Source organism: Silene latifolia, chromosome 3, assembly GCF_048544455.1.
Source record: "Silene latifolia isolate original U9 population chromosome 3, ASM4854445v1, whole genome shotgun sequence".
Taxonomy (NCBI): domain Eukaryota; kingdom Viridiplantae; phylum Streptophyta; class Magnoliopsida; order Caryophyllales; family Caryophyllaceae; genus Silene; species Silene latifolia.
Genome location: NC_133528.1, coordinates 144,243,096 through 144,387,274, shown reverse-complemented (window position 1 = coordinate 144,387,274; position 144,179 = coordinate 144,243,096). Strand labels below are relative to the sequence as shown.

General features: G+C 37.5%; 8 protein-coding genes and 2 long non-coding RNA genes across 17 annotated transcripts; 5 read left to right on the top strand and 5 right to left on the bottom strand.

Moving 5' to 3' along the window:
* Positions 1-24,937: 24,937 nt before the first annotated feature.
* LOC141646392 (uncharacterized) lies at positions 24,938-26,069 on the top strand. Its single transcript, XR_012545536.1, has 2 exons — positions 24,938-25,175; positions 25,338-26,069. It is a non-coding gene; the product is annotated as an uncharacterized LOC141646392 (long non-coding RNA).
* Positions 26,070-27,878: 1,809 nt separating this feature from the next.
* LOC141649869 (uncharacterized) lies at positions 27,879-29,240 on the bottom strand. The gene has a single exon (XM_074458541.1). The coding sequence runs from the start codon at positions 29,238-29,240 to the stop codon at positions 27,879-27,881; it is 1,362 nt and encodes a 453-aa protein (XP_074314642.1).
* Positions 29,241-52,216: 22,976 nt separating this feature from the next.
* Positions 52,217-60,248, top strand: LOC141648273 (uncharacterized). 4 transcript variants are annotated; one of them, XM_074456822.1, is made up of 15 exons: positions 52,217-52,522; positions 54,049-54,186; positions 54,330-54,411; positions 55,387-55,463; positions 55,701-55,801; positions 56,953-57,076; positions 57,725-57,841; positions 57,916-57,998; positions 58,743-58,809; positions 58,899-58,977; positions 59,102-59,193; positions 59,323-59,466; positions 59,578-59,649; positions 59,730-59,868; positions 59,975-60,248. In XM_074456822.1, the coding sequence occupies exons 1-13, from the start codon at positions 52,385-52,387 to the stop codon at positions 59,611-59,613; spliced, it is 1,278 nt and encodes a 425-aa protein (XP_074312923.1). In that variant the 5' UTR covers positions 52,217-52,384; the 3' UTR covers positions 59,614-59,649; positions 59,730-59,868; positions 59,975-60,248. The 4 variants fall into 4 exon arrangements, with proteins under 4 accessions (XP_074312923.1, XP_074312922.1, XP_074312921.1 ...); XM_074456821.1 differs by having other exon boundaries at positions 59,725-59,868; XM_074456820.1 differs by having other exon boundaries at positions 59,102-59,197; positions 59,327-59,466.
* A 1,305-nt stretch (positions 60,249-61,553) lies between these two features.
* Positions 61,554-66,029, top strand: LOC141648272 (transcription factor ABORTED MICROSPORES-like). Of its 2 annotated transcripts, none has more exons than XM_074456817.1 (9): positions 61,554-61,900; positions 62,283-62,386; positions 62,576-62,746; positions 62,922-63,000; positions 63,298-63,366; positions 63,466-64,053; positions 64,523-64,834; positions 64,942-65,118; positions 65,591-66,029. In XM_074456817.1, the coding sequence occupies exons 2-9, from the start codon at positions 62,298-62,300 to the stop codon at positions 65,795-65,797; spliced, it is 1,692 nt and encodes a 563-aa protein (XP_074312918.1). In that variant the 5' UTR covers positions 61,554-61,900; positions 62,283-62,297; the 3' UTR covers positions 65,798-66,029. The 2 variants fall into 2 exon arrangements, with proteins under 2 accessions (XP_074312918.1, XP_074312919.1); XM_074456818.1 differs by having other exon boundaries at positions 61,723-61,805.
* Positions 66,030-67,731: 1,702 nt separating this feature from the next.
* Positions 67,732-74,886, top strand: LOC141648271 (transcription factor ABORTED MICROSPORES). Of its 2 annotated transcripts, XM_074456815.1 has the most exons (9): positions 67,732-68,152; positions 68,656-68,749; positions 68,972-69,142; positions 69,329-69,407; positions 69,644-69,712; positions 70,791-71,369; positions 72,323-72,628; positions 73,112-73,288; positions 74,477-74,886. In XM_074456815.1, exons 2-9 carry the CDS (start codon positions 68,661-68,663, stop codon positions 74,657-74,659), a joined length of 1,653 nt encoding a protein of 550 aa, XP_074312916.1. In that variant the 5' UTR covers positions 67,732-68,152; positions 68,656-68,660; the 3' UTR covers positions 74,660-74,886. The 2 variants fall into 2 exon arrangements, with proteins under 2 accessions (XP_074312916.1, XP_074312917.1); XM_074456816.1 differs by lacking the exon at positions 69,644-69,712 and having other exon boundaries at positions 67,874-68,152.
* Positions 74,887-75,933: 1,047 nt separating this feature from the next.
* LOC141648269 (uncharacterized) lies at positions 75,934-76,730 on the top strand. Its single transcript, XM_074456813.1, has one exon. It carries the CDS (start codon positions 76,087-76,089, stop codon positions 76,483-76,485), a length of 399 nt encoding a protein of 132 aa, XP_074312914.1. The 5' UTR covers positions 75,934-76,086; the 3' UTR covers positions 76,486-76,730.
* Positions 76,731-80,294: 3,564 nt separating this feature from the next.
* Positions 80,295-88,102, bottom strand: LOC141648268 (putative ubiquitin-conjugating enzyme E2 23). 3 transcript variants are annotated; one of them, XM_074456812.1, is made up of 9 exons: positions 87,346-88,102; positions 84,058-86,103; positions 83,774-83,908; positions 82,603-83,040; positions 81,970-82,039; positions 81,748-81,887; positions 81,345-81,656; positions 80,760-81,057; positions 80,295-80,682 (listed from the first exon to the last, which is right to left on the bottom strand). In XM_074456812.1, exons 2-8 carry the CDS (start codon positions 86,092-86,094, stop codon positions 80,806-80,808), a joined length of 3,384 nt encoding a protein of 1,127 aa, XP_074312913.1. In that variant the 5' UTR covers positions 86,095-86,103; positions 87,346-88,102; the 3' UTR covers positions 80,295-80,682; positions 80,760-80,805. The 3 variants fall into 3 exon arrangements, with proteins under 3 accessions (XP_074312913.1, XP_074312912.1, XP_074312911.1); XM_074456811.1 differs by having other exon boundaries at positions 82,603-83,046; positions 87,346-87,988; XM_074456810.1 differs by having other exon boundaries at positions 80,295-81,057; positions 82,603-83,046; positions 87,346-88,019.
* Positions 88,103-89,569: 1,467 nt separating this feature from the next.
* Positions 89,570-97,461, bottom strand: LOC141648267 (splicing factor U2af large subunit A-like). Its single transcript, XM_074456809.1, has 14 exons — positions 97,222-97,461; positions 96,315-96,423; positions 95,746-96,023; positions 95,011-95,118; positions 94,640-94,701; positions 93,852-93,934; positions 93,719-93,763; positions 93,544-93,603; positions 93,032-93,092; positions 92,830-92,942; positions 91,595-92,041; positions 90,347-90,482; positions 90,178-90,245; positions 89,570-90,016 (listed from the first exon to the last, which is right to left on the bottom strand). Exons 2-14 carry the CDS (start codon positions 96,414-96,416, stop codon positions 89,879-89,881), a joined length of 1,701 nt encoding a protein of 566 aa, XP_074312910.1. The 5' UTR covers positions 96,417-96,423; positions 97,222-97,461; the 3' UTR covers positions 89,570-89,878.
* A 2,679-nt stretch (positions 97,462-100,140) lies between these two features.
* LOC141648270 (uncharacterized) lies at positions 100,141-108,991 on the bottom strand. Its single transcript, XM_074456814.1, has 8 exons — positions 108,552-108,991; positions 108,124-108,214; positions 106,202-106,269; positions 105,014-105,112; positions 103,392-103,445; positions 102,725-102,793; positions 101,785-101,847; positions 100,141-101,695 (listed from the first exon to the last, which is right to left on the bottom strand). Exons 1-8 carry the CDS (start codon positions 108,765-108,767, stop codon positions 100,610-100,612), a joined length of 1,746 nt encoding a protein of 581 aa, XP_074312915.1. The 5' UTR covers positions 108,768-108,991; the 3' UTR covers positions 100,141-100,609.
* A 26,308-nt stretch (positions 108,992-135,299) lies between these two features.
* On the bottom strand, positions 135,300-138,038 carry LOC141646391 (uncharacterized). The gene is made up of 3 exons (XR_012545535.1): positions 138,002-138,038; positions 136,914-136,955; positions 135,300-136,773 (listed from the first exon to the last, which is right to left on the bottom strand). It is a non-coding gene; the product is annotated as an uncharacterized LOC141646391 (long non-coding RNA).
* Positions 138,039-144,179: the final 6,141 nt, after the last annotated feature.

Sequence of the window (144,179 nt, the reverse complement as noted above, 5' to 3'; positions counted from 1 at the left end):
CAAACAGGGAATCGAATTAGGTTGGAATCGATGAGCAATCTTCAATCAAATGAAAGGATCGTGTGTGTGTGTGTATTGGTGTGCGTCGAAAAGAGGGAGGCGGGTGAGATGAGGGTTGTGTAGTGTTAGGGTAAAAATTAGGTTAAGAATTAGGTTAAAACATGATGTTGGGTGTTGGGTTAGACATGTTATTGGGTAAACTTCAATGGGTCGAGGGTAAATGGGTTAGCTCACATCTCGAATTCCATGTAAACCCGTCTCAATTAACTTACGAAACAACTCGAGTCAAGTAAAATAACTTAACGTAATTATCGACTAAACAATTACCCGACTTAAATAGTAATATAAAATACGGAGTATTACAAATACCTCCCTACGTAGCCAAAGAAATATTACAGGAAGGGGAAGGGGGACCAGTAATAGAAGATACCGAACCCATCAACGTAGGAACCGAACTAAAACCCAAAGAACTTAGGATAGGGACTACCTTGAGCTCTACCGAAAGGGCCGATTTCATAGACCTCCTAAATGAATTCAAAGACGTTTTCGCTTGGTCCTACAAAGACATGCCAAGGATCGACAGGGATATTGCCGAACATAGGATTCCGATTAAGCCAGGTTTCAAACCTGTAAAACAGAAACTTCGACGAATGAGAACAGAATGGGCTCTAAAGATTAAGGAAGAAGTTGATAAACAATTCAAAGCCGGGTTCATCAAAGTTTCCGAGTATTCTGACTGGGTAGCTAACATAGTACCCGTACCCAAAAAGGATGGGAGAATCCGTGTTTGTGTTGACTTTAAGGACTTAAACAAAGCGAGTCCAAAAGATGACTTTCCTCTACCTCACATTGACATATTGGTAGACAACACTGCAGACCACGCATTACTATCCTTCATGGATGGATATGCGGGTTATAACCAAATCAAGATGGCCATGGAAGATATGCACAAGACCGCATTCGTCACCCAATGGGGAACATATTGCTATACAGTAATGCCATTCGGATTGATCAACGCCGGAGCTACATACCAACGCACCGCAACTACACTCCTACATGACATGATGCATAAAGAAGTTGAGGTATATGTAGATGACATGATCGTCAAATCCAAGGAAAGAGAGGGACATATCGCGAACCTTCGCAAATTCTTCGCAAGGCTACGGAAGTACAACATGAGACTCAACCACCAGAAGTGCACATTTGGGGTAACATCTGGCAAACTCCTGGGATACGTGGTTAGTCAAAGAGGAATAGAAATAGATCCTTCTAAAATCAAAGCTCTGATCGAAATGCCACAACCCCAAACAAAAAGAAGTCGAGGATTCCCCGGAAAGGTACAATACATAAGTCGATTCATATCGAAACTTACAATGATTTGCGAGCCCATCTTCAAGAAACTCAAGAAAACAAACCACACCATGTGGGATGATGATTGTCAAAAGGCGTTTGACCGAATCAAGGAGATATTGGCTAAACCACCAGTACTCATGCCGCCACAACGAGATCAACCTCTTGGTTTATATCTCACAGTAACCGAAACTGCCATGGGTGCTATGCTGGCTCAAACTGTAGGAAGTGAAGAAAGAGCTATTTACTATCTAAGTAAGAAGTTCTTGGAATATGAGTGCAAATACTCGCAACTCGAAAAGACATGCCTCGCTCTTGTGTGGGCAACGAAGAAGCTACGTCACTACATGCTTAGCTACTCCGTCAAAATATATTCCAAAATGGATCCAGTCAAATACCTCTTCGAGAAACCCGTCCTCAACGGACGTCTTGCAAGGTGGACTCTGATGCTCTCAGAATTCGACCTCAAATATGTGCCACTAAAAGTTATAAAAGGTCGCGCCGTCGCCGAATTCTTCGCAGAAAATCCTATCAACGACGCACAAACCATAGATACTTGGTCATTTCCCGACGAGGATATACTTCAAACAGATGTAGACTCCTGGGACCTATACTTTGATGGAGCATCAAATTTAAGAGGATTCGGAATAGGAGTGTTGCTCATTTCTCCTGAAGGTGAGCATACACCAATTGCTGTCAAACTCGACTTCGAGGTGACAAACAACGCTGCAGAGTATGAAACTTGTCTCATCGGACTACAAGCGGCAGTAAGCTTAGGCATCAAAAACCTCCGAGTACATGGGGATTCATCGCTGATCATCAACCAAGTCACAGGATCTTGGAAAATCCGAAGTGAAAGCCTTGCACCATATCAAGCTAGGATAGATCAAGTGGCTCAATTCTTCGATCACGTAACCTACTTACACCTACCTCGAGAGGAAAATCAATTTGCAGACGCTCTTGCGAAACTTGCATCTTTGATAAACATGCCAGATCACATGATGGAAATGCCTTTGTGCATCGAACGACGGTCAAAACCGGCTTACGTCCACCAAATCACCGATGAAGAGGAAATCGCACAGGAACCCTGGTTCCAAGCAATCCTGAATTTCAAGCTTAATGGTACCTATCCACCAGATATGGACAAAAGGGGACAACGTGCTATACGCCTATTAGCTTCCCAATACATCCTGATGCAAGGAGAGTTATACAAAAGAACACCTCTTGGTGTAGTCCTACGCTGCCTCGATCATTCACAGGCACGAAAGGTGATGGAAGAAGTCCACGACGGAGAATGCGGTCCCCACATGAGTGGGCCTATGATGGCAAAGAAAATCACACGTTTAGGGTATTATTGGACCACAATGGAATCCGATTGCATCAAATACGTGAGACATTGCCACAATTGCCAAATCTTCGGGAATGTACAACATGTCCCTCCTTCATTGCTCTATACGATGACATCTCCTTGGCCATTTTCCGCATGGGGAATTGACATAATCGGAAAAATAACCCCAGCCGGAACAGGAGGTCACTGTTTCATTCTAGTGGCGATTGACTATTTCACCAAATGGGTAGAAGCGGCTTCCTACACCAGTCGTACGGCCAAGAATGTGGCAAAGTTCATACAAAACAACATCATCTGTCAATATGGTTGCCCGCATGAGATCATTAGTGATAATGGATCACACTTCCAAGCTGAAACTGAGCAATTGCTAGCCAAATATAAGATTAAGCATCACCACTCTTCGCCCTATAGACCACAGACTAACGGCGCGGTAGAGGCGGCAAACAAAAATGTTGTCACAATTCTCAAGAAAATGACTGACAACTACAGAGATTGGCCAAGCAAGATACCCTTTGCTTTATGGGGGTATCGTACATCAGTTAGGACGCCCACTGGGGCCACTCCTTTCTGTTTGACCTACGGCATGGAAGCCGTACAACCAGTCGAACTAGAAATACCATCCTTGCGTATTCTACTCGAGAGCCAAATCCCGGAAGCCGATTGGAAGAGGGATAGATATGAAGAACTCATCCTCCTGGATGAACGTCGGCTACGCGCCTTGCATAATGTCCAAACATACCAAGCACGTATCAAACGAGCTTTCAACAAAAGGGTTAGGCCAAGAAACATTAAAGAAGGAGACTTAGTACTCAAATCGGTTAGAGCTCTTTTACCTGTCGACCCAAGGGGAAAATTCAAACCTAATTGGGCCGGACCATATCTAGTCAAGTCCATACTCCCAGGGGGTGCGGTTAGAATCACAGACCTAGATGGAAATGAGTTTTCAAACCCCACCAACCTTGACCAACTGAAACGATACTATGCCTAGAATAGGACAAAACACGCGCCTCGCGTAAACCCACGTGTCGCTCTTGTGGCACTAAATAAACGGCCCCTGGCCAAGCTGAAATAAGCTAAGTGTCACTGTGCCCTTGCATTTTGACAAATTTGTAGTCCTCATATCATCAAATAAACTAAATTCGCACCTTGAGAACAAGCAAAAGCTCATGCTTATTTTCTATGTTCATTATAAGCTCTTGCTTCGAACAATTATTCTTTTACATTTATTCGAACTACGCGCAAGGGTTTGATTTCGCTTTTTTTTAAGTGAATACGTAGGCAATCCTTCACAGGATTCAACCCATTATATCTAAAATGTAAATAGAAGGACATTTGCATTGCATTTGAAATTCGACAAGAATAATAAAAGAAAATCACAACGGTTTCATAACCATTCAACCTTTTTTATTTCATTCATTTTCTAATAATAATAGTACGTTACATAATAAAAGTAGAATAGGCTAGGATTCTAAAAACCCCTCCTTTTTATTACAACAATAATAATAATAATCAAATAATAAATAAAGACTCGGGCTATTCTTCCATCTTCCCTTTGCCCTTGTCATTCTTCTCGTACTTCTTGTCACGACCTCGAGCTGGGCGCTCATGCACCACTTCAGACCTAATCACCAACGGTCTTTCTCGAGGCCTGACTCTTCCATTCTTGCCAACCACCATCTCTGCAACAGGAGTAGTCTTTGATTTCTTTGAAGGACGAATGACCTGAAAACCGGCTTCTTCTTCTCCCTCTGTCAGATGCTTCTCCTTCTCTTTCTCTCCCTCGCGCACCTTGTAGTCAACAGGTTCGCGTTTCCTTAATCTCTCGCGCTCTTCCGAAGTTGCAGCCTTTCTCCACCTCAGATAGGAATCTGACACCCATAAAGCATTGGCGGAGAAACTCAAGAACCACATGTTCCTTTGGGCCCATTTAATAGCCCACTCTTTTCGGCTCTCTGTAGTAAGCGCCATAGCAGTCTGCGAAACGGTGTCAAGCCTCGGGATCGTCTGTTTCAGCCCAACTTGCCTCATCAGTCTTTCCGGAAAGATGTATACCATGAACTCCAATCCCGGAATGCGCACAGACCTAGTGGGATCCAGAGAAGACACTCCAGTGACAGACTTAAGGTGCCACCACGGTACGATCCACCTAATCAACGGGCCATCATCATTCTTCAGCTTGTTCTTCCAATAATCGCAGACCCGAGTGAAGTCCACCATGTACAACCGCGTCCTCATGGCAATCATACGGGAATGATAAGAAAGTGCATGAACTGGGGGCTCGATCAGTCGGAGTCGTTCCATAAGCCAAACCTACCAAAAGCAGGTATTAGACACCAAACAAAAAAAAAAAAAAAAAAAAAAAAAAAAAAAAAAAAAAAAAAACGAAAAAAAAGAAAAAAAAAACAAAAGGTGTCTTTACCTGTAGGATGACGGGACTCCCCAAATATGGTAGATCGCGGTTAGATTTCCTATTATCCAAGCCCAAGATAATCTCTCCTAAGCATAAGCAAGCTGGGCTCCTGCGCAGCTCCATTTGCTCGATAAGACCCAAAAGACGGGGATCACCTCGCAAATCTTCATCAACGTGTCCATGGAAGACATACACATGCAACAAACAAAAGCCAAATGCTCTTCTCCTAGCGACATGAGAGAAGGGTCAGCCCTGTTGATGAAGCGGTCAATCAAGTCCAACATTCTCACGCCTTTCGGGGTAACTAGACGATCCACCTCAAGTCTGGTCAGTCCAAGCAAGTCTCTGAATTTGCTCTTATACCCTTGTGAAGTGGAAGGAATGGCAGGTAAATGCTCGGGGTCCCACCCACCGATAGCAGCAATTTCTTCCAGAAAAGGACAAATATCACCACCTGGGAACGCGAAAACATGATAATTCGGGTCCCAATAGTCAAGGCAAGCATCCAAAAATGGTTTTACAATCTTAATGAGTTTCAAACTCAACAAAGACCCGAGGTTATAAGCACACATGTCATGCTTCTCTACATTCGAAAATTCATTGGTCCATTCCTTCAAGCGGATCTCCAAAGTATTCATGATGATAATTTTTCTTTTGGAAATTTATTTTGGCAATTTTATGTGAATAGACGAAGAAAAGACGGAAGATTATGTGAATTAAAGCTCCATCGACGCTTCTATTTATACTAATTGCTGTTTCCAAAAATCCGCCAGAACGGACAAGCTTGGGAACAGGCGTAGCACCTGCTGCGCCTCTTCAAAGGGACGCAGCTCATGCTGCGCCTCTTCCCCAGCCTCAATTCTGTGATTTCCGCGTTTGGATCTTTCCTAATTCTATAACGAATAATTTCCTATTCCTACGGGATTTTATTTTGGCAAATACGGGGAGATTACCATGTTTCAAGTTTCCTATTTTCGCGGGCATGCATTTCGAGGCGACGTCGAAACCTTCGCCATTTCGTCACACTTAATTTGCTTAAATTTTCTTTTTTTAGGAAATAATTTCCTTTTAATTTTCTTTTACTTTTCAACATTTCATTTCTACATTTTTCTAACTTATAGATTTCTCTTTTTTCTTTTTTTAGGGGGTAACCCTCCCTACCGTCCGGTCATTTCCGGCAAAAAAATTTTTTGCATTTTTGCATTTTTATGTTCTTTTGAGTCTTTTTTCGCGCTAATTAAGGCCACATGTAAAAAAAAATGTATGTTTTGCGTGATTCCCATGTAAATTTCGGCAGCATGACGGCATAAACCGTTATCTACCAAACCTGTTCAAGCTAACCTGCAGATATAAGTAACACAACCCAGCAGCAAAGGCACTCAGGCCGTCGTATATACACCAAATGAAGCAAATGTACAAGCAAACTGGGGGCTTGCGCCCCAAACAAAGTCCAAAAATGTTCAAAATCGATGTCCAAATGTACAAATCTACGAAACCACACGTAACTATCTGGGGCACCCTCCAACTCAAGAACCCTCGCCGTAAGAACAAAGAATCTCGGCATCCCGAAACTCGAGCTCCCTCAACAAGCGAGCTGTCTCCTCCCCGAGACCCCGGGTCAACTCTCGCTCCACTCACGACCACCTATAAACAAGAATAAATTGGCTCATGTCAATCAATTCAAACAAAATTGGAAAATCAAAAATCAAAGGAAATCAAATGAGGTTCATACCCGACGACCTCGACCACCGACGAGTGCCTCGATGGCGTGGCCCGTAGCCGGTTGGCCACCCTCCATAGTGCCACGAACCGAGACGGCGCGACCCGCATTTCAAAAGAAATTCTCAAAGAAATTGAATAAATCAAATGTGTTCTTACACGAAAGGTAAATAAGCCGGAGGCTCACCCTCCGAATCAGATGCTGCCAGTCGTCTAGGCCAGCATCCGTCACAGCTACGTCAAAGTCACGCAACTCGGAGATCGTCGTCCTCCCAGTCGCGTCAGTGTACGCAAGAGTCTCGGGGTACTCTGGGGGCTCGATGCCCGCCGCCTCGACCTCCTGTAAAGACAAATAGCTCTCGTTAATCGATGATCTTTCGTCGCAATTCCCGAAACCAAATCAAGGAAAAATAAAAAAGATACTCACCACTACTGGCCAGTACGCCAACCTCCCGTAAAGGAACGCCGAGTAGTCCTCGCCAGGGAGAAGAAGGTCGTCGCCACTGGCGCCAGCCAGGTCCGCCTCCCTCTCAGCCTCGGTAGGCTCCCTGAACATCGTCCTCGGAGGATCAACGGGAACCGTCAACGCGTCCCGAGAGCACTGACGAGCCAAACGCTCGCCCAGGTACCACACAGGACCCATCGACGTCCGCAGCAGCAGCCGACTCGGGCTCCTAGGTCGAAGGACCTCAGCGACAAAAGGAGGCGCTCCAGCGTACTCCGCCCAATGTCTGGGCACCCACTGCGACAAGATAAGGCAAAAATCATTCCTATGATCAAATAAAGGCAAAGGATAAGAAATATAGATGAATACGAGTGGGATACTCACGCTGCTCAGCTGAAGGGCGTTCACGTCCCGCCGGTAAATATTGTGCGAAGAACGCTTGCTCTTTACCCGGCACAGCACCCAATCCCTCACCACGGGATAGGCCTTCTCCAGTGGCTCCGTCCTCTTCGGCGCGAGACTCGGGAAGTAGGAGTACACCCACGCCTGTAAAACGGAATAATCAATGACGATCTTTCGTGATTCAATAAAGAAAGGAATTTACTTTGGTCTAAAGGAAGGTTCATACCTCCAACAAGTAGTCCAGTCCGACAAATACCGGAGAAGTCCCCTTCTCCATCAACTCCGGACGAACCATGGCCCTCATGAAGCGGATGAGGACCGCAAAACCAGCAATGACCCGGTCCCAACGTCCTAGGGAACTCGGGTCGAAAGAAAGGGAAGAAGCTTCGTCGACGACCTCTCGCCCTTGTCTCCGAGATAAATCGAAGACAAAACCACCAAAGCCACAAAGCGAGCCCTCCGCTCACCGCGGGGGGAGGAGCCATCTCCCTCCCATCGATCGTCACCAGCGCCGGGGTCTTCCCCGCAAAGTAGTCTCAAACGTAGGTACTGGGTACCAAGCCCGGCACTGCAACAGCCTTCGGCGACAGGTTCCAGCCGATCAACCTCCTCGCCTCAGCCGAGTCCGCCCTCATGGCAGTCTCCGGCCACACCATCTCCTCGGTCCCACACGGCAGACCCGAAATCATGCCGTAATCCTCCAGAGTGACTCCCACCTCACCGAAAGGCAGGTGAAATGTGGAAGTCGTATCCCAGAATCGGTCCAAGAAAGCGCGGACCAGGCTAAGGTTAGCCCGCAACTTCCTCTTCACGATATCTCTCCAGACCTGAACCAGAGGACCGAACGCTCCACGCTCGATCATGGCCCTCTCCTCCGCCGACAGCCGCTCGTAGTGCTCCATCGCGGTCGTGTAACCCGAGAACGACCTGATGTTCCCGGCCTCCTATTATGATTTGAAACAAAGCTATCTTTAGTTTTGAATGAAATGTGAAAGAAAGAGTGAAAGAGGATGGATAATGAGTAGTGGATTCCTATTTACCAGACTCTTCACCGTCCTGTAGGACAGGTGACCCTCGGCAGCCCACACCAGGTGCCTACTCTCCCGAGTCTCGGCCACGCAGAGCTCCCCTCGGTGACGACTTCCTCGCCCAACGTTGGCTCGTCTCGGGATCTCCTCCTCCTCGGCAGCCTCCTCCTCGTGAAACTCAGCAGCCATCACCGCAGCGGTGAAGGCCTGCTCTAAAGCCTCCTCAACAGTACTGGCATCTATCTCCATGGGAGTCCTCCCAGAAGTAGAAGCCTCATCACCTACAACGTTAAAGTAAATTCAGGCCGCGTCACATGACGACAAGCCTTTGTTAAGGAGTTTTCGGGCCTTCAAAGCCCTGAAAACACCCCTTTCTGGCCATCTTCGGCCATATTCCCGCCAACCCGATCACTCATGTGATAAATTGGGTCAAGTCAAGTCAAAGTCAAAGCCTAGTTCCGGGTTTGAGTCGAAAATTCGGCAGCGTTCCGCTATAACGGCGATTGTGCCCTAGAAAGGTGTCCTGAAAAAGTTGTTACGAACCAAAATTCCGAGATGGTAGGAAGTTTACCCACCATTCAAGGATCCCAAATATCAAATTTCATCGCCAATGGGCACTCCTAAGGCTATTTTCGAAGCAATTTACGGTTCAGCTGTAAAACCGTCTCAAATTTCACTCAAGAGCTCAAAACTCGACAAAAATTCAAAGCAAATACATGGTTATGTTCTTAACATTGCCTACTATCCATTTCTAACATCAAATTGGCATGACAAATCCATTTGGGGGAAAAGCCCCAAATTTTCGATCAAAAGGGTCGAAAACCCTAATTATTTCGGCTCAAAATTCAACAAATGCAGATGATTAATGCAAGATTGGAACACATACCTTGGTTAGTCATGTTTAATGCAAGCTTTTGGATCAAACCTCGATGGAAATGGTGAAGATTTGAGAGAGAAATTGCGAGAAATGTGTTTCGAAATAATGAAATACAATCCTTCTGATTTCGCGTTTTTACGCAGAAAAGCCAAATTGGGGAAAAGACGCAGCAGTGTCTGCGCCTCTTCCAAGAGACGCAGCTCTTGCTGCGCCTCTTCCTTGTGTTCCCTCCATACGGATTTTCAAAAATTCGTTATGAGTTCGTTATTTGTGGGCCCATCTTTGGTGCGCCTCTTCTTTGACGCTATTATATTCTTTTGGTCCGTTTCGATGATTTTCTTTCGTTCCGCCCGCATTCTATCCAAATAAGTAGAAAGATTTTCGATATTGCTCAAGTTCCTCATATCCAGTAGCAGAATATTTCGCAAATTTGCTCATTCCTTTTATCCAAATATGGTAGTATTTTGCGATCGCTCACTCGAGGTTTCTCCCACGACGATCAAGATGTTCCTAGTCGTCAATATCTCCCCCAGTAAGAGTTCGCTTGAGACCGACGCAAGCAGATTCAACCTCAAAGTTTTGTCAGAGTTCGCTTGAGACTGACGCAAGCGGATTCCCCAGCAGTTTCGACCAACGTCCTGCTGCTTTCAATATTTCTTGTTTCCCCGCGAAGTTCGATTAAGTCTCAGGTATGGTTTCTCCTTATGGCTGGCGAGCTTCCTTACGTAGTCTAATGGACTTTAAACGACCCTCCCCGGAAGTCGACAGACTCTAAAATGTTCCCGACGACAGTCCTTGGTTCGGACCCTTTGAGCGCCTCGCGTCGCCATAGTCGTCAAGTTGTAATATTCGATTGAACTGATGGCTATACTTTGACTTTCGCCTTGTCCAAGCCTCGGTCAAAGTGGGGGCTCAGAGATACCTCATTTTCGCACCTCCCGCAAACCACCCGGTGATGATTGGGCCGCATGTTTGATTCGCGAACGGTTTGTGACGATTCGTAAGATTATCGTCAAGTGATTGCTCAAATATTAATGTCGACCTCTTAGTTGTCATCTACGCATCGATACGGTCGTTTTGGCGAAGTATTAGAGTACATTCGAGTCCGGTCAAAAACCGTCTCCATTTTCTCGATAACTCGTTAAATCCCGAGTCGAATGTTCTCGAATGTTCCTGGATATTTCTATTCCATATTTCACAAATTTTATCTTTTGGCAAATAATATCCCGTAATATTCATATAAGATATTAAAGATAATCGAATTATTTCCGTCCTACCATAACTCAAACGCGGAAATCTTTCTTCAGCAGGAGGAAACCTCCTGGGAATAGACGCAGCAGGTGCTGCGCCTCTTCCAAGGGACGCAGTGGCTGCTGCGCCTCTTCCCAGGCCCTTCTTTGCGTGTTTTACGTATCTTTTTTTCATATCTTTCCGAGATTCACTTCCAAAGAGTCTCCGAAACCCTAATTCCTTCACGTGATTAGTATAAATAGGAGCCTTCGTTCCTCATATTTCTCACGCGAGTGTACGCCCTTCTCTTCTCCCTTTGCATTCTAGACTTTGTTCTTACTAATTGGCGCCTACGTGCTTGGACTTCCGACCACGTAAGCTCGGATCTTTCCGGGTACCAGCCTCTCCGTTTGCATGACCGACCAATTTGACCAACTACACCAATAATCAACTTAATCAATCAATTTAATCGTTTTCCTCTTACGAGGGCACTTTCATTGCATTCGCGTCGAGCATTCACTAGTTGATATCTTAGTTCATCTCGTTTCGTCAACATGTAAGTCTGAGGGTGTATAATCCTTATTTATTTATTGTACTTTTTATTTATCGTATCACTCATGTAAGGTTTATGTCGAAAATACCATTAAAACCGATTTCTAAAACCGTCTTTAAAACCTCTTTTTACGGATTTTCAGAAGACTGACAGTAGAGAAAAGACGCAGCAACTGCTGCGCCTCTTCGAAGGAGCGCAATTCCTGCTGCGCCTCTTCGTGAGGCTGCCGCAATTCCTGCTTCTTTTCTTCTTCTTCGTCCTCTGTAATTTCGTCTTGCTTTTATTTTGTTTGTTTGATTAATTATTCGTTCACATGATAGTTTAATAATTCACATAATTCATCATTCATTCATATGTTTAATTCATCATCCGACTTAAATCCTAAATAATCCAATATTTGCGGGTTTTCGTCATTAAATTCAATTCCGGGTTTTAGAAATTCAATTCGTTCATATTGAGTTTCTGGGATTCATCGTTGATATATTTTCATCTGTTTATTCATTAATTCGTCACATTCATCATGTTTAATCTAAATAATTTGTTTAGTTAGTTTGTTGATATCATTAATTCATGTAATTAATCCGTTTGCATCCGTCTAATTCATGTTTTTACTATTTTTATGACCTATTCACATGTTAAATAACCTGATAATCACTTCCATCCGAGTCAAATAATCTAATTGATCCTTAAAATTACCAATTAACATTAACGATTTGCGCTTCGGCCACTACGCCTGAACTCACCCTTGAAACAGACGCAAAGAATCGCTGCGCCTCTTCCAGAGGGCGCAGTCCTGCTGCGCCTGTTCCAGGATGATTTCTGTCCCTGAACTCCGTTTCTGCCTTGACCTAGTTTATTTAGTCTACATATTAACTAACTATTATCCGTATTATCGCTAGTTCCTGTTCGTTAATTCTTTCTTTTATTCTTTTCTCAAATTATCCGTTTTAAAGGTATTTTCGACATAAATCGCCTATCCCAATGTAATTAATGTAATTTTCATTATTGTAATTTATAATTATTGTATTTCTTTCATTGCTTGAATGCTTTCACATATAATTGAGCATTAACTCCTACTTCGACCCGATTGTATGCTAATTAATTGTCAACCGACTTAGTTAATCTTCACATGCTAGGATTAATTTATTGGATGTTGCATTGCATGCATATAACCGACGATATATCAAGTACGAATAAACTCCCTAATCATTAGTAGAGGCCGCTATCGAGGCGGGCGGGATTAGGTGTTCGATCAAAAGAGCTTCCTAATACGTACCCTCACCCTTTACTCTAGATCTCCGTGAGCACCCGTGTTCATTGGCATCCACGAGAGTCATTCTAGACATAGAATGCTAAGGGTAACGATTGCTTAGTGTTCATGTGATTACTTTGTGTCTTGACATGACACGAGGTATTCGAACGGTTCCAATTTCCCATAAAAATTGGTGGCGACTCCATACAAAATGCAAACGCTTGTTTTTCGACCTTCACCAAGCGCCCCCGTGGGCGGCCCGCTGTCCACAATCCGGCAGGCTCATCAAATGAGCAGTAGAGCTATCCGGCTTCGGCATTCAATACAAGCCGAGGCCCTCGATAAAGGGACAGGCACTTGCAGATTTCCTGGCCGAGTGCACATATCAAGAAGAGCAAAACCCCGGAGTATGGGAAGTATACACCGACGGGTCCTCCACGGCGAACACTCAGAGCCGATACTTATCATCAGTCCAAACGGGGATGAGTTTGAGTACGCCTTGAAATTTACCTTCTCGGCCTCAAACAACGAATCCGAATACGAGGCGGTGATAACTGGAGTCGAGCTAGCTAGAGCTGCCGGGGCGGAACACATCATTTTGAAAACAGATTCACTTTTAGTGGCTAATCAAATCAGAGGAGAGTACGAGACTCGAGACGACGTGATGGTAAGATACCCGGAAAGGGTAAAAGTGACACTTCAAAATTGAAATCTTTTCGTATACAATGCATTCCTGTGTCGAGAATAACCGAGCCGACGCTCTCTCAAAGCTTGCCGGTTCAACCATCAAGAATGTCACGAACCGTCTTTGTGGACATCGGAATGCCAAAAGCATTACCGAGACCGTCGGCATGGTGGGCGACATAGAGGCCGAGACGACGTGGATGACTCCGATAATGAAATACAAACCGATGAATGAATTACCGGAGGACCGCAGTCTCTCACGAAAGATAAAGAGGATCGCAGCAAGGTACTTGGTGTTTGAAGGAGAATTATACAAGAGGTCCGTGATAAGGCCACTCTTGAAATGTGTCGGCCCCCGACGCGAGCTAATACTTGACGAGAAATTCACGAAGGCATCTGTGGTCATCACATGGGGGCAAGAACACTAGCCCACAAAGCTCTCCGAGCCGGCTACTTCTCGCCCACCATGCTTGAGGATTCCAGAGCCAAAACCAAAAAGTGCAACAACTCACAAAATGCATGCTCCGGTGATACATGCACCTTCCCGAGACTGCAGCTCGGTTTCTTAGTCCCCTTCCTTTTGCACAGTGGGGGATGGATCTACTAGGGCCATTTCCAACGGCATCCGGAGGACGAAAGTACTTGATTGTCGCCGTTGACTATTTCACCAAATGGGTTGAAGCTGTCGCAGTGCCAGCCAAGACGACGGCGACCGTAAGAAAGGTAATCTGGGAAAATGTCATAACTCGTTTTGGGTTACCCCAAGTCATGGTATTTGACCACGGCCGAGAATTTTGGAGTGACACAATAATGAACTGGTTGGAGGAACTTGGTATCAAATTTGCATACTCCTCCGTCTCGCCACCCACAGAGCAACGGACAAAGTGAGGGAGGCGCCAATAAAACAATCCTCAACGGTTTGAAGAAGACAAATTGAAGACCTAAAGGGAAGATGGGCCGATGAACTACCCGGGCGTCTGTGGTCCCTTCGAACCACGGAGAAAGAAGCAACGGGTACACCCATTCCACTTAGTCTACGGTCCGAAGCGTCCCTACCAATTGAAGCAACGGTGCCGACATTCATAACGGCCACCTTTAACCCGGTTGAAAATGAGGAAGGTCCAAAGCCTCCCTAGACCTGTCGAAGAAAGCCGAGATACAAGACGCCTCAACTTGGCAAAGATACCAAAACCGAATGAGAAGAGCCTACAACCGAAGAGTCCACAAAAGGGACTTAAAAGTAGGAGATCTAGTCCTAAGAAAGTCAGCCGCCACCAACAAAGGGAACATTCATGGTAAATTGACGGCTAACTGGGAAGGTCCCTACAAAGTGGTTGAAGAAATGAGGCCGGGTACATACCGGCTGACAGACATGGAGGGTGTGCCTTTGATGAGCCATTGGAACACTGACAATCTCAGGAAATACTTTGTATAGCGGCGGAGGTGTCCAAGACAATTGTTGGCACCCCGACGCGTGTTTATATCTAATAAAGAATCATCCAAGTTTTCCATCAAAGTGTTTATCCCCTCCGTAGTCATATCGAGGTAGACGCCACGCCCAAGCCGGCAAATCACCCAAGAAGTAGACGCCACGGCGATCCACAACAACCAACGATTGATACTCGCGAAAGCGACGAACATGCCTTAGGAACGTATAAGTACAGTTGAGACGCAATTCTAGCCGCCTCGGCCAACCGAAGGCCTGGCAGAGGAAGCGATCAATATGTCTACAGATACGAACGCTGTCGCGCCGTAACCTCTAGCCGCCTCGGCCAACCGAAGGCCTGGCAGGGGACACACCGGTCGATACGCTAACATGTTCACAACGGCGGTTGGAAGCGCAAATCGGACGCCTCGGCCAGACCGAGAGTGAAAGAGGAAGCGACCAACATGCTAACATGTTTAAGAAAAAAGACGTTAAACACAGTTGAGATACGCATTCTAACTGCCTCGGCCAGGCCGAAGGTAAAAACGAAAAAGCGCTCAATTAATAACGCAAGAAGACAAGTGAAGGATTGTGATCAAAACCCCGGCCAAGCCGAGGGCCAATAAACGAGCTTTATTAAAAAATGATTACAAGTAAGGAGAATACAGACGACGGCCGTCCCCATAGGGATAAGCCAAAACACAACCTACCAAAGTTTTACAAAATACAAGGAAAAGAAAAGCAAAAGGTTACAGACATATCATTTGAAGCGCCAAAAGATGGCAGGGAGAAAAGGCTTAATAATTGGCCCCCGAACAAAATGAAGCTATCCGAGATGCCGGTGAACCTCGGTGACGACCGCCCGTCTCCCTATGCCTGTTGCTTGCTTGCCATCGCAACGTTAGCGATCGTCTTTGGTAGGCGACCCGAGAGTCGTCTTGGCGCCTCACTGCCTTGGCGGCCTCGGCCTCAAGCACCTTCATTCTCTCAGCTTCCTCCTTGGCCGCCTTAGCCTTCTCAGCAAGGGCCGCCTTCTCCGCGGCCTCCTCTTCCTCCTTCTTCACCCTCGCCTCCTCAGCGGCCTTCGCCTCCGCGGCCTTCTCCTTAGCTTCGAGCTTGTCATCAAGCAGCTCGTCAAATTTTTGCCACGGAAAGGAGCCATCAAGAGGAAAGAGCTCCCAATCACTTCCCTGGCGGCTTCTTCGGCCAGTCCCGTGTTGGGCGCACATGTTAGGAAGAATCTCGCGTTGGAGCGTCTCAATGTCCTCCTCCCTGGGCGATGATAGCATCCTTATTCCGACCACCTTCCCCGGGCCCGAAACATGCCCTTCCATTCGTCCCTCTTCTTAGCATTGAAGTCGGCGACTTTCTAAAGGTGGTCACGCCCCTCCAAAGCCTTAGCGGCTTCACCGCGCGGCCTCGGCCTTGGCTCTCTCGGCGAGGATCGCTTTTCAGCGTCCTCCCTAAGTTTTCTCTCAAAGACGGACGCCTCTTGACCTCGGCCTTGGCCCTCTCAGCTTCCTTGTTCGCAGCGTCGAGTTCAAGCCTGAGCCGCTCGAGCCGTGGGGCGGCTTCAAGAATGGCCTTCTCTTGCTCCACAATAAGAGCACCGCCGTATCGCCCACTTCGACAAAGATCCTGGCCAAACTTAGGCCCTCCGACCTAATCTAGATGGGGGTAGGGTGAGGGAAGGAGGTGACGACGGTGGCATCTTGACCACTTGCCTGCGCAGTTTTCTTCTCAGCACGTCGTTCAACAGTGTGCCCGGTAGACGACGGCGGTTGATCTACAAAAAATTCAATCAAAGCATCCGTGTCAACATACATGGACATACCAGAGAGCCTGTCATCAGGAACGCCTAATGAACCGGCTAAGTCTGAGCCACAGGATAGATCTGTACCATGCTTGGCCTTCTTGGTCGGAGGACGCATTTCTTTGCCGGCCTCGGCGAATAGAGTGACAGAGAAGCGAAGCGAAAGCATCGCATCGGCGGGTGGTAGGCTCTTTCCTCTTGCGGAAGAGAGGAGATTCCACTGCCAAGGTGACCACCTCCTCGGCGGTAATATCAACGACCTCCACCGTCTCTTTCAGGACTGAAGGGATGGGAGGTGGAACTGATGTGGACGCCATCGCCACCGAAGACTTTGTTTTCCGCGTTCGGCGCGGCATGTTACCAGCAACCTTCGCCTGGGCCGCCTTCACATCTAGGGCCTTCAGCTGCTGATCCATGAGATCATTCGGCGGCGGTCTGCGATCACGGGTCTGAGCCTTAGGATGCAAATTAACAACTGTCTTGTCCTTGGCAAGTCCCATTCTCCTAAGGATATCTTCAGACATGTCCGGGCCGAAATGGTCTGCAAAGGAAACGAAGCAAGGGTTAAGTAGAAGAAATAAATCAAAGTTCAAATAACAGAAACATTAAAAGCAGAGATGGGCCTCACACCGACCCCACTCATCCCGTTCGAGGGCCGGTATGAGGCCGACGTGGCAGAGCAGCTCATCCTGAAGAATGATCTGCGTCGGGGGAATCCATCCCTTCGGCATCCCATTCTTCTCCGCCTCAAACAGCCTCATCGCCCGCTTCTCATCCGCATTAAGAGAGACCTTGCTAGCGTCCATCTTAAGCTTACTCCGGGCGACCCATTTGTCATGCTCCGCCTTACTCTCGCACCGCAAATTGACTTGGTCTTTGAAGGACCGGGCAAAGGATAATCCTCCGAACCTCAACGTACACCCACCGATCTTTCCAGTCCTTGCAGAAGAAAGCTTATCAACAGAGACGTAACCCGCTCCGTCTCGCACGCTGTACCACCCAACGCGACCAGGGGCCGACGGCCGAAGGTGATGGAGCCGGCGGAATAAGTTCACCGTCGGGACCTCCCCTTGAAAAGGCAGAGCCACACAAAGCCGACTATAGTCCTAATGGCCAACGGGTGCAGTTGGGCCACGGCGACGTTCATGGCTTTAATTATGGCCATAACGTATTCATTCGAGAGGAAACCGAGCCCATACTCCAGGTGTCTGATGTATACGCCGATGCAGCCCGGAGGAGGGCAACAGACCGCCCGACCTTCCTCGAAATTACAATACTATACTCCCCGCCGAAGGAGAAGTGACGTTCGAAAACGCCGGACCGGAACAACGCAAACTTGTGGGTCCAAGCACGGTCGGGCGGACCTTACAGCGTCGCCGTGATCCATGATGTACGGCCTCTCCTTATTAGGATGAGCCCTTTCCTCATCATCACTGTCATCATCAACATCATCATCATCCTCCCAATCCTCCAGAGCTTTTGGATCAACTTCAGGAGAAGGAGACCTAGGGCCCCCAGACCTTATCGGAACGGCGGCTAGTGCCTCCTCTTCATCAAGACGCGACGGGGAACCCCCGGCGCAAGGTTACTAGGTCCGGCATCGATCGAGAAGACATGTTCACAAAAAAAACTTAACAATTAAAAGTTGATGAATTTGTTTGTTTACCTGGAAGAAAAAGTGCTACGCCAAAGTAACGATTCTCAAGACTAGAGAGAAGTTTCACAAAGAGGGCTAGAAAGAAGAAATTTTTTGAGAAAATGAATTTGGAAGGCCAAATTCAGGGGCTAACTCTCCTATTTATAGGGCAAAGCCCACTCAATCCGACCAATCAGGGCAAAGCCCATGAAGCGTCAACCAATCAACAATGAGACACATGTCAAGCATGCAGCCATGGGATGTCAATCGACAAACAGTAACAAAACTTCTCCAACACGCTCCTTGACAGAATGCCAATGGACATATCTTCTTCAACATCGCCCCTTGGTATCTACTTACCAAACGGACCGCTGATTCAACCAAGCTTGGCAGCACCGGCTGGGGGCAATCAAAAGCACACGGCACTCACAACCTCGGTCTCGGCCAGCGCCACTCTCTTTTTCCACATCTGATGTCCATTACACATCCATGTGGAGGGGGGATATGACACGGTACGGCCTAAGCAGAACCAAGCCGAGGTATACAAAGCCGGAGCAGAAAATTTCAACTTGCGCAGAATACGCTCAACACTCATCGAAGGTCCATACCGCGGCATAGACTACGCTGGGGGCAAATTGATGGGGCATATTCTGCACCCGCTGACCGAGTCAACATATCGAGCAAGGTCAAAGATATCCACAGCAAGTCAACGACTTAGACAGCCTAACCGACACAGCCTGTCGGCCTGTCACTTGGGTCTCGGTCCCGGCACCTAGCTAGCCGAGAAGCACATCCGCGTACTCATATCCAAGAACCCTCGGCATGGAGTCAACAGGGCCCGCCGGCCTGCCATGGGTCCCTCGGCCGAGGGTACATCAGTCTTTCCACCTGCTAGCCACTTGGCCACTTGGCCACTACGTGACAAAAGGTGAAAGTCTATAAATACTCCTCAACTCTCATTGAGGAAAGGATCCACACTTTAACCTAAACATCTCATAATCTGGTAATATCTTCCTTATCTCTCTACAACATATATTTCGCCAAGTAACACACAACTTATCTCTTTAAGTTCACTGACTTGAGCGTCGGAGTGAGTACGCTCGGCCAAAGCCGAGCCCTCAGTTTGTTCATCGTTTCAGGAGAGGCCGAAGGAAGGATTCAACCAAAGACGTCATTCTACAAGCCACGAGTGGTAACAAATAACTGCTTTGGAATTACACCCGGAACAGTTTCCATATATAGTTATGGGCACGTGTTTAACGTGATAATTGAAATTCAATATAGTGCGACGTTAATTGAAATTCAATAATAATAATAATAATAATAATGTTATTAATAATATTAATCAAAATGAATATGTTAATAAATAATAAATATAATATAACAATAATAACAATAATAAAAGTAATAAAAGTAGTAGTAGTAGTAGTAGTAGTAGTAGTAGTAGTAGTAGTAGTAGTAGTAGTAGTAGTAGTAGTAGTAGTAATAATAATAATAATAATAAATATTAATACTTTATACTACTAATATTGCCATTAATCATAATAATATAATAATAAATAAATATATTAAATAAAAATAAAATAACAAAAATAAAAATAATAATAATAAAAATAATAAAAATGGGGATTTGTGCGCGGTAGCGGGTTATGGTTTCCTACCTTTCTCTTTCTCTTCACTTGGGGAGTTGAGTTCGGATACTGTTGCCTTGCTCAAGCGGATCCAGAAATTCTCGGTATCTCAGGATGCGGGGGCTCGGGTAGCCGCTTACATTTTTACTCGTATTAGCTTTACTATTGCTAAGGGTGTGGGAGCCCAGATTGTTTCTCGGCTCCCCACCAATTTCATGTAAACTTTTATTCTTTTTTTTAATGAAAGCTGCGCGCATCCCATAATAAAAAAAAAAAAAAATAATAATAATAATAATAATAAAAACAATAGTAATATAATAAATAATAAAAATATATATTAATATAATAATAAAAATATTAAATTAGATTAATATAATAATAATGATAACAGTAAGAATATAAAATAAGAATAGTATTATTAATGTTGAAATGAATCAATCAATCATTTTTGAACTAATCAATCGAATCGAATCAATGAAGTCTGAATCGAATCAATCAACTTAATAGAGTCAACTCAATCAAATCAACTTAACTTATAAGAACCGAAATTAAGTCCAAAAGAACAGGGCCTATATATATAATCCAGAAACCAAGGGACTTCAATATAATTAAATAAATCTATACAAATTAATTATATTATAGAGTTTTAATCGACAGCGTTGTGTATTAGACATGACCAAGGAACTTCAATGTGAATATTATATAGTTCTGTTTTCAGTATTAATTTAGAGAATACCAGAATATGGTAATATACAGTAAACATTATATAGTTTTGGTTTCAGTATTAATTATACATGCTACTTTAGTCATCTCCGTTCTCCTATCTCTGACCGCCAAATAACAAAATACGACCACCATCCTCTTCGTCTCATTTCTCTTATCATATAAACACCTATGTTTGAGTCAATAGCTCCATGATTTACGCAAAAAAAGTACCTTCTCTTCTTCGCGTTCTTTAATTAATGTTGTTGTCGTTCCACATGTGCATTGAGGGACACGGCTGTAATTTGCTAACTCGTCCCCTATCACCTTGAGTTGAGTGTAGCACTTACCTATGAATTGATTTGTACCTTGCTTCCATTCATTGAGTTCGTTTTTCAACTGATGATGTCTATAAAAATCTAGTGCAAAACAATGGCGGAAACATTGTCGATGCACTAGATTTTTATAGAGGATTACAGTTGGCATCGCAGCAACCCTGCGACCGTGGGGTAAGCTTGTGGTCAGGAGTACCTAGGTCACCCACCTAGCGGGGAAGGATTATGGGCTTGGTTAATTGGTTGCGGTCAGATGGTGCCAGGCACAACAAGGACGTTGCGTTCTTCAAGTGGGGGTGTGTAATACTCCACTGAATCGAAGATGTAATTCAGGTGGGGTAACCCCTTGAAGAGTTCCATTGACAGACTTATAATCTGACTAGTGCTTAAAGGGATTGAAAGTACTACTCATATCAACAAAGTGCAATTTCTTTTCTGGTTATCCATGCGAAAGAACTCCACAGTTAAGCGTGCTTGGCAGGGAGTAGTCTTAGGATGGGTGACCTCATAGGAAGGTTCCCGAGATGTGCATGAGTGAGGACAAAATGCGCTGGAAAGGACCCGTGTTGATCTGTGGGCCATGTACACAGCCTGGCGAGCTACCGTGAGTGACCGCTCCCGACCCTAGATTTAGGCCGGGGTGTTACAGATGAACTCGTGGGGCATTGCCAGTTGAGAAACATTCTTTCAATTCTTTTTAAATTTCCGTCACCGTACCTGTAAACGTAATGCTCAGGTGAAGTCTAGGCTCAATGAAGTTTCGCAGCCATGCTTTAACCATGACATTACATTGTCACCATGCCACACTTTGAAGACTCTCTTCTTCTCTATTACCACCTGCCGGTTTCTTAACGACACCTTCGACGAAAGCCAAAATTTATTTTTAGCGTCGAGACCGTTCCGGATTGCATCTGCTCAAAATTCATAATTTTCACCATTAAAAATCGTTTGAGTGAACATCAAACTCGGATTATCTGACGGATGAAGGTATAAGGGCGAAGACGGAGTAATTGTTTCAATCTACTGACCCTCGCTGCTCTTGCCAGAATCTTTCGTCATTGGAACGATGTTTTTGTGAAAAAAGGAAGAACGAATTTATTCTGGTGTTTGAGGATCGAAATGCTCTAATACCATGAAGAATTGAGAACTAGGTATATGGAGAATTTGTATAAATATAATTGAATTGAATTAGAAAACAATACAAGGGGATGCATATATACAAGACAAACCCTAAAAGATTTACCTAAAGACGACCTTACAATTTAGGTAACAATATTATACAATCTATCATCTAGGATATTTGGCAACCGACTTATACACAAAATATCGTCCTATATATTTCATGGTGTACTATGCACCTCACTTTTTGAGCTAAAAATTTCTGACCGTCTATAATTCTTAGGCCATGAACTCAGAAACGACATTTTTTTTCAAACTAAATGTCTCGTAAAGACTATCAATTTGAAAAAAAAAAAATTACTTTATGAACTCGTAGTCATGAGATATAGCCGGTCAAATTTTATTTGGCATCCCTTAGAAAATCAAAAAACATAGAAATGCCATGTAGTAGAATTAAGCAAAATCTCACAAATTATTATCAATACTTATATAAGACGGTCCTATATCCAATCCAAGTATTGTATAAAACACATACAATTGAGCAAAATCTCACTAATTATTTTTTTCAAATTCCAAATGTATTACTAACATCCTTATGAGTTTGGTGGTGTTTGACCTAACTTTTAAAGTGTTTTTGCAATTGAAAAAAAAAACTCGTAAGGGGCTCTTAAGTAATTTACTATCGAAATGTTGAATCAAGTTAAGTAATTACTCATTTAACTAGAATAGGCCCCGTGCAATGCATGCACGATGTTTATAGAATTTTACATTTTAGTATACTATATTAATAGCGTGTAAATTGACAATTCGTTATTTTTAACGTTTTTATCATTGTATTTTGATTGAGAGGAAAAAAAATAATTTAAGTAATACTCATTACATAAAATGTGTATTTTAATTAAAAAAATGTTTTTTTACATGTATTTAATGATATTGTTTTACAACTTTTTTTAACGTAGTTGCTCATTCATGTACGAGTTTTACTTATTCATGGACTTTTTTTCATTATGTTTCCATTGTATGCCCTTTGTCTAGAAATAGAAAAAAAAACTCTCTCTAATTCCTCCCTTACAAAATTAATCAAATCGACAAAATTATTCAAATCCGTCAAATTACACATAATTATGGATGTTAGTTCTCGTATCGATCAAGTAATAATACCAATTCTTAATTGTATTAACTATATTATATCTAATTAACGAATTGATTTACGCTAATTAAATTAGGGTTTGTTCCATCGCCAGCGTTGGGGGGAGGGACATCGACCTTGTAACACCGGCGCCGACGTTGGGGTAAGGGATGTTGCAATGATGCACGGTGTCTGGTGCCGTGTTGCTACCTGCTGCTAGTGGCATGGAAGAGGTGTCAAGGATTGTTGTCAACTCAGTACATGAACAACAGAACGTTACTACGTTCTTCTCTGCTTGTTTAATTTTTTCATTTTCTTTTTTTCATTTTTTTTTCTTTTTTGCTAATTGTAATTTTAATTATTTTATCTTTTTTGCTGAAAGTTTGCAACTTTTATGTACAAGGTGTTTTTCTGTGAGGCGGATTTGTAAGATCGTCTGATGGCCGGTCTAAGGAGATCATTAAGACCGGCCGGTGGCGCAGGGGAGACGGTGGTGGATGGTGGCTAATGGGCGGTAGTGATTGGATGGTGGAAGTTAGAGTGAGAATATTGAGAGAAAAAAAAAAGAATCGGAAAGGGATGAATGAAAGGAGGGGTATAATGGTCATTTATGTCCATGAAAGAGTAAAATCCGTCCATGAATGAGCACCACCCTTTTTTAATAGCATATCTTTTAGCTACAAACTATCTTACCGAAAATGAAATTTTTATCATTAAAAAATCTAGAAGCAAATCTTAAATTGGGAACTATATTGAAATATGAAAGAAAAATAAGAGATTATATCAAAATAAGAGAATATCAAAATAAGGGAAATATTTTAGGCGGGAAAACTTTGAGTTTTTCCTATTCATCGATTCAACTAACCCATTGATAAAGTTGTTATATAGTTTACTGGAAAAATGGTGTTGATCCGCGATCGAAACACTTTTTGTAGTTTATTGACATTAACATGAAAGAGTTCTACAAATTATTTATGTTCTGAATACACACTTACATAAATGAAATGTTAATTGTCCATCAATCTGCAATTTGATTATCCTCCAATCCTCTTTGAAAAACCACGAGGTGCATTCCCAGATTTGTTTATGCCAGCAAATTGATGGATAAAGTTATACTGTTAATTAGTAACCTTTAATATCTTGTACATATTGATATTCGATTGATGAAGACATGAAAGCTGTGAATTGATTGATACCCTTATATCCACCTGAATTGATGAATTGATGAAGTAATAATTTCAATTCCATTAATGCCCTTACGTGCCTTTAACAAGTTGAAATTTGAATTTTTAGAAAAGGGAATAAAATTGCTATTTATTTACGAAAACGCCATCGGTGGTACTGAATTTGAGGTGGCGCTATCTCATTTTCCAACATAAATTAGGTAAGATTAAAAATATTTTTAAAAAGACAAAAAGTTGATAACTAACCCCTAAAAGTAGAAATAGGAAATTATTACTTCTACTTGTATTTCTACTTTTCACTCTAGTGCTTAAAAAATCCAAAAAAAAAAAAATAGTTAAGTTAAACATAAATATTTATTAAAAAAACGTTTTTTACAAAAGTTTGGCCAAACAACTTGTGAGTAAACTCGTTTTAAAAAGAAAAAGTTACTTTACCAAGATCAAACAGCAGCTTTATATGCAACATATTTTCTATGCAAAAAAGTGTAATCTCGGTAAAATGCGATTGCATGGTAATCGAGGAGTCGTTAATCATAATAGCTGATATTTTTCCAGATTTCTAGAACTGTTTTATCTTCTTTTCCCACTCATATAACGGTAAAACATAAACGGTAAAAAATACCCAACAAATTTCACATATAAATACTCGTATATAATACGGAGTAGTCAGTACGTATTTGTATCAAAATAAATCAACCTACCTTTTCCCTTAAAAAATGATGAGTTCTTTTTTGTTTTACAACAACGAACTGTTCATATGTGAAATTGGTGGATCTTATATTTTCATAATAATTTCATTGTTGTGGGACAAATTCCAAACATTCTTTCTTATTATGGCTGGTCTAATTTTACTGTTTATTTGCTGCCAATCTGCTTACAGTTTCTTACGTGATTATTATTCGGCAAGTTATATTATTCATTTCGTATGTTTCATTAAGTTTTTACATACTCCGTCTCAATCATTTATTTATAGTACTCCGTATTTGTTTAAAATTAATGATTGAGATGAAGGAAGTGATCGTTGATGTTTGAATTCTATATTAACATTTGAAATGTGATTTTAGTTCGACCAAGAGTTCGAGAAAGAGAAAAGAAAGAACGAGAAAAGCAAAGTTTTGGATCGATTCAAGGAAGAGACTTTAGCTTTTGTGGAGCGGTTAAGTGTCCTAGACGAGGAGAAACAAGAGAGGGTCTCGGAATTGGAAGAGCATTGTGCAACATTGGAGGATGAACTCGAGGAGGAAAAGGAAAATTATGCGATATTGAAGGAAGAGAAGGGTAAATTAGCCAAAGAACTCGAGGAGGAAAGAAAATCGAAGAAATTGTTCAAAGCTGTGGATGGACGATTAAGAAATGGGGTGAAGAAAAAGAGGATGAAAAAACTCGAAAAAAAGTTAGAGGAGGAGAGGACGGTTTGGGAAACGGAGAGGGAGAATTTGTTGATCGTAATAAATAGTCAAGAGTCGGTAATTGAGGCGTATAAAGATATGTTGAACAAAGAAGAATGTTTGATGAAATTGTTCGGAGAAAATATTACAAATAATGCGAGTCATGGAGCTACTACTCAAATTGGCCATGTTGGGTAGCGACTAAATAATTAGTCGTTCCCCTCCTAATTAAGGAAGGTTTAGAAACATTACAAGCTTTACAATTATTACAATTATGTTGCGTTATAATTAAGTCTTGAGAAAATAAGCACAGAAAAAATACATATGCTCAAAAACATGTAAAATCTGAGGTAATACATCTGATGTAGGTTCCTTTTTCTCGTTATCGTTACTTGAATGCTTGATAAATCTAATCTGTTCAACTATAAAATCGTAGTATAAACCAAAAAGATGCCTATCATCAACAGTAGAAGATTATGATTTTACTTTGATAATGGAAATAAACTCTCGACATATGGAAAAAACATGTACATCTCGGAACAGGGGCGGAACCAGAGGTCCGCTATATGGGCTATAGCCCGAGAACTTTTAACAAATAAAAAGTACTACATGGAAAATGCAGTGAGAGGAAGATAGTTCAGTGGTTAAGTTCATGACTATTGACCAAGAGGTACTAGGATCGATTCTTCATGGGGGATTGTTTTATCACTTTTTTTTTTTGGGTTTTTGACTTCATTGCGTTATTACCTTTACTGAAGAGTTCGTGGGCCAATTAAATATAACTAAAATACTCTTAGTTGGGCTTGTACCCAAGTCATTGGGATTTTGTATGAACTTCATCATGCCAAAATTTGTTAGAAGTTATATTGACTAATCCAGTGAAGTGTATACCAAAATTAGAGAAAAAAATGGTTTTTTTTGCTAATTTTTGTACAAATAAAAGAGTCTTAATTATATTTAATTAAACAACTATGATGGAGTAATGAAATATAAGTGAATTTTCGCGAAGTATATACATATTGATATTTTGACGGTCTTATAAGGGCGATCCCTCGAATTATCGCTAAAACTATCTTTAAATCTAGCCCCAGGTACTTTTGATTCCTGGTTCCGCCCCTGTCTCGGAACCTATATTTTTGAATGTGCCAGTTGACGGATTATACACGCTAGTCTCTTGAGGTTTATAAGGAGTCGATTCTTCATTGTTGATATATGCTAACGATCAGATCACCATCCATTATATCGAACCAAATGCCATTAGACGCGGGAAATGGTCCGTATCTGAACAAATGTTGCCATGACATCGGAAATCCTGAATCACTACCATCAACTTTAGTCACAACCCATACGTCAAAGTGGCACTCTTTCTTTCTCAATTCAGTACGATGAACAATAAATGCAAGCCGTTCCTTGTATACCGCCACCTTCCAATCGTACTTGTATCCAATCTCGGTAACAATTGCATCATGGGGAGGATTACAAACCTCAAAAACGAGTAATAGGTAAGATAAGGACCTAAAGTATCAATTTTTTTCTAGTTAAGGACCTAAAGTTCTAAATTATCCAGTTAAAGACCCAAAGTCATGATAACGGCCCCAATATATGCAAACTAGGCCTTCGGCAGCGCCTATCATAAAACCTTTGTTAAAAATAAAGGAGGGGTATTCGTGAAATAAGGCGCAATAGCGACAAGTAAATTAGGAGTCAAATCCAGAGGAACGTCTCCCGTGTGTTTCGAGAGAAGGGACACACGGTGTGCTAGTTTTGTCATATCATAAGCTATCGGTCCGACACAGATAAAGGGGATGTCCTCGTTTGCTTTGCATATTGAATAATGAAATCGGTGATGTATCTTGATGAAGTTAACATCGTCAATGAGTGAGCACCATGATTTACATACGCATCTCAGGCGTATTAAGCTTTTTACTTCGAGTCTCGATAGTATTTCTATTAAAATATCGTCTGGAACGATCCCTTGATCCTGAAACATCGAATAATGATCTGATAGATGAACCATCTCAACCAAAACCTTAAGGTGATGGTTGAGGCCCAACTATTATAATTATTCCTATTACGCTCCCTCACTCAAATGCCCATTGGGCTTGAAGAGTGGTTGGTTGTGCACCGGCTCCTCCGTACCGTGTGCTGGGTTTCCACTTCGAGTTTTTGAGGAGTTTTGAGGTTGCCAGGATTTGAACCCGTGACCTTCGGTCACACTTAATCCTTCACACAAAAACCATACGGGTCAAACTCAACAGTTACGGAATTATCGGTAGTAAATTTCCTAACTGAAATTAAATTTTTAACAAGTTTGGGAGCATGTAAGACATGGCGAAGGGACAGGGGCGGATGAGGGTTTGGTAAAGTGGTAGAACCGGTTCCATGAATAGGAATGGACTGGCCATTTCCGACAATAATTGAGTTAGAAATGCTCGAATTAGAATAAGACGAGAGATTACCTGCACTCGAAGTCATGTGAGAAGTAGCTCCGGTGTCCATATGCCACGGGTCAGGAGGAGTAAGTCCGAGAGTATACATGGCAGCCTCGATATCCGTTTGCGTTGGAGGGGACTCAGCCGTGTATGCTTGAGGACGAACAGTAGGAGGACGCATGCCAGGAGCAGGGGCACGCATCCATGGGGTGGTGGGATAAGGGCAGGGAGGACAAGCCCACGGGGCAGGAGGCCATGGCCAGCCACCGTATCCTCCATAATTGCCGCCCTGCCATGGATAAGGAAGAGCCGCGACAGGTGGTGTGGCAGGAGCAGAATCTGTAGACCCCTGCTTCCCTTTCCCCCCTTTATTTCCGCCTCCCTTCTTTTTGCTCTTAGTGGACTTCCCCTGTGATTGAGGAGGGCGACCAAGTATCGATGCAGAGGAAATATTATCAGCAGTGTTGGCGTACATGGCAGTTTGACCACTAGTTGCGGCCTGTTTCGCAAACCCTGCCTCCTCAAGAGTCAACATCGATCGAGCACGGTGAAAAGTAGGTAACGGATTGGCTTGCCGAATAATGGACCCGACACTGTGATAAGCATCCGTAAGCCCCGACACCATTTGAAGCACTAAACGAGTGTCGGAAACGGGAGAACCAACGTTCTTGAGTTGATCGGCTAAACTCTTGAGACGTTGACAATATGCCGAAGCGAATGTAAAATCTGCCATCATTGTGTGGGAAAAATCTTGCTCGAGAGTCACCGCTCTCGAGTGTTGATTGTCTTGAAAAATATCGCGGATGCGATTCCAACACTCCATAGCAGTGGAGTCGTCTTCAACCACAGTTTGTAACAATTCGTTAGAAACCGTTGCATAAATCCATTGGAGAACCGTTGCATCAACAATTTCCCATTGCTCCTTTTCATCATCGGTGATCGGCTTTGGAGCCTTTCCTTTAGGATCGATGATGTGATGCAAAACACGATTGGCTTTTGCATAATTTGTAAAAAGAGCCACCCATAACCTGTATTGATCATTGTCCATACTTAGGGTCACGGATACATGGTGTTTGATATTGTTAATGGCCAAAACCGAATGAGCAGAGGGAGAGTTGGAGGTTTTGGGGTTGTCTGTAATGGTCATGATTGAGACGAGAGGTCGGATTTGTCAAGGTTTGGAGTTAATGTCGTGAGGACGAGAGAAGAGAAAGAAGATGCGGAAGCGATATTAACCTAGAAAAGCTGATACCATGAAAGATGAACCAACTCAACCAAAACCTTAAGGTGATGGTTGAGGCCCAACTATTATAATTATTCCTATTATGATCGATCTTCGGAAAAGATGCACGCGTTTCTGTCCACTGCCAATCCTTATATAGTACTCCGTATGATGTAGACTCCTAATTCTACTAAGAAACACAATATTTTCCTAATAATTGTCCATATCGGTATATTGGGCGTAACAGGAAGGTTTATGCACAGCAGTATTTACCATAGGCCGTTAATAATTGTAAATTATCGTGAGAAATTATGAGTATACGTATACCACCGTTATTTTTTTGCAAGAAGTGACCACTTTGAAAAAATGGTCATTTTTTAATCATTAAAAGTTGGAATGTTTTTCCAAAATGGGGCGTAAACACAAACAAATTAACGAAATAGGTTGAGTTTCAAAGTATTTACCCAAAATGGGTCCACGTCATCATCGAAGCTAGGCTCGGATTCAAGTCGCTCTTCCGCTCAACGACCTTACCCAAAGTGTCACTTAATGTCCACCCAAACCTCAGTATGCTACTTAAACGGCAAGTCGCTCCGGGAGTGAGCGATTTTAGCTCAAATCGCCTACCCCCACAGCGACTTAGGTGTTTGGAAAAAAAAAAAAAAAAAAAAAGGCTGTTAAGGAGAGTCGAACACAGGACCTTCCACAAAACTAACACTTTATTCTTTATTACCTAACCATCAATGCAAGAAAGTTTATATGTTAAAGGGAAGTGATTAAAGATATATTGAGTAATCATTATTCAAGTCCCAAAACACATTTATTGCTGTTAGCAATAAATATGGAAATTTAATCCCCCTAATAAGACATCACTTTACACTTGGTGTTATGGTAAGGAGTGTGAAAGAAATGTTAGTAGGTTCCGTGTTCCATTCCCATCAGCTACAATTCACTTGTCTTTTTTATATTTCTTCTTCTTTTTTTTTTTTTTTGGGGCTAAGTCGCCCAGCCGCTGAGCGTTTTTCCTTCAAGTCGCTCTCCCGCTGAGCGACCTTAATCCTGAACCTACCATCGCCAAAACCGAGCCTACGTGGACCCATTTTTGGTAATTAGTTTCAAAGTTACCCTATTTCGTTAAATTGTTTGTTATTAAAACCCATTTTGGAAAAAAAATCTTAAAAGTTGTAACTATTTATCAAAAATAAGTCTAACATGGTAGACTGCGAGCAAATTTCCATTACAATCAAGTCTATAAATTAAGCGAATAGTTTGACAATTGACATACATAAAACTATTACATATTCTCATCGACACGTAATAGTAATGGTTATTAAAACATTCTTAGTACTCTCTCCGTCCCCATCATTTGTTTACTATAATAAAAATAAAAATTACAAAGAATAAAAAAAGTAAACAGAATGGAACGGAAGGAGTACCAACCAGAATGACATTAGTGTAGTTGTAGACACCGGAATTTTATATTTTGGTATCTACTCCCTCCAATTCATCATAATGATCCCTTTTGAGATGAGCACAATACTTAAGAAAAATGAATAAAAATGAATAAAGGACAAATGTGGGGTTTGTTAATAGGAGATGGCTGAATTATTAGGAGTTAAATAAGGAGTTGTGAGACCAAAACATTAAGGAAAGTAATAAAATGAGAGAAGACTTGTGTGGGGTTTGGTAATAGGAGAGAGGAATTAATAAAATAAGAATAAAAGTTACCAAAAAAGGAAGGGGGAACATTACTTGAATAATCCGTTTTGGGAAAGAGGGAACATTATAGCGAATTGGAGGGAGTATTTATTTTAATAAAATCTTTAATATTTAGAGATAATTATCAATAAATATTGTGATAATATTTTAGAAATCTTTATCTTGCCCTCTAAATCAGCTACAACTATAAAGACAATCCCGTCTTTAGGTTTAGGGGAAGAGAAGATGGATTAAGTCAAAGGACCCCATCTTCCTACTACCAAGTTGTAGGTATGATGAAATAAGTCACAAAACGACCTCATAATCTCATTACGAGATTGAGTCGATAAGACCCTCGTAGCACTATCAAAATCCTAAATCCCTTAGAGATCGAAACGAAAACCCTAAATCCCTTAGAGATGGAATCAAGAGAATTACGGAAATTATAACCTACAATCTTTTAATAATAAAACTCTTATTTTCCGTATTATTTTTGTGCCTTTTTATTTATTATTGCAGGTTCGTAAATTTTATGGTTTACCGTAGCTACTACCCAACATGGTCGATTTGAGTAGTAGCTCCATAATACGCATGATTTGTAATATGGTCTCCGAACAACTTCCTCAAACATTCTTCTTTGTTCAACATATCTAAAATAGATATATGGAGAAATAGATATATCAAACAAAATTATACGAGTACCGAATATAGCTGAAATGAACTAAAATTCAAAAGAAGAGTCTCGATAGCTTTTCAATTTAAATTTGTACCCGCATAATTCATGAAATAATTAAAAAATTAATCTAAAATAGATATATGGGGAAACGATTTAACTTACCAAAAAATCACGATATAAGAGCAATAGCAATAGAAGAACTCTACATAAAGTTCTTATCTTGCCTTGTTACATTTCATTAATTCCAATGTTTAAGAGCTTTTATTCACAATAGATGACATTTTTATAAAGTTCTTAAATGGAAATAGTAAATACGTAATTGGTATTCACAATTTTCAAAGTCATGTTTATTGGTCCTCAAATTCCCATGTATAAACAACCAAATTATTATTTTAGAACTTAATTCTTAAAATTAAGAACAACCTTGTAGGTGCAATAGAAAAACTTTTTTTTGTTTTGAGTTCTTATTGATAACCCCAAGAATAAGAACTACTATCGTTATTGCTCTAAGTTGTATAAGTAGAAGCGGCAAATACCAAGGAAAGTAAAAACAGGTACAAGAAGCGCTATTTTTGGCTCTATTTGTAAAATTAACTGAAAATGTAGCTAAAACCTGAAAAGATAGCTGAAAACTGAAAAGCTAACTGAAACAAGGTAGCTGAAAATTAGGAGTTGATCACGTAACTGATTATATAAAAAAATGTTTGATAAACTAACTGAAAATGTAACTAATTTTGATAAAATGACGTAAAAGTATATGATAATTATTTAATAACATAGATTTAAGGGGTAAAAAGGGTAAAATAAAAGCAAATCAGGTACCTGAAATCTCAAATGCTACTCTAGGTAACATTTTATTTCAGGTACCTTATTTGCTTAAATAAGCTTCTTACCAAACGCTTACCAAAAAAATAAGGTATCTGAAATTTTGGTCAAATAAACTAGTTTGACCAAATAAACTAACTGAAATGCATTATCAAACAGAACCTTAATCTTTCCAATAGGTCTTGGTATAGACGGGTGGGGCGTATAGACGGGTAAAGACCTCTAATAAAATGGGTAGGGGGGACAAGGTGGGGCACCCCCATGTGCTTCCCACTTTATAGCAAATGGGTATTTTGTGAGGGGAAATGGTATCCGTCTATACGTATAGACGGATAGTGTCCGTCTATAATGAGAATTTGTGTAATCTTCCTAACGTTTCTATAGCCACTGGCTAGCCAACATGGCGAGGTTAAGCAACTCGATACTTAAGACTAAAAGGCAAAAACTCATATGAGACCGTTGCTATGCAAGACCACTTGAAGACTTTTTTACATCAAACAACTTCATCAAACTAATTTCTTTGTCCAAAACATCTTTGTACGTCTGAATCAATGATGCTTGACTATCGAACACGGCCAATAACAAATTCTCCCTCTCCGCAACCCAAACCTTCTTCTCTTCCTCCAACTTGTTACACTTCTTTTTGAGTTCCCTATTCTTCTTCCCTAACTTTTTATTCTGTTCTTCAACTTTTTTCACTTGTTCATCATTCGCACGAATTATTTCCAACAATCTTCCATTCAACATCTCGGCGACCAATTCACTTATACGTTCACTTGAAACATTAAATGATTGCTTCGCTTTTCTTTCCTCTTCGAGTTCTTTGCCTAATTTATCCGTCTCTTCCTCCAATGTCATGTGATAAACTTCTAAATCAGAGAGCTTTAGCCTTTCCCAACTGAGTTCGTCGTCTAGATCCCCGATTTCTTTTTCCAAACCCCTCTTCTCTTCCACCAATTTCACATACTGCTCTTCCAATTTCATGACCTTTTTCTGCCTCTCCTCGAGTTCATAAACTAGATGTCCCTTTTCTTCCTCCAATTTCACACATTTCTCTTTGAAATCCAATACCTTCTCATACTCGAGTTTTCTCCTCTTAGATTGTTCGTTCCACAGCCTTTTGTACAAGTGATCTATAAATGCGATCTTCTGACCGTTTGATGATAGATATATCTTCTCTACTCCATCAATTGTTGCTTCCAACTTCTCACAATCAGTTTCCTTCAAAGGAAAACATGGATCAATCACATTAGTATCATAATGGTAATACTTGTACGAATTTCAACTCCCAATCAAACGGAGTATCGTAAAAAATCAGACGAATCCGATTATTGGAAAATATATCTCTTAATCAGACGAATCTGATTAAGAGATATCTAGTGTACAATAAATCTCCCATGTTTAGTACTCCCTCCATCCCGGTCAACTGTCAGTAAGCTGTTTTAAAACCCTAATTATGGTCTCGTCGTCCTAATCAGTAATCATAAGCTAATTTTTACCATGCATGCAATCTACATGAAAGATGAAGTACATACAATAATAATAATTAATACACCCTATATATGTTCTAATTATTCATATAAATATGATTAAAATACTCTTCAGAGATCACAGAAGTAACAAATGATTGAAACAGATGGATCTAGCATTGCTAGGATAGAGGCAATCTCTTATTCCACGTTTAGTTTAATCGGCTGTGAGAGTCGTTTAAGTTAAGACGGTCTTAAATAAGAATTTGGGGGAAGTATAGTCGAATACACATTTCTCCACCACAAACTATAAAACTTAAAACAAGTAAAATTCATTTTTTTGTTGGTACAACAGAGTAAAATTCATGAAATAGCTAAGAAATTATTGAACTTACCAAGAAATCACGAACGAAGTTGTACAAGTAGAGGGAATAGATAATCAAGAAAGTAGCAACAGCCACAATAAGTATTATTTGTTGGTACTTTGCAAAATTGAAAGAAACTGTTAAAAATACAAGAAAACTACATCTTTCCCACATTAATAGTTCATTGTTATCAACCAAAAATGGGAGCACCATTTTCTGATTTTTCAGTAGCCAACCTTAAAGAAGAGATGTTATAAATGGGGAGGAGGTAAAGAGTTTAGTCTTGACACAAATTCTCATTTTAAGAGTTTAGTTTTGACACAAATTCTCAGTGTGGACAATAGGTCTTAGGTTCGAATCCCCCCTCCCCCTATTGCAATGCGACTAAGTGCGCGCTTTCATTGACAAAAAAAAAAAAAAAAAATCTCATTTAAAACTGTAATATCCGTCTTCAATTCAAGACGGGTCAAGTATTTGTCTATATAAGACAAATATATTGTTTTTTCTTATATATTAGCAAGTGGACTCTTTCTCCTCCGTTTGGGAGGGGCCCACTTTTCACACAGTCTGGACAAATTCAACTGAGCAACTTTGCTCGTCCGACTGCAAACTTTTGGCCCATGAAACCCAGGTCTTTAGCCATGGGCTCTAATACCATGTTAAATTCAACAACGGGTCTGAGCCGCACCCAAACGGAGGAGAAAGAGTCCACAACGCTGGCCCAAGAGATTTCCATTCTAAAACCAATTGGTTATAGAGGGAGTAGTCTCTTGCCTTATAAAGTGGTAATTCTTCTCCTCTTTTATCAATGTGGGACAACCCTCACATGTGGGACTTTTGGATTTCTTCACATATTTCTTTATTAATTTATCTGATAAAAGGGGCTTTCCTAAGATTAATTTCACTTTGCCCTCTTAAGATCCGAAATACTGTCGTTGAAGGGGCTTTTCTAACATGTGTCAAATTTGAATGGAGACAATTCATCTCGTTCAAAGAAAGATCTGTAAACTTGAACTGCTCCAAAGCACATCCTCTATCATATCGCCGCAAATAGCTTTTCACAAGAGGATCATAGAATTTTGAGCCTTGACGAGAGACGATTTCATCTGACCAAATTGAGTGCAACCAACAAATTGACAACATATGTAATAACATATAACGATTCATTACGAACCGATCTTCCGCATTTTCACCATATGAGGAACGACCAAGACGCTCTTATCTATATTTCCAATAGAACTTGATGGGGCATATTCTGCACCGCTGACCAAGTCAACACATTGAGCAAGGTCAAAGATATCCACAGCAAGTCAACGACTTATACAGCCTGGCCGATGCAGCCCATCGGCCTGTTAGCTGGGTCTCGGCGTGACAACCCGCCAGGTAGGGACACATACCCGCGTACTCATATCCAAGACCCCTCGGCGGCGAGTCAACACGGCCCGCCGGCCTGCCATAGGTATCTCGGCCGAGGGGTAGATCAGTCTTTCCACCTGCTAGCCACTTGGCCACTTGGCCACTACGTGACAAAAGGTGAAAGCCTATAAATACTCCTCAACCTTCATTGAGGAAAGGATCCCACAACTAAAACCTAAATACACTATTCATCTGGTAATATCTCCCTTATCTCTCTACAATACGTATCTAGCCAAGTAACACAGCTTAATCCTTTAAGTTTACTGACTTGAGCGTCGGAGTGAGTACGCTTGGCACACAGCCAAGCCCTCAGTTCGTTCATTGTTGCAGGAGAGGCCGAGAGGGACGACAGAAGCAAGAAGGGTTCAACTCAAGACATTATTCTACAAGCCACGGGTGGTAACTAATAACTGCTCTGGAAATTACACCCGGAACAATTGGCGCCGTCTGTGGGGAAGAGACACTAGAAGCTAGTCACATTCATTCCCAAACAACAAATCAACAAAAACCCACCCAAAAAGCTAAGAAAATGTCGAAACAACAAGACGCAGTCGTGACCGACGAAACCGCGTTCTATCAAGATGATGCTTTCAACAACTCTGGAGTTGTGCAGCCCTCCACCGGCGGAGTAATCCAACCAGAGTTCGGGATGCCAATAATACCCGACACGCGCGCCCGACAACCAAGTCACCATAATGGGACAGGTGGTTGACGTAGCGAAACTGAAAATACTCCTGGACCTAATCAGTAATACGCCCGCTCACACTGTCACGCCGACAAGAGCGGCGGAAACTGTCCAGGAAACTAGGGCCCTAAACGTGACTCCAAGAAATTTGAACGGAGCACTAGGAGAAGCCGACCAAGCCAAGACGCCGGGGGAGCCCAAAGTGGGCGCGGTAGACCTAAGTCCTTCCCACACTCGTGGGAGGACAGCGTCCCCGCCACACGAACGAGGCTCACCCCGAAGGAGCCAGAGGAGTCCGACTCAGCAGAGTTGGAGAAGAAGTCCAAGTCGAAGAAGGAGCCCCTCCCGCTACGGGGGGGAGGAGCCGAGTTAGGGATGCGAGGAGCCGGTCGCCGCGTACCGTTCGACACGTGGTTAGGCAACCCCTCAACGCCTACGTCCTAGAAGTCCCGGTGCCACCTAAGCTCAAGTTGCCACCGATTTCATACAAAGGAGATAGTGATCCATCCGACCACGCTGAGGCTTTCGAGTCTTACATGTCGGTATGGGAGCAGCCCGATGAGGTCTGGTGCCGAGTCTTCCCAACAACTTTGCATGGATGGCTCAGAGCTGGTACAAAGGGCTTCCCGACGGCTCGGTGTACTATTTCGCCGACCTAAGGGACGCCTTTCTAGCCCAGTACTCTTGCAATAAGAGAAGGGCCGTGGAGACGTCGGATCTCCTAACTATCAAACAGGAGGGAGACGAGTCTCTGCGGAACTATGTGAAGAGAGCCTACAACCGAAGGGTCCACAAAAGGGACTTGACAATAGGAGACCTAGTCCTAAGGAAGTCGGCTGCCACCAACAAAGGAAATATTCATGGCAAACTGACGGCCAACTGGGAGGGTCCCTACAAAGTGGTAGAAGAGATGAGGCCGGGTACATACCGGCTGACAGACATGGGAGGTGTGCCTCTGATGAGCCATTGGAACACCGATAACTTGAGAAAATACTTTGTATAGCGGCGGAGGTGTCCAAACACATTGTGGACACCCCAACGCACGATCATGACAAGCAAATGAATCACCCAAGTTCTCCATCAAAGTGTCTGTCCCCTCCACGATTTGCCATTAGACGGAGACTCGAAGGGAAGAATCGCTATCGAAGCCGCAACCCCGATTACCTCGGCCAAAACCGAGAGCGACGGGGAACACGTCGGCCGATACGCTAAAAAGAGACGTATACTCGCCGCAATTGAGACGCCAATCTAGCGGTCAATATGCCTACACGATTCTGAAACGCTATCGAAGCCGCAACCCCGATTACCTCGGCCAAAACCGAGAGCGACGGGGAACACGTCGGCCGATACGCTAAAAAGAGACGTATACTCGCGCAATTGAGACGCCAATCTAGCGGTCAATATGCCTACACGATTCTAACGCTATCGGCCGCAACCCCGATTACCTCGGCCAAAACCGAGAGCGACGGGAACACGTCGGCCGATACGCTAAAAAGAGACGTATACTCAGCGCACTTGAGACGCCAATCTAGCGGTCAATATGCCTACACGATTCTTTAACGCTATCGAAGCCGCAACCCCGATTACCTCGGCCAAAACCGAGAGCGACGGGGAACACGTCGGCCGATACACTAAAAAGAGACGTATACTCAGCGCAATTGAGACGCCAATCTAGCGGTCAATATGCCTACACAGTTACGAACGCTATCGAAGCCGCAACCCCGATTACCTCGGCCAAAACCGAGAGCGACGGGAACACGTCGGCCGATACGCTAAAAAGAGACGTATACTCGGCCGCATTGAGACGCCAATCTAGCGGTCAATATGCCTACACGCTATTTAACGCTATCGAAGCCGCAACCCCGATTACCTCGGCCAAAACCGAGAGCGACGGGGAACACGTCGGCCGATACGCTAAAAAGAGACGTATACTCGCGCAATTGAGACGCCAATCTAGCGGTCAATATGCCTACACGATTCTTAACGCTATCGGCCGCAACCCCGATTACCTCGGCCAAAACCGAGAGCGACGGGGAACACGTCGGCCGATACACTAAAAAGAGACGTATACTCGCCGCAATTGAGACGCCAATCTAGCGGTCAATATGCCTACACGATTCTAACGCTATCGGCCGCAACCCCGATTACCTCGGCTAAAACCGAGAGCGACGGGAACACGTCGGCCGATACGCTAAAAAGAGACGTATACTCGGCGCAATTGAGACGCCAATCTAGCGGTCAATATGCCTACACGATTCTGAACGCTATCGAAGCCGCAACCCCGATTACCTCGGCCAAAACCGAGAGCGACGGGGAACATGTCGGCCGATACGCTGAAAAGAAACGTATACTCGGTGCAATTGAGACGCCAATCTAGCGGTCAATATGCCTACACGATTACGAATGTAAAAACGAAGACACTTAGTTGATGACACAAGAAGACAAGTAAAGGATCGTGATCGAGTCCGCCAAGCCGAGGACCAAATAGATAAAACTTTATTAAAAACGATCGCAAGGAGAGTACAAACGACTTTACCGGCCCCCATAAGGATTGCCTAAACTCTACCTACCAGAGCTTTACAAAAAGCAAGGAAACAAAATTACAAAAGGGTACGGACTTGGAATTGGAAGCGCCAAAAGGATGGCGGGGAGAGAAGGCTCAATAATTGGCCCCGAACAGCCTAAAGCTATCCGAGACGCCGGTGAGTCCGGTGACGACCGCCCGCCTCCCTATGCCCGATGCTCCCCTCCTTCGTAGCGAGCGACGACGTCATCGGTGGCTTCCGGCTTTGTGGAAGGCCGAGTATCTTCAAGCAACTTCACCTCTCACCCTCCTTCACTTTCGCATCATAAGCGCCTTGCCTCGGCCACACCGAGCCGCCTTCGCGCCTCGGCTTTCTCGAGTCCGCGCCTCCTCAAAGATCGGCCATTTCGTCCAAAAGTGTATCAAATTTATCCCACGGGAAAGAGCCCTCGGGGACGAGTCTCCTTATCGCCTCCCTGGTCGCCTTCTCGGCCTGGTCCCGAAACTGGACGCACATTTTAGGGAGGAGATCATCCTGAAGCATCTCAATATCCTTCTCTTTTTGAGCAAGGATAGCCTGTGTGTCCCTGAGCACCTCCGCCTGCTTCTGGAACCGATCCTCCCACTCGTCCCTCTTGGCAACCACAGCGTCGTAGGCACCTTTATACCTATCTCGCTCCTCCATCATCTTGGCCGTGGCGCCATCAGCATCCTCAACTTTGGCCCTCTCGGCCCTCAGCAGCTTCTCAGCTTCCTCTGCACGCCCCTTGGCGAAGAAGATCCGGCTTAGCCTTCCCGGCTTCCCCCCTCGCGGCAGAGAGATCAAGCTTGAGCCTTGCAATCAGCGGCCCAGATTCGGCCGTGGCCTTTTCTTGCTCCATGATGAGGGAGGCGGCTAGACGACTCCATCTCCCCAGCCTCTTATATACTCTCTCGCCCTCCGCCACGAGCTCGGCGGGAGTAACCTTCTGGGGTGAGGAGTCCACGACGACGTTCTGGTCACCCGCCTTCTCAATCGCCTTCTCAGGCTGCTTCCCTACTTGCCGTTCGGTGAGAACGGCAGCTGCCGGCGATGGAACTGCAAAAAAAATTACAGAGAGCATCCATGTCACCTTGCATCGACACGTCAGAAAGCCTGTCATCAGGAATGCCCAACGAGCCGCTAAATCCGAACCACAAGTTAAATCCGTACCGATTCGAACCCTCTTAGTTGGAGGGCTGGTGGAAGCAGGCTCCTCCGCGGCAACGGTGGAAGCAGACGGTGGGTCTTTCCTCTTCTTCGGAGAAGCGACCTTAGCAACGGTCACCTCCCCCTCAGAAATGTTGATCACCTCCACACGATCCTTTTCGACCACCGGGCCGGAGAGGGAGTTGCCATTGATACGACCGCCGACTTGACGCCGCCTTCTTTGATCTTCTCGGCACGTTGCCGAGAACCCGTGCTTGAGCCGTCTCCTGATCCAGCGCCTTCGTCTGTCTTTCCATGACTTCGTTAGGGGACAGTCGGCGATCACGTGCTTCAGCCGTAGGACGACGGGTGAGAACCTTTCCGTCCTTATCAAGCCCCGACCTCTCCAAGTCCTTCTCCGACGATCCCGACCAAACCGATCTGCAAGAAGCCAAACAAGAGTTACATGAAAGAAGTAAGAAAGCTCCAAACAGAACATAACAAGTAAAGGTGGGCCTCACACCGACCCTACTCACCACTACCGAGGGCTCGGATGAGGCCGACGCGACAGAGCATCTCGTCCCGAAGAATAATCCGAGTCGGGGCAGCCATCCCTCCTCGGATCAAATAGCTGCCGCCCGCTTCTCATCCGCCGTAAGGGGGACAAAAGAAGCGTCCATCTTAACCTTGCTACCCCCCGGAGACGTATTTCTCATACTCTTCCCGGGTCTCACACCGTAAGTGAACGGGGCTCAAAAGACCGAGGCAATGGGTAGTCCTCCCAAGCACTTGGACGTACACCCACCGCCCCGCCCGCCTTTGCGGAGGTAAGCTTGTTTACGGAGACATACCCCCGCTCCGTCGCACGCTGTACCACCCCACCTTTCGGGCGAATGACGGCCGAAGACTATGGAGTCGGCGGAATAAGTTAACGTAGGGACCTCCCCTTTAAAGAGACAGAGCCACACAAAGCCGATTATCGTCCTCATGGCCAACGGATGCAGTTGGGCCACGACAAGATTCATGGCTTTGATGATGGCCACGACGTGCTCGTTCAAAGGAAACCGGAGCCCATACTCCAACTGCCTGAGGTACACGCCGATATGGCCCGGGGGAGGGCAACAGACCACCTGACCCTCCTCGGGGATAACAATTCTATACCCCTCACCGAAGGAGAAATGATCTCCGAAAAGGGTCCCTCCGGAACTGCTTGCGAATTTATTTGTCCAGGCACGGTCGAGGCCAGTCCTGCAGGCCTCACCATGATCCGGGATGGCCGCCCTCTCACCATCAACAGGAGCCCTCTCACCATCGTCATTAGCATCCTCATCCTCCCCTTCCTCCGGGATGGACACAAAGCCAACTACGGGAGAAGGAGACCTAGGGCCCCCAAACCTTAGCGGGATGGCCTCTAATATCTCCTCCTCGTCGGGACGCGACGGGAACCCCGCGCGAAGTGCTAGTCCCGGCATCGGCGACACATGTTTACAACAAATTACTAGCAAGGAAAATAAAAAGTTTGCTTGTTTACCTTAAAGAAAAAACACTCGCCGGATCAAATACTCCAAAGATCAAGAAGATGAAGGAAGCCCTCGAGAGTATAGAAAGATGAAGATTTTAGGGAAAATTTGAGAAAATGAAATCAGTGACCAAAATCACGGAAAAACTGCCCTATTTATAGGAAAAAAGCCCATAAAGAAGGACCAATCGAGCACGACCCATGGAGCGACAAACCAATCGGCGAAAGCGGACACGTGTCGAGCATGCAACCACGGAATGTCAATCGTCGCAATGCTTAAACGTCAATCAATGCAACCGTGACCAAGCGTCTTCAACACGCCCATTCACATCTCTTCGACTATTCATCTTCCTCAAACAAATTCCTAGGTATCCGGTCACCGCATTCCACCCGATCAACCAAGCCAGGAAAGCACGGCGGGGGGGGCAAAATCAACCGACTCTCGGCATTGGTCTCGGCCAGCGTCATATTCTTTTCCACATCGGATGCCCTTTACGCATCCATGTGGAGGGGGATATGGTATACGATGCGGCCTAACAAGAGCCGCGCCGATGCGAGAAGAAGAAGCCGATCTGAAAAAATTTTAAAAATACTTATGCGAAATATATGCTCAACGTACATCGGAGCCCATACCACGGCATAGACTACGCTGGGGGCAAATTGATGGGGCATATTCTGCACCGCTGACCAAGTCAACACATTGAGCAAGGTCAAAGATATCCACAGCAAGTGATGCGTGTCATTTATATGATGTTTTACATCTCCTTTTACACGCATTTCAGAGCTCAATTATGCCATATATGCCCATATTTCTCTATTTTCCTCTACTTTCGTGCTCTTGTACTTTGTTGCGAAAATGTGGAGAATTTAGCGAAATCAAGCCAATCGTCCCGAGTAAGCTGCATTGCAAATGACGTAAAGGAACCGCTTAAGGAACAAGCTTGGTGCGCAATCCAAGGCCCGAAAGACGAATCCACGAGTTTAAAGAAGTCAAGTAGCAGCTAATCCGGTCGATCGACTATCATCTTTGGTCGATCGACCACCTATCGGATCCCAGAAGCTACTGTTGCTGAGTATTCAGTCGATCGACTAGCATCTTCAGTCGATCGACCAGAATTCGAGACCCAGACGAGAATTAAAAGATTTAGAAACTCAAAGCCCGTGAGGTTTTAGGTTTAGGAAATAGTTGTTGCGTTTATTTTCTATATAACGTAACATAACTATCAGAGAATGGATCATCAAGTCTTTTAGGAGTAATTTTACATCAAGTTTCACAAATTATCAGTTTTAGTTTATTTCGGACAATTAGGGTTTGGATATCGATTCTTGCTTGGAATTCGCCTTTATTCTTAATCGTTTCCTCCGAATTTTCGGTATTGTTTTGCCCTAATCTTAAGTTTATCGTTTATTGCCTTCATTGTTAGATTAGAATTGATAGTTAGCGATCCCAAGCCAATTATCGTTTCATCGTCGTCGTTATTTGTTTCAAGTATGAATTCCATAATTGTCATTAGTCTTATTGCTGTTTTTACCTTCGTCATGAGTAGCTAAACCTATAGTGCTAGGATGTAGGCGATTTATGGCTAGGCGGCAATAGGGTAGACACGGACTGAACCCGCGTGTCAGTCGATCGACTGACATAGTTGGTCGATCGACTGACCTCGTAAGGTTACCTTCGTTTTAATTGTTTTTAAACTTGTATTTAACGAACCGAATGCATGCGACCAGTTAGATACCTCTTTTGTGGCTGACCCATTAGACCGAAAGGTAGGGTAGGTTATGTGACCGTCAATTAATTCGACTGAACTATGCTAAGATCGAAAGATAGGTATAGTTTAGACCTTTAGTCGCTTTTCAGGACGAGAGTCAGTATTAGTGACATTAGGGACCTATAGCGAGATCGAGAGATGCTATCTGTTAGGAGTGGACCGAGAGGACCTCTTATTTCCCGCCTTACCTGTGTTTGATTCAGACCGACCTAGTTTGCTGCCGCCGAAGCTGTAATGACCCGAACATCCTAGTACCTTTCCTTTATCTGTTTAATTCGTTTTTTTTGTTTAATTTCTTTTATTGTTATTAGTTATAGACCAATTCAACCAACCCCCATAATAGTTACCTTAGACTGATCATAGAACAACTAAAGTTTACAACTGCCTCCTTGTGGATCGACCCTGTTACCACTAGCCTAGGTTAGTCTTAATAGGAGTTTATAAATTTTATCTTTGGTACTCACAACGACGGGTATCAAATTTTGGCGCCGTTGCCGGGGAGGCAATAGTCCTAATTTTAGTTGTCTTTATTTTTAGTCTTTCTTAGTTTAAGGAACATCCGTTCCTTAGACTGTTCTTATTTTTTGTTGTAGTTTCCTCTTATGCGCAGGTCTCAGGGTGGTCCATTACTGCCGTTTGATCCAGAGATTGAGAGATCTTTGCACGTTAAGAGGAGGTTATTTCAAGAACAACAGCTGGAAGAGCCCAGTTCTCATTCTAGCTTTTACGAGAACGAGCTGTTCGAGGAGAATCCACCCTCTTCACCCGTTTCTACATCTTCAGTTGAGACAGTTACTTCTCCAGAATTTTCAGTCATGGCCGAGGAAGCGAGTATAGCTAGTTTTTCCGAGCCGACGGCCGCGAACTTGTATAAAGGGTTCGAACTCCTGGGAGGCCGAAAAATTCGAACCAAAACCAGCCTACATCACTATGGTAGAGAGAAACCAGTTTGGGGGAGCTGCAAATGAAGATGCGGCCAAACATATGGAGACCTTCATTGACTCTCGCGCTCCATTCCCCCACCACCGGTGTGACCCGACCGATCAAGGAGACTATGTTTATCTTCTCCCTTCGCGATGCTGCAAGGGAATGGTATAGAGATCTGGACCGAGCTGCTTTGGAAATTACTGATTGGAATACATTGGCATTGGCGTTCTACAAGAAGTACTTTTCTGCTTCGAGGACGATCGCTATTAGAGCCCAAATCACGGGTTTTAAACAAGGGCCAGATGAAAATTTCCATGAGGCATGGGTCCGATTCAAGAAGTTGGTGCGAACCATACCGCACCATGGGTTTGCTAAGTGGAGTTTGTGCAATCATTTCTACAATGGGTTGTACGACGATCAGAGGGCCATTTTGGATGCTGCAGCCAATGGGAGATTTGCTGAAAATCTAGGAGCAACCAAAGGGTGGAAGATCATTGATGATCTAGCTACCCACAAGGCCGAGTATGGGAATTCGAGAGGGAACCAGAGGAGAGCTGCTGAATCCTCCTCTGTTGCTGCACTTGAGGCTCTTACCGCGAGATTCGACAAATATGAGCTAGGGGGAGCATCTAAAGGTGGGATGTACCAAGTCAATGCTGTGCAGGACGGTCCCTTCGTCTGTGAAAGGTGTGGAGTTGAGGGCCATGTCTCGAAAAATTGCCCTAGTCCCTTTGAATCATGTGCTGCCTTTCAACACTATAGGCAGACAAACACCTACTACGAGCCACCACATCCGAACCTGAGTTGGAGAAGCCAGAATGTTCAAAACCCAACTCAACCTCCACCACAGCAGCAGCCATATGTGCCGCCTCATCAAAAGCAACAGCAGTATCAAAAGCCTCCTTATGTGCCGCAACAACAACAATCACAAAATTCTGAGTTTGCAGAGCTCAAGAATCTGTTGCTGAAGGAGTCCCAAGCAAGAGAGGCCGGGATGAAGCTATTAGAAAGCCAAATTGCTCAATTGGCTAGTAAGAATAACACTCGAGCTCCCGGGCACTTACCTACTCAACCCGAACAAAAGGAGACCCTAAATGCCATCACATTGAGGAGCGGGTCCACCCTTGACGGTCCTGCCATGGTTGAGGATGCTGTTGGGAAAGATAAGCCAGAAACAAGCAAAGAGAAAGCTTCAACGAACAATTCAAAGAAAAAGGCGTCACAGAATTTCATCGATCGATCGAAGTACCTAGTCGATCGATCAAACACGGGTTCCGTGGAGCTTCGAATGTGCATTCCAATCGATCGATCGAGGGGGTGGTCGATCGACCACCAACACTGCTGATATTGAAGAGTCTCGTCCTTTAATGCCAAATAATTTACGAGACCACTTGTTTCGGGGTACCACGATCCCGAAGGTTTTAGGGGCAGACCCAAATGCTGATGGGTCAGTCCCAGTTCCGAAGTTCGATCCAATGACGGTCAATGGGTCTCATTTGAGACGGTCTGAGGAAGGGTCTAACTTCAACAAAGAGAAGGTGACGGACTTTCAGCCAAAGTCCAAGGACGCCGGCGCGCGCGAATTAGAAGAGAGGGCTAAGGTGCTCCTTACAGCCCCATACCCGGAGAGACTCGTGCCGACCAAAGAACAGGTATCTTTCAATAAGTTTGAGAAAGTTATCCGTAGTCTTAATGTGCAAGTCCCCTTCCTCGAGTTAGTTAACCAAGTACCCGCTTACACCAAATTTATGAAACAGTTGTTGTCAAAGAAAAAATCACTTGAACATGTTCATACTGTTGCGTTAACTAAAGAGTCTTGCTCTTACCTGTCTCACACTGCGCCCCATAAGTTAGAAGACCCGGGCAGTTTTTCCGTCCCTTGTAGCATAGGTACCTTTTCTATCGAAAAGGCTTTATGTGATTTAGGAGCTAGCATAAGTGTCATGCCCTTAAGCCTAGCTAGAAGGCTGAAACTGACCAGGTTTGCAATTACTGAGATGACAGTTCAGATGGCTGACCGATCTGCGGTCGAACCCATAGGAGTCCTAGAGGACGTACCCGTCCAAATAGGGAAGTTTTTCTTCCCTGTTGACTTTGTTGTCCTTGACATGCCTGAGGACGACCATATTCCCATCATTTTGGGTAGGCCATTTCTGCACACTGCTGGTGCAGTCATCGATGTCGGTAAAGGTACCTTGACTTTCAAAGTGGGAAAGCACTCCATTGTTTTTGCCCAACCGGCTAAGAAAAAGGATCCCATGTGGCCTGTCACCTGTAACACGGTTTCTGAAAAGAAATCGTACTTTGTGCTTCCTGAATCGACCGTCCCTATTACTACTGCTGTATTAACCCCTCCGCCCCAGATTGGGAGCAAGAAGGAGGAAGACTTTGTTGTTTTAGATAATGCAGAGCTGGTTTGGGAAGGAAGAGCCGCCGGATACTCCAAATGCGATGAGCCCATCGTTTCGAGAGGAGGTCTTGGATGCCTAAGTTATGGGACTGACGAGGAAGTGGAAGATGAGCCAGTTAAAGTGAGATGGGCAGATTTGGAGTCCGACGATTCCGAGGAAGTCCTTGATTGGGGAGATGACGAAGCTGATCAGCTGAATTCCCCGACTGTCGAAGCTGAGAAGGGTGCAACTGACAAGATGAGCACCATTGAGGCTACCTCTAGTAGCCAGGAGCCGACGAAGTGGGCCATCCCTTGGTCCTTTTTGATCAACTATTAGTTGATCAAATTTCGTTATAAACTTCATTTTATTGCTTTCGAACTATTTTTTATTGCTTTTGTGTGCGCGAAAACTTCGCTTTTATTTTGTTTGCTTAGGATTTTTAAGTACTTTAGACTTCGTTCGGGTTTTGCGCAATTTTGGGCGCGTCTTTTGTGTATTTGCAGGTATTTAGAGCTTTTTAGCTCGAATCATTGAGCAATTACGAAGAAATTAGACGCTGCTGCAGTGTTTTCAGTCGATCGACTATTATCCTTGGTCGATCGACTGAGTTGCGGGTTACAGGAGCTACTGTTCACGACCATCCGTCGATCGACCGCCTTTTAGGTCGATCGATCGACTCTGCTCGCTTCTCTGTTCTTTCACGACCTCTCCCCTGCTGTGTTTGGTCGATATGCGGACCTAAGGGAGTTTTCTACTCCACTTTATTTTCCGTCGAATTGTCTATTTCTTCTTTTGTCTCAATTGTGCACAATTTTTACGTTCCAAATTTGCTTTCTCTCAGTCTTATGCGTGGTTTTGATTGTTTTTCGGCACTCTTATCGGTAGCAGATCTGCTGCCACTCGAAACCTCCTAGCTCACGCTGGTTTGGGGAGGTTTCCTTTGCTGCGCTTAAAGTCTTGTGAGTTCCCAAGTCTTTACTTTACGTCTTTGTTTTTATTTCCCTTTTTCTCGCAAATTCCCGTTTTCCATTTCTCTTCATTACATGATTTTGCACAATGGGGACATTGTGCGATTTGGTTTGGGGAAGGGTTTTGCGTCGCACTTCATTCATTCGTTTGCATTCACGTTTACATTTCAGTTTCCATATTGTTTTTTTCATTTTATATATATATACCAAAAATTCAAAAAAAAATTGAAAAATTTCAAAAAATTCCATAAAATGCACGTTTATTTTAGCATATAGGTCGAGTCGGAACGGTAGTATTTCTATGATGATTTAGCATTTGCACCTGTTTTGCCTGAGCCTTGCTAGACTTACATGTTATTAGTAGAATCATAAATGCATATCTACGAATTTTCGTTAATTTATTTGCTGAGCCTGAGACTTGACTTTAATAATTGGCAAGCTACATCATATATTCTGAGTTTTTAGAGCTTATAACTGGTGTCATTCATGACCAGTTCATCTAGGAATGTGAGTAGTACTCCTTATGAGACATGTTTCCTTAATTTGCATAATTATGAATTTGATCTACTTAATACCTGTACGCATTCGGTTTGTGGTTAGTTGACACATGTGGTAGAGGTCTCCTTTTTTCATTTTACCCATAAGCTTCACTATGCCAAAAATATCCTTTTTGTCCTACTTACTACATCCTACATTTAGCCTGTCCTTTGTCAAGCTAGTAGCCTGTGTCCCTGGGATTGTTACTCATTTTTGGTGGTATTTGCTCTATTGAGATGTTGTTGGGAAATGAAAAGAAGGAAAGAAAGAAAAAGAAAAGAAAAAAAAATGAAAAAAAGAGGTCCTGTACTGTTCAGTTGGGTCGATCGACTGCCAATTTTAGTCGATCGACTGAGATTCGAGAAAGAAAATCAATTCGCATGTTTTAATCCTTATCTTTTGGCGATTTTTGCTCCCATGTTCCATTTATATTCCTATGGGGAGTTTATTGATTTAATAGTTTGGAGATTGTGAGTTTTGTGCTTGCTATAGCACCGTTTGGTTTGTTTATGAGCAAGAAGTTGGATGTTGTTCCTTTGGTTCCGTTTTGGTACTAGCTTGATCACCTGTACCTCCACTTTACCATAAAATGTTTTGCCTCTTCTTACCCATACCTCACATTTCCATAATTATACCTCGGCATGTGTCAATGGTCATCTGTTTGGTTGGAATGCGTATGTACGGTCATAGAGGTCGTCTTCATAATTTATTGCTGGCATGTTTTCATAGGTCGTAGTTAGGTGAGGGTCACTACAAATTTTAATTCTTTCTATCTTACAAATATATCACCTGTGCTTAATTGAGTGATTTGAGCGACCCGTGAGAGTCCAATTTGATAAGTCTGTACAGTTGACGGTTCAGCAGTTTTTGACGACTTTATAATTCGTTTGCATGATTCATATTACTAGTTGATTGTTGGTTGTGCATTAAATTGGTTTAGGCCTTACAGTTTGCATTTCGCTCTGAGTTTGAACTCGTTCCATTAGGTCATTAGATCGAGTCTAGTTCTTGCTTGGGGACAAGCAAGGTTTGGTTTGGGGAGATTTGATGCGTGTCATTTATATGATGTTTTACATCTCCTTTTACACGCATTTCAGAGCTCAATTATGCCATATATGCCCATATTTCTCTATTTTCCTCTACTTTCGTGCTCTTGTACTTTGTTGCGAAAATGTGGAGAATTTAGCGGAAATCAAGCCGAATCTGTCCCCGAGTAAGCTGCATTGCAAATGACGTAAAGGAACCGCTTAAGGAACAAGCTTGGTGCGCAATCCAAGGCCCGAAAGACGAATCCACGAGTTTAAAGAAGTCAAGTAGCAGCTAATCCGGTCGATCGACTATCATCTTTGGTCGATCGACCACCTATCGGATCCCAGAAGCTACTGTTGCTGAGTATTCAGTCGATCGACTAGCATCTTGATCGATCGACTGAATCGAGACCTGCGAAGAATTAAAAGATTTAGAAACTCAAAGCCCGTGAGGTTTTAGGTTTAGGAAATAGTTGTTGCGTTTATTTTCTATATAACGTAACATAACTATCGTGAGAATGGATCATCAAGTCTTTTAGGAGTAATTTTACATCAAGTTTCACAAATTATCGCTTTTAGTTTATTTCGGACAATTAGGGTTTGGATATCGATTCTTGCTTGGAATTCTCGCTTTATTCTTAATCGTTTCCTCCGAATTTTCGGTATTGTTTTGCCCTAATCTTAAGTTTATCGTTTATTGCCTTCATTGTTAGATTAGAATTGATAGTTAGCGATCCCAAGCCAATTATCGTTTCATCGTCGTCGTTATTTGTTTCAAGTATGAATTCCATAATTGTCATTAGTCTTATTGCTGTTTTTACCTTCGTCATGAGTAGCTAAACCTATAGTGCTAGGATGTAGGCGATTTATGGCTAGGCGGCAATAGGGTAGACACGGACTGAACCCGCGTGTCAGTCGATCGACTGACATAGTTGGTCGATCGACTGACCTCGTAAGGTTACCTTCGTTTTAATTGTTTTTAAACTTGTATTTAACGAACCGAATGCATGCGACCAGTTAGATACCTCTTTTGTGGCTGACCCATTAGACCGAAAGGTAGGGTAGGTTATGTGACCGTCAATTAATTCGATCAACTATGCTAAGATCGAAAGATAGGTATAGTTTAGACCTTTAGTCGCTTTTCAGACGAGAGTCGATTAGTGACATTAGGGACCTATAGCGAGATCGAGAGATGCTATTCGTTAGGAGTGGACCGAGAGGACCTCTTATTTCCCGCCTTACCGTGTTTGATTCAGACCGACCTAGTTTCTTTGCCGCCGCCGAGTCGTAATGACCCGAACATCCTAGTACCTTTCCTTTATCTGTTTAATTCGTTTTTTTTGTTTAATTTCTTTTATTGTTATTAGTTATAGACCAATTCAACCAACCCCCATAATAGTTACCTTAGACTGATCATAGAACAACTAAAGTTTACAACTGCCTCCTTGTGGATCGACCCTGTTACCACTAGCCTAGGTTAGTCTTAATAGGAGTTTATAAATTTTATCTTTGGTACTCACAACGACGGGTATCAGCAAGTCAACGACTTATACAGCCTGGCCGATGCAGCCCATCGGCCTGTTAGCCTGGGTCTCGGCGTGACCCGCCAAATGGGACACATACCCGCGTACTCATATCCAAGACCCCTCGGCGGCGAGTCAACACGGCCCGCCGGCCTGCCATAGGTATCTCGGCCGAGGGGTAGATCAGTCTTTCCACCTGCTAGCCACTTGGCCACTTGGCCACTACGTGACAAAAGGTGAAAGCCTATAAATACTCCTCAACCTTCATTGAGGAAAGGATCCCACAACTAAAACCTAAATACACTATTCATCTGGTAATATCTCCCTTATCTCTCTACAATACGTATCTAGCCAAGTAACACAGCTTAATCCTTTAAGTTTACTGACTTGAGCGTCGGAGTGAGTACGCTTGGCACACACCAAGCCCTCGCCTGCTTCATTGTTGCAGGAGAGGCCGAGAGGGACGACAGAAGCAAGAAGGGTTCAACTCAAGACATTATTCTACAAGCCACGGGTGGTAACTAATAACTGCTCTGGAAATTACACCCGGAACAGAACTAAAACCTAGAAAGACAAGGACTGAAAGAACTCCAAAATAGAGACGGACAAACGGATCTCATCAGAAGGGAAACTTTTATTGATTAACTCATAAAGTTTCATAGTAAGAATTGATAAATAAAGCTATTTGAGGGCTTACCATCGGTCAATCGTCGATAGAAGCCCCAGATTTGATTGATTGGAGGCTAGAGTTTTTAGAGAAAAGATTTTGTAAAACTATTTGATAACATTAAAACTTGGGAGATACAGTGAGAGACCAGGTTTCCATACCCTTTTATTTGTATTTCGTGACCTTTTTGTTGTTATCGTGACATAGTAATTTAATACATATTTACATAATAAATGTAATCATTTTATCTTTAATCATAATTTGTATTTAATTTATTACCTTTAGTACCACTTTTTCTTAAAATTGTAAAATAGTCTCTCAGTAAACTTATTGCGAGACCATCTCTCAGAAGACCTACTCTGCTACTCGTTTGATAAAAGGGTAACGCCGTTGTAACGGGTGTTCATTGATCCAAATTTTATACCGAAAAATAAAAGAAAAAGGGTATTGAAAAGTAAAATTGATATTATTGAACCATCCATTTCTTTAAGGAAATAGAAAGGATCTAAAATAGTTTTTGAAAGGATTGAAAACTTGGAAGGGAAATAAATAAGGATATCTTTTTATCAATTGGTCTTGGTATAGACGGGTGGGGTGACAGACGGGTACAAGGTGGGGCCACCCCATGTGCTTCCCACTTTATGGCAAATGGGTATTTTATGAGGGGAAATGGTATCCGTCTATACGTATAGACGGATAGTGTCCGTCTATAATGAGAATTTGCGTCTTTTTTTTCTCTGTCCTACTCAGAACTCAGATGAAGCGAGTACTACAGTAGTTCAGTACAGTCCCAGTCACCAAAATCTTGGTTTTCCGAATAAAATATCTTGATAATCTCACATTCTCACCAATATCATTCCCTCCATTTCCTCTCTCTACTTCCATCAAACTCAACGATCACCAACAACAACAATGGCGGAATACACGCCTCTCTACACCGACGAACAACAATATCCTCCGCCGTCTCCTCCGCCTTACGCCACTGCCGCCGTCAAAATTATTACTCCTCGTGTCGCTTCCCTCGACGTCTTCCGCGGCCTCTGCGTCTTTGTAATTCTTCCTACATTAATTTTTGTATTTTTTTTGTAACAATTTTGGAGCTTTGATTATTGCTGCATTGCTTGATCGCTTTTTTATTTTCTGTTAATTGTTTGTTTTTCGGAATTATCCTGATTTGATTGTCAATATGATAATTGCGACAATATGATCTTGAAGTTACTAATTTTGGTAGATTATTCAGGTTTTAGAATTGTGTGCTGTTTGAGTTTGAATTTGCTTTTATTTGTCCGTATTTCTGGAATTATTACTATTTATTTTAATAATTGTGACAATATGATATTACAGTTACTGATTTTGGTTGATTATAGAGGTTTTCCGATGAACTTTGTAGCTTTGATGATTGTGCGTTGTTTGAGCATCTTTGATTTTGCTGTAAATGTTCGTTTTATTCGAGTTATCATGATTGGTTTGTTTTTTCGATAATTGTGTCGATTTAGATGTTGCAGTTGCTCATTTTGGTGGATTATGGAGGTTTTAGATGAAATTTCGGAGCCTTGATGATTGTGTGTTGCTTGATCAGTCTTTGTATTTGCTGCCTTTTGTTCTGATTTTCGAAATTATCATCATTTGTTTGTTATTTTGGTATCTGTTATGATATGATGTTGCAATGAAGGATGTTGATCAATTATGGAGTATTTAGATAAACTTCGGGAGCTTTGATGATTGTGCATTGCAAGTTTTGGCTTTGAAAAACTGCAATTTGTTTGTATTTTTAGAAGTATCATGATTTGTTACTTCTTTGATACGAAGTACTTCGTAGTTGTTACTATATGATGTTGTAGTTAATGATGTTTGTGGACTATAGAGGTTGTAGATAAAATTTGGAGCTTTGATGATTGCGCATTGCTTCTTCTGTCTATGCATTTGTTGCAATTAGTTTGTATTTCTGGAAACACAAATTCTCATTATAGACGGACACTATCCGTCTATAGCTATAGACGGATAGTGTCCCTCTCACAAATGAAAGTGGGTAGTGCAAGTGGGTGGGAAATGGATACCCCACTTGCCCTCCCACTTTAATTTTGTGAGAGGGCCACTATCCGTCTATAGCTATAGACGGATAGTGTTCGTCTATAATGAGAATTTGTGTTCTGGAAATTAGTTGTCTCTTAATTTCATAATTATTAGTACGATGTTATGATGTTGAAGTTAATGACGGTGAATTATGGAGGATTTAGATTAAAAAAATGGGAGCTTTGATGACTGTGCATTGTTTGTTTAGTCTTTGAATTTGATGCCATTTTTTCATACCAGAAGGATCATAATTCATTTCTTAATTACTTGTGATTGTTGTTACTTGTTACAATATGATGTTGGAGTTAATGATATTGGTGGATTGTGATTTGTGAAGTAGGAATATGTTGTCCTTAGATACGGAGTAATATTTTGGAGCTTTAATGATTGTGGCATTGTGCTTTGCATTGAGCTTTGAGTTTGCTGCAATTTGCTCTAGTTTATGGACATGTCATAATTTTTTTCTTTTGATATGAACTAGTTTATATAATTTGATGTTGCAGTTGATGATGTTGGTGGATTATGGAGGTTCGATTTTCCCGACAATTGCACATGTGCCATGGAATGGACTGCACTTAGCAGATTTTGTTATGCCTTTTTTTCTATTCATTGCTGGAGTCTCTCTTGCAATTGCTTACAAGGTTCCATTGATGATTCTTTTTAATTATGTTTTTGTTACTTCTCTATACAAATGGGAAAAAAAGCGTGATTTCACTTTGTAAAGGTTTTTTTTTGAAGTTTTACTCCACATTTAGTTATCTGAATGGTTTATAAAATAACGCAGAAAGTGACAGATAGAATGGATGCGACAAAGAAGGCAATGTCGAAAGCAGTTAAATTATTTTTCCTTGGTGTTCTTATTCAAGGTTAATATTTCATTGCTTTCTAAATGTTTCTTTAGGCGTGTTTTGTTTATTTAGATGATGATAAGAGTCGTCTGAGATCAGTTTATTAACCTTACAGATGAATAACACTTGACTTAGTTGAAGTTTTGCGTAGTTTATTAGTGTGGTTTATTTTATTTTTATTTTTTAATTTTTAATTTTCCTTTGTTTATGGCTTAAAATAAATAGCTCGAAATCTGATTTTTTGGTTTTGGATACGATTCCCATTGAACACCGGAATATATTGATATGCCTTATTAGTTAATTTCTGAATTTAAGCATCCAAATTATTAAGATCCACATTCACCAATCTTAATTTAACTATGTAGCACAACATCTCATTAGGGACATTCGTATTAGTTTATTGTTTTATGGTTCAAGGATCTGACGTGCTTACTTAAAAGTAAATACGGCTTGTTTCTAAAACCTTTGTTTCTCTGCTTACTCCATGATTCTCTGGTGCATCCAGCTATATCTATGCATCCCTTTTCACAAATGATTCTTTCATTCTTTGTAACTCACTTTTAATGTAGTACTACTGTAGTACTGATATCGATGCTGTAATTATTTGCGTGTTTTCAGTTAGTGGGTCTTATGAGATGCTGTCTTCTTGTTTGACGATAATGTGCTTCCCGTGGAATTGAGGCCACACTTTGTGTTGAGGATGCTGGCTAATATTTCATTGATACAGTACTATAGTGAGTAAATTAAGATGCTGGTCAACAATCAGTTTAGTTTGAAACAAGTTAATGACACCAAGACAAGGGACAGTGCAAAATCATTGATAAACATATAGTAATGTCATTAAGTTTTTTGAATGCAAACTTACTGTGCACCATTCATGGTGCATGTTCACGACTTACAGTAATCATTAACATATAGTAATGATTACTAACATATAGTAATGGACGGAATGATGTATCACTAACAGATTGGGTACTTTTGGATGGATCACAGGTGGTTATCTTCATGGGGCTAAATCTTTGACTTATGGTGTTGATATTTTACAAATACGGTGGATGGGAATTTTGCAGGTATGTTTTGAGGTATTGGAATTTTTGCTGAAGTTTTATTTGTCAACTGTTGATGTTAGCGATAAAAAAGTCATTTGAATAAAAGGAAATCTGGAAGGAAAGCAGGATGTACTGTAGTCTCTAATAGATGACTAATTTAAATGGTGCCTTGGCTATTTGATAGTTAATAAAATTTGAATTGCGGGGGATATATATATATCGCATTATCATTGATTAGTTTCCCGTTCTCATATCCAGAGGATATCTATTGCCTACATAGTTGCTGCATTATGTGAAATTTGGATTCCATGTCGGAAGTGGACAAGATTCAGTGTAGTTAGAAGCTACATTTGGCAGTGGTAAGGTTAAACTTCATCACTTGTTTGCCCTACTTGAAAATTTGCATGCAGTTGGCAAAAATCTATGACGTCATTGCTGATTGTGCAATTCTTATGTTTATATTCCATATCAAACTGGCTTGGATGCCTAGTGGTTCTTTCTGTGCCTCATGCTGCCTTTCTTTCCCAAGCTTTTAATGTCTCTTCATTTTATCGAGGCAGCATGCACGAGTTTACATCATGGATTTGTAGTTGCGGCTGTATGTCTAAGTGTCCTTAAGATTTTAGGAACCAAACTGTTACTAAAGTTCAATGACAAGACAATTCCCATTGCGAAATTGAAGTGGCCTAGAAGTTATTCCCTCGGCCCCATTTGTATTGTCCCCTTTGACTATTATTTCTTACACTATAATAGCTACACCATTTTCAAAAAAAAAAAAAATAATGTGAAAATTGTAGACTTTTTAAATCAAAAAAGCTAAATTATACCAAACTTTTGGAGATTTTTATACATAGTAGTTAAATTTGATGATCAGAGTCAAAATAAGTCAAATGGGGATAATATAAATGAGATGGAGGCATTGTATAATACTTACTAGTGTTTAAGAGCAGCGGCTTCTGTTGCCAACGACCCTTGTATTGAGGAAGAGTTTATTTGTTCCCAGCCAACTCCTGCCCTAGATAAATGTTTGGTCTTCCCAATGCTGAAGTCAAAGACTCAAAGTAAATATCCTTCTAAGACCATTTTTCCCTCGTTGGTACCTCCATGTATTATCAGCAACACAGCAGAAGCCAACCACGACAAGTGTCTGGAAATAGATGAAAATTAACAGTTGCATTGACCAGAAAGTCCTCTGTGTTAAAGATATGCGAAGAGCTGTAAAGAGCTCTAGGGTATGGTCGTACCGGTTAAAGTTCTTAGTACAGGAACACATCTCTTAGGCTGTTATAAACATTAAAATGGTAGCGATTAGATGAATATATATTCAGATCTCTAGAGCCATGTCTCTTCTTCGTGTTGGTATCTTGGTGACTTGACAATCCCCTCACTCAAAGTTGCAAGGGCAGAGATTTGTTTTACTAATACACATATTTTTAGCTCAGAGACAAATTATGCTGTTGGGTAGAAATTATTCTACCAGAATTATACTGATGCAATTTTGTTATTGTAGGTGTCTCGTTGTAATCCTTTGTGCCGTATATAGTGGACTTCTTTACGGGTTATTTGTTCCTGATTGGCATATACCAAAATTGAGTACATCTGTCTCTGCTTCAAATAGTACTGTTGTGTACAAGGTGAATGCTTGTTAATTTTTGTAATAGATGATTTATGCTCATGTATATCTGTTTATTAGATGAAACATAAGGACTGAGTTATAATAAGTACCATTAACTTAAGTTAAAGTGCCGTTCCAAGATTTTGTCTTTATCTTAATTTTATTTTCTTAACAATTCGGAAAATTCAATTTATGTTGAGCCGTTCAGCCAAGCACTTGGTATTATTTTGCTGTGGAATATAATGTATGAAGCAAACTGACTCGTGGAACTCTCTATGGCCTTCTTATCTTTGAAGTATTAGTCAATTGATGCAATTTCCATTTCGGAACACATGCTTTAGCCCCCCTTGCCGCACCCGGCGCACCATAGGTGGGAACTTTGGAAGCATTTCGGGTGATGTCGCTGTTGGCATTTGTTAACTAGAACATATGAAGCATACATCAGTCAGGGGTTGATTTGACTGATGATGCAATTTATTTCATGCCTACAACATCGGATCTTTAAGACTCCATAGCTGAGCTTATACTTTCATGGAATGGATTCAATAATAGCAAAATGTTGTGTAATGTTTTTTCCATAATCACATTGAGTTGTTCCGCTAAATCACCTTTTATGTATGACAATTGTACCTGATATCTTATACTTCTGTCTTATTTATTATTGCAGGTTAAATGCGGTTTGAGAGGTGACCTTACTCCTGGCTGCAATTCAGCAGGAATGATTGATCGTTATGTGCTTGGTATTAATCATCTCTATGCAAAACCTGCCTATGGAAACTTGAAGGTATATCTGTTTCTAAGGTATAGGTTGCTCTTTGAGACTGTTAGATGTTTATAACACAGTTGTCTACATAACAGGAGTGCAACAAAACCCAGATTGGTATTCCTGAGAGTTCACCTTCATGGTGTCATGCTCCATTCGATCCGGAAGGAATTTTGGGGTAAATCTTGATTTCTTATATTGGATACTTGTTATCCAATTTACATTTGTTTTTGGCTAACCTTTTATATTTGGGATAGAAAATCCATGTTTGTTACTAGTTACTGAAATATTGCTCTTTGGATAAATCCTTTTAGAATACTGCCATGCTTTATCTTTTAAATTGTTCATGAAGTCAATCTTCTCATACTCCCTCCATTCATTTCATTTCCATATGTTTGTTCAAAATCTGTACGAGGAATTTTGAAGAAACTATACGAAATGAATATAGGGACTAGCAAAGATTGTTTTTCTCTGTACGCCTGAAGAATATCACCAGTTAGCACCCTTAAAGGCTTAAAGTTTACTCCGTGATAAGCATACGCGCCAGAACCCAGTCAAAGAGGACATGTCATACCTAGCTCAATGAGACTCTAATCTTAAACCCATTGACATTAAGAGGAGTAACCCATCAACTTTATGTATCATGTTATTTAATTTTTCCAAGGGGTGTTAGACAACTTTTCTCAAAGAAGTTCTCTCAGAGATTTGGCTATGATATGTGGCTCGGACGAAACCAAGTACAAACCAAATTATATCATGTAAATTTTACACTTACAAGTTCTTGTGATAATGCAAAAAAATGTTTCGCGCTTATCTCCATCTATTTGTTGATACGTTTTTTACATACCAAAGTTTTCCAAGTTCTTTTGGTGTTGGAACATACTGCATTCTTCACTGTCTGACATTGACTCATCTGTAACAGCTCTCTTACAGCTGCCGTGACTTGCATCATTGGACTCCAGTTTGGTCATATTCTTGTACAAACGCAGGTCAGGACTCTTCAACCATTAAGCTATTTACCGGTTTGGTGTTTTCGCTTAACCATGGCATATATCATTCTAATTTTGAAGACCTTCAGGATCACAAGGAGCGGCTCCATTGGTGGTCCGTGCTTTCTATCTACTGTTCTATGCTTGGGGTGCTTCTTGCTATTTTAGGTTTGCATGGCTGTTACTTTCTCTGTCTGTCGTTTGCTTTTAATCCATTATTCCATTGTGTTATGCCTGAGGTGTTCCTAGGCTCCTAGCTATCTTAGCCTCTTATATATTGCCTTTATTTCAGGGGTTCCCTTGAATAAATCGCTTTACACAGTCAGTTATACTCTTGTTACTTCAGGCTGTGCAGGACTCACATTTAACGCCTTCTATTTACTGGTAGGTTGCACATTTTAGTTTCTTCTTCTTGTGGTTATCTTTTCTCAACTTGTATTCTTTCTTCATGAAATCACTGAAATTTTAATGGTTAAGAAGTATATCACGTGATTGACTGCTATGCTTGTGCAGGTAGATGTATGGAATTACAGATGGCTGATGTCTATTTTGGAGTGGATTGGAGTTCATTCCTTGGGCATTTTCATCCTGTTGACTTCTAATTTAGCTATCGTCATACTCCAAGGATTCTATTTAGGGTCACCGAAAAATAATATTGTAAGCATTACAAGGCCCTTGAGCTTTGAAAAGTTAATGTGGTCTTCGGAAGATTTCAGAAAAAGAGAGTTTTTACGGTAAATTCTGACAGTCTACTTTGATGTCCTGCAGATCCACTGGATTATTAGCGCTGTCATTCGTCAATGACAATTGCATTTACGGATGGCATCCTCATTCATTATGGTAAAAGCCCAATTCCTAGATTTCTTGGCCAAAGTATTGGTTTCTTGTAATTTAACAGTTTCACAATTTGCGCAGTGAAGTCATTGAAATTGAGGCAGCTTGGTGTAGCAAACCATGATAGTTTCGATGTGTTAGTCAAAGTCTCTCTTCCGACTTCTGACTATTGTTACCCAGAGAAAGGGGAGACTGAAGCTTCTCATGGCACCAAGCCTTTCACTAGTGAGTATATATTGCCACACCTAAATGCTACTCGTATAAGCCTATAAACTGAAAGATTAATGCAGTTTTCAGATCTGTTAATGCAATCCTTGGGTCTTATTCTCAGATGCATCCTTTTCTGGCTGGGAAGAGCAAGACTGCCCTGATGATTTCTCGCAATTCTAATCGGGTATTACTAGAATCTAATTAGTCGTGTTTTTTTTTAATTGTAAAATGAGTTCCATTTCGAAGCCATTATAGTAAATATGCCAAATATATACAAGTGTATATATTTGTATATTTTAATTCTTGTATAAAACCGTTTTACATAACTGTTATTGTAAAACCAAGTCATATTTTACTTAAATAACCCCATTAAAAATAACTTCTATTAATCACCACTTTTCCATGATAAGGGCGTCAAGGTCTGTAAAACCGTTTTACAAGAGACTTACCCCAACTCAAGGATATTTTCTGCTTCTGTGAATAGAATTTGCAATTGTGAGTTGACAAGTTCAGTTTAATATGCTCATGGAAGTTCTAGTTTAAAAAGTTTACAGCTGAAGGACTTGAGGAAGCTTAAAGCAGAAAATATAGGCTTCCAGCTTCCTGAATGTCATTACAGGAAACAAGATTAATGAAGTACTAAAACCAGCTTCTGTATATTATTTAACCGTGCTGCATTTACATACAGTACTATTTACCCCGTGGGAAGGTGAGCACTAGGTTTGACACGTACAAGAAGTGGTATTAGAGACGTGGTGTGGTAATAGTGCTCAAGATGATGCGGGGTGGCACTGTAGGTGCGGAGTAGTACCACCGGCTTGACTGTCTCCCTTGGTTAACCACATATTCGAAGTAACACTGTGGATTAGCCTGGTTAGCTTGACGTGGCGTACATCGAGTGTGGAGTAGCACCAAGTGAGTGGGAATTTCAGTAAACGCATATTACACTTGTGGAAGGGGGAAATTGTTGACGTCTTTTCCCATGTGTTTGTTGGGGCATTGTCTCACATCGATAGATATAGGTAAAAAGACTACTTTACAAGTTAGTAGTGAGTTACTCCAATTATCGATTGATTTTCGGAATGAAACTCTGCTTTCTTCTGAATGAGTTTGTTGATGTCTTTTCCCAAATATAGTGTGAGTTCATTATAATGACCTCATGTCAATTTAGTTCAGCTGTGAGTTGTGAGCTCACGAAGAGTGTAATCATATAATGACCTCATGTCAATTTTGTGTTAAGATTCCACATTTATAACCTTGTAGAATGATAAATTGAATGATTCGTTCACTCATAATTTCATATCTAACTCATGCTATGAAATAGCAAGAGTAAAGAGTTCTTTTCACTACAGCTTTTAGTAACTCAGTCACTAACTCACTATATGTTTAAAATCAGCTAAATTATTTATCTCACAATACAGTAATAAAAAAAACCGTCTTTCAAGAGATTAATTACCGAAAATAAGGCAAATACAACGCCTATAAAAATGCTACTTTATTCGATCGAAAGTAGCTAACAATTTGAAAGAATAATAAAATAGATTTTATTATTAATTAATGAAATAAAAAAAAATGAAAAAAGTTAGGCAGTTACGTCATCTAAGGTAATTAAGCTCATGCAAATGGTACTGTTGTATCATTACAACAAATTGTTTCCCAACGTAATTGTATAATTAACTAACCTTGTAATTTATACAGATATATACAACACTACTGCTGCTTCCTAATTTCACACCACCACCACATTTCACCTACCAACTCAATAGAAGAGCTGTCACATATTTTTATATATACTTTTGTTAAACAATTTAAATATAATTTCATTTATTCTCGAAAATCATATAATTCCGAAGAGCTGGAAGCTGAGAAAAGATGCGGGATTTATTTAATTCGAATGGCGATACTAAGTATAACACTAAAGGATTTTGCATGGATATTTGCTTAGCTTCCTTGTAAATTGCTTTTCTTTTCTTTTCTTTTCTTTTCTTCTATATGTCACACTTTGTTCGGTAGAAATATACAATATCCAGAGTTTTTCCTATTCGAGGTAATTTATGTAACTCGCTTTGTACATGTCTTTACTTTTGCGTCTCTTTTCATAAGTACAAATGATATAGCTAGCCAAAATGTATTTAATTTGAAAATATTTACGAGGAATAGATCGATAATTGATAAATTTCATGATTTTTTCGATATTTTGGTACAGTTTCGATTTTTAATGGTACAAAGTTATGTTAGTTTGCATAAGGATGACATTATCATATTCTGTTAAAACTAAATTAGTACAAAGTATAATGGACAATGCTAAGGCGTCATCAGGTGCTATCAAGACTTGGTATCACCCAGTGGCCTGGCGTCGTATCATTTTCCTAATGCTCTTAAAGATAAAATTTGCATGTAAAAGCTAAAATTATCTTTGTTTATTGAAGGAATCATAACCAATTATGTCAACTCCTATGGAAGGACTAAGGCAATTGGTTGGCTCAAAGAATTGGGATTACTGTATTCTTTGGAAATTAAGTGAAGATCAAAGGTATATACGTATTTCATTTCGTATTCCACCAATCTATGTTACTTTACACTTTAGCAGTTTCGAGTAAAATGGGTCCATTTTCGGTGTTATAAAAGGAGGTACAATAATGGTAGTTTTGATGTTGTGCGGGTTTTAAACTCAGGTCCAATTTAATCCGCTGTTTGTTGCCTTTTTTTTTTTTTTTTTCAGGTTCTTGGAGTTCATGGATTGTTGTTGTTGTGGGAGTGAAGCAGGCAACATTGAAAATGAAACAATTGGTGAAGAGTTACTGTTTACATGTAGAGATGGAATGTTTGCACACCCTAGAACTACAACTTGTGAAATACTTTCTCAATTTCCCTCATCTCAACACTTGGATGGGTACTATTTTAAGTCTAACTTCTATGTATCCGTCACAATCATTTGTTTGCCTTTAACTAAAATACTTCTAACAAAGAATAAAAAATGCAAACAAATGATCGGGACAAATGGAGTAACTAAGTTTTGTAACCTATAATTAATGATCTTTCTTATTTCTACACTTTGTAACATACAGGATTAATATGGAAATCCTGATTTCAAATCAACCTAGATGGCTAAATTTCTCTAATATCTCGGATTTGAACGTAAGCGAAGTAAGTTTTCGTATCTTCTAATAGTTTTTGAAATGATAAGCTAGGATTTCTTGAATGAGAGTGCAAGCTAGTACGTAACAATATCAGAGCCTTAGTTCCAAAATGATTTGGAGTCGGCTGACATGAATCAGCATCTGAAACCGTATAGGACATCTAATTGTTGTGAATGAGAGTGCAAGTAACACTACAAAAATCCAAAAAAAAAAAAAAAAAAACTTTTATAGTTACGCGACCATCAAACTTTTGAACCGTCTTATACTATATGACGATCTAATTGGATTTTACGTCATCTTACAGGAATCCCTTGGTACGAAAGTTCTAATTCCGATCCCTGGAGGGCTGGCAGAGTTATATGCTGCGAAACAAGTAAAGTTCATCTATTCTCAATGATACTATATGACTACTCGAATCGACATTTACAACACTGTTCTAATATTTATACATTTTGTGGATTAAAATTTGAAGGTTACTGAAGATCTCAATGTGATAGACTATGTCATGACACAATGCAGCATCTTAGCCGAGCAGGGGCAAATGAGTAATTTAACAGATACCGTCCCAAGCTACTCTATTAACATGAACATGGTCAATGAACTAGAATCAAACATGAATGAATCTGAAGCACAAATGACTTTTACCAATGCCATAGGAGGAGGAACTTTGAACTTCTGTGATGGTACCGACTTTTCAATGAATTACTTGCAACAATTTAACTATGCTTCTGAAAATGGCAACAACACGAGGAACGATTTTCTCGAGGGAGAAAACGGCTCATTTCAAACCAATCATCCCCATCAACAGCATGGTTTGGACAACTCTGAAAATGGATTTCAGGGAACTGAGAAGGGTTCGCTTCAAAAACAGGACGGTGGCAGAGTTGGTTCAGTTTCGGATAGTGAACAGTTGGATGATGATGAAGAAGATGAACCTAAATATAGAAGAAGAGGTGCTAAAGGGCCTCAGGCTAAGAACCTTGTGGCTGAGAGAAAGCGACGGAAGAAGCTTAATGAAAGGCTTTACATTCTTCGTTCTTTAGTCCCTAACATTTCCAAGGTATTAACCATTTTTTCTCTTCTACTGATATCAGGATGATAAGCAAACCCGACAAAACTAACCCGATACCATAATGACCTAATGTACAATTCATGGACTATACAACCAGTTATTGTATATGTTGTGCGGTGTAGAATCTGAGCTTTGTGATAAAGTATCCCAGCTTTATGTTAAAGAATATGAGCTTTATTAGAAAGTATTGAGCTCATCTATTTATACATTAAAAACATGAACTTTGACTAGCTCGGAAAGAATACGTATAAGCTCGGATTCTTATACCTTGGTTGTACAATAATGCTTATGGTACAACTGGATGTATAATCCTATTTGTGCCTAATGTATGTTAGTGACTCGACCAGAATGACCCGTTTACCAAGTCTGATTACGATTGCTTTTAACTAATTATTGATCATTTATCATAAAGTATTATAAACATGGTTTCTGTTTTTATTGGAAAACATAATGCTAGTTGGATAAGGCTGCTATTCTTGTGGACGCAATCGCATACGTGCAAGAGCTGCAAAAGGAAGCAGAAGACCTACAAGACGAGCTAAATCGGAATTCTGATGACGAAGGCACTAATCAAAACATCATGACAGATCTTCCACACAATCTTCATCACAATAATTTCCCTGCACAAGTTTCAAATGGTAATGCTCCTTTGTTTGGACCAGATTATGATCAAGAGAAGCCAACAAACGGCTTTCGTATGGGCGAAAATGAGAGCTTAAAGAGTAACTATGATCCCAAAAATGCTAATGATAAAGCACAACAAATGGAGGTACATATCATCCTATAATATCATATCAAATATGAAACAGTAGTATAAGACCGTCTTATTCTATGATCATATGACCGTCTTAAAGAAAAATTGTGACGAATATGCAGGTACAAGTAGAAGTTGGACAACTAGAGGGGAATGATTTTTATGTGAAGGTATTTGGAGAGCAAAAGAGAGGTGGGATTGTAAGATTGATGGAGGCTTTGAATAGTCTTGGATTGGAAATAACCAATGTCAATATGACAAGTTGCATCAGTCTTGTTTCCTATGTTTTCATTGTCAAGGTAACATATATATCTCCCTACATACATCTTGTAACATGTTGCTTGGGTCGTGAATGGGTCGGGTCAAATTAGATCAGAACCTGATATTTAATTATGTCTTTGACGTTAGGTCATTTTGGGTTTAGATCAATTCAGTGTATATATTATTGGATTATTTCAGGTTGTGTTTATTAAGGTTTTTGTCCATTGTAATATAATAACCTTAGCTTAGGGGCACTTTCAAATTCCAAGCCTCGGATTAATTTGAATTGGGTCATTTTCAAGTGGGTTACGTTGTTGAGAAAGGGTTAGTATTGGCTCCAAGTCAAATTGTACCCATTAGGGTTTCACATCATATTCGAGTTAAGTTGTCCAGTTTTGAGCCCGATTCAGGTCTGACCCAGGATCATTCGGGTGGGTTCGATTTTGCTTAGGGTCATTATTATGAGATCATAAACAACAATATGGATGGCTTTTGTTTTTACTATCCTAGAAAAGGGATAGTGAAAATTTTCATGCAGAATACTTGAGGGACTCTCTGATGGAAGCAACCCGTAATTGTCAAGCCGGGTATTGGACCGAGATGGCAAAACCATCAGAACATGGAGACGGGATTGATCACCGTCATCAGCAGCACCTCTGTCTCAACCACCAGTTAGAGACTTTCCACAACCACTTTCATCATCACCTCGGTAGCTGAATTAAGAATTAACACTACAATATAAAGATGGTAGAAATAAACCAATTGTTCCGTTACAAATGAGAATTTGTGTTGTTCCGTTTATACCTTAATTCCTTTGTTGTTTTTTTAATAATGTAAGGAAGCTAATTACCTCAGATGTACTGAATTTGAATCAAATGAATAAGGAAATAAATACAGTATTGTAAGAGATGTGCAATTTTTGTATATCGATATGAATTAATTGCAGCAACAACGAAAGTAGTAAAATAAAGTAACAATAATACAATATATAGAAGTAACAATGTAGTTGTGAAAAGTAACGGTACATGTTAAAAAGACTTAAAAGAAAAGATAAACAGTATTATATCAGATGATATACTTTTTTAGCATTAAAATAAAGTTTTTGAGTTTTAGTTTAAAAATTTTGAGTTTTATTATAAGGTTTTTGAGTTCATTTACTTAAACATTGATTTCAAAAAGTTACATTATAACTCAAAAAAATTACATATAAGCTCGGAAAATTTTGATTTTTGATCATAAAACTAAAATGTAATTTATAAACTATATAGAACTCAAAAAAAAATACACAAAAACTCAAATATCTCTCATTGAAAAATGAAAAAGCGATTTTCTACATCAATTTTCCATGAATCTTTCTATCAAATCTTTTTAAGTGTTCTCGGCGTGTTTCCTAAAATCAGGTGTTAGAAAAGTCGGATCTGTGGGCAGTATCCCCTTTCTTGCTATTGAAAATTTGTAACCTTGTACGCCTTGATAAATTGTTATTTTCGACTTCGGTTTCATCGTTGTTGGGGGATCGGTCTTCATCATCGTCTGAAAGCGCAATAACATAACCGAACCAAGGATTAAGCATACAATTGTTACGTTAATGTTTAGTATAGTTTTTTCATGGCGCTTATAAAAGCAATCGACGGGCTGGTTATCGTTATCCGACGTGCAATTACGACTCGCAATATCGACGCACAGATTAGTAATTGAAGCCACTGTGAGCACGAGCATTAAAGCTTTGCGGAAGATCCTCTTAAAATCCATATAACTTGAACAATTCAGACCGTCTCTCCAAAGTTTGTGTAACTTGAATATTATCCACAAAATATATACGGAGTAATTATTAACTTGAGTATTGTATATTTGTATCGAATTGAGTAGAATTAAACTGAATCGTGTGTAACATATGAATGCATATATGTTATAATTTATAGGGTGAGATTGATTATTCCTATAGTTAGTGGAAAAAACAATGTTATTAAATACTTAATTACTAATCCTAGTAATATTAGGTTTCTAATACTGAGTATATTGTTTTAGGTGAGAATAAGAGTTAACTCAAGTATATTATTCGAGCAAAAAAATATACGGAGTATATTGTTTTAGGTTTACTCTGATCCTAATTGTAGTATTATTAGGATTTTTTAATATGGGTTTTTCTAAAATGTGCTCTAAGGGCACATGTTAATAACCTTAATATGGTAAGATTAACAACATATTCTCATGAGATATTTAACTATAAACTCATTGTTACCATAATTAGTGAGAATATATTGTTAATCATACCATATTAAGATTATTAACATGTGCCCTTAGGGCACATTTTAGAAAAACCGTTTTAATATAGTAAATTGTATTAAGGTGATTGGGTGCGATTCAAAATGACATAATATACGTCTAAATTTCCTTAAATGTAAGAAATCTATCATTTAACATATTTTATGAACTTGGCGATTTGAAAACGTTGTTTTGACATGAGTAAAAAGAGTCGTTACATAGACTTAATTTTTAAAATGATTTTAAATTATGACGCCGTAAATTCGGTCTATTTTCACTAAAAAATGAAAAGAAAAAATTAAAAAATATTCAGTCACGTCATTTTAGCTTCATGCAAATAGTATTTCTATCATTTACAACATATTTTTTTCTAACTTATTTAGTAATAATATACATTTATATAATCCCTATAAACATACAATATTACTCCTAATTAATCTCACACCTCTATTACACTTCACCTACCAACCCAACTAAAAATTCTCAATTAATTCCCTATATATTTTCTTTTCTTTTTTTACATTCATCATCATCATCATATTTACTCTCATGTAAAATCTTACAAAAAAATAATAATTTTTTTTTTAATTTTTTTCCTAATAAAATCATATGATTGTGAAGAGATGTGAGTTGAGGAATGATGTTGGTTATATTTGATTTGATTGAGAATAGCAAGAATTTTGCATGGAAGTTTTGTTTATTTCCATGTAAATTGCTTTATTTTGTGTTCTTGGTTTGCTCTTGTTCTATATGCCATACTTACTTTGGTAGAAAGATATTGTAACGAAAGACTGTACTTTGGTCCAGGTAAAAGCACATCATCCCTTTTTACGGTTGGTCTACTATAAGGCGATTTTACATCAATATTGTATAAACAGATCCCACTAACTAACATGAAAACGAATTACAAAATACAAAAGTACTTATTAGTAGGATTCGTTTTATAATAATATTGTGTAAGAGAGCCTTACCCAAAAATATATGCTCTTTTTTTTTTTTTCCTCTACATATTTTTTGTGGTTCTTTCTAAGGGTACGATAAAGCTCGTGACACAAAAAATTGTGAACCCGTAAAAGATAATTTAGGATCCTTATATTGAGGCAGTGGCAGAGCGAGTGGGGTTTTAGTAGGACAGTTGCGTTTACAACAATGAAAAATTGAAATTTTTAATAAAAAACTACGACTTTTGTTTTTTTTAGTTTACCTTATTATATTACCAGTTTTCGCCTTTCTTGAAATAGGATCCCCCCTTCAATAAGGATGATTCTAAATTGTAAGAAATCTAACATTTTTAATATGAATGGTTGAAGGGAGAATGTCAACCCCTATTGAAGGACTAAGGCAATTGGTTGGCTCAAAGAATTGGGATTATTGTATTCTTTGGAAATTAAGTGAAGATCAAAGGTACGTATTTACGGAATATTTAAATTCGTATTCCACCAATCTATGTTACTTCTACATTTTACCAAGTTTCGAGTAAGACAGGTCCAATTTTGCTATGCTAAGTCGATTTTAATTCATTTTGTTTATAAAAGGAGCTACAATGGTAGTAGATTTAATGTTGTGCTGACGGGTTATAAACTCAGGTCCAATTTAATCCGCCGTTTGTTGCCTTTTTTTTTTCAGGTTCTTGGAGTTCATGGGTTGTTGTTGTTGTGGGAGTGAAACCAGCATTGTAAATGGAACAATAATTGGTGAAGAGTTACTGTTTACATGCAGAGATGGAATGTTTGCACACCCTAGAACTACTACTTGTGAAATTCTTTCTCAATTTCCCTCTTCTCAAACCTTGGATGGGTACTTTCTTAATTATTTTTCTCTTGTTTCGCCAATTTTTGTTTAAAACCGTTTTAATTTAAGATACCCTTCACACCCTATTGAAATCAAGAGGAAATAAAAAGAGCTTGTGTGTAGTTTTAAGTTAAGACAGTCTATAAAGTATTGATCTTTCTGATTTTACACCTTGTATGTAACTACATACAGGATTAATATGGAGATCCTGATTTCGAATCAACCTAGATGGTTAAATTTCTCTAATGTCTCGGATTTGAACGTAAATGAAGTAAGTTGTGTTATCTCTTATAATAGATTATAGCAAAAATAAAATCCCTGTGATTTGAGGAATTACTTGAGATGATGTCTCATACAATATGACGGTCTCATAATAGAATAGTCGACGATATATAGAATGCACATTATAATTTATAAGCTGCCCAATAAATTTAAATTCACGAGTCACGACGAAACCGATTATTTATTTTTATCATTGTTATTGAGTTCATGTCCTATATATTACAGGAAACTGTTGGTACAAAAGTTCTAATTCCAATCCCTGGAGGGCTAGCTGAGTTATATGCTGCTAAACAAGTAATCAAGTCTTATCATTTTTTGTGATTTTGGTTTATTGTCAATTAAAGAATATTATATTGGGTAAAAATTAGTAGATTCGGGCTAAAAAGTAGATTAACCCGTCATTCTGCTATTTAGGTGTGTTTGATAAATGGCAGATTTCGACAGCTTTAGATAATGTTGACTTATGCTGCTAAAAGTAGATTGACCCGTCATTATGTCAATTACATCAAATGGGTACTAAGGGCATTTTTGAGGTAAAATCAAAGAATACACATATTGTGTAAAAACTAGTAGATTTGAGCTAAAAAGTAGATTAACCTGTCATTCTGCTATTTACATGTGTTTGATAAATGGTAGATTTCGACAACTTTAGATAATGTTGACTTATGCTGCTAAAATTAAAGTAGATTAACCCGTTATTCTGTCGATTACATCAAATGTGTACTAAGGGCATTTTTGAGGTAAAATCAAAGAATATATTGGGTAAAATTTAGTAGATTCGGGCTAACAAGTAGATTAATCCGTCATTCTGCTATTAGGTGTGTTTGATAAATGGTAGATTTCGACAGCTTTAGATAATGTTGACTTATGCTGCTAAAAGTAGATTGACCCGTCATTCTGTCGATTACATCAAATGTGTACTAAGGGCATTTTTGAGGTAAAATCAACGAATATATTGGGTGAAATTTAGTAGATTCGGGCTAAAAAGTAGATTAACCCGTCAATCTGCTATTTACGTGTGTTTGATAAGTGGTAGATTTCGACAAATTTAGATAATGTTGACTTATGCCGCTAAAAGTAGATTAACCCGTCATTTTGGCGATTACATCAAATGTGTACTAAGGGCATTTTTGAGGTAAAATCAAAGAATATATTGGGTGAAATTTAGTAGATTCGGGCTAAAAAGTAGATTAACCCGTCAATCTGCTATTTACGTGTGTTTGATAAATGGTAGATTTCGACAAATTTAGATAATGTTAACTTATGCTGCTAAAAGTAGATTAACCCGTCATTCTGTCGATTACCAAAACGGGCCTAATTTCTGCAAATTTCAGCAAGGTTCTAAATATTTGAACTTTTCTGAACTCTGAAGGTTACTGAAGATCTCAATGTGATAGATTATGTCATGGCTCAATGCAACATCTTAATAGAGCAAGGAGAAATCAATAATTCGACAAATGTCGGTCCAAGCTTCTCTGTTAACATGAACATGATCGATGAACATGAACTACAATCGAATCCACCATTTTCCGGCCAGAACGGTGAATCTCTGCAGGCACCATTCACTCCTGCAAATATTACAGCAACTTTGAACTTCTCTGATACAAATAATTCAATGGACTTCTTACAACAATTCAACTATGCTTCCGAAAACAACAAAAATGGATTTGATGAGCTTATTCAACCTAATGTTGATGATTTACATGTTTTGGACAACTCTGAAAATGGATTTCAGGACGATGATGAGAAGGGTTCGTTGCCAAAACAAGAGGTTAGCCGAGTTGATTCGATCTCTGACAGTGATCAGCTAGATGATGATGATGATCCTAAGTATAGAAGGAGAGTAACTAAAGGACCCCAGTCTAAGAACCTTGTTGCTGAAAGAAAGCGAAGGAAGAAACTGAATGAACGACTTTACACACTTCGTTCTTTAGTCCCTAACATTTCCAAGGTAATTCTGATTTGAGTTCAAAATCCGTCAACATTAGAATTATTTGTCTTAGAGCCTAACCCATATTGGCTCATTCCAAATAACCCAGGTAAAAAATGACTTGAATGATCCGACTACGGATGATAATGGATAGGATCTGGATCTATAAGATTCAGATCCAGATTCGATTCATATCCACAGGGTCTGAAATTCTCAGATTCATATCCAGATCCGCATGATATAGGCTATATCTGGATCTATCATGTATCATTTCATGGTAAAAAAAATCATTTTTTAAATATTAAAATATTATTTTTTGGGATAAACAAATTACCATATTATTTTTTTTATATTAGACTATAAATGTTAAAAATAAAGTTGTAAAGATATTGAAATGAAGTTTCATAAATTACACTAGCAATAACAAATAATTTCTTACAATTGAAAAATGTTAGTAAGAAAGAAATCATAACTTAGTATATGACAAAAACGTTAAGAAAAGAATATAATTTTACTATTTCTTTAACCCATTTTTCAAATTTTATTTTAAAATAAAATTAAAATTAATCTAGGGTAGGATCTGGATCTCGGTCTCGATCATATTGATCCATATCTGAATCCGTTTTTATGCATATGGGTCCGATTCATATTCATATCCACTGGATCCAAAATATTGAGATCCAGATCTGACTTATTGGATCTGGATCCCAGGATCGGGACAAGATTCGGATCCATTGACATCCTTAAATCCGACCCAAATAACCTGTTTTTCATCTGACGAAAAATTCTTGTATACTCCGGGAGGACATGCTTCTTACACTCAAGCTATTAAAATATTCCATTTTATGAATTGCTTTTTAGTGTAAGGAGTACCGTCTTCCCGGAATACACAAGTATTTTTCATCGTCTGATTTATTAAAAAGTGCATTGATTGTATATTAACATGGTTTCTATATTGCACAAAATAATTTAAGTTGGATAGGGCTTCTATTCTCGGCGATGCAATTACATACGTGCAAGAACTGCAAAGGGAAGCAAAAGAACTGCAAGATGAGTTAGAGAGAAATTCAGACGACGAGGGAATTGATCACAGCATTATGACAGATTTGCACCATAATAATAATTTCTGTGCTGAAGTTTCTAATGTAAATGGTCATTTGTTTAGAACAGATTATGATCATGAGAAGCCAACAAACGGATTTCATATCGGAGATACTGAGGGCGGTTTAAAGAGTAACTATGATCTCGAAACTGCTAATGATAAAGCACAACAAATGGAGGTAGTTATCCTATAAAATCGTACTTCCTTCTCAGTCATTTCCATATCCATACGTTTGTTTAAATTATGTCAGACAGTCCTATGATATACTTACTAACTTGGTGATAATACAAGATTTTGGAGGTTGAAAAAGTGTCCATCTCGATCGTACCATAAGACTGTCTTATTGATACACAATGGTGGAGCTAGAGGGCTAGCAGGGGCGCTCGACCCAACGGATGAAATTTTTGTAATTATTAGTTAAATTTTTCGAAAATTTTTCAATTGTACCTTATATCATCTCGAAGACTGTCTTATTGATACACAGTGGTGGAGCTAGGGGGTTAGCAAGGGCACTCGCCTCAGCAGATGAAATTTTCGTAATTTTTAGTTAAATTTTTCGAAAGTTTTTCAAGTGTACCTTACATCATTACCGTTTCGTGCCCCCCACCCCTCCTATGTTTGAATCCTGGCTCCGCCATTGTTGATACATACATAAATGTAGGTGCAAGTGGAAGTTGGACAACTAGAGGGGAATGATTTCTATGTGAAGGTATTTGGAGAGCAAAAGAGAGGTGGGATTGTAAGATTGATGGAAGCTTTGAATAGTCTTGGATTGGAAATAACTAATGTCAATATGACAAGCTGCATCAGTCTTGTTTCCTATGTTTTCATTGTCAAGGTAAGTAGGTAACATATCTATATCTCCCTACATACATCTTGTAATAGGTTGTTTGGGTCGGGAATGGGTCGGGTCAAATTATATCAGTTCTGATATTTAATTATGTCTTTGACGTTAGGTCATTTTGGGTTAAGGTTTGTTCAATGTATATATTACTGGTGTAGATCCCGCGCAAATGCGCGGTATATTAGGCCTTTTAATTTTTACTATAACACTTACATAATTTAGATTTATAACTCATAAATTTTAAAAAACAAAAATTAATCTTAAAATTAATAAAGAGAATTGAGAAATTTCATGAGGTGTGTTTTTTATGAAAATATTTTAACTACCACAAATTCTTTTAATAAATTTTTTTTTCGTCACGAAATTAATAATAGGAGTAACAATTTAGGTATAGATTATAGTTTTATACCAATTTTATTTTATTTTTATTAAAAGAGTATATTTTTAAGTTTAATAATGAAAAGGTTATTTTTAAATAAAAAATTACTTTAATAAATGAAAATCTAATTTGTTTCCATATATAAGCTTGAGCATATTGGAGAGAATTTTAGAGAAGTTTTATTCTCTTAGTATATAGAGGGATTGGATTATTTCAGGTCGTGTTTATTAAGGTTTTGTCCATTAATATAATAACCTTAAGCTTAGGTGCAACAATTGGTCTCCCTTGTGACGGGTTACCATTTGTGACGGATATTTTGTGAGATAAAATGGTAACAAAATGGGTTAGTGGAGAAAGGGGACCACATGAATAGTGTTGCAGAGAGAGATTGTGACGAACATGCAGGTGCAAGTAGAAGTTGGACAACTAGAGGGGAATGATTTCTATGTGAAGGTATTTGGAGAGCAAAAGAGAGGGGGGATTGTAAGATTGATGGAAGCTTTGAATAGTCTTGGATTGGAAATAACTAATGTCAATATGACAAGTTGCATCAGTCTTGTTTCCTATGTTTTCATTGTCAAGGTAACATATCTAATATCTCCCTACATACATCTTATGACATGTTGGTTGGGTCGGGAATGGGTCGGGTTAAATTGGATTAGTTCCGATATTATGTTTTTAACGTTAGGTTATTTTGAGTTATATATTTTCTTCTGGTCTCATTCATTCTTGTGTCACATAATTCATTTTGGGCCAATTTCACCCCGTCTACTAACAATTGGTCGTGCTTTTTATTGTTATAGAAAAGGGACAGTGAAAATGTTCATGCCGAATACCTGAGGGACTCTTTGCTAGAAGCAACTCGTGGTAGCCAAGCAGGGTTTTGGTCAGAGAATGGTAACGGGATTGATCACCGTCACCATCATCTTCTCCACAACCGCCATTTTGGGTCTTACCACAACCACTTCAATCACCTAGATACTTGAATTAAACTACCCTAGATAACTTATATATTACTCGAATAGCTAACATGGTGTCGAGTTTCCATACTTTATTTAAATTTTAAATGATGTAGAACTACAATTGAATAATTGTCTTGACTAAGTTGCTAAGAATTAGCACAAGGAGTCATGTTTTTAATTTACCACATAATAAAGATGTTAGCTTACCTTTAAGCTTTTTTAATACAAGCAAATGTGTTGGTTCCATTAAATTTTCTCATGTTTACCCTTTTGGATGGTATAGTTAGAAAGTTTAATTTTTATAATGTAATGATGAAGGTATTATCTCAAATGTAATAAAAAATTGTTACTTCAACAAATATTAGCAAGAAAGTTTAACAAAATAAAATCAACAGAAAAATAAACTATGATAAGGTTGTTGGGTGATATGTATTTGAGTTATTTAACATTGAGTAATACTTGTGTTTTTCGGGAGGATGTCCTCCTTACACTCAAAGAAGGAGGACCAAAATGGAAAAGCACCTTACACAGAAACGCAAGTGCAAATGATCCACCACTAATCGCTGCAAGCTCCGCCTTGCAATTCCTCTTTTTCTCCAGCTTCTAAGCCCCTCCTCCTTTAAATGTAGGGAGGACGTCCTCCCAAAAGATACATGTATTTTCCTTTAACATTTTGCTTGCTCAAAGATAGTATCAAGTATATATCAACACAATTTCATCCATTAACACCAACATTTAAATAATAATGTTCAAATTTTCATTACAAGTAAGGGTATATAAATCAAAAGTTATGTAACATAACTCCTTCAAAAAATTATACCGGGTATTAGTAAAACATCAACACACTAAACTGGAAAATAATCAAATTTCATAAAGTTAAAAATAATAAAAAGTACCACCAATATAAAAAGAGAAAAAATTAATCCCAATAAACAATTCGCCTTAAACAAAATCCCAAGTTATAAATCCTCTCAAAGTAATCTCAAAATTGTCAACATTATTTTAGTTTTGCACCCATTTTTGACATGGCTAAATATTCGTTAAATAAATTGAATAAATACTTGGAAAAATGAAAACTAAATTCATTTTGTTAAAAAGAAGAGTATTATGAAAAATTTACAACATATTAAAATTTAAAACTATTTTTTAAACTCGTTTGAAAAAAAAAATTAAGATAAATATCAAATACTTTTCTGAATTTGAAAGAAAAGTATATTACTCCGAACAAGGTAAGATTAAAATGACAAACCAATAAAACTCGAGATTATTATTAACATTTTTTCTTTCTAGAAAGAAAAAGTTTTGGTAAGAGACACAATTTTGACACTTCCACACACTCTTCTTTTCGACTTTCTTGACAAACAAATAAACCCCCAAATCTTGTTACCCAATTCAATTAAAAACCCTAGAAAAACCCCCAAAACCTCATTATCTTCCCCAAACCTTCAACAATGGCGTCAACAGCTTCCAAATTCAAGCAATTGATGAAGAAGTACGGCAAAGTAGGCATCGGTGTACACGTCTCCATTTCCGCAGCTTCAATCTCTGCTCTCTACGTCGCCATTAACAACAATGTCGACGTCGAATCTCTCCTCGAAAAAGTCGGCATGGGAACCGCGAAGACCACCGTCACCGACGGAGAACAACGTGAGCCGGCAGTGATGGCGCCGGAGCTGGAGAAGAAGAGGAATCGCACTGCTGAGCTTGCGGCGACGAGTGGTGGAGCATTTGCACTTGCATTGCTATGTAACAAAGCGCTTTTTCCGATTCGGGTTCCGATTACTCTTGCTCTTACTCCTCCAATTGCTAGGTTTTTGGCTCGAAGGAATCTGATTAAGACCTCTGTATGATCGATCATGTCTTTCTCTCTCTTTTCTTTGAAAAAATTGTTTTTTTTTTTGGGTTTTATGAGTTTGTAGCTCTTCTGATTAATGGAGTTTTTAAAGGAGTAATCTTTGATTAAGGGTTTAATTGTGCAATAAATGGATTAATTTCTACTGATTTGCTATCAATTATTGATTGTGATTAGCTTATCAAGTGTTTTAATGGCATTTGTGTAATGTTTTTGTTGAATATGATGTGTTTTGTTAGCTAATTTTAGATTAGGGATTCTATATGAGAATGTTAGTTTGATGAAGGTATACTTTTGTGTGATTATACGATTGTTTTGAATTGCGTATGCTTGTTATACTCCTTCGGGTCCAATCCAATCCAATCGTCTCATATTTCAAAGTTTCCCGCAAAATATTTTGAGGTATGTGAAGATTTGGTTGGAAGGATTGTATTTTTATCTCACCTATGTTACTCCGACATTTCACTTCTTGTCACGTGTTGCGTTGGGTTGGAAGGATTGTCTTTTGATCTCATCTATGTTACTCCGACATTTCACTTCTTGTCACGTGTTGCGTCTCTGATATGATGATATGATGACACAGACACAACATAACACTTCGATAACTTCACGGAAAAATACTATATCCGACACTTATATAGCGAGTCCGAGTAACATAATTCTGGTATAAGACTTTCTGGGGAGGCGTTGATTAGGTTGATGGATAGTTATGAGGAGGTAATTTAGCTAGAAAAATCATGACTTGGGCTCATTGGTAAAATACTCATGCTCTAGGATCCAATCCAATTTTCCGATATTTCAAAGTTTCCCTCGCATATTTTGACGTATTTGAAGATTGGATTGGGTTGGGTTACTTGGGTAATTGGGTTGGAGGAGGATTCTAGTTTGTTCTTGTTATGAGACTTCTTGTGTAGGCTTTGATTAGGTTGGTGGAGAGTTATGAGGAAGTAATTTTGTCGAGAGAAAAATTACACCCACGCCTTGTGTATCTCACACGTTCACCCAACGTTCACCTATGGCCTATTGTTTTTCAATACTCAAGAGGATTATGAGACTCTAGTTAGAGGTGGGCTTCCATGAATGTGGTTCGTTTTTTTATATGCTTACAGAGTTTGAACCACGTCATTGGTACAAACCTTCCATGATTTTATCAGCTAGTAGCTAACATATGCAACCATGTGTGTGATTAGTGGGTAAAGGGAGGTAGGGATCAGGATGTGATAAGGAGACAGTTCTTTGTTAGGTTATGCTTCCGAGAAGATTATAGCTATGAGTTGCAACCTTTTGAACCTTGGACATTGGGGCTCTTTTGCAAAATTATGTTTTAAGATATAGAGACATACGTTTGTATGCTGATCTTTTCTACCTTCATAACCCATCGAGCGAGATGGTCATTAACAAAGTTCTTCTGGAGAGTGCTAAATTGTAGAAATTATAGTCACGCATGCACTAGAAGTTGGGTAGAACCGTAGAAATGGCCATATGAAGTTATTATTTACGAGCTTTTTTTGCCAGGGCTCCGCTTGTATTGCAGTATTGTTAGTTACTCCCCTGATTGATATTCATCCATTCCGCTGATTCTTGAGTAGGAAAGTCCAATCTTTTTATCCTAATATGATCCCTCTAGTACTTCTAGATTTTTATCTTATAAAACAAGATAGGATGCATGAGTCAGTACTGAACTGAAACATAGAAGTCGTAGCAAGTGTTGTGGTGTTTTTCGTACACTTGACTTAATGACTGTTGCACTTCCGAGTGTTTATGTGGAAAAATGGGTGTCATACATGATGCGACACCAAATCGTTATCCTTATTTTGGAAGTTCTAATTAATGGATGGTGGGACTCTATTCCACTTTGTTTTCGGAGTAGGGAATATCTTCCATTGCACTATGATAAACAAATTAGAAATGGGAATTCAGGTATATTGCCCTTTTTCTGTTGTTACTAGCAAACTTTAGTTAGCGGTTTCTATTTGATGGTGTAGAGATCCTTAATGGACACAAATATAGATCATGAGGAGTGTTTCGTTCATAGATATACTGACCTTCTAGAGGGTACTCCGTATTTCATTGTATGCTCAACTGTATAATTGCTAAAGAATGAGTTGAAATGGGTTGGAGAACCTCCAACCCTTACAGCTTCTTCTTGATGATAATTAAGAGAATATCGTCTCAAATCTATACCAATACGAAAGAGAAGGATCGATCAATTGATACGAGGAAGGTGTTTCGTGTGCTCGAAGGGATGTCACAGAACTCAGAGGATGAGAACATGTTTTAAAGGTCAAATGGATTTTCATGTTAAGCTTGTTTTTGTTGCCTCATTCTCTTGTATTTATTTGGTTGGTAGTTTGTACTGTTGTAATCGAGTCATATTTTTTTTGTTTAGTTTCATAAGGTGTTTTTGTTTTTCACCCTAGAAGGTTACTGTTTTTAGGAATATTCAGCTGAACGCCCAGTGGAAAGCTAGTTTCCGACTCCAAAATCATTTTGGGTTAAGGCTCTGATGTTGTTGTTGTTGCTTCTTAGATGTGTCGGTTTTGTTTTGAGGGTATTTAGGGGTGGACATAATCCGGTCCGGACCGAAAAAATGGACCGGTCCGGACTCCGGTCCACCATTTTCCAAGATTCCGGTTTCCGGTCCGGTCCGGTCCGGGACCGGTATTTTCCGGTCCGGACCGGTTTGGACCGAATGCCCGGAATTATTGTTGCTTGCATTTTTTTTCTTAAAATTGTATTTTTATTCCGGTCCAACCGGTCCGATCCGGTCCAATGGACCGGAATGTTTGGACCGGAATTTGAAAAAGTGGGTAATTCCGGTCCAACCGGTCCGGTCCGGTCTTGGACCGGAATTTTTCCGGTCCGGTCCCGGTCCGGAATTTTTGTAATCCGGTCCGGTCCCGGTCCATGAATTTTGTCGATTCCGGTTCCGGTCCGGTCCGGTTTTGGACCGGTGCCCACCCCTAAGGGTATTTTGATGTTGATTTGTGTAAGATTTATTGAAGGTGTTGCGTTCCTTTTTTATTCAATAAAATCGTGTTATTCGTTATTCAAAATAAATTGGAGGGCAACAACAATTACAAATATACAATGTTGCTCTTTTCTTTTTCCTTGAACACAAGGAACCAATACAATGTTACTCTATTCTTAACTGCTATGTATGTCATATATCAGTGATATTTCTTTCTTGCAACACAAATTTTGCTGCTGAAGAAACTTAAGACACATGTATAATTGAATATTGATCATCTCTATTTCCTTCCGATTTCTCTAATTGAATAATTATAATTATTATTTCTTCACTTATCGACTACATTGCCCAAGAACCAAATTTGAACCATGGAGAAGAAATGAAAGGATCCAAATTGCATATTATGGTCTTTGCAGTTGTCAATGTCTACAACTACAACAACATTACCCCAGTGCCTCAATGGCTCCTGCAAATTGCGGGGTTAGGGGGGTCGGATGTACGCAGCCTTACCCTTGTGTTAGCAACACAAAGAGACTGTTTCCGAATGACCCAAGATGGAAATTGCGTCGAGAACTGCATCGAAGGACCGCTACTTCACAAAAGAAACAAGAGCAGCCACTTTAGTGAGCCATTTTGATTTATTCCATTATAATCCATAACCAAAGAGTAATGAGTCTTTGCCTCTTTGGCTCCACTGGAAATATGGAAAACTGTCAATGTCTACAACTATTATGAAAAAAATTATTTAGACAGAATGTGCCGTTACAAGTAAATGCTCTTTCCATTAGTAGTCCAAAAATTGCGTCGAGAACTGCATTAAAGGACTATGACTTAGATTAACGAGAAATACGCTACTTAATTGAAATGTATAATTGTCCGAAAGTTGAAACAAAGCTCAACTTATAATTATTCTTTTCTTTGAAGATACAGTATGCTGAAATTACAACATTGAGAGAGGCTACATTGTCAACTCTTTCTCTCTGGAACCCTTTTTTTTCTTGGGATTTAAACAAATTTCAATGGTAAACACACAAATACAGTTATGTCTCACCGGCTTCTTATACAAGTTCATGTACAAATAAAACGGGGTTCATTCCCCCGAAAAAATAATCAGAATGCGTTCTTCCGGGCTTTGCCATTCCCGGCCGAAGGCAAGCGAAATCCATCGCGATTAGCGTACAAAAGAATCAAAGTATGTTGTAAGCAAAGTTAGAATATCTACTCCTGCACATTTTGCTAATTTTTATCTTCAGGCTACAAGCCAACTTTTTTGAGTTTTCGCTGGAGTAAAGAATGCTAACCTTTTTTTGGGGGTTAAACAGTGATTGCTGATTTCGTTTAATCCAATTACGATTCCTGGAGGTGTTTGAACTCGTGACAGTCGGCTCCAACATTGGTCAAACTCGATATAAGCTTGGGAACAATCTTGGCTAGCATTAATTTAAAACCGGCAGAAGTGGCATTTGCTTCACTTGTATCGGTTACTAAAGCATCCTTTGCTAGAGTGCCTATCAGAAAACCTTTCATGTATGCATCACAGGCCTTGAGAATGTAATAGCCTCGCTGCTTGAAGTGTTCTCTTACGAGATCTTCAAAGTCCTGGATAATTCAAAGCACATTACGCTCATGGCATTAAAAATATTGGTTTGAGACGATGTTTAAATCGGTCATTGCATTTGATCTGTTCCGATAAAAAAATGCAGCAGATACCAACTCAAACATGATCATGCTTAAATTTTAATCTCTGATAACTCGGTTGTATTGGAACTTTGAACCAAATTTATTAGCTGAAGCGTTTGAGATACTAGGGTCCTTATTACGCTTCCGCATAAGACGGTCTTAAAAAAAAACTAGAGTAACTAAGCAAAGAAGAGTATCTGAATTACCTTTGGAGGCTTCCGCATAAGATACATTATTGTCTTGCAATTTAGCAAGAAAGTGTTCTCATTGTAGGACAAGGAGTTTTTCTCGCCTTCGGCTGTCCCAATCTGCTTATCGTATCCAGCTTCATTAAAATATGGCCTCGAGTTCAAAACTAAACCTTGCAGTGAAACCAAAACTTGAAGGATGCTGGACGATTTGGAATCCCACACTTCATTCCCTCTTCCTGTCCAAGTGTTTAGTAGACTAAGACAAACCTTTCCTTCCTCATACAAATTAGGGTTTATACGCCACCCGCCAGAATGATAATGCGCCGACTACAAAAAAAAATGGACACTTCCAAGTCATTTTACGTCACAAATTTGTGGGAAATTCGTAGTTTTTTCAATTTTAAGAATCTAAACTCACTGGAGGAACATCAGGATAATCTGGAGGCATTTGGAAATCAAAGAAGAAAAGGCCATCTTGATATGGTGTTCCGTAAGCACCGACAATTACTGCTCTTAGGAGATCCATCCGATCCTCATACACGCGTACATATATTCCATCTAACAGGCAAAAGTGGAGAGTTATTCATCAATTAAAGTCGGTAAATTTCATTAAGATGAGTGACTTGAGACAGATTGTTACCTGGAAGGTTGTTTTGTAGAATGCTCCAATCTCGCTGAACTTTCTTGAGCCACTTTCTTTCATTATTACCCTGAAAGTATTATCGAGATGAAATGTGTAAGAGCCTCGATGATGGTTTTAATACTATAACCCACAGCAAGATGTCATATATACTGTTTGAAAGGCGGAAATTTAACGAAAAAGGCGGTCATGAAGAGCTATCAACAATCCACACACATTACATGTAACTATGTCACCTAAGCTAGCTAGTAAAGACACAGGGCTAATTCTTAAGACCTTAGTTCCGAAATCCGTCAACATCAAACTGCCATCATGGCTTCCCGTACACCAGGAAAAAGTATGTTACAACACACTATAGGATTGAACTTCGAGAATATAAGAACATCAACAAGCTCTAGCCAATAGTGCATACTTAGATAAGATCGTTACTCCGACACTTCACTTAGCTGCCGTGTCGCGTGTCCGACACCAATCGTGTCGACACCGACACGACACTTCGACACTTCATTTTAGAGCAAAAAATTGAAAAATTTGTACAAAATAGCCGTATCCGACACTCGACACGTGTCAGACATGGCACGTGTCGGAGAGTTGGGGTAAGACAGGATAAGATTAAGAGTGAACAAGCTGTACCGGTGTGTTTGCGCCTAAGAAGAAATGGTCAGATGGGTCTTTGGCGGTATCAAATCGTTTAAAGTTGCAAAGGTTTCCACCAGAAGGGGCCTCGGTGTCTAATCCATTAGGACTCAAACTGCTCATAGCTTCATCTTTATCTAATACACCCATGTCTGAGCTTGTATGTCCAGCACCGTCATCAGTAACACTAGGAACTTGAGAGTCAGACACATTGCTAGAAGCTCTTCCATCAGAAATATAGATTTCCTCCTCTACCTGCAGTTCATTTTCTCCAGAGGATTCGGAATTCTCATGGTTGCGTCCGCGAGAGAATATTCCAGAAGCCATTCTAATAAATTCAAAGGCAAAACCTAGAGGGCCATTACTGCCTGAATTATTTTCTGAGACTGCTGTTTCGTTTCCGGCCTCGGGGTTGTTGTCGGTGCCATCAGGAGTCTGTTCCTGAAACCATATGTTAATAAGAATTAAGGCTCAAGAACGACAGACATAAACCAGCACTTACAGCATGATCCAGACATTCCTTGCCATAATAAATTACAAGAAGTGCAGAACTGCAGATAATTTACTACGTGATTTTGTTGTATTCCATCATATTTCAATAGTGAGCCAATAATGAGTCGCTGGCTCCAGTGGAAACGAAAGACTTTTGACATTGAAGATACATATTAAAAAAATTTGCCTACAATTACTTATCACATAGTAACACATTAAGTGAGTGGTTTCTTCCATCAAAATTCTTTACGCAATCATTCTCTTTGGTCTAGCATAGGATTTCCATGCACTAACTATAGACGGTGAAGTTACTTGATAATAATGCTGCATCAAAGACTCGGAAGTATGGGTAGTGGTGTTCATAAGCCATATAACATATATACTCTCCTCTTTTTATCTCTTTACTTTCCTCTCTTACATACATCCCTCAGCCTTTTACTGCACAGAAAAGACAAACCAGGACTGATGGCCAAAAGAGTTCGTGGTCGATTAATATGAGATTATGAGCTGATTTAAGGAATAATGAAAAGAATAAATAGTAAGGAGTAACAAAATAACAAACGCAAACAAAAGTAAAAAAAAAAAAAAAAAAAACGGTGACTAGGGGGAGGATTTCAGTTCATGTCCATAAGTAGCGAGTGAGATAAACCACAAACAAATGAAAGGGAACTAGAACCTTCTCTGCGTCATCAGTGACATCCATTTCATCATCCTCAAGAGTCTCCCAACTAGCAGCGTCGCCGATATCACTCCCACCAACAATCGATTCATCATCATCTCGGCCAACAACATAAACTGCTTGTGGACCAACCTGAGACCAAGCCAATAGACAACGTGAGACCATGAGTCATGAATCAGAAGCATTTGATTAGTCACACAGTAGCATGATTTATCTATCCAGAAATTCTAACAAAACAAGAAAGAGTGAAAACTGAAAAGTAACAGGGTCAAGTTAAATACCGTTGAAACCATTCCATCTGCCCATGTTACTTCAATATCGCCATTTTTAAGGCCAGTGATATTTCCAACCCAGGACAGATCTGATGATTCACTATCAGCTTCCACGCCAGTTGCAGCTTCTTTTTCATTAGAATCTATCATAGTGTCTCCGCTCACACAATCTGAAACATTCAATTTCATAAGATTTTCCTCAGAGTCATCGGCAACAGCCACAGCTGGGGATAAGCGAACAACCACATCCCCGTAACAATAATCATAGTCAGGGTGCCCTTCAAGTTCATAAACACTAACAATTTCCTCTTTTTCAAATTCGCGAGGATCTTCAGGACGGGTAACCTGTTTCAACCAGCTTACACAAGCAGTCTTTTCCTTTGCATCAACACTCCTAATAACACCCACTCGTCTAATTTCAGCGGACTCCTCATTATCATCTGCTGCTTTCTCTATCACATATTGTTCAGCTACAAAGTCATGATCACCTGGGCTTTCAATTGGAATAAGCAATGTGGAGTCCAGCCCCTTCTCTATAGTTCCGTCTTGCCATCCCACATCTACTTTTGTCCGCGTGTTGACAATCAACAGAGCTCTTTCAAAGTTCTCTTCCTTTTTCCTTGGTTTCTTGTCCCTTTTGACCACAACTTTTCGTAGCTTTTTGCGACGAGTATGCCAAGTTTCTTGGACATTGTCCTTTGAAACAGACAACGAACTACTACAAGAACTAGATTTTGGTGAAATGTTGTTTAGTGCATTTCCATCAGCGCCATCTGATGTATCTACTCCATCATGATCCATGGATTCAACATTTTGACTTGATTCCTCGGGTATGAACTTTTCTGATTCTTGAAGTTGCAACTTGGATAAACCTTTATCCAAAGGAATAGAGGAAGAGAACACGTGAGATGGAAGAAAACACCAGTCACCAAGCTGCCAATGAACATGACTAAAGCAAGATAACAGCTTTAAATTCTTTGGACTTTGCTCTTCAGCGGGAGAAACAGAGGCATCCGGTCCATAACCAGAAGAAGATATCCAGTGCACATATACTGATCCAACAGTGACCTTAATGACAGTAGCTTCTAGCCGCCGGTTTGCTTTCCACCTACCTGATAACCAATTACCATCTTTAAAAACTGAGGAGGAGCCTGCCTTAACGCGTTGACCAGGATGATAAGGGCAGTGACCATCTTCAAGCAAATTCTTTGCAATTGGTCTGAGCCGTAACGGCTCAGCCCCTTGAATTTTACAGATAGAACCATCATCAAATAATACAGTCACATTATCAAGAACATCATCAACCCTACCTAACCAAGGACCCGAGACAACATAGTCACCGACAGTTATATCCCTGACTCGTTTCACTTCTCTGGAAGAAACATCCTTGACGATGGAACCATCAGGGGCTAATAAATCAACAGTCATACTAACATCCACCACAAGACCTACTTGCCCAGTAGGATCAAGGGCAGAGGCGACATAATCACCGTGTAAGAAACCTCTATCTATAACTGTTAATTCATTTCGATGATGAGAGGTCTCGGAATCGTCCATCCATAGCACTCGAACATGATCTGCAATAAGAGGACCTCTTTCATTGTCATCGCTGCTTTCACTGGACTCCCCTTTTTCGTCCTTATCGTCTCCTTCATTGTCAACATTGTCATCCTTTACCTTCCCCTCAATCCTTTCTCCATTTCCTTCCTCTTCCCCCTTATCTTCATCCGTGTATGGCGAATCATTATCGTCATCATCATTATTATCATCGTCGTCATCAGTAATACCACTCTCTGATTCTGAATCTGAATCTGAATCTGAATCACCAGCAACTTCAGTCACAACCCCAATCAGACTCCCATCATTGCGTCTCACTACATCCTGTCTATATATATGATTATCTATTTTAGGGTTCAATAGACAATGCTCTTTATCTACAGAATCCAAACTGCCCTCCATACTAACATCCCCACTCACAGAAGGAATTCCACCAACGTTAATGGTGCCGTCAGAAGCATTTAAACTATTCTGTTGATCAGTTTCCATCTAAAGAATCTGCAGACAACATAATAAAACTACTAAGGACGGACTCAATCACTCAAAGCAAACAAAATTTAATATCACAGGAAGACAAGCATTATTTCTTTTACCATTTCATTAGCCATTTTTTGTAAAAGCTAAAACAGTGCTACAAGAGTCATGATAATGACTAAGAAAGCTTTCAACTTCTGATAAAAATGGCCTACACCAAATTTTACAGTTCTACTACTCATTAACCACAAACCTATTTTTTTTTTTTAGGAGTATCCTCTACCGACAGCTGGGGCAATCTCCTTCGGGGTACTGAAGGCAACTTAATGGGTTGACTCCTCCTAAGTTAGGCTTTTTCATTCGCAAGAGTCAGGAATCGAACCTATGACCATTTGTTTAAGAGATGAGAGCCCTTACCACTCACAACAGCCAACTTTGGTACCACAAAGTTATAAAAGGTCCTTCAAAGTTCAAACAAGTACATAACCCCCTGGCCCCTACTATGGGCACTAAATTTGACAACCCCCATTTCCGGCTAGGCCTACATTATTCTGACTGCTCGTATTACCTCGTGTACTCAAGTCCGACACTCAACATTTGGACACGGTTATGATACAGTTCATTTTAAAGCCAGAAGCATGTGCATTTTTCAGAAAAACACCCCCTGTCAGATTTTTCTAACCATGTCTGATCCCGTCCCTCCCCTAAACCTCCCCCAAATACACGCCCATATACGATGTAAACCATTAGAGATACCCATTCTTCGACATTAAACAAATGACCGAGTCAATGGCTATATAATCAATGTGAAACTCAGCTCAAACCAAAGCTCTTCAATCAGCTTAAGGGTAACTTACAATCATCCCAAAAAATCTAAATTTATTGCCAACAAATTATGAATATTTTGCCAACAACATATCATTTCCAGCATGAATTATGAAACAATCATCCCAAAACATCTAAATTTATTATTTCATTCATTACCATCCAATTTTTTTTCCACACAATCCTAAATCAATCAGCTCATAAAGATCCAATCTTTATACCATCATTTCAAATATCAAGCTAAATAATATTGGCAAACATAATCAAATTCATCATCAAAATGCAACAAACAATCAAACATTTCTTAAAATGTCCACAAACATTATTCAAGCACTAAACTTTATCATAATTACCAAAACAATCATGAATCATTAATCATAAATGATAAATCAATATATATATAAATAAATGGATGAATTAATTAATTAACATAGAATTTACCTGAAAAAATGGGAAAGATGATTATTTTTTGTTTTGTTTGATGGGTTTGAAAATGGAAATAAATAAGCTAAAAAGGGGTTGATCAAATTAGTAAGTTGAAATGAATGGTTCTTGGTTTTGATTCAATTGGTTCAATTTTTTTTGGGTTTGTTCAAATATTTATACAAATATGAAATTTTGAATGAATAAATTGTGGTAAAGAAGAGCAATGTTACAATGAAATGGAGTTATGCTTAGGAAATGATGAGAAATTTTGTTAGAATAATTTGAGTTGTGAATACAATAATCTTGGGGTAAATATGAACAATTAGATTTCTAAAGGTTGAATTTTCGATAAGGTTAGAATTAGAATTAATTTACCTAAATTTCTAAATAAATGATCGTGGTTGTGAAATTCAATTCTTATAAAGTCTGACTTTCACCCGAATAAAATAAGTTGTGTAAAAGAAAATTATTTCTTAAATGATTATATAAATCGGAGTTTTCTAAGAAAAATAATTTTTGTATCGACTAAATAAGAAATTAAAATATTATTTTCGAACTTATATTTGTCATGACTCATGCACGATGACTAATATGAAAAATAGAAATAATCATTTAGTAGGATGTGGGTGGGATGTCATGGTGCAACAATATGAAATGTGGAGCTAGTTATTTAAAAAGTAAGTCAATGAATTTGTAATAAAATAAGAAAATAAGATAAAAATGATAAATTCTGTTGTAGAAGGAAAGTAATGGTATTTGTGCCAACTATGGAAAATGATAGGAAGAAAGAATGTTTTTAGGATAAACAAGAGGTAAGGTAGTCGTGTTTGCAAGGTCAAGTTATGCTTTCCTAACTTAATTACTAATTAAGTACAAATAAATATATTATTTGTTGGAATCCTATAATAATAGGGGTTGCATGTATGTATTAGTGATTAAAGTAATGCGTAAATGAAATAATCATGTAAAGAATTATGTAAAATCGTCCCTTTGAAAATTTGAATAAAACTCGGTAAAAAGGGGGGATAAGTTGTGATTTACTTATATCTGAAGTTGTTTATTCACATAAAAATATCATCGACTACAAATTAATAACAACTATTCCGTTTTATGTATATGTCGTTTAGAAGTTTGAACATGAATAAATAAAGTATTGGAAAATGACGTACTAGTGTATAAATATTATAAGATAATAATTGTATAAATATTATAAGATGATTATGTGTCAAAAGATAAAGGCAATGAGACATAAAATGGGACACAAAATTAGGACATGGGATCCGGACGACCGAACTGATGTACAATGTACAATAATAATGATTTAAAAACATATGGGGTAACAAACATTTCTCACCAATCAAATAGCTAAAAAGTACCTTTATTTTCCTAATTAACCTTTGGTAATATATAGAGAATATGTAATACATAAAAAAAGAAAAAATGACAAAAAAACAAAAAGGAGCAAGTAATTCATTATTCCCGACTTTACTAGCTTTAGGGTTAACAAATTATACATTTGTATTTCGCTCATCCCAGTGAATTGTTTGTATTTGCTTTACAATCGGCTTCATGTAATTGTAACTACATGAAAGTGAGGTAAAAAGTATCGGACCAAATCTATCCCACAAAACATATGCTAAAAAGTGTCACTTTCTGAGCTCGTAAACACGAGTTATGACCTCTTAGTTTTTCAGTTCAAAAAATTTGAATATTTCATGTAAAATATGTAACCTCACAGATACCACGTAAATTTTTCGGAAAAGTAAAGCATAAACTATAGTCGGAACATTTTTTTTTTTTTTTTCGACAATTGTAACTATAGTCGGAACATACAGAAACGGAATATACCAAGAACACAAATTGCTTCAATTTACGTGTTGTTTGCTTTCCTAAGTGGGACAACGTGAGAGAATGATGGAGCCGACTTCGACAAACATCCCATGTCTAATGCACAACTTGTCTCGTGAGGTGAGACTATAATATGCACCCAAAAATAAACGCAAATTCAGACGAAAAAAAAAAAACGGACTAAATATAGTCATTTTACGATAAAATTTAAGTATTTTCTGATAAAATATTACCATAATTTTTAGGGTAAAAATTAACAACTTTATTTATAACATTTTGTCATTAATGATTACATTCTATTAAAAAGATAGTGACAATTAATCCGTCTTATTTCAGACCGTCTGAAGCAAGAGTTATTGAAAAATAAATTATAGGCCACCTAGTACCAATGTTCTCAAAATCTCAATCGATCGAATATAAAATTAATATTCCGTACTAATATAACTTAAAAGACTATCGGAGAAAACAGATACTCCGCATTATTCAACTCCGGCAATTGGAGATATAACAAAAATTGCAGACAACATTCTTATGTATGTAGCTCAAATCTTACAGAACTTTCATAAAAAAAAAAAAAAAAAAAAAAAAAAAACTATACCTAAGATTCTACATTGTCCATAGAGGCCATATTGAAGGCCAAGCTAGTGCAATAGTACAATGGCGGGTGTCGGGTGGAGACTGGAGACGTGGAGTGTTTGCTTTATCCACTATAATCAGCCTCTGCAAATTTATTTTCGGGATAGAACACAGCTACAACTTCATTCCCACCAAATCTCCTTCCATTCATTCCTGCTCGAGCTTTGGACGAACCATCTGTGTCCGCATACTCCAAAAACACCTGATTTAAAAGTAATTAAGGGCAAAGAAGTGCGTTAGAATAAACCCATACTCGTGGTACTGAGTTCAGTATGGCTGATTAATGCCAACTCAATTTACAAAAATAAGCAAAAACCAGAAAAGGGGAACAATAAAGCACTGCGTCATTATATAGTTACATACCTTTCCGACTCCAGGTGCAAGTTCTCCATTTGGACCTGGTCGAGGGATGACAACGTTCACCAATGGTCCTAAGAAAAATAAAAAATGATTCAGATAATAAAACAATGAAGTACAGCTGACTGAAGAAAATTCAGAGAGGGGCAGGGTGTTGAAGATTAAAGATACTCACCAAATTTTTCACCTTCCTCTTTCATGTCAACCATAATATCTTGATATTCCTCGTCGTCTTTAAGATCATCTGCGGTAATCACTTGAGTTAAGCACACAACCTTCGTGGGCAGTGCTCCAGGTTGAAACATCAGCTTCTGCAAATTAAGGTAAAGACATTAGTAAGCAAAACCTCAGATTTCTTATAATAAAACATGTTGATAACCTGAGTTAAGGCTACGAGGGTACGATTCTAGGATTATATTGAGTTTTATTGCAGAAGCACAAATCAATATAATCCCAGTACGCTCCACTACGTGTGATGAGTTTTGGAGCAGAATCCTATACCCGTCAATCTGAAAATAGAGCGCCCGCCGAAAAAAGAATGTGAAGATAGCTATGGGTGGCAAGGCAGTGAGGCACACAAGCCACTAATAGAGATCCAATAGAGATCCAATATGATAAATTGAATAAAATATTAACTTCACCACAGTGCGACTTTCTCGCCTATACCCTCAACTAGTACAGAGTAATACTTAACTTGTGATTGTAGTCTGTGATCATGCAGAGTCTATAATTTGTCACAGGTAATAGCAAGGAAGACAATCATCCCCTAGCCTATGACATTGAAAGCTTAAAGGATCTCGCAGGTTTATCAGTATAGAACCATATAAAAAAATTTATTAAGCTGTGGAGTACAACTACAAGTGCACGCAGCGCAAATTATACGCCATAAACTTAGTTATGTAATTGACTAAAAGTTAGATTGGAAACTGGAGGTTGGATAGAAGTATCTTTATCTCTCTGCCCTATCAGACTGATGTTGATTAATGAAATATATGACAGCGTCAGGCGTTCAGCTCATATCTTTAAATGAATTGAAGGCAAGTCGTCTACAGGCATTATTCACCCAAGAATCAGGATTAAGATCTCACTAGGGGTAATACAGTTGGCTGGTTCCCTATTATATTATGGCCTTATCTACCAAGCAAGGACATCACTTCTCCAAGTTAAAAAAAAAAAAAAAAAAAAAAAAAAAAAAAAAAAACTATTGGTTCAAAATCTTAACATATGGCATGGTACACAATGCTACACAATAACGAATTTGTTGTTAGTTGTTGCTAATATGAATTATGACTCGAAAACTCTGGATATGTTATACATTATAAAATCAATATAATCCCCAAAAGTCGGACCGATTTATAAGCTTCTGATCATTCTAAATCGTCCTCTGGGATGTACACAAAAGAATTAAAGAAACTTTGCATACCTGTAACAAAATTTGCTGTTGTGCATGCTGCAGAACAATCTCTTGTTCAGGTTTAGGTTGCACTGTTCCCTGATTAGCGCGCCTAACAGTAAGCGTTTTATCACCCATTTTAATTCCATTCAAAGCTGCACAGGCTACATCTGTAACGGATGGCTCTGAATAAACACAAAAGGCATAGCCTTTGGAGTTCCCAGTTTCTCGGTCCTTCACAAGATCAAATCCCCGAAGAGGACCGAAGGACTCCAGTAACTCCCGAATCTGCGATTCAGTGAAGTAATATGGCAGCCCACCAACAAATATACGATCAGGGCCCTCAAGTCCACCTGCTGAGCCGGGTGATAGGCCAACAGCAGCAAGGTTCAAATTAGAGCTGGGTTGACTGGGACCCAGAGTTGCAGCAAGCGAAGGATTGTAGTCACTAGGCCTTCTCACCTTGACAGGTGTACCCTGCATAAGGGCAACATTTAAAAAGCGACCTTGAATGATACGGATGGGCATTACATCATAACAGCACGAGTGACTTCATACATGGATAAAGATGTCAGAATCTAAATTCCCAAAATAAGGTGTAGACTGTAACGCCATAATACAGATGTACTGAACTATTAGGGCCAATGATGTATAAATCTAAACATCTCCTATACCAGTGAGCCAGTGACAGTATTCTTCATAAAATAAATAAAAGTGGTTGTAATGTTTATTGGGCACGAAGCCAAGGGGGAATGTGAGAAGGTCATTGACCATTTGCCAGATGCCAAGCAGTTGCAGTCGGTGACCTTTTTTCCTTTCAAACATATCCTTTTTTCCTTTCAAACATATCAGACAGGTTATTTTATCAATTTCTAGAGGTATCGCTGAATACCGGAATCAAAAGATTTTCCAACTACGATAAACCCCTTCTCTTGATTGCAACTGCCAAGTAAACAAATATAATTGTCTTAAATATACAAGCTACCCTCCTCCCCTAACAAACAAACAAAAAAGAGATCAAATAAAGAATATGTCATTTACAAGCCAAATAAAGAAATTATGCAAGGAGGTGGAAAACAAAAGCACAGCTTCCACCAAAATTAAAGGACTTCTTACCAGTCATGATTTCTTTTTTATATTAATAGCCAGATTTAATAATTTTCGCAAGGCAATTGAAGATGAAACACAGTAAACGACAATAAAAAATTCCAATGCTTTGAAACTGTGAAAGTAAATCAGCCATTGTCAACGACCATGTGACATACCTCTAATATAATACCATCTAATGCCATGGCATTGCTAGCTTCCTCCACAGACCTCATCTCCACAAAAGCAAATTTCTTTTCATGATTTATGTAGACATTGACAACAGCATCACCTATTATAACGGAGAAAGCCATAAATTTTGTTGGAACATAAACAAGTCAACAACACAACTTAATCAACGTGGAAAATTTTATCACATACCTGGTCCAGCAGTATTTCCACCTATTGCTGCCATAACTTGGCTAAAAAATGTTGCAACAGACTGGCAAGCAAAAAGAGTAAATGTCATATCAGTAACCAAAAAAAAAAGGGACCATAGTACACTGAAAAAATGATGCAAAGAAAATCATTGAATTGGATGAGAAAGTAAAAAAAAAAGTGTGTGTGCACTAAATCCACTTTAAAATCTACCAACATGGATGACAGAAGAGCTGAAAAACTAGGCGGCTAAAAAGTGTTACAGGAGCAGGAACTGGCCATACTACATTACTACAACTCGATTCCCTGTAATTCGAAAGGCCGCAACTGAAAAAGACAAAGGGAGGGGGAATGACATCACCTATCACACAAGCTACTAAAATATATTTCATCAAACAGAATGGAACTATTAAACATTCAGCCACCAATAGAAGGTTCACTACAATAGAGACAAAACTAATCAGGACTCCACGGACAGTGTATATTTAATGAGTTAATGAGCTGGCAACAAAAACCTGTTCATTTGCACTAGGAGGGAGCCCTCCAACATAAACTCGCCGAGCATGCCTCGTTGCCTGACAAGAAGAAAAGCTCATATTAAGGATAAGGGATAATTAGAAGGAAAAAAAAAAAAAAAAAAAAAAAAAAAAAAAAAAAAAAAAAAAAAACGGGAAGATCCACTCAACTAACCTGCTGAGTCATGGCCTGCATAGGCATAATAGGAATAGATCCCAGCTGCAACATGTGAATCAAATTAGAAGCTAAATAATAAAACGCATCTACTAAAACGTATGTGAAATTGAGGATGGCAAGAAGGAAATACTTGTCCAGCGGCCATCGGTAACATGTTGGGGGTGAAGAATCCAGTAGGTGGTTGAGCTGTTCCAGTGATCTGACTTGCCATGGCTATACAAGTAACATCTTAGATAACAAGACAAATAGTGAACTAGGTAGATGTGAAATACATAACTAAAACGTTTTTTATAGACTCCAGATAATGTTGAATCCCTAGTTATTAATAAATACCGTTTAAAATGAAACCATATCCTTAATAACAAGCGCTGTTTGCTTTGAGTACGTCGCATTTATCATGAAGAGATGAGAGGATAATACATTAGATTCAAGTGCCGGAGGAAATTGCAAGACTACCAAAACAGGCAATAGTTGCCGGTTGAAGACGAAGTGGCCCATTGATGCCGTGTTGAATATATAAGCTAGAGAAGTCAGCTCACGCCCAATGTCAGCAGAGTGGGGAAATAGACCCAACATTGCCTTCTTATGCAAAAAAACAAGACACAAAGAAACACAAACAACAAACACAAGAACAAACCACCATCTTTCAGTTCCGGAATTATTTCACCAAGTAAAATAGCAAATAAAAAGTAAGGCGGATATATACATAAATATGCATGTATATATACAAAAGCTTGATAGCTACAAAAGATAATACCTTACCAAACTGAGATTACAAAACTTGACTATAAATAAGTAACTCTCCCACAGGGAAGATCACTTCATCCCACATTCCCACCCAATGTAGATAAACAATAAAGATGGCAAATGTAAAGAAGTGAGGGGGTCAAAAGAAAATAGACAGACAAACAAAAATACCTGCAGCAGTAGCCAACATTGCAGAAGCAGGAGGTGCCATGTCAAACCCGCTTACCCTTTTGCTGTATATGAGAAAAACAAAACCAATTCAAAATGGCATTAGATACCAGCCTTTAACAAGCAATATTTTGCCTAATACTCAAGCTTTCCACGATAACAAACGGAAAAAGAAATTTTGTGGAGAACGCGACAATTCTAGTCAATAGCATGTTATCTTATCTGTTCAAAATACAGTGTTAATCAAAAAATATAGTTTATAACTTATCAATAATATACACAACATATATATTTACTCCTCATCGGACAAACTAGCAAATAAAGAAATAACCTTAATGCATAAAGCTATACTAGAGGGGGAAAAATCAACAAACCTTTTGGAGCGAGACCGAGATCGCGACCTCGATCTATGCTCGGACCTTCCCCTTGAACGGGATGAGCGTCTACGTCTATCATCTCTATCACGGTCAGAGTCTCTGCGTCTACAACATGCAACAGTCAAAATTAGTTGCATCAAGCAACAGTGCAACATAATTGACTTCCAATGATGAAGGCAAAATACCAGATCTGTGAAATGGGTTTATATACCGTGTCAACAACATATATACCCTACCATTAGTTAACTACCTCATTGTATCTCATACATTTTCCCCACCAACATGCAGTGAAATGGGTAAAAATCATAGATGAAACAGTGATCTCAAATCAAACGAAGCATCCTTTCTTGCGACAAGTGGGAAACTGACTGTTAGAACTCCTTCCTAATTACACCACAACCCCAATTAGGTCATCTAAATGCCCTGCGCAAAAATTGGGACTTTAACGTCTTCCCCTACCTTTCTCAAGCCTGAGAGTTTGAACATAGCCCACAGGGGGCAAGATGCTCTAAAAATTTTAAGGTGTCGATTTGAACAAAAATAAATCAATAATACATCATCAAATCGTAACTAGGTTTTGAGGCTTTTACCCCCCGGCTGACAGACTACAAACGACAATATAAAGGAATTGGTGAAATATGGTGTGTACATACTAGATATTGACTTAAATTCAGCACATTACTCAAAACACTGATTGAAAGAAAGGGAGAGAGAGAGCTGACAGTTTCTTACCTGTCATGGTCTCGGCTTCTACCTCTGTGGTGGTCATCATCATCCTCTCTATCTCTGTGACGATCACTCCTATCCCTATGTCGATCTCTATGACGATCACGATCTCTATCACGACTCCTTTCTTTGCCTCTCTCCCGATCCCTATCCCTATCCCTATCCCTATCTCTATCTTTTTCCTTGTCCCTGTCATTGTCTCTTTCTCTATCTCTGTCCCGTCCCTTCTCTCGGTCCCTTTCTCTACTTCTCGAAGAATTTTTCTCATGATCGCCAGAGTCACGCTGTCCACAACCATATACTTAAGCATATGAGGAATAAAATCCATAAATTAACTAATAAAAGACTCGCAAACAAAAACCAAGACCTTTTACATTCTCACAAGATGTTAAAGAAGGGATTGCCATGTTTTATAAAGTTCTTACAAGCAAGCTTATTTACAGCAACATTTGTGACAGGTACCGCACAACCATGTCTACGATAACAAAAAGACAGAAACTAGATGGCATGAGAACAGAATTCTTTAAATTTAAAGGATTTGAGGTAAGTAACAGCTAGAATTCAAACTTCCATACCCGAGATTTGGAATCACTATAATCTTCACTTCCTTTGTTGTCAAATTCCTCTGATTGAGGAACTGAGCTGTAGTTATCAACATCTTCTTGGTAATCCGACATCTCTCAACTGCAAAATCGATTCTGGGATAAGCTAAAATGAACAATTTTGAACTTTATGGATAATGCATAAAGTATATGGTCATAATTTGTGAACTAGCCGTGAGTCGATGCAATTTTCGACGCACTTTTCATTTTGGGTAGTTCGAAAAACATAGCATCGAGAGTCAAAACCGTTTATCAGGCTCCAATTTTGCTAAGTAACTTCTAGAATAGAGCTCTTTAAATAAAGCTTATAGTATACAAACCCAGTTTCATTGATTAAATACAGAAACACAAGACAAAACATCGAGAAAAACTCTTGTTAGAATTCGAGAATAACGGAAGAAACACACTCTAAGCTCAACTGTAACTTGCCTAAAATAATTAACCGGAATCAATATACTACTACCAAAAAGAAGAACATTATAATATCGCTGTTCTTATTTTGTCAAATGAGTCATATGGGCATTTCAATAACAAGGGGACGGGATTCGAACCTGTGAGCAATTTAAATTTGCACATAACAACTCCGTCTTAACTCTTAACCACTAGGCTAAACCAAAGCATCGCAAAACACAAGTTCGTCGAGTAATTTCAATTTCAACAGTTAGAACACTTCAATGTCGATAATAAAAAAACTAATCACAATTTTTAATTCATAGCAATCAAAACAAAAGAGACAAAAATACGCACAACAACAAAAAAATAGCTGCAAATTATATCATCAAATCATGTAAATTAAATAATCCAAATTAGAATTGGGGCATTGAAGATGTGCAAAATTTGATGAAATTGAATGTAATTAGAAGGATGGAGAAACAATTACCTAATTGAATTGAGAAGGATGAAGAAATCGAAGTGACGATTGAAGAACGAAATATTTGTGATTTGATAAAAGAGGGGAAAAAGCGGGAACTGTGGTTTTAGGGTTCTTCAATTGCAAGTATTAAAATAGGTGAGCGCCTTTCTCCGTCTTACAAAATACAAAAAAGTGGTTAATTCCTCCGTTGCGGGTGCTCCTTGAACACGTAAACTGCTGGTTAAGGAGTTTTGATCGATTAGATCGGACCACTGACCTCACAAAATTGGAATGAGCAACTGTTTAAGGAGTTTTGATCGGTTATATCGGACCACTGGCCTCACAAAATTGGAATGAGCAATTATACCAAACTCAATCTTATCTTTATTAATTCAGAAGACAATACTCAATCCAGGACGTGCCACCTCATTAATTCAGTTTTTTTTTTTTTTTTTTTAAAATTCATGTTATGGTGGGACCCGTTAGTGTGCAAAGAAGTATATTTCTTCAGAATTCGGTCGTAGAACAAATACTATGAAATAATTTTATACATTCCGAATAAATGAAATTAATGGCATATAAGCGGTATGAATTACAAATCGGAATAAATGAAAATAATACTATGAAATAATTTTATACATTCCAAATAATGTGATAAAACTATATTTATACATATGCAATAAATTTACTGACAACGAGTACAAAGCGATAATAGCCCAAGCTTTACACTTTGATTTTATCTGTATACAGATTATTAATTTTATTTTAACAATTCGAAATTTTATGATAAATACGGCATCTTTGAATTTATTAGTTAAAAATAAAAAATATTTAATTATCAAAACAAAATACGAATTATTATTTATCGATCCATGTACTTCATTGTATATGGGCTTACTAGCACACACTAATTTCACCAATAAATCATATAAGCTTTGACATTCTGATGTTACACTAAGCTGTGTTAAAGTAGATTATTAAATTATATTTCTTTATTCGGGGTGTAAAGTTTTTTATGTATGCAAATTTTATTTACAATAGTATATTACGTTATTTCCTCTTAAACCATTGCATTTGAACACGTATTTGAAACAAGTGTAAACATTAATTATGTAGATTGTGTTTAGACCAACTAGATAATTACAATAGAAATGCAAAAAAAAAAAAAAAAAAAAAAAAAAAAAAAAAAATCGTTAATACCGGCCCAAATACATACCCGTGCAATTTTGCACGGGTTTAAAACTAGTTAATTTATATAACAAGACCATTTAAATACTTGGGTAAGATGATGTTACAAAAGTCTTTTATAAAAATAGCTAAAATAAATTATATCACTTTTTTTAGTACGGTATTTTTATACTCGAATTCAATTTATATAATACTCGGTATGAAATAGTAGTGTAAATTTTCTTGTAGATGTTTATTTATTCGGTTTATTTTAGCAACTTTCACGTAAGAGAATTTCGTCATAAGATAAGTAGCATATCCGAAGTAGGAGTTACCTTTGATTGAAATGAAAAACTAAACATATTAAGACTCCAATTTTGCTCAAATGCATTACAATAGTGGTTTCTAGTCTTAGAGTGATCACTGAGAACCCAAAATAAAAAGTTCTTCTATTACAAGTAAAAGGTTGTTCTTAATTTTAAGAATTGAGTTCCAAAATAAGAATTTGGTTGTTCATACATGGAATTGAGAACTAATAAGCATACTTTGAAAAATGTGGAAGACCAATTACTTATTTTTTATTTTTTATTTAAGAATTTTATACAAATGTCATCTATTGTGGACAAAATTTCTTAAACATTGGAACTAATAAAATATAATATGACATAAGAAGAACTTAATATAAAGTTCTTCTATTACTATTGCTCTAAGTGTACGCGGCTTTTCCTCTCATTCTTTATAAAAAAAATTATAAATTTAGCATAATCTTATTGGAAGCTACCTAAAAAAATAATTAAGGGTAAGGCACAAATTCAACTCCCTTCACATTTGCTAGTAAGATCTGTCTTTTTTTACTTTTCTAATGTATTTTAAGAACACGTATTAAGAATCTAATTAAGGACATGAATACACTTTAGAAAACCGTTTTTCTAGTCCCTTGTGTTGGGAGGTTCTAAGCTTTTGTCTTAGGTGTCGCCATTGTTCATGGATAAATCATACAAGAAAAATCCTACTACCTCGTCCCCCTCTCTTTCGGGTACAAAATTAAAAAAAAAATGAATTTGAACCACACAAAACACACGATCACCATGCAATCGATTTGAACCACAAAAAGTTGTCCAAAAAAATAAGGGATATTTTACGGTGTATCCTCGTAGTTTTTGGTTTTCTACATTGTACCCCTGCTTTTTTTATATTTTATGGCGTACCCCTAAACTCTATACATTAGTCTATGTCATGACCTTATTTATTGTCTTTGCTAACTTAGTTTCTTAAATGACCTATTAAATCGTCTATTTATTATTCCAATTACTCGATAACCTACTCATTTACTTATTAGTTCGTCGAACTACTCATTAGCCTACGAAATAGTATACGAAATTAACTAAAAGTTCAAAAAATCTCTATTATCATGTCATGACTCATAACATATAACATATGTTTTTAATAGTAGTTGGTGGTTATTAAAAGTGATTTGTGATGTTTCTCATATAGAATGGTGATAACAACATTAATAAGTCAGAATAAAGGTCAAAGTATCGACGTTTGATAGTGATAAAGTTAATGGAGAGTTAAATGAGGTTATGATGGAGAAAAAACTAAGAAGTTAGGGGTACAATGTAGAATTAGAAAAAAAAAGGGTACAACATAGAAAATCGAAAAACTTAGGGATACACCATAGAATATCTCAAAAAATAAAGAGATAACAAAAGGTGACTTAAATGGAAAAGAAAAGAGGGAACAAATGAGAAACCAAATTCCTTATATCAACACACCATCTTAGAGCCAAAAATCTAAGAAAATAGTATAACGAACAAAGTTCACGACAACAAGCTTCAATCTCCGTTTAAGAACTTGTGCACAGAAAATTTCTTCATTGTGCAAACAATCAATGTACATTTTCAAAAACAGAAGGCAGTCGTGTCGACCTGAGAGAGGATAATGTTTATTCACTGACAAGTATTTTTATGCTAACTGAATCACACAATCCCTACTGATACAAAAAGGATGCCATATATCAAGGAAAAGAGTTGTGTTATGAAATCCCATAATTTTATCCCACAGCTTGCTCCGCTTCGTTCAATAAGTCTCATCCGATCTTCGGCTGCTAACTGAATTAGAAATACATGAAAAATGTGGGTTGGTCTGACATGGAACCAGCTTATACAACACTCACTGATTTCACCTCTCATATGAACGAGAGTATCACTGAGATTTTCATCTCATCCTAGCCACTCCTTCCTGGCACTCATTTTTTGCCACTGAATATTCCAAATTTCTTGTCATCACCAGCGACACCGCCATCAGAGTTAAACTTAGGAGGGTTCATATTACCCCTGCCGGAAAATTCTTTGGTAACTTTCTGATTTACTCCTGATTCAAATCTTCCATTATTTGGCTTCACCTCACTAAAAACGCCGAAACTAGTTGACTTAGGCACATCGCCACGAGGAGAGCTAGGTGGTCTAGGGTTTCCAATAAGGGGCGAGAAGTTATTACCATTTTGTCTTGCTCCGTTTGGAATCTCACCACGATGTTGAGAATTCGGATTTTGAAGAGGCCCTGAGTTTCTAGAGGAAAAACTCTCACTTCCAGCTTGTCTGGGGACCACAGGTGGAACCCCTTGAGAGTGAGGAGTCCTCAAGGGCGGAGCATTATTCGGAACTTTTTTAGCATACCGATTTTGCGGTTGTGGGGCCGGTGTCACATTAGGAGGGAAGATGGGTGATTGAGATTTAGGAGTCCCCATCACATCATTGCTTCTTAATGGTGGTATCCCTGAGTTTCTAGAGGAAGAACCTTCACTTCCAGCATGTCCCCCAGGTGGAAACTCTTGAAAGTGAGGAGTCCTCATGGGCGGAGCATTATTCGGTCCTTTTTTAGCATACCGATTTTGAGGTTGTGGGGCCGGTGTCACATTAGGAGGGACGTTGGGTGATTGCGATTTAGAAGTCCCCATCACATCATTGCTTCTTGATCGTGATTTCCCTTGTTGATATTGTGAGGCCGGTGTCAAATTAGGAGGGAGGTTGGGTGATTGCGATTTAGGAGTCCCCTTCGCATCTTTGCTTCTTGATGGTGATATCCCTTGTTGATATTGTAAGGGATCCTTAACTTCATTATCAAGGTTCACGTCATCGTCATAATCTCCTGACTCAACAGGACTATCAGATTGTGATTGGTCATCGGAGTTAGTAGGGCTTAAAACCTTGGAAGAAACCGTGGAAGACTTCTTGCCTTTCTTAGGTAAGCCAAATTTGAAATGCCTAACAATAATATATCCCTGTTTTTCATCTATATGTGGCCCAGATTCCACAAAGCCAACATCCTTAATCTGTATCATGCCATCGCGTAAACAAAAAAAATAAGAAAAAGATCATTGCAAGGGGTTAATGAAGAGTGAAGATTGTCCAAGATCTATACCAAATCAGTCACTTGTGAAAGTACTATATTCATATCCCGTCCATCAGCAGCCTGGGCAGTACACTGGAATAGAATCAAGACGAAAAACGGAATTAGTGTCCTGCTATATCCTAGAAGTTTGGTTGCGCTTGTGACTTCTGAAGCAAAATAAACAAAAACTTTTCAGTAAAAAAAAAGGTAAAAGGAGGAAACTGAAGATCACTGAAAATTTTCAGCAAACCTCTCCTATCCAAAGTTCCCAACAAGTTTTCCACACCCTAGAAGAAGACGGACTTTACTGCAAGTCTGCGAATTGAGTCTGATACTTCACTGTGGGGCCCACATATTTTATTAGAATAAATCGAACACAGAAAGAGGAGGGAGGGGAGGGCGGGGGGAACGGAGCAAGTGAATTCTCCTTGCAAATCTTTCTCATGTTGGGGGGAGCGAGAGAGTTTTCGACTTTTCCCTCTAAATCCTTCCTAATAGGAGGATTTTAATTCCCCTTAAAAGAGGGAAATGAACTATTGAAGGGATCCATTTGCTCCCTCTCCATATCCCCCAACTCCATTTTGCCAACCAAACAAATAAAAATGCCCCCTCCATTTCCCTACAAATCTCTCCATCCAAACAAACAGTAAGGAGTTTTGATGAGTATGAGATTATGAGCTATAAATTGAAATACATGATTGAGTACGAATGGAGCATCTGTACAGCTAATATTTAGAATTCTTTTTTATGAAAAAAGAGCATCTGTAGAAGAAAATCACTCCCTGGCTACAACTATAAAAATCGAGTTAATATGAAATCATTCGGAAAAGTCTACCGTAAAACTGAGCAAGCATCTTACTTGAAAAGAGTAAAATTAAAGAGGCAAATGTATTGATCGCTTAAAGACACTCCAATTTAAACAATCAGCTGACAGTTACCAGTTAAAAAATACAGGAACAGCTAAAAGTACCTTTACACGATATCCGCGATCCATCAATCTCTTAACACTGTCTACTTTTGTCTTGACATCCTTGAATTCCTGGAGAAAGAAATTAGAAACCATCGCTAAGTAGAACTCATAAGATTAGTAAAATGCTTGAACCACTTGAAAATAAATATCCCAACCGAGAAAAGAAAACACCAACACAGACAATTACAAGACGCATTACAAGACGCATCTACAAAATTTAACAAACAGCTGTTACAGGACTAGGTGAGTAGGTGACACTGCAACAAGGACTGTAAAAAAAGACTACCTTTCTTGTGATATTAAGAGGTAAAAGTCACAAGCGTAATTTACATCTAGATACCAACTCCATCTCATTGACATAGGAATCTTCTGATTTTGATGATCAACTTTAACCTCTTCAAATATATATAAAATTCGTCAAATTCGTCATACGGAGTACTTGATTTATCAAAATAAATATTTCCATATACTCTCTTTTACTCTCTTTAAGAGTACTCGTAGTTACTATGTGTATTGTGAGAAAATAGCGATCAAGGTTGACTATTCAAGTTAGAGAGTGATAATATAAATTGGACATATATATAAATTGGATAGGAGTAATTGCTAGGGCAGACAGCACATCATGAATCATGGTAAGAAAATAACATCTGCAAGCACAACAACTTACGGCCTTAGCAGAAAAACGGACTTCTTTGCTAGCACTCTTTAGGGTCAATGCAGCCTGCACAAAATAGATAAACTATAAAGACCCATAGAAGTCTTGGTATTAAAATAACTGCTGTGACAAGGTTAAAAGCAGACAAAGTAACAAGGTGAAATATCTTTTCCATGTAAAACTCTGAAAACTCACTAATTCACTCACAGTCAATGATAGACTTGTGAGTCGTGAGTCTTGTGACCCTCGAAGGTGACCACCTATATCCAGATTTTTCAAGACAAACAACAGAAGACTCGTTATCTACAATTAGTTTCGACACGGTTAATAACCCAAACAAATTAACAGGATGAACAGACTTTATCCAGTAAGACTCTAGAAAACCAGTTATTTCTCAAAGACAGTCACTTGCAGTTAATGACGCACAAATGTGACCACTTATGTTCAGATTCAAGACAAACAATATGCCTTCCAATTGAGGGTCCAAATGAAATGACATATTCACAAACTCCATACTTATAACCATCCTACATGCTCTACGTTGGAAGACTTGTCAGAGAGACGGAGATTTGCACCCTTGTCTTATCTTGTGCAAAAATGCAGAGCTTTGTGGCCAAGTACTAATGAGGGTTCTAACTTCTAAGAAAAATGATGCTCTCTGCCTTCCAATTATGTCAGCTTTCGAGGCAAAAGATAATACATGAAAGCAAGGGTTGATGGATTGGAGCCATCTCATGTTTGTGTTTCTTGCAAAAGATAAAGAATGAAAACTAAAAGGCACTGAATGATGAACCATACAGAGTTCTAACATATACTCCCTCCTATTCATATTATTCTTCCCACTTAATAGGAATTTTCAAGGTGTTCTTCCCACTTTCCTCTTTTGAGTGTTAAATTTGTTGACTTTTCAACAGTATTTTACATTACAAGGTACATATCAATTGTTTACTCTTTTTCTTAAAGAGTTGTGCCCAGACAAAATGGAAGAAGACAAATAATAGGAGGGAGTAATCATTTAGACGACTTGAAATAAAAGATAGCAGTCTCATCTTACATGCCTATATTACTCCATACCATCATATAACTTTAGTAGAAGCCATCTACGATGGAGGCCAACACTTATAAACACTGCCGAGATTGACAATGTCCTATACAAGCTATATCCTCCCTCAACACCTAAACACAAGGAAATAGCCGTCCCAATACCCTTATTAAAGATGCACTTAACTGTGCAAATTATTACTAACCTCCCCTCCAATTTGATTTTCCCACTTGTCTAATATATGTGAGGAGTATTTTAATAAAGTGGGAAGATCAAAGTGAAGTGGAGGTTAGTATGAAGTACGGACTACGGACTATAACTTGAAAAACTTAAGATACATTGATACTATCACAATTTTGCGGGACTATATCATTTTTTAGAAGGAAATCAAGAGAGAGCGCACAATACTTGACCTAACGAAAATACCATCGAACAAATAAAAATAAACACATAACATCAAAGAAAGAAGACCGCGCTTTATAGTAAAGAAGAATAAGATAAGTCAGCACAGCACTGATGAAGGTGCAAATGACAATGTATTGAACTTATAAGTAACCTTCCTAGTACCCAATCACAACAAACAAGCACTCACCTTGCTCTTAGCTAACTCCTTCCCCTTAACTTGTTGCTTGTACTTTTCTCGGCTATAATTCATAATTTTACAAACAGGAGGTTTTGCATTCTTATTAACCTACGCAATGAAAAGTCAAGGTTATAGAAACAAGAGTCAGTTACATAGACCAACAACTGACAACAAACTTATCCAGAACATAACTAGCATAAAAGCGCAAAATAGTGATAAAATAAATGAAAAGAACAACCTTAAATTGAGTACTACAAAGAGTCTTAGCCCTATGGAAATACGAGCAAAAAGACTGAGTTGCGTAATATCACATATATTTAACAAAAAAGGTTTTTTTTTTTACGATGTACACCAGTGTTTTTTCGAATTCTACGATATACCCTCAGTTTTCCAAATCATACAAGGTACCCTAAACTTAATGAAAAGTCCTTCAGAGTAACCTAAATGCGCACATTTTGCTCTTCTAAATGCTGTGTTTGATAGATTTGACTTTCAGTTTATTCCCCATCCTAAATACGTGGTACCTTCTATATAATCATTGTTACTAATCAATAGACAGAATTCTACGACAAAAATTTGAGCCTTAAAAATCCTGAATTTGATATTTTGGGTATATTTGGAACTAATCATATAATTCTAGGGTTTATTAGATGTTTCTTAAAAACCAAGGACTAAAGGAAAATATAGGGGTGCACGGTAGAAAATCTCTTACAAAAACTACAGCCCTGTGAAAATACTAGAATAAGGGCAACACTATATGCCAAGACGACAGCTACATATGGCAATTGTGTTGCTCGAAAACTATTGTGACCTAATGACAGGGGAATTAGAAATATTCTGTTGCACTAGAGCCATTTAATGAACATAAGCAAAAATCGTATCAGTACATGCATAAATGAGTATCGGCTCTTTCTATTAGAATACAGGAAGTGACAATGAGATTGCACAGCCATAACAAAATAGATGTAATTCAGCCCAGCACCAATCTCTACAAAAACAAGTAATGGAGCTTATAAGAAGGCGTCCTGCTGGGTCCCACAACTTTTCAGTTTTATCACATAACCAGAAACAAAAGTTACTAGAAGAGGAGAGGGGAAGTAGATAATCTTTAACCTTCTATACCCAATACCCTCACCCTGATCAATATGTCAAGACATCCTTAATCCCCGATGTACAAAAAGCAAAGAACAAAACTACCTCAACTAAATCAAGCTGGAGTTCTTTTGCACGTTGTAGTGCTTCCCATCTTGAAACAACAGTATGACCTGCACACATGCACAAGCAATAAGAAACTGAACATCAAAAAGATCCGTTTATAAACTAATCAAAAGCAATTCAGCATCCTAATGCCACAAGTCACGACTGCCCAGCTGCTTCTACTCCTGACCCAAAAATGCCCTTCCTATACTTATTGTTTCATTTTTTATCTTACATATTACTACCACTTACTTATTGACCTTTAGCTAGAGACCGCAGAAATTTTAGGACATAGCCTCAACTGGCTATAAAATGCAGGCAAATGGCTGCACAAACTTGTTTCGACTACAAAAAATTGGTACGAGAATTAACCCAGAAAGATAACAAGCACAACGCCCTAATGCTAAGAGGAGCGTAACCAATTTCACATGACCAGAAATAAGAGGCCCGTCTCTGTGGACATCCTTCCATTTAAATGCAATTAAAAACATGGTGATCATATAAATGCAAACTCCTTGCCAATTTACGAAACACATCACCACAATTTTGCGACGTATGGGTATTTTCCATCTATTACAAAGAAATGGAGATCGACTTCCTCATTAAAGAAGCATATTTACTATGACGTATCAATGTATCATCAAAACGTATATATTATACCAATCAAAATGGTGGAAGGATGACGTCGAAGAGTGGAAATCAATTGTTTTTCCATTTATCATCACTCTGTTGGGATAAAAGAAGACTCTTGGATGACATCTAAGAACAAATGTTGAGAATCTTTTCGGGTTTTTGCTTTAAGAGAATGAGTATTTCATTTAATTAATCTACTCAGTATTATATAATTTTGTATATTACCGTTTAGGGCCTCTACTTGACATTTTAAAGTGGGCCTCTTGACTTCATTAGCCGACCATCTTGCAGCTATTCATTCAGACTACAACATCCATCAAACGACTTGTTAGCTAAAAAGTTTTTGTATAAGCTTAACACAATAAGATCAGTGAGAACTTTTGAAACAGAAGCAATGAAACATACACCGGTCTTTCTTTCTGAATAATAATCAGAAAGAAGAATCACAACTAAATGAGTAATAAAACTGTTGTTTCAGACACATATAGTTCCGCGCTCAAGCCATTGCTTGTAATTAGGAATCCATTTCTTTCTTGTTAAATCTTCCTTATTGTGGTTGCTTCTCAAATTACTCTGTTCACCAATTCTTATTTATCACACCCGAATAAAACTGTGGTGTAAATAAAAAAAAAAAGTTTGTGAGATGTCTTAAGTTAAGACGGTCTTAAACAAGATCAACTGCTCTGTTTTACTTCGACTCCGCAGTATTTGAGCTACAGTGCCCCTTAAAAATGTGACAATCTTCAGAAAAAGATTGAATTGGAGACTTGCATCACTAATTAACGGAAGAGACTCGTTTTTAAAACCATTTAGTAAGGCTTTTCGTGACTAAAAGCGAATTCTCTCTATTTCACTAATATATGAAATACTCTTTAGATTTGAACCTTTATAGTTAATTGTCTACAAGAAGATGTAATGACTAATGACATACATTTCAGTTTATTAATTTTCGAAATAATAGACTTGCAATTGTCCTAAACATTCTTAAAAAGTAAGAAATGAAATCAATGCTAAACTTATACTCCCTCCGCACATAAGTTTTCACCCCATTTCTATATGTGAGGAGTATTTTATTGAAATGGGGTAAAAATAGGTGTGTGGAGGGAGTAATAAAGTCCTAATTCCCCACATGATACGAAACGGGCATGGTTACGATTAACTTCTATTCCATAACCTATCAAAACAGTATACCATCAAAATTCTTCGACTAGGGACGAAAACAGTAACAATCAATTGATGATTACAATACAAGCTTAAATTTTCAACACAAAGAACAAATTTTTAGCTACCTTCATCAGTAACCAGCCGAACGACGTCCGCCTCAATCTCCTCATTAATCCGAGTCTTATTCACTTCTTTCACTTCCTCCTTCTTAACATACTACAATCAATTCATCCAAAAACACAACTCAAATTCCAATTCACAATACAACAACAACAACAACAACAACATCAGAGCCTTAATCCCAAAATGATTTGGGGTTGGCTGACATGAATCATCCTTTCGAACCGTTCATGGGTGAACGCACGCCTCAAAATGTGAATAAAAAAAGGAAAATGAAAAACAAAAAGGGAAAACGGAAATGTAATGGAAAGTCAGGTAAACTTAGGGGTTTTAAAATCGAAATTCCAATTCACAATCCCACACAAAATTACACTAACTTAATAAACAACTACATTACAATGAAAACCAATCGAAATTGAATCAGGGAAATAACCTGAGCTGGTGCAGCGAAGAATCGAACCCTAGAATCGAAAAAACCTAGATTTTTCGGCGCATTCGTGAATCGAATATAATGATAATAATCTGAAATCGGCTTTATAGATGTTTGATTGATTGATAATCGAGGAGCATGAATCTGAGAGTAAAATCTTCTGAAATTATTGAATAAATTGATTGATTTCGTCTCTTTGATTCGACACAATAGAGCCATTAATTATCAAACAATGAGATTAAGGACGGTTACGGTGGAGGACGACGGCTAGGGTGTGGTGTCGTGTACGGTGGTCGGACAGCCGGCGGCGGCTGGCGGCGGCTGGTTGGTCGGAGGAGTCGTGAGAGAGGGGGAGGTGGAAGGGTTTTAGTGGGGTTGGGGTACCATAATATATGAGTGTTTTTTTTCCAGAGCGGTTTTGAACTCGAGCTCGGGTGAGTTTGAAATCGGCTTCGAAATTTTAGCTCGAGCATGTAATGGGGTTGGAAATTTTTTAGCTTTAGCTTAAGAGATTAAAGCTCAGAATCGGTTTAGTTTAAACTCGGGTCAATTCGAGAGCGGTTAAATTATTATTTTCTTTACTTTCTTTAACTTTTAAATCAATTAAATATAAAAATATTTTAAAATAAATGTAAATGTAAAATACTTACCAAATATAATAAAAATATAAGGGTTATTCTACGCGGTAACCCTGTGTTTTTTTGAATTCTAACGGGTAACCCTTCATTTTTCAACCACCCACATGGTAACCCTGAATTTATCAAAAAAAAGTTCTCTGTAACCCTCAACTTTTATTCCATTAAAAAAATCCGTTAGTTTGCATGTTTATTGGGACTTGGGCTTGTTTTTTAGACTTCAAATGCTTAAATGGTCAAGTAACTATGATCTTCTAACCTCAATTAAAAAAATAAACCCCAAATTTTCCTAACAAATAATTATATTCTAGGTGTGGTAAGACTTAAGAGTATAATTCATAATCTTTTTATTATCATTATTAATATTATCATCATTTCTATTGCTTAACAAAAAATATTAAAGTAGTAAATATACCGAAACACATCTTACCTTTGTTTTTGTTATAAAAATAATAATAATATAATATCAATATTAACAATTATAAATTATAATCCAATCTAATTTATAACAAAAACAAAAGAAAGATGTGTTTCAATATATTTACTACTTTAATATTTTTTGTTAAGCAATAAAAATGATAATAAAAAGATTATGAATTATACTCTTACCACACCTATAACATAATTATTTGTTAGGAAAATTCGGAGTTTATTTATTTTAATTGAGTTGAAAGACCATAGTTACGTGGCCCTTTAAACATTTGAAGTGTAAAAGACAAGCTCAAGTCCCAATAAACATTCAAACTAACGGAGTTTTTTAATGGAATAAAAGTTTAGGGTCATGGATAACTTTTTTGATAAGTTTAAGGTTACCATGTAGATAGTTGAAAAATGAAGGGTTACCAGCTAGAATTCAAAAAAAATACAGGGTTACTACGTGGAATAACCCAAAATATAATTATAACGCTAAAAAACCATTTTATTAAGAACAAAAGCAATTGTAAAATGTCAAAAGTAAATAATAAAAAAAAAATTAACCTAAATGAGCTTTCGATCCTAGATCTATGAAGCAATTAGGAAATTTGATCATTTTACTAAATCGTAAACCCGAAAATTACTTATGTGCCTGAAAGGTACATGTTAAGAGTTGAAGTATGGGAAAAGGAATTAACAAATTCTCATTACTTTATCGATTTTTTAAAAATGTGCCCTAAAAATACATATTAAGAGTACTTAGATGAAAAGTTAAACAATAAATATAATATTGGAATATAAGAAAGTGATTTATTATTTTAATTTTCTGTAATATTTATCATAAAAAATTTCATTTAAATCTTCTTTAACATATACTCTTATGACACACTTTAGAAAAATCGTTACTTTATTAAGATGGCTGAAAGCTAATCCTATACCTACCTAAGCTAGTCTTGCTTGTGACGGCTAATCCCGTCACAAGCTTGTCACCTCTTACAAAAAAGGGAGAGAGAACAAGGTGGGGCACCCCATATGTGCTTCCCACTCATCTCTAAATGGATCATCTGTGAGAGGAAATGGTATCCGTCACAAGTTTGTGACGGATATTTCCGTCACAAATGAGAATTTGCCTACCTAGAAAGTGGACGTCCTTTTTGCAACGGATTACTGCATGCATTTTGGCAAACTAGTTGTTGTATCGCGCGCGGTGCGCGCGATACCCCAAGATATTGTGACTCGTTTATTTGGATTCGTCTCGATTCACGCATAAAGTGTAGTTTACTCATGGACCGTTATAATAATTAGTTTTTACGATTGTTTGTCGTGCATAAGCTCGATGATTACTTTGCTTTTATTTTAGCGTATCGCCATATAGTAGTAACAATAGAAAGACACCCTATCTCAATATAGTAGTAACAATAGAAAGACACGCTACTTTGACACTATACTACCAAGAACTACCATCGACCACAAATAAAATGGTGCAAGTCAGAGAGAGGTTACTATGTGAACTGAAGAACATCTGAACATATTAGGAATATCGATGGTGAGGATACCTTCATACCTCGAGCATTTCAAAAATTTAAGACTGAAGTTGAAGGCATTAATTCTTATATGTACCTAACTCACACCGCATCATTTCTCTTTATTCCACCTATGGAAACTATTTCAGGAGTAGTAACAATACAACAACACCAACACACATCGCATTACTCAAAAGACAATCTTACAAGCACATTACATAGAATACCAACACACGTGCTTTTATACAGACCCTCAGGAGAATTTGCTCGTCATTTTTTTACTCCTCAATTCTGACACATGGAGGAGTAAGCGCACACAGGAAGACACTACAAATCGTACATGACACTGTGGACATTCACTTGGCTTCTTAAAGTGCATTGGTTTTCTGGATGATTCTACGAGTACATTGTCTAGACGACAGCCTTGACATTATCATATGCACTATTAACCTCTGCATTAGCTAGTTAGGAACTTGACATCCTGCTGGAACCTAGGCGTAGTCTGTTGCCTTGCACCCATATTTCCTCATGCGGTGAAATTGCATATTGTTGAAACGTTGGTTGTGGAGTACAGTTGTCAAGTTGTCTGATGAACATAAGAGGAAGTCAGTACTTGCACTATATAGTAAAACTACCTTAGCTATTGCGAGGGTTAATGCCCTAAGACTGGAAGTAAGCACTATCATCATTGTAAATATCATATGGCTCTTTATTTATAAGATTGTTATTTTAAGAAGGTTGTAGTTCCATTTCTTCCCAATCTTCGACTCTTACCAGTAACCTAAACAATTTACAATTTCTATGATTTCTAAACCAAGTTAACATCAATTTTTATTCTAACTTACAGAGACGCAAAGTTGCGTATACAAACCTTGGGGTTCACATTGACGCCAGAAATTTCTCCCTATTTCTGAATATAGCCTTGCGTAAGGGGGCCTGAATTCGTCAAGTAAGACTCCTATAGATATGAAAAGATAAACAGGACAGAATTAGTTTATCTCATCCAAAAAAAAAACTCTTCCTCTTTCCCCTACAAACCTTCCTATACTCTTCTAGTGTCATCTCCTATTTTCAAAATAAAGACGTACATAGTCCAAATTTTGCCCCCCCTCAATCCTACTTTTATTGCCCCCTCCTTCCAATTTTTTGTTCAAATTAAGTTTTCCCTTTCGTAATTAAGCATGGTATGAGTGAACTACCAATTTTGCCCAATAAGCAATTAACCACCTCTCCCTCCAAAATGACATTATCCTCATTCTCTTTTACTCAAGGGGCGGGGTTGATATTTTACCACTATTCCTTTAATCTTTACCAAAGTAGAAAATGAGACAACAAACTTGGAATGAAAGGAGTAATTTATATAATGCATCTTAAGGCATAAATGGCACAGACGTGATACAATGCATCATTTGAAAAGTATTACTATTAGTCTAATATCTACAATAAATCCCACTATGAGCATCTCATTAGCTTTAAAAGTACATAAATCAGATAAAGAGCCCCCTGGATCTCTAAATTAAATCTACCTATAATTATTTCAGGAGCATAAGAAGTTCCTCAAACAGAGAACTAACCATAAGTACAATTGTAAGAGCACTCAACTAAGAGTACGATTGTAAGAGCACTCTTGTAATAGCTTGCACTTGATTATCAAACTTGTAAACTATTCGCTCTTAATCGCAATCATCTCAAGCTAAAATCAGAATCATCAATGAGGACTATCATCAGCCTAGATCAAGCTACCCTTAACTCCTTATATCCAGCTAACATAATAAAACTCAAATGTTCCACGATATTCAGCACTCGAAATCAGCTAAAAATAAGTCTTGTAAAAGACGGTCTTACATACATATCAAATTTCATTCATTCTTATGAAATAGATCTCAACTTGTCCAATCAAGCTGGCTAGACAACCCAACTATGATCAATTTCAAGCCTACTTCCTCACCATCTGAAATAGACCCCCTGCTACAGCAAATAATATGCTTCTTCTCACCCTTTCATTTCTCCACAAAGTCCATATCGAAAACCTCCAATAATACCAACAAAAAAGAGACAGATCGAACTAAAAGGCGGAAATCATCGACGGAGCAAGTGCATATTCTAACACGTAATCGCTATCACTATGATAATATGATGTACCCACTTAGATTAAAATCAAATAAAAAGAGTCACAAAGCTTGATCCTAATCTTGGTCTTAGGAGCACTGGTAATAGTATACCATACCCACTAACAACGATCAATAAAGGAAAAAAATGACTTGAAGCAAACAATCACCTTTACTTAGTCATAAAGCTTTTTTTTCCAAGCATAAAGACCTTTAAATTCATGAAAATGTCTATGCAGCTCAACCTAACAGTAACAATTGATGCAAGTAAGAAAAAATCAAACAGGATATAATTTACTATACCAATTGCAATTAACATAATATTGACGAGTCTGTCACAATGACTCATTTAGAACAAGCTGTAGTGTGAAAATATATTTCATCGACATTTTTAGTGTGATAAAATATATTTCATCGACGGATGGTGATGAGATAGAAGATGGATTACACCAGTTTCTTCAATTCCTTCCCTAATAAGTCAAGACTTTTTATAAGGAGATGACCGCCAAAGGTTGTCTGTGAATTAAGGAAATAATTTGCAGCATGAGGGGTGGATTAGGCTATGTAAATCTAAAAGCTTATCTTGTCAGTTTAAGTTTAAGACGAACTGACAATTTAAATGCATATACTCTTAAGCTGCCGAAAACTCCGATCAAGCTGCGCACAACCGATTTCAAGCCTTTTCGAAACCGGATCACCAGCAGCGGTTGCCGTATCATAAAAATCCTGCAAACTTCCGACATTCTCTTTCAAATCCTTATGCCTAACAACAATCCTCATATCGTTTCGTTACTCCGACAAACTTCCCTCCCATTCTCCCACCTCATCAACGACCTATTCTCATTCACCCTCCTCATCCTAACCGCCTCAAGCACTTTGAATTGTTGATTAATCGCCAAAGAACTGACAACTTAACTTCTTTCCCATTCAATGGGTTGTCATAGAATGGGGTAACTCGATCTACTATATTGTGCCCGGCCCACTCCTCGCTGACCATGAATCAAAGGACGACAAAGAAACTCATTGCACTACAATGATGGAGTATCACTTAAGCATTAACAATTAAATTAAACTAATCTCACACCTATCTTGCTAATTTATCTCAATCAAACGATAGACAAACATTTGCAATAACACAATATTATGGAATCATCAAAGATCTACAAAGCAACCTGTCTTAATAATAAATAAAATAAAAAATAAGAAGCCACACCTTCAAAGACAAGGCTGTTACCGAGCTCCAAAACCCAAAACGATGTTGTAGAAATAATCGATTGACAAAACTTCAAGCTCAAACTCACCAACTTGACCAGCAAAGGTTTGAGCAAAAGCATCCATGGAGTATTGAGTAATTGAAGTGAAGATAGCAGGTCCAGCAATCTGCCATAGCCGTTTATACACTTGATATAATTAAGTTATTGCACTATTATAAAACTAATCAATTGAAAAATCAGTTAAAATCCGACAATGACCAAACAGATTAACCTAATAAATTGGCAGTCTTGAATTCTATCAGCTTGCTGATGATCATCCTGAAGCTGATCATCCTCCTGCGTGAAAAATTTCCACCGAAATCAATATCCAAGTAGATATGCAACTAATAATAAGAACTTTTGTCCTTTTACTACCTCACCAGATGAGCTTTCAATGTCCCAGCACTTAGTGTTGTCTAAATTAGGGTCTGGCTCTCCAAACCATGAGAGTTTCTCAAGCAATAGCCTTGCCCAATACCCGTCTGCAGACAATAACAATGCAAGGCAGTCAACCTAAATGTCGCATTATAAAATCATATACTGCAAACAATAACAATATCGAGTCTGGACTTATCATAGATATTACCTTTCCCATCAACTGCTTTATTTGTTATACACATAACCGTAGAGGGCGAGGGAAAAGGAATCGAAGTAAGCGAGGGAAATGGACCAAAAAAACCCAAATCCCCATCCCCCATGTAATTGGTTGTAAAAACAAAAGTTAAAAAAATCTCGACCTCAATTTTCAATATGTGCGGCTCTGTCTCACGCTCCTGACCTACTCACCTTTTTGGTCTTTACCATCCTACAATACCTCTTTGACTCTTTCCAGCGTCTCTTAGCGCCAACAACATACACACTCACAACTTGAAAGAAAAAAATGGGCAAGAATTAACCTAAGAGCGTGCACACCAAACTCCATCATCGATAATTGACAGGAATGACAATCTATACCCCGACTGCAGACCGATTTTCGTATCCCTAAAGAAAAAGCTGCAATCACAATCCCCAAAAACTGCTAATAGAAGCATTATATAAACAAACAACAGAAAAAATAATCTAAACTGAATAATAAATAGGTAACAAAAGCTATAATCGGAACACCTATCCCATTATTATGTCATGGGTCATGAGACATGATTCGTAATAACAAAAGACGATTGTATCACTTTGTAAGCTTAACATCCCTCCTCAAAATACAAACTGATTTTGGGAGGTACCCTCCCGACGAGCAAGGGTAGGCTGCTGGATGAATCTTCGCTCAACAGGCCACCATCGATAAAACATATTACATAAAAACAACATAAGGAAGAGAAGCAAAATAACAACTTCACTGACCTGAGATAGTGCAGACATCCGGAATGCTACGATCCGGAATGCTACGATCTATAGCCTGAACTTTGGGGTAACTTCCGCCATTCCCAGCAACAACTGCAACCAGTAACCTATAAAATGCTAAATATAATCAATAAATGGAGAAGGCTATTCAACAGAAGATCAACATAAATTAACACAAATAACACAGATTAGGATACATAACACAACAGGACATAATCCCTCCGAGAAAACACAAACAAATTAACCCTAATAATGCGGAATTCGAAGTATACAAACCCAGTTCACACGAAAAAAAGAGTAAACTAACCTAAAACGGATGAAGAAAATCGATAATGGCCAAGAAAAAAATCAGTCGCCATCATCAGCAGCACCGCCAGTTCATCATCGTCATCGTGATTGATAGAAGAGTGAAGTGAATAATGAAGGAGAGTGGCTTTATGAGATGGAAATCAAATGAGTGGAGGAGAGTAACATAGAGAATGTCGTAAAAGGAGTGGTGTGGATGCGTTTGTATTAAGCCCAACTTGTAGAACCCAACAGAAAACAAGGCCCAATGAAACAAAGAAGTCTAAACGACAGATTTGGTGTCGTTTTATACTGTTCATATGAACAGTGTCAATCCTTGGAGACTTTTAGTGTAAGGTGGGTAGATTGATCCATCACAAAAGTTATATCACTATATGTACCTAATTAAATCCACAGTCCGTCTTGTTATAGACGGACACTATCCGTCTATAACTATAGACGGATAGTGTCCCTCTCACAAATTAAAGTGGGTAGTGCAAGTGGGGGTATCCATTTTCCACCCACTTGCACTATCCACTTTAATTTGTGAGAGGGACACTATCCGTCTATAGCAATAGACGGATAGTGTCGTCTATAATAAGAATTTGTGTTAAATCCAAACTTTGGTCAATATTTGGTGGTTTGATTTTTTTAATTGATAAAGCAGAAAAATAGCAAGAGGACGAGAAAAAAAATCATAAAAAAGCGCAATCAGTTTTTCTATCAATCAAATAGTATATCAGTTAGTCTTACTGAATACGGGTCAGAGCAAGTGACGAGTAATGCCACTCACAAAACGGATAGGGGGACAAGGTGGGGGCACCCCCATGTGCTTCTCTCTCTCCTCTATTTGGGTCATTTGTGAGAGGAAATGGTATCCGTCACCTACGTGCCGTCTTCAATGAGATTTTGTGATAGTATATACTCCCTCACATCCACTCTTTTCTTCTCCTTTGAAGTGGGCACCGGGATTAAGAGTAGGGAGTATAATATTGATAAAGATATGAGTGGGGTTTGGTAATTGGAGAGAGATATATGAATAATTAGGATTAAATATTAATAAACGAGATGGGTGGGGTTTGGTTATTGGATAGATGTAGGAATAATTAGAATTAAATATTAATAAAGGATATGGTGGGGTTGATGAGCGGAAAGAGGTAGGAGTATAATATTAATAAAAGTTTTCCCAAAAAAGAAAGGGGAATAAAATCTGAATAATCCGTTTTAGGAAATAGGGAAGAAAAAAATGGATGGGAGGGAGTATTAAATCCAGAAACCAAGGGACTTCAAATGTAATTAAAGAAAGTTATACAAATTAATTAAGTATATTATATAGTTTTAAATCAATAGCACCGTGTGATGGACCCGATTAAGGGATCTCAATGCAAATATTATATAGTTTGGGTTAAAATTAAATTATATAGAAGCTTGGTAATTTTCCTAAACATGATCAATTTCCTTAAAATAAAATAATTAATTAAGATGATCAATTTCCTTAAAATAAAATAATTAATTAAGATGGTTAATTTTAAGGAGACTAAAAGAAAGAAGATGTCTGGTAATTTTCCTAAATATTTATAGAAGACTAGAAGATGGTCAATTTCCTTAAAATAAAATAATTAATTAGTATAAACATGCACACTTATGGTATTAATTATTATCATCATCATAAAATTATATACTAAATTTAAAATCTATGCAATTTTATTAAACTTTATAGTTTACTAGTTTGAATGCCCGTGCGTTGCAACGGGGTAATTAACTTATTTATAATACAAAAAAAATGTTATAAGGGTTTAATGTTTACATTCTATGTCTAATGATTTGTTTACATATTATTAAAATATCTCTTTCAAAAAAAATAAAAGATTAATATATATGTGGGTTAACTCTTATTTATAATCATATAATCATCCCACCTTATACTAATCTTTCGATGTGGGACAATTCTACTATTTATAAGTAATATATTCACCAAACTTATTTATAAGTAATATATTCACCAAACTTATATTTTTTTTCTGATGTGGGACAATTCTACTATTTATACGTAATATATATATTCATCAAATCTGCATTGTTTTTCAATGTGGGACAAATAACATACTCAGAATTACACCATCTTTTTTGCACTTAGTTCGACATCTAACATTCTAACCAGATCTCGAATACCGAATACAGACAATTGTTACTCATTATATCTAATAGTTATATTTAAATTTAATAATATGATACTCTCCATTAATATTTGTACGTTGTTTTTTTCTTCAAAAAAAATTTAACATAATTTAGATACGGAAATTTCTCATGGTACCCCTTAATTTTGTCAGATTTTCTATGTTACCCCTACTTTTAAGAATCTGCCTATGGTACCCTTGAGGTTCCATTTTTTTGCCCATGGTACCCCCTAATATAAAGGCTGTTAAATGGACGTTAAGTTTGATGGCGTGACAATAAAATAACAATTAAAAAATAATACCCCCTTTATTGTTTTATTGGTACGGATATCTCTCTTTTAAATGAAAATTTAATTAACTATATCATTATAATATTGGAAATTTCTCATGGTAACCTCTTTGATAGATTACACATGCTACCATGAACGTTTGTTTTCTATTTTTTTTTTATGATAATTAAAATATGTGCAAATGATAGGAACCTATAATCTAATGATAGAATATTTTTTAACACAATTCTAATTATATTATTTAAACGTAGTATATTTACCACACCTACATTATTTTTCAATATGGGACATATAAAATCTATAGGTAGAAAATATAATGATATGAACTTTTAAGAGTTCTCCAAGACAATACTTAAGAGACTCAAAAGATTTTGGGTTGATGTCTAAGTTCCAAGGATGCCTTCTATTTATAATCATAGAATCATCCACCTTATGCTATATTTCGATGTGGGAAAATTCTATTTTTTATATGTAGTATATTTATCACACCTATATTATTTTTCAATATGGGACATATAACATACTACGAAATACACCATCTTTAATATGTGCAAATTATATGAAATCTATATATATTCTAATGATAGTATTTCTTACCATGAATTTAATAATATTATTTTCATAATTTTTTTACCGACATTATTTTGCCAAATGAAATGTAAAAGTTTTTATATAAAAATTAGAAACATCACTTGAATATAAAATAAGAAATACAAAGTATATATTATAATAACTAAAAGATTTTCCAAAGATTAACTTAGGTTAGAAATCATTATTGTAGAGACAATAATACAAAGAGCTCTCTCTGACAATACTTAAGAGAATCAAAAGATTTTGGGTTATGACTTCTATTTATAATCATAAGATCACCTTGCCTTATGGTAATCTTCCGATGTGAGACAATTCTAATATTTGTACATAGTATATTCACCAGACTTACATTACTTTTCAATGTAGGGCAAATAACATACTAAGTACACCATTTTTTTGGCACCTACTTTGACATCAACCCGATTTAATAATGAGAAAATACAATACAATACAATCTACACTCTAATAATAACATTTTTTTGTCACAATCTAATTATATAATTTTCATACGATACTTTTTTGTCAAATGAAATATAAAGTTTTTATATCAAAATTATAAACATCACTTTAATATAATATAGAAAATGTATATATATGAGACAATTCTATTATTTATACATAATATATTCATCACACTTACATTATTTTTCAATGTGGGACATATAACATACTAAAAAGTACATATCTTTTATATCAAAAAAATTTGGGTTAATACCTAAGTTTCAAGGATGCCTCCTATTTATATTTATAGAATCACCCTACCATATACTGTTATTTCAATGTGAGATACATAATTTAATTATTTAGACGTAGTATGTTTATCATGCCTACATTATTTTTCAATGTGAAAGATATAACATACCAAGTAATACATGTCTCTTCTTAAAAAAGCTACTATTGTATACATATTATTTTTCTTTGAAGGTAAAACCACTTAGTCTCGATCATTAGATAGGGATCTCTACATCGTACATATAACAACTCATTAACGTTCTATTACTGCATTCAGAAGACAACCATTATTAAAATCTTCAGTTTTGTACTGTGTCAGAATACTACTATTAGTAAAACCTTTAGTTTTGTATTTTTTGATTTTCTTGTTTATGTTCTTAATTCTTTTGTGGGTAGTTCCCTGCAACGATTTCCACTTTATTTTTTATATCATATCGTAGATAATGATAGAAAATCTTAAGAGCTCTTTAAAACAATATTTATGAGACTCAAAACTTTTTGGGTGGATACATAAGTTCCAAATATGTCTCCTATTTAAAACAATTCTACTATTTATATGTAGTGTATTCACCCCTTCTACTTATTTTTCAATGTGGGACAAAACATACTAAAAAGTACACAATTTTACGTATTAAGAAGTACACCATCTTTAATATGTGCAAATAATATGAAATCTATACTCTAATGATAGCATTTTTTTCCACAAAGCTAATTATATTATTTTCATAATTTTTTTAATGATGTTTTTTTGCCAAATGAAATGTAAAAGTTTGATATAAAAATTGGAAATATCACTTGAATATAATTTAGGAAATATGCATATTATAATAATTAAAAGATTTTCCACTTTATTTTTTACATCAAAAATTATACTTTCCTAAATTGATTTTTGATGATGTGGACACTCTCAGATCGCTCGAAAAAACTCTCTTTTATATATATATAGAATATAGATTAGATGTATAGAGATTTTAATTATTTAACATACAAAAATATAATAAGTAGGTTATAAATAATTCAAGTAAGATTCCATAATATATAATATTGCATAATTCTTTCGATATGATTTAATGCATATATGTAATATATTATATAAATATATAATCCTCTTAAAATTGCATGTCTAAGTAGTAAAAGTAATTTCGTCAGTAAAGGAAAGAATTGTAGTAATATTGGAAATAGTTATATGATAGTAATCACTCATTAGAATAGTAAAAGTAACAATATTATCAGTGAGATTAGTGAGAGTGCTAGAAACAACAACGGGAGTAGTGAAATAATCAATATTAATGCGGCAATAGTGAAAGTAACAATAATTATGGCGGGAGTAGTGCAATTATCAATATTAATGCGGCAGTAATGACAGTAACAATAATTATGGCGGGAGTAGTGAAAGTAACAATGATTACGGGCAAGTAGTGAAATGTTATTACTATTGTTTCATTAATAAGAGTAAAATATTAATAGCGGGAGTAGTGAATTTGTGTCAAAATTTATTTCATCATAATTTTAGGATATGTTATAAAAAATATGTTAATGATAAATTTATGGGTTATGCAACTTTAAGTAATTTTATTTAATGAAAAAAAAATTAATGGTAAGTAGAGGTAGCCCGGGCGAAGCCGGGCACCAATACTAGTCTTATTATATTAACACAACCTACTAAATTTAGTTAATGTGATTGGTAAAATTTCTCAGCTCTTAAGCAAATGGTAATTAATCAATTTCGATAGTAATTTTCGCAAATGAAAAAATCAAACTTAGAAAAGTATCAATTAAGAAGTGTATTCGTCTTAAGCTAAAGACGGGATGTATAAAGGCTAGCAACAAATTTGTCTTATATATATTCAATTGAGATGATATTTGACCCGTTTTATTATTAAGACGAATACCTCCAGCTTAAGGAAGATTAACTGTTTAAATAATTGTTCCTTAAAGGAAAAGGAGAAAAAAAATCTTTAAGGTAGGAAAAAAGAGTGAAGTTAAGTTTTATTTTTGTAATCTTTAATCTCTTGGACCGGTGGACCCTAACTCATCGTCACTCTCTAACCTCGCCTGTAAATGTAATAAGGGGTCGTTTAGCTTGGTACCACCTAGTTGAAATTGAGTTGATGGGGAATATGATATTATAAGTATAGATGTATGAAATTTAACTCTATATCATTAATAAGTAGGTCGAATAATGAAGTTGAAAATTTGGAGGAAAGTTAAATTGTAGTATAAAATTTCTAAAGGGTTAAAATGAGAATTTATCAGAATAAAACAACAAATAATGAAATCGAATTCAAATCAAATCAAAATCATTTTAAAACACACAATTAAACACCGCGTAAATTATTTCGAAGAACGACTCGAGTCCGAGGCCGACTAATGTCAACCAACTACACATTGCATAGTAGTCTACTAGTTAATCGTAAGGGTGTTGCCAAATGCAAAAACAGTAGAAGCACGTAGTGTAGTAGTGACTAACTGACTACCATAAGAGGTCAAGTGGTCAGTCAACCTTATATCTAAGTTTTCGTTAATTAAAGCTTTAAAGGTGGACAACTCTCATAATTGTCAATTGGTCTCCCTTGTGACGGGTTACCATGTGTGATGGATATTTTGTGAGATAAAATGGTAATAAAATGGGTTAGTGGAGAAAGGGACCACATAAATAATGTTGCAGAGAGAGAAAAAGTGGGTATATTGTGAAGTAAAATGGTATCCGTCTTCAGCTTGTGACGGATATGTCATATCTTCAATGAGAATTTGTGCATAATTGTAGCATCTTCCTCCAAAAAGCAACATAAAAGGCTAACCTTTCTAGGGTTGGTGCTACTATTAGCCTAATTACACTTTTACATTTGACTACTTATGCCTCCTCTCATTTTGTCGACAGGCGGAGTCAAGATTTTAAGTTTTAACCCAGCGAAGACCAAAAATTTTAAAATAAATAAACAATTGATGGTTAAAAGAAAACTCAAAAAAAATTCAAAATTTTTAACTAAAATATTAAAATTTGTATTCTCTAGCAAAGGCGAACCCTCTCCTCACCCGTCATTAATTTTGTCCCTACTCTCTTGCCACCATGTTATATTTCATCACCTATTTGGCTATTTCCAATTAATCAAGATTTTAGAGGTATATTATTAGAAGGCTACATTACATTAATTAATTGCCTACATAGGATGGGGAGATTGAAATAATTGTTTTCCAACTTAGGAAAGGATTGAGATTCTATGCATTCAGACATCACATTCAGTTATGTAGTTAGATTATTATTATTAGTATTATTTTTTTTGGTTAAAGATAAAGGTCGAACCTCGCAATTTAGAAAGTTTGATGAATGTGTAAATAAAAAAGACGATATTACTGAAATTTTAGTGGATTTTTAGTATAACAAAAATATTCAAAAATATGTTATACATACATTGAGATTAAAAAGAGCTAAGATTGAGTTTTTAGAAACTATTTTCAGACTTCTTTTGTTCCATTATCGATGTTATATGTGTCATACTATATTATATCATCCCCTTTTATGGATGTTAATAAGTTTATTTTTTTATGTCACAAATAAATAAACAGATAATATAAAAACGTTAGTTAAACTATTTTTACATTTTATTCAGTGTTGAAAGAATAATCGAACCTTTTAAAACGAGAAAGGAACTAAATTTATGTTTCATATGGTAAATGATGAGCAAATAAAAATCCATAATTTTTTCCCTAAAAAAAAATCCATAATTTTAGCAAATCAAGCCACTTGTATCAAGAGTATTAGCAAACTTATCGCATGTACAATGATATTACAATCGGGCTTTACACCCTTCACGACTAGGGATGGCAGTGGGTCGGGGACCAAATCCTGAGGGTCGGACCCTAATGGGTCGGGTATGGGTCTCATTTTTTCAGACCCAATGGGTATGGTCGGGTATGGTTCTTAAGAAAATATTTCGGGTCCGGGTCTAAGTTATGAGACTCATACCCGACCCTTAGACCCTTTATTAAAGAAAAAAAATCAAAATTACAACTTTTCTGAATTCATACTGGTAGACTGTAGAAATCCGACTAAAATCTCTTTCTCTTCCCTCATCCCATAAAGTGATAAAACTCAACCAAACCCTTCTGACAATACCACCACTCCACCACTGACACAAGAAAACCACCACCACAGCACTGATACGCGACTGGCAACCACCTCTCTAATAGCCGACGACCGACAACCACCATTAACGGCAGATTAATAAACTCATAATGTTAAAGTAGTATGATTTTTTTTTTTTAATATTATAGACCCTATAGCTGTTAATCTTGTTACTAAAGTGGTCAAAAACTCGACCATGGGTAGACCCAGACCCTACCCTTACCCATAGGGTCCGGGTATGGGTCCTCAAATTTTAGACCCTTGCGTCCAGGTCTGCACGGGTCCAATGGGAAAATCTCGGGTCGGGTCCGGGTCTAGGCGGACCCTACCCAGACCCTGCCCATTGCCATCCCTATTCACGACCATGGTTAAGTTACCCCGAGAAATTCAATAGGTAATGAAATTCTTTTGAAAATTCTAGTAATTTTTTTATATTTTTCCCAATTATGCCTCATATTATTGTAGGTCTTGTTTGTGACGGTCAGAAGTTTATGATGTCCCATAACTCTAACAACCCCTTCAGGTTTTTATACTAGGTTTGAGTGGTCACAAGGAGTTGATCTTTCACAAACTATACAAATTTGTGTTGTATTATATAATTTGCCATTTGTAAGTAAAACTCTCAATTCAACTCGCACATTTTGAGGAGATATAAATCACTTTTTGTTTTTTTGGAATGAAATAGTACCTAACTTATATGCAATAGTACGAAATTGTACTGAATTGAATAAACTGAACTGAATTTATCTGAACTAATTTGAAATGAACCGATTTAAATTAAACTAAACTAAAATTATAAGAATTAAAATTAGGTTTAAAAGAACGTGTTTTTTTAAGGATAAAAGAACATGTTTTTGACTTCTCTTCTATTGTTTCTTTTTTCTTTTGTAGAACTGTGGGCGGTAGATTTAGTAGTCAACCCTTTCTATTCATTGTTCTTAAATTTGTCAATTAACGTGGTGGGACAAAAAATTTAGGAAATCGCTAATTTAGTCATTGGTAAAATTAGCAATAATGCGGTCCGGATTCTCTTCATTTCCTCAAAAGAAATGAACTTTCATTTTCTATAAACTGTCCGGATCAAAGCTCATGATGATCTAATGGTTGTAATCCTTTCATATAAAAATAAAGTTTTAATACATGGAAAGAGAAAGTATATTAAAATATAAGTGCATTAGAGAGGAAATGGATAGAAAGTAATGGAGATGACTTATATGCAATAGTACGAAATTGTACTGAATTGAATAAACTGAACTGAATTTATCTGAACTAATTTGAAATGAATCGATTTAAATTAAACTAAACTAAATTTTTAAGAATTAAAATTAGGTTTAAAAGAACATGTTGTTTTTAAGGATAAAAGAACATGTTTTTGACTTCTCTTCTATTGTTTCTTTTTTCTTTTGTAGAATTGCGGACGGTAGATTTAGTAGTCAACCCTTTCTATTCATTGTTCTTAAATTTGTCAATTAACGTGGTGGGACAAAAAATTTAGAAAATCGCTAATTTAGTCATTGGTAAAATTAGCAATAATGCGGTCCGGATTCTCTTTATTTCCTCAAAATAAATGAACTTTCATTTTCTATAAACTGTCCGGATCAAAGCTCATGATGATCTACTGGTTGTAATCTTTTCATATAAAAATAAAGTTTTAATACATGGAAAGAGAAAGTATATTAAAATATAAGTGCATTAGAGAGGAAATAGATAGAAAGTAATGGAGATGACTTATATGCAATAGTACGAAATTGTACTGAATTGAATAAATTGAACTGAATTTATCTGAACTAATTTGAAATTAATCAACTTAAATTAAACTAAACTAAATTTGTAAGAATTAAAATTAGGTTTAAAAGAACATGTTTTTTTTAAGGATAAAAGAACATGTTTTTGACTTCTCTTCTATTGTTTCTTTTTTCTTTTGTAGAATTGTGGGCGGTAGATTTAGTAGTCAACCCTTTCTATTCATTGTTCTTAAATTTGTCAATTAACGTGGTGGGACAAAAAATTTGGGAAATCGCTAATTTAGTCATTGGTAAAATTAGCAATAATGCAGTCCGGATTCTCTTCATTTCCTCAAAATAAATGAACTTTCATTTTCTATAAACTGTCCGGATCAAAGCTTATGATGATCTAGTGGTTGTAATCTTTTCATATAAAAATAAAGTTTTAATACATGGAAAGAGAAAGTATATTAAAATATAAGTGCATTAGAGAGAAAATGGATAGAAAGTAATAGAGATGACTTATATGCAATAGTACGAAATTGTACTGAATTGAATAAACTGAACTGAATTTATCTGAACTAATTTGAAATGAATCGATTTAAATTAAACTAAACTAAATTTGTAAGAATTAAAATTAGGTTTAAAAGAACGTGTTTTTTAAGGATAAAAGAACATGTTTTTGACTTCTCTTCTATTGTTTCTTTTTTCTTTTGTAGAATTGCGGACGGTAGATTTAGTAGTCAACCCTTTCTATTCATTGTTCTTAAATTTGTCAATTAACGTGGTGGGACAAAAAATTTAGGAAATCGCTAATTTAGTCATTGGTAAAATTAGCAATAATGCGGTTTGGATTCTCTTCATTTCCTCAAAATAAATGAACTTTCATTTTCTATAAACTGTCCGGATCAAAGCTTATGATGATCTAGTGGTTGTAATCCTTTCATATAAAAATAAAGTTTTAATACATGGAAAGAGAAAGTATATTAAAATATAAGTGCATTAGAGAGAAAATGGATAGAAAGTAATAGAGATGACTTATATGCAATAGTACGAAATTGTACTGAATTGAATAAACTGAACTGAATTTATCTGAACTAATTTGAAATGAATCGATTTAAATTAAACTAAACTAAATTTGTAAGAATTAAAATTAGGTTTAAAAGTACTTGTTTTTTTAAGGATAAAAGAACATGTTTTTGACTTCTCTTCTATTGTTTTTTTTTTCTTTTGTAGAATTGTGGGCGGTATATTTAGTAGTCAACCCTTTCTATTCATTGTTCTTAAATTTGTCAATTAACGTGGTGGGACAAAATTTTTAGGAAATCGCTAATTTAGTCATTGGTAAAATTAGCAATAATGCGGTCTGGATTCTCTTCATTTCCTCAAAAGAAATGAACTTTCATTTTCTATAAAATGTTCGGATCAAAGCTTATGATGATCTAGTGGTTGTAATCCTTTCATATAAAAATAAAGTTTTAATACATGGAAAGAGAAAGTATATTAAAATATAAGAGCATTAGAGAGGAAATGGATAGAAAGTAATGGAGATGACTTATATGCAATAGTACGAAATTGTACTGAATTGAATAAACTGAACTGACTTTATCTGAACTAATTTGAAATGAATCGACTTAAATTAAATTAAACTAAATTTGTAAGAATCAAAATTAGGTTTAAAAGAACATGTTTTTTTTAAAGATAAAAGAACATGTTTTTGACTTCTCTTCTATTGTTTCTTTTTTCTTTTGTAGAATTGCGGGCGGTAGATTTAGTAGTCAACCCTTTCTATTCATTGTTCTTAAATTTGTCAATTAACGTGGTGGGACAAAAGATTTAGGAAATCGTTAATTTAGTCATTGGTAAAATTAGCAATAATGCGGTCCGGATTCTCTTTATTTCCTCAAAAGAAATGAACTTTCATTTTCTATAAACTGTCCGGATCAAAGCTCATGATGATCTAGTGGTTGTAATCTTTTCATATAAAAATAAAGTTTTAATACATGGAAAGAGAAAGTATATTAAAATATAAGTGCATTAGAGAGGAAATGGATAGAAAGTAATGGAGATAAATTATATGCAATAGTAAGAAATTGTACTGAATTGAATAAACTGGACTGAATTTATCTGTACTAATTTGAAATGAATCGACTTAAATTAAACTAAACTAAATTTGTAAGAATTAAAATTAGGTTTAAAATAACATGTTTTTTTAAGGATAAAAGAACATGTTTTTGACTTCTCTTCTATTGTTTCTTTTTTCTTTTGTAGAATTGTGGGCGGTAGATTTAGTAGTCAACCCTTTCTATTCATTGTTCTTAAATTTGTCAATTAACTTGGTGGGACAAAAAATTTAGGAAATCGCTAATTTAGTCATTGGTAAAATTAGCAATAATGCGGTCTGGATTCTCTTCATTTTCTCAAAAGAAATGAACTTTCATTTTCAATAAACTGTCCGGATCAAAGCTTATGATGATCTAGTGGTTGTAATCTTTTCATATAAAAATAAAGTTTTAATACATGGAAAGAGAAAGTATATTAAAATATAAGTGCATTAGAGAGGAAATGGATAGAAAGTAATGGAGATGACTTATATGCAATAATACGAAATTGTACTAAATTGAATAAACTGAACTGAATTTATCTGAACTGGTTTGAAATGAATCGACTAAAATTAAACTAAACTAAATTTGTAAGAATTAAAATTAAGTTTAAAAGAACATGTTTTTTTTAAGGATAAAAGAACATGTTTTTGACTTCTCTTCTATTGTTTCTTTTTTCTTTTGTAGAATTGCGGACGGTAGATTTAGTAGTCAACCCTTTCTATTCATTGTTCTTAAATTTGTCAATTAACGTGGTGGGACAAAAAATTTAGAAAATCGCTAATTTAGACATTGGTAAAATTAGCAATAATGCGGTCCGGATTCTCTTCATTTCCTCAAAAGAAATGAACTTTCATTTTCTATAAACTGTCCGGATCAAAGCTTATGATGATCTAGTGGTTGTAATCCTTTCATATAAAAACAAAGTTTTAATACATGGAAAGAGAAAGTATATTAAAATATAAGAGCATTAGAGAGGAAATTGATAGAAAGTAATGGAGATGACTTATATGCAATAGTACGAAATTGTACTGAATTGAATAAACTAAACTGAATTTATCTGAACTAATTTGAAATGAATCGATTTAAATTAAACTAAACTAAGTTTATAAGAATTAAAATTAGGTTTAAAAGAACGTGTTTTTTTAAGGATAAAAAAACATGTTTTTGACTTCTCTTCTATTGTTTCTTTTTTCTTTTGTAGAATTGTGGGCGGTAGATTTAGTAGTCAACCCTTTCTATTCATTGTTCTTAAATTTGTCAATTAACGTGGTGGGACAAAAATTTTAGGAAATCGCTAATTTAGTCATTGGTAAAATTAGCAATAATGCGGTCCGGATTCTCTTCATTTACTCAAAATAAATGAACTTTCATTTTCTATAAACTGTCCGGATCAAATCTTATGATGATCTAGTGGTTGTAATCCTTTCATATAAAAATAAAATTTTAATACATGGAAAGAGAAAGTATATTAAAATATAAGTGCATTAGAGAGGAAATGGGTAGAAAGTAATGGAGATGACTTATATGCAATAGTACGAAATTGTACTGAATTGAATAAACTGAACTGAATTTATCTGAAATAATTTGAAATGAATCAATTTAAATCAAACTAAACTAAATTTGTAAGAATTAAAATTAGGTTTAAAAGAACATGTTTTTTTTTAAGGATAAAGGAACATGTTTTTGACTTCTCTTCTATTGTTTCTTTTTTATTTTGTTGAATTGCGGGCGGTAGATTTAGTAATCAACCCTTTCTATTCATTGTTCTTAAATTTGTCAATTAACGTGGTGGGACAAAAAATTTAGGAAATCGCTAATTTAGTCATTGGTAAAATTAGCAATAATGCGGTCCGGATTCTCTTCATTTCCTCAAAAGAAATGAACTTTCATTTTCTATAAACTGTCCGGATCAAAGCTTATGATGATCTAGTGGTTGTAATCCTTTCATATAAAAATAAAGTTTTAATACATGGAAAGAGAAAGTATATATTAAAATATAAGTGCATTAGAGAGGAAATGGATAGAAAGTAATGGAGATGACTTATATGCAATAGTACAAAATTGTACTGAATTGAATAAACTAAACTGAATTTATCTGAACTAATTTGAAATGAATCGATTTAAATTAAACTAAACTAAATTTGTAAGAATTAAAATTAGGTTTAAAAGAACATGTTTTTTTTTGGATAAAAGAACATGTTTTTGACTTCTCTTCTATTATTTCTTTTTTCTTTTGTAGAATTGTGGGCGGTAGATTTAGTAGTCAACTCTTTCTATTCATTGTTCTTAAATTTGTCAATTAACATGGTGGGACAAAAAATTTAGAAAATCGCTAATTTAGTCATTGGTAAAATTAGCAATAATGCGGTCCGGATTCTCTTCATTTCCTCAAAAGAAATGAACTTTCATTTTCTTTAAACTGTACGATCAAAGCTTATGATGATCTAGTGGTTGTAATCCTTTCATATAAAAATAAAGTTTTAATACATGGAAAGAGAAAGTATATTAAAATATAAGTGCATTAGAGAGGAAATTGATAGAATGTGATGGAGATGACTTATAAGCAATAGTACGAAATTGTGCTGAATTGAATAAACTAAACTGAATTTATCTGAACTAATTTGAAATGAATCGATTTAAATTAAACTAAACTAAATTTGTAAGAATTAAAAATAGGTTTAAAAGAAGATGTTTTTTTTAAGGATAAAAGAACCTGTTTTTGACTTCTCTTCTATTGTTTCTTTTTTCTTTTGCAGAATTGCGGGCGGTAGATTTAGTAGTCAACCCTTTCTATTCATTGTTCTTAAATTTGTCAATTAACGTGGTGGGACAAAAATTTTAGGAAATCGCTAATTTAGTCATTGGTAAAATTAGCAATAATGCGGTCCGGATTCTCTTCATTTCCTCAACAGAAATGAACTTTCATTTTCTATAAATTGTCCGGATCAAAGCTTATGATGATCTAGTGGTTGTAATCCTTTCATATAAAAATAAAGTTTTAATACATGAAAAGAGAAAGTATATTAAAATATAAGTGCATTAGAGAGGAAATTGATAGAAAGAAATAGAGATGACTTATATGCAATAGTACGAAATTGTACTGAATTGAATAAACTAAACTGAATTTATCTGAACTAATTTGAAATGAATCGATTTAAATTAAACTAAACTAAGTTTATAAGAATTAAAATTAGGTTTAAAAGAACGTGTTTTTTTAAGGATAAAAGAACATGTTTTTGACTTCTCTTCTATTGTTGCTTTTTTCTTTTGTAGAATTGTGGGCGGTAGATTTAGTAGTCAACCCTTTCTATTCATTGTTCTTAAATTTGTCAATTAACGTGGTGGGACAAAAATTTTAGGAAATCGCTAATTTAGTCATTGGTAAAATTAGCAATAATGCGGTCCGGATTCTCTTCATTTCCTCAACAGAAATGAACTTTCATTTTCTATAAACTGTCCGGATCAAAGCTTATGATGATCTAGTGGTTGTAATCCTTTCATATAAAAATAAAGTTTTAATACATGAAAAGAGAAAGTATATTAAAATATAAGTGCATTAGAGAGGAAATTGATAGAAAGTAATGGAGATGACTTATATGCAATAGTACGAAATTGTACTGAATTGAATAAACTAAACTTAATTTATCTGAACTAATTTGAAATGAATCGATTTAAATTAAACTAAACTAAATTTGTAAGAATTAAAAATAGGTTTAAAAGAACATGTTTTTTTTAAGGATAAAAGAACCTGTTTTTGACTTCTCTTCTATTGTTTCTTTTTTCTTTTGTAGAATTGCGGGCGGTAGATTTAGTAGTCAACTCTTTCTATTCATTGTTCTTAAATTTGTCAATTAACGTGGTGGGACAAAAATTTTAGGAAATCGCTAATTTAGTCATTGGTAAAATTAGCAATAATGCGGTCCGGATTCTCTTCATTTCCTCAACAGAAATGAACTTTCATTTTCTATAAACTGTCCGGATCAAAGCTAATGATGATCTAGTGGTTGTAATCCTTTCATATAAAAATAAAGTTTTAATACATGAAAAGAGAAAGTATATTAAAATATAAGTGCATTAGAGAGGAAATTGGTAGAAAGTAATGGATATGACTTATATGCAATAGTACAAAATTGTACTGAATTGAATAAACTGAACTGAATTTATCTGAACTAATTTGAAATGAATCGATTTAAATTAAACTAAACTAAATTTGTAAGAATTAAAATTAGGTTTAAAAGAACATGTTTTTTTTATGGATAAAAGAACATGTTTTTGACTTCTCTTCTATTGTTTCTTTTTTCTTTTGTAGAATTGTGGGCGGTAGATTTAGTAGTCAACCCTTTCTATTCATTGTTCTTAAATTTGTCAATTAACATGGTGGGACAAAAAATTTAGAAAATCGCTAATTTAGTCATTGGTAAAATTAGCAATAATGCGGTCCGGATTCTCTTCATTTCCTCAAAAGAAATGAACTCTCATTTTCTATAAACTAGTTTGAATGCCCGTGCGTTGCAACGGGGTAATTAACTTATTTTTAATGCAAAAAAAAAACGTTATAAGGGTTTAATGTTTACATTCTATGTCTAATGATTTGTTTACATATTATTAAAATATCTCTTTAAAAAAAAATCTAAGATTAATATATACGTGGGTTAACTCTTATTTATAATCATATAATCAACCCACCTTATACTAATCTTTCGATGTGGGACAATTCTACTATTTATAAGTAATATATTCACCAAACTTGAATTATTTTTCTGATGTGGGACAATTCTACTATTTATCCGTAGTATATCATCAAACCTGCATTGTTTTTCAATGTGGGACAAATAACAAACTCAGAATTACACCATCTTTTTTGCACTTAGTTCGACATTCAACCAGATCCCGAATACCGAATACGGAGAATTGCTACTCATTATATCTAATAGTTATATTTAAATTTAATAATATGATTAAGTACTATCCATTAATATTTGTCGTTGTTTTTCTTCATTTTTTTTATCATAGTTGAGATACGGAAATTTCCCGTCGTACCTCTTAATTTTGTTAGATTTTCCATGTTACCCCTACTTTTAAGAATCTGCCTATGGTATCCTTGAGATTCCATATTTTTGCCCATGGTACCCCCTAATGTAAAGGCTGTTAAATGGACGCTAAGTTTGATGGCGTGAAAATAAAATAACAATTAAAAAATAATACCCCCTTTATTGTTTTATTGGTACGAATATCCTTGAATTTTGATAGATTACACATGGTACCCCTAATTTTAAGTTTCTACAAATGGTACCCTGTGTTCACCTTTTTCTTTCCCTGAATACCATTTGACAACTTCTATCATAACGTCATTACTCCTATGACTTTTGACTCCTTTTTCTTTTGTTATCTATTACACACACACTTCATAATCTAATTCTTAAATCCATATTTTATTTAATAAACTAACATTTAATACCTAAATAACAAAACACAAATAGCATGGCATGCTCAATTACTCCTCTAGTTACTCATAGGAATAACGGCGTTATGAAAAAAGTAAACACAAGGGTATTATATGTACAAACTTAAAATTAGGAGTACGATGTGTAACCTAACAAAATTCGAGGATACCATGAAAAATTTCCGTTATAATATTAACCATTTTATCGATCTTTCTCACACCTTAAAAAATGTTACAACTTTAAAAATTTAACATTTAAATCAAGATTATGTTTAAAGTCTCTTATATAATAAGTATACTTTGAGAGATTCAATATATTTGGGTGATACCTAAGTTCCAAGGATAAATCATACTTATAATCATGGGATCACCCCACCTTATGATAATCTTATGATATGGGACAATTGAACTATTTATACGTAGTGTATATTTATCACATCTATATTATTTTTCAATGTGAGACGAATAACATATTTAAAAGTACACCATATTTTTTGAACCTAATTCGACATCCAACCCGATTTAATAATAAGCAAATACTATATTATCTATTAATATTCATATGTTTGTTTTTTATTTTTTTCATAATTAAAATATGTTATAATATTGACCATTTTATCGATCTTTCTCACACCTAAAAAAATGTTACAGCTTTAAAAATTTAACATTAAATTCAAGATTATGTTTAAAGTCTCTTATATACTAAGTATACTTTGAGAGATTCAATATATTTGGGGTGATACCTAAGTTCCAAGGATAAATCCTATTTATAATTATGGGATCACCCCACCTTATGATAATCTTATGATGTGGGACAATTCAACTATTTATACGTAGTGTATATTTATCACATCTACATTATTTTTCAATGTGAGACGAATAACATATTTAAAAGTACACCATATTTTTTGAACTTAATTCGACATCCAACCCGATTTAATAATAAGCAAATACTATATTATCTATTAATATTCATACGTTTATTTTTATTTTTTTTATCATAATTAAAATATGTGCAAATGATATGAACCTATACTCTAATGATAGAATTTTTTTAACACAATTCTAATTATATTATTTAAACGTAGTATATTTACCACACCTACATTATTTTTCAATGTGGGATATATAAAATCTATAGGTAGAAAATATAATGATATAAACTTTTAAGAGCTCTCCAAGACAATACTTAAGAGACTCAAAAAGTTTTGGGTTGATGCCTAAGTTCCAAGTATGCCTCCTATTTATAATTATAGAATCACCCACCTTATACTAATCTTTCGATGTGGGACAATTCTACTATTTTTTATGTAGTATGTTCACCACACCTGCTTATTTTTCAATGTGGGACAAAACATACTAAAAAGTACACAATTTTATATATTAAGAACTATACCTTCTTTAATATGTCCAAATAATATGAAATTTATACTCTAATGATAGCATTTTTTTACCACAAAGCTAACTATATTATTTTCATAATTTTTTTAATGATATTTTTTTGACAAATGAAATGTAAAAGTTTGATATAAAAATTGGAAATATCACTTGAATATAATTTAGTAAATATACATATTATAATAATTAAAAGATTCTCCACTTTATTTTTTACATCAAAAATTATACTTTCCTAAATCTATTTTTGATGATGTGGACGCTCTCAGATCGCTCGAAAAAACTCTCTTTTATATATATATATAGATTGTCCGATCAAAGCTTATGATGATCTAGTGGTTGTAATCCTTTCATATAAAAATAAAGTTTTAATACATGGAAAGAGAAAGTATATTAAAATATAAGTGCATTAGAGAGGAAATTGATAGAAAGTAATGGAGATGACTTATATGCAATAGTACGAAATTGTACTGAATTGAATAAACTAAACTGAATTTATCTGAACTAATTTGAAATGAATCGATTTAAATTAAACTAAACTAAGTTTATAAGAACTAAAACTAGTTTCGGGACCCGTGGAAATCACGGGTTTTTTTGTTAATAGTTTCTCGGTTGGTTTTGGGTTCATTTTGTTTTGTATTGAGTTGTTTTTGGAGTGGTATTTATGTTTCCGGGTTCATATTGGTGCGCTGTATACGGTTTCATGACGGTATTACTTTATTAATTTTTAGAAAAAGGAGAAAATAGGAAATAAATGTTAGCAAATCAAATAGTTGATTGACACGATACACCCCCACACCGCCCTTGAATTGCGTTACATTGTAGATCCCCAATTCCTCCTTCATTTTGAAATCAGATCTTCAATTTTGAAGCCCAGTACGTTCGATTTTCGCCAAACAAAATGATCAACCGCGTATTCGTTGCAGTTGCTGTCAAAAATCATTCAGTTTTTGTAGAAATTGGGGAAATTAGGTCTAGGTCAACATGTTTATTGATTCGAATTTGGGAGGTGCAGGTTTGCCACAACTCGACAAATCATCAGCAAATGAATCCTTTGGTAATCGGCAAGTTTCCTCCCAAACATAGAAGGAGAAAAGAAAAATCACACAAGAAGATTGCAGCGAGTGTTGTAGTTCTAATTGATAGTGTACCCCAACTTTCATTTTACCATTGAAATTTGATTTCGGATCAACAAACCTAGACTATCATTCTCGATAAGCATCTGAAACGTCAACATCAGGTAAAGTAAGGGAAAAACAGAATGAGCAAAGAAAAATTAAATAAGAAATCAATATGCAGATCAAAATGCCAATGTAGAATGTCAAACTCGCTGAACAGACATTAGTCAAAGGAAATAGAAAAGAAAAATTAAATTAAAACTCAATATGCAGATTAATAGGACAAAGTAGGATATACGAAGTGGTTTTTTTTTTTCCGGATTTCAGGATGCAAGCACACAATTTATGCTTACATCATCCCGGCATATTGTTTCCCAGTGGCTTAAACATATCAGTTCTAGAATGATTTATGAAAACCACATTATCAAATAGTGTCACAGGATTTTTTGGTTATAATGTTACTCATTTCAACTCCCTCACATTTCATGACCACCCTACTCTTATTTCAGAAGTTTGCTTTCATTAATCAATTACCTAATTTCTAATAAAGAAACTATTTTGTCCTATAACATCAGCTAATAGGCAGTGACAGGTCTGCGAATTATTTGTTACTGTTCTGACGGCTAACCTCAAAGTAGACCCCCATATCTTATACTCCTCCATTTCTTTAATATCTTACCACGCTTAAACCTCAGTCAATACAGATACCATTTCCTTATCGAGTACACATTGAACCTGATAATTGGCAGGCATACACTTTCAAAGCAACAATGATAACTTAGAAAATGGTGATGTGCCAGAGCCACTGCAGAAGGTAGGTTGATTTAGGAACTTAAACAGGGATGCCCTACTATAAAATTTATCTTTCCTTTTTTACTTCTCAGAGCCAAGTCTTTAGAATTCAGAGAATTTATGTATTTCAGTCGTGTATATCATGCCTTATGTGACCAGCTGTTTTCAACAGCGTACTGCAAGCAGAAGAACATAAGCAGGAAGATAAATTAAAAAGGAAGGAATGATTTATACTCCGTACACTAATAATACGTAGTAGTATACATACACACGAAAAATATGGAGTAAGTAAAAGACAGTATCAGAAATGAAATACCTCAGCTAAATGTTTTTTGGCCATACATCATAAGTTCCTGACCTGCATTGCAAGGCACGATATCAAATCAATGTAAGCAATTTTCACAAAATTGGTCTGTCATGAGATACTTCAACGGCTAGACGTAAATTCTCACTAGACATTAACCTCATACGAGACATTAGTTGTTGCTTTCCTCCAGAACACGGAAACAAAACAATCACACACTAGAAATGATTTCTAACCTCGGCATTTGGTCAAAGTTTGACTATTGACAATAAAAAATTCGAAAAATTTGATGGATGAGCATAACTCATGGCTCTAGTGCTCTACCCTGTAATAGCAGTTTACAGAAATTCAAATCTGATGCCATACCCAGTCGAGAAGATCAACATTTTGGATCCATCGAAGAATAGTAGATTCACTTAGATACTATATTACTTCGACTCTTCACTTTTTGTACCGTACCCGTGTCGACATGACACAACATGGATATGCCATATGGGTATGAATTTCATACCGACACTTATTAGTTCGACAGTTCTCCTGAGAAGATTTAATTACTGAGCCTTGCAGCACAAAAGTAAAGAGGGGTTTATAAGGCATTTAGTAATTCACAAATTCTCATTTGTGACGGGCATATCCGTCGCAGGCTTGCGACGGGTATAATACAACCCACATGGAGAGATAAGACAAAATCAAATTGTCTAGAGATTAGCATTCTCTTTTGTCTTATCTACCCATTTGGGTAGTATTTGACCCGTCGTAAGCTTGTGACGGATATACCCGTCACAAGAAAGACTTGTTGTAATTCACAAATTAGTACTATATTAAATGATTTTAAGTCTTATTTGTTGTACTTCTTTCCATTATACTTCAAAAAATTGGAATATTACAAATTTAAAAGTGTATTTTTGCATTGAAGACGTGTCCCGGCACCCGTGTCCTCATTTTAGAACAGGGTCCCCGTGTCTCGAAATTTTAGTTGTGCCGAATCGAACACTCGAATATGTACCCCGTATCCGACACTAATACCCAAGTCAGGTTATCATAGCTTAGACATACGGCAAATGAGAGGAGAAGTTTAGAAGATGGTGAGACAATGTTACCTCAATCATAGAGGTTCTCCAACAACAAATACCTGCTCACATTGAAAAAATACGCATTTAGCCGTATTAAAAATGATATCAAACCGATTTCAACGCAATCACTACCAAGTTTCCGAAATCATTCATACCCATCAAGGTTTCACACATATTCACATAAATGGAAATGCAAACGAACATTACGAAAACAATTAGTACTGACAGAAATAGGAGCAAAAGAGTGTGACATACAGAGGCACCGCTGTATTATCTAGCTTCAAGAAAAGCTACACACAAAGATGATACACAGAAGAAACGCAAAGAGAGATGTACAATAAACAGAGACACAAACGCCATGGTTTTTAAACAGACACATAGATTTTACAAATCTACATAACAAATGAAGACGGAGACAAATAAACATGACCATCCAAGTCCTCCCTACCACGTAACAGAATTCTGACAATAAAACAAAAGGAAAACATGTATTAGGTCTAAAATTCTCCTACAAATACATTAGATAAGTACAGAATTGAATCATAAAAGTAGAGAATAGGTAAAAGAAGGGAAGCCAACCGAGAAGAAATTGGGGAAAGGAATAGACCCACAAATTTAATCATGTATAATAGGGTGTCAACGGCTAAGGAAGACAGACGGTGACAGTCAAACGATAGTAATTATACATTTACTGAAGAAATTAAACCGGAAATTGAAAGGAGGGGCCAATGAAACACCAACGGATACATAACGTGTGAGAGGATCGGCCAATAAAACGGTACCTCACAAACGGTTAGAAACCGTATCCACCACCGTCTAAATGGGAGACCGACGGACCATTTGAGGATTCCTGAAGCCGTATGAGGGACTGGCGGCCAACCGGCGTTATACGGCAACGATTGGACGGCATAATACGGATACAACATGGTGGGAATCTGGAGGTCCTCGTTGGTAGGAGAGGGCGACCAACGCCGGTTACCGGCATACACGCTCACCATTTTTGGACGCTCATGTCGTTTTCAGGGATGGGGGAAATAGGAGTACGGGGACGATATAAAATTTGATTGTAGAAAGAGTGATGAAATTGGTAATTGGTGATGTGTTGGCCGAATAATTGGTGATGTGCTGGCCATTTAGTGCAACCGTGTCATTCATAAAACAAATGTGGCATTCCATTAATCATATGTGGCATTTTTCAATCACACGTGGCTTTAATGACGTGGACTTTAGGAGCCATTTTAGTTTAGGCTTTTAATAGTATTTTATAGATTAGGTTTAAAAGAACGTGTTTTTTTAAGGATAAAAGAACATGTTTTTGACTTCTCTTCTATTGTTTCTTTTTTCTTTTGTAGAATTGTGGACGGTAGATTTAGTAGTCAATCCTTTCTATTCATTGTTCTTAAATTTGTCAATTAACGTGGTGAGACAAAAATTTTAGGAAATCGCTAATTTAGTCATTGGTAAAATTAGCAATAATGCGGTCCGGATTCTCTTCATTTCCTCAACAGAAATGAACTTTCATTTTCTATAAACTGTCCGGATCAAAGCTTATGATGATCTACTGGTTGTAATCCTTTCATATAAAAATAAAGTTTTAATACATGAAAAGAGAAAGTATATTAAAATATAAGTGCATTAGAGAGAAATTGATAGAAAGTAATGGAGATGACTTATATGCAATAGTACGAAATTGTACTGAATTGAATAATCTGAACTGAATTTATCTGAACTAATTTGAAATGAATCGATTTAAATTAAACTAAACTAAATTTGTAAGAATTAAAAATAGGTTTAAAAGAACATGTTTTTTTTAAGGATAAAAGAGCCTGTTTTTTACTTCTCTTCTATTGTTTCTTTTTTCTTTTGTAGAATTGCGGGCGGTAGATTTAGTAGTCAACCCTTTCTATTCATTGTTCTTAAATTTGTCAATTAACGTGGTGGGACAAAAAATTTAGGAAATCGTTAATTTAGACATTGGTAAAATTAGCAATAATGCGGTCCGGATTCTCTTCATTTCCTCAAAAGAAATGAACTTTTATTTTCTATAAACTGTCCGGATCAAAGCTTATGATGATCTAGTGGTTGTAATTCTTTCATATAAAAATAAAGTTTTAATACATGAAAAGAGAAAGTATATTAAAATATAAGTGCATTTGAGAGAAAATGGATAGAAAGTAATGGAGATGACTTATATGCAATAGTACGAAATTGTACTGAATTGAATAAAATGAACTGAATTTATCTGAACTAATTTGAAATTAATCGATTTAAATTAAACTAAACTAAATTTATAAGAATTAAAATTAGGTTTAAAAGAACGTGTTTTTTTAAGGATAAAAGAACATGTTTTTGACTTCTCTTCTATTGTTTCTTTTTTATTTTGTAGAATTGTGGGCGGTAGATTTAGTAGTCAACCATTTCTATTCATTGTTCTTAAATTTGTCAATTAACGTGGTGGGACAAAAATTTTAGGAAATCGCTAATTTAGTCATTGGTAAAATTAGCAATAATGCGGTCCGGATTCTCTTCATTTCCTCAAAAGAAATGAACTTTCATTTTCTATAAACTGTCCGGATCAAAGCTTATGATGATCTTGTGGTGGTAATCCTTTCATATAAAAATAAAGTTTTAATACATGGAAAGAGAAAGTATATTAAAATATAATAAGTGCATTAGTGAGGAAATGGATAGAAAGTAATGGAGATGACTTATATGCAATAGTACGAAATTGTACTGATTTTGAATAAACTGAACTGAAGTTATCTGAACTAATTTGAAATGAATCGATTTAAATTAAACTAAACTAAATTTGTAAGAATTAAAATTAGGTTAAAAGAACATGTTTTTTTGAAGGATAAAAGAACATGTTTTTGACTTCTCTTCTATTGTTTCTTTTTTTTTTTTTGTAGAATTGCGGGCGGTAGATTTAGTAGTCAAGCCTTTCTATTCATTGTTCTTAAATTTGTCAATTAACGTGGTGGGACAAAAAATTTAGGAAATCGCTAATTTTGTCATTGGTAAAATTAGCAATAATGCGGTCCGGATTCTCTTCATTTCCTCAAAAGAAATGAACTTTCATTTTCTATAAACTGTCCGGATCAAAGTTTATGATGATCTAGTGGTTTTAATACTTTTATATAAAAATAAAGTTTTAATACATGGAAAGAGAAAGTATATTAAAATATAAGTGCATTAGAGAGGAAATGGATAGAAAGTAATGGAGATGACTTATATGCAATAGTACGAAATTGTACTGAATTGAATAAACTGAACTGAATTTATCTGAACTAATTTGAAATAAATCGATTTAAATTAAACTAAACTAAATTTGTAAGAATTAAAATTAGGTTTAAAAGAACATGTATTTTTTAAGGATAAAAGAACATGTTTTTGACTTCTCTTCTGTTGTTTTTTTTTTTTTTGTAGAATTGCGGGCGGTAGATTTAGTAGTCAAGCCTTTCTATTCATTGTTCTTAAATTTGTCAATTAACGTGGTGGGACAAAAAATTTAGGAAATCGCTAATTTAGTCATTGGTAAAATTAGCAATAATGCGGTCCGGATTCTCTTCATTTCCTCAAAAGAAATGAACTTTCTTTTTCTATAAACTGTCCGGATCAAAGCTTATGATGATCTAGTGGTTGTAATCATTTCATATAAAAATAAAGTTTTAATACATGGAAAGAGAAAGTATATTAAAATATAAGTGCATTAGGGTCCGTTTGGATTGAAGGAATTGGAGAGAAGGGGAGGGGAGGGAAAGGGAGGTATTTAATTTTCTTTGTTGGGATAAAAAATATGGGAGAAAGGAAATGGAAGGGGAGAGAAATGAGAAGACTTATTTTCTCTCCTATGGAACAAACTATAATCTTTCCAAGGGTGGCAAGATTTGGAAAGAAAACATTATTTGGACTCTAATTATATCACCAACATCTTTCAATCCTCCATCCATTCTTCATCTCCCTCCTTCCTCCCCTTCCATTTCCCTTCATAATTTTTATTATCCAAACACCTACATCCCATTTGCCCTCCCCTTCTCTCCCCTCCCTTCACCTCCCCTCACTCCCCCTCCCCTCCCCGTCCCTCCTAAAATTGTATCCAAACGGACCCTTAGAGAGGAAATGGATATAAAGTAATGGAGATGATCCAAATTGGCAATAATGCTAGCTGACTGTCTTGAACAGTGTAAGGTGTATTATGAGATACAGTAGCCTATTTTGTAGCACAAATTTTTATTTGTGATGGACAATATCCGTCACAAACTTGTAACGGATCAAATAAAATCCACACGGGTAGATAAAAACATGTAGGCACTTTGATTCTTGTCTTATCTATCCATGTGGATGATATTTAACTCGTAACTTATGACGAATATACCTGTTAGGGTGCAAACTCATGTCCCACATCGGTAGAATAAAGATGGAAGATCATCTTTATAAGTATCTACTAAATATAATAGTATGAGGCCTTTTGGGAAGGAGCCCAAGAGTAAATCCGTGAGGGCTTGGCCCAAAGCGGACAATATCGTACTATTATGGGTTGTGGACACAGGTACAGCAGAGGCCCAACACGGGATATTCACGCTTCCGCACAACAAGTGGTATCAGAGCCCAAGGTTCTACTTGGGCTAGACACGGAGATTCATCAGGACCAAGACTTGAAGGTGGACGTACACTATAAGGCGTGGAATTCCTATAGCTCGAGGGAGAGCTAATATGTTCGCGAGAAGCGACATGGTCTCACGGCGTTGAGACGGCAGGTCGTCCAAGAGAAGATCGTCAGCGACCCGGCGAGGTGGGCTGAGGCTTAATGGAGGCAACAAAAGCGGTCCATGGTAAGTCCACAGGCGGTCCGGTGTGATGCGCTGAGGCAGTGGATTCGGACCCAATCCAGGGTTATATTGGATGCAGAGGAGTTTGGTACGCAAGTGTAGCACATGCCCCGTGAGATACATATGGTGTGTCGTTTAAGGGGAGGATTGTTAGGGTGCAAACCCTTGTCCCACATCGGTAGAATAAAGATGGAAGATCATCTTTATAAGTGTCTACAAAATGTAATAGTACGAGGCCTTTTGGGAAGGAGCCCAAGAGTAAATCCGTGAGGGCTTGGCCCAAAGCGGACAATATCGTACTATTATGGACAGTGAACACCAGTGCAGCAGAGGCCCATCACGTGATATTCACGCTTCCACATAACAAGTGGTATCAGAGCCCAAGGTTCGACTTGGGCTAGACACGAGGATGCATCAGTAGGCCCAAGACTTGAAGTTGTACACTGTAAGGCATGGAACTCCTAGCTCGGGGTGAGTCCTTGAGCGGACCGGTCCCGGGGTTAAATGGATGAAAGGCGTCATAGGTCTTGTGGGACAAAAGACCATTTGTGTACTAGAATCGTTGATCGGTGGACCCTTATCGATTGGGTGCCACAGTCCGTGGGTCCTTTCCGGGTTGGATGCCGAGACCGTTTGTGTTCTAGGACTTCGAAGTGACGGACCGGTCCAGGGTATATTGGATGCAGAGGATGTTCGATATGCATGTGTAGCAAATCCCCGAGAAGGGCACATGGATATGCAGGCTCAGGAGCATGTGGGGGCACTCACTTGACCAGGCGGTGACATGTGGTGCAAGACATGGCTCGTGGTAGCATGGTGTGTCGTTTAAGGGGAGGTTATCAAGACTTGGTGATGCGAGTGTCTAGAAGTTGGGGCTGTATGGTGTGGGGAGTCCTCCATGGAGGTCAAGGTCCGAGTCAAAAGATGATGGTCCTTGGTTTGAGGGGAGGATTGTTAGGGTGCAAACTCATGTCCCACATCGGTAGAATAAAGATGGAAGATCATCTTTATAAGTATCTACTAAATATAATAGTATGAGGCCTTTTGGGAAGGAGCCCAAGAGTAAATCCGTGAGGGCTTGGCCCAAAGCGGACAATATCGTACTATTATGGGTTGTGGACACAGGTACAGCAGAGGCCCAGCACGGGATATTCACGCTTCCGCACAACAATACCCATTACAAAAGAAACTTATTGATTTTGTAGAAGAACCATTCACTTATGGTAATAAATAAGTTAGATATTTACGCAATAAGTTTGAACATCTTTGGTAAAGAAATTATTCATTTATCGATTTGTACTCATAAAAGTTGTATAGTTTGAGAGTATATAAGTCTAGAGATGGCAATGGATCCAGGACCCTATCCAGATTCGCGG

What these genes read in the sequence shown, in the direction of transcription:
- LOC141649869 (XM_074458541.1), bottom strand. Translation starts at nt 29,240, where the DNA reads ATGACCATTACAGACAACCCCAAAACCTCCAACTCTCCCTCTGCTCAT.
- LOC141648273 (XM_074456822.1), top strand. Translation starts at nt 52,385, where the DNA reads ATGGCGGAATACACGCCTCTCTACACCGACGAACAACAATATCCTCCG. An exon ending in CTCTTGCAATTGCTTACAAG is followed by an intron (nt 54,187 to 54,329) that starts GTTCCATTGATG and finishes AAAATAACGCAG; the next exon opens with AAAGTGACAGATAGAATGGA. An exon ending in ATAGTACTGTTGTGTACAAG is followed by an intron (nt 57,077 to 57,724) that starts GTGAATGCTTGT and finishes TTATTATTGCAG; the next exon opens with GTTAAATGCGGTTTGAGAGG.
- LOC141648272 (XM_074456817.1), top strand. Translation starts at nt 62,298, where the DNA reads ATGTCAACTCCTATGGAAGGACTAAGGCAATTGGTTGGCTCAAAGAAT. An exon ending in CGGATTTGAACGTAAGCGAA is followed by an intron (nt 63,001 to 63,297) that starts GTAAGTTTTCGT and finishes GTCATCTTACAG; the next exon opens with GAATCCCTTGGTACGAAAGT. An exon ending in ATAAAGCACAACAAATGGAG is followed by an intron (nt 64,835 to 64,941) that starts GTACATATCATC and finishes ACGAATATGCAG; the next exon opens with GTACAAGTAGAAGTTGGACA.
- LOC141648271 (XM_074456815.1), top strand. Translation starts at nt 68,661, where the DNA reads ATGTCAACCCCTATTGAAGGACTAAGGCAATTGGTTGGCTCAAAGAAT. An exon ending in CGGATTTGAACGTAAATGAA is followed by an intron (nt 69,408 to 69,643) that starts GTAAGTTGTGTT and finishes TATATATTACAG; the next exon opens with GAAACTGTTGGTACAAAAGT. An exon ending in ATAAAGCACAACAAATGGAG is followed by an intron (nt 72,629 to 73,111) that starts GTAGTTATCCTA and finishes ACATAAATGTAG; the next exon opens with GTGCAAGTGGAAGTTGGACA.
- LOC141648269 (XM_074456813.1), top strand. Translation starts at nt 76,087, where the DNA reads ATGGCGTCAACAGCTTCCAAATTCAAGCAATTGATGAAGAAGTACGGC.
- LOC141648268 (XM_074456810.1), bottom strand. Translation starts at nt 86,094, where the DNA reads ATGGAAACTGATCAACAGAATAGTTTAAATGCTTCTGACGGCACCATT. An exon ending in TCACTGATGACGCAGAGAAG is followed by an intron (nt 83,047 to 83,773) that starts GTTCTAGTTCCC and finishes ATATGGTTTCAG; the next exon opens with GAACAGACTCCTGATGGCAC. An exon ending in TTATGCGGAAGCCTCCAAAG is followed by an intron (nt 81,058 to 81,344) that starts GTAATTCAGATA and finishes TGAATTATCCAG; the next exon opens with GACTTTGAAGATCTCGTAAG.
- LOC141648267 (XM_074456809.1), bottom strand. Translation starts at nt 96,416, where the DNA reads ATGTCGGATTACCAAGAAGATGTTGATAACTACAGCTCAGTTCCTCAA. An exon ending in ATAGTGATTCCAAATCTCGG is followed by an intron (nt 96,024 to 96,314) that starts GTATGGAAGTTT and finishes GGTTGTGGACAG; the next exon opens with CGTGACTCTGGCGATCATGA. An exon ending in TACCGATGGCCGCTGGACAA is followed by an intron (nt 93,764 to 93,851) that starts GTATTTCCTTCT and finishes CACATGTTGCAG; the next exon opens with CTGGGATCTATTCCTATTAT.
- LOC141648270 (XM_074456814.1), bottom strand. Translation starts at nt 108,767, where the DNA reads ATGGCTCTATTGTGTCGAATCAAAGAGACGAAATCAATCAATTTATTC. An exon ending in TCGGCTGGTTACTGATGAAG is followed by an intron (nt 106,270 to 108,123) that starts GTAGCTAAAAAT and finishes GCATGTGTGCAG; the next exon opens with GTCATACTGTTGTTTCAAGA. An exon ending in TTTCACAAGTGACTGATTTG is followed by an intron (nt 101,696 to 101,784) that starts GTATAGATCTTG and finishes GGCATGATACAG; the next exon opens with ATTAAGGATGTTGGCTTTGT.